Genomic DNA, 144,179 nt, shown 5'->3' with positions numbered 1-144,179 from the left:
TCTAGAAGTTCTAGGGTTGTGCTTTTACATTTAGGTTTGTGATCTATTTGGACTTAATTTTTGTAAAAAGATTAATGTCAGTGTCCAGAATCAATTTTTCCATGTAGATGTTCAGTTATCACAGCAATATTTGTTGAATTGGCTCCCCGTTTACAGATAGTAGTTATATATATTTATTATTTCAATAAAAATATAATTTTAAGCTCAGATTAAACGAGTGTAACAACCATGTTCTTAACCCTGTATTCACACCACTAAAACTGTGAATTTCTTACCATCTCTCACTCTAAACTCTGAGCTTCTCTAAGTACTGATCCAGTCTTGTTCACTGTGACATCCTTAGTACCAAGCAGTGTCTGTTACACACTAAGAACTCAGTACATACTTAAAGAATGTATGGATGCCCCATTTCAGTGCCATATAAATGTAATACCAGTTTAAACGTGTTAAAGTGATTTAATCAAAATTATTAAACATTCAGGTATTTAGGTATTTCTAAAAATCCACATGGGATTGTGAGTTGTGACATAGCCATCTATTGTACCCACTTCACCTTCCTCACCCTACTTAGCACCAAAAATATTAAATTCAAAATAATGCATGAAAAGCTACAAAGTTGAAATGGCTCAGTAAACTAAGGATATCAATAAATATTAATCTACAAAAAGAATTACCCTTTGAACAGATGGTCCTAACTGAAATAATATGCTTAGAAGCCAACTTGTGCTTAACCCTCTGAAACATGAGCACAGAGAGAGGGGGAAAAAAAGAAGCTTCCACCTACCCACACCTCCTATCCCACTCTCAGAGAGCTAGAAGGCTGAACTAAGGACCATGAACATGGAGTCTCACTTTCCTCGTAACTGGGAACTGCTTTCTAAGCCACTCAAGATTGTTGCCTTTTCATCCTACTTCTGCTTCCAATGCAGCAAAGGTGGATTAAAATAAGAAAGCTGGCAAATATTTACCAAGCAAACATAAACCACATATAGTAGTAATAAAATTATTTGCAAGACAAAAAGTATTAAATGTAAAAAAGCATATTATTTTATAGGATAACCATAGATTTTTACATGGCAAATGTGTGAAATTGGCGTCTGCATAAAAATGTGAGAAACTGACAAAAGTATAATTACTAGAGGTTCTTTTTTTTTTAAGATTTTATTTATTTATTTGGCAGACAGAGATCACAAGTAGGCAGAGAGGCAGGCAGAGAGAGAGAGAGAGGAAGCAGGCTCCCCGCTGAGCAGAGAGCCTGATGCGGGGCTCGATCCCAGGACCCTGAGACCAGGGCCTGAGCTGAAGGCAGAGGCTTTAACCCACTGAGCCACCCAGGTGCCCCGGGTTTTGTTTTGTTTTAGAGATTTTTAAAAGTGTATTTGAAAGAGAGCATGAGCAAGGTGGAGGAGCAGAGGGAGAGGGAGAAGTAGACTCCACGCTAAGTGGGGAGCCCCACACAGGGCTTGATCCCAGGACCCCGAGATCATGACCTGAGCTGAAGGCAGACGCTTAACCGACTGACCCACTCAGGGGTCCCACTGGAGTTGCTTTTTTTTTTCTTTTTTTTTAAACAGCTCTACTCTGACAAAAAAATATATAGAATAATAGTTGACAATATTTTTCTGTAAAAGGGCCAATACTAAATATTTTAGGCTTTGCAGACACTGTGCAGCTCTGCCACCATAGTATGAAAGCAGTCATAAGATAATGTGTAAAGTGAGCGGGTATGGCTGAGTTCACATAAAACTTCATTTACCACATAGGTGGCTATCCAGATTCACCTCATGGGCCATAATTTGCTGAATTCTGATACAGAATACCTAAATAATATAACTAATATGTATAAACAAATATGATACAAATACTGTTGACCAATTTTATAGAATATATATATGATATATATGGTATTTTATAGAATATATATGATATAAATACTATATAAGAATATAAATATGCTTTTTACAAAAGCATCTATGACACAATTCGATGAAAAATCACTTACTAGTCCCCACAAAAAATACCCTTAGTAAATCTGGAAAATGGAAAGGCCAAATTCTTTAACCATAATATGGTAAAAATTAAAATACCACATTTAAAATAGAATCTACCTGCATGTTTGGGAAAAAACAAAACCCCCCAATGAACAAATACTGACTTAGGGAGAAAACCAAGATTAAACTTTCAGAATATTCAGAATATGAGTATTTGATTTCTCATAACTATGCCAGAAATTAAATCTATCAATCCTTTTTATCCTTGCTAAATGATAGGTGAAAAACTATTTGTTATTATTTTGATTTGCATTACTTCATTTATTCATGAGGTTAAACATCTTGTATATGTTCATTTTGCATGGTTAGTAGAGAACAAGATACAGAATAATACTTTCTCATTGGATTTGAACATTGTACTCAATGGTGAAAAACTAAATTAGGAGCAAGCACTGCTTTAAAAATAAAAATAAATAAAAATAAAAAAATCAAGGCATTAAACACATGAAATAGAGTAAGTATAACTATTAGGAAAGAAGTAAAGAAATTGTTTTATTTGTGAATTTTATGATCATAATTAGGAAAATAAATTTTAAAAACTATGAAAATGAACACTAGTTACTAAAGTCTCCAGATGTTTCTTAGTCATATTTTTTTAAGAACAAGTAAAGACTTACCCAAAGAGATAAAACAATATAGAAAAACCAATTGTAAAATCGAAAGAGTGATTAAAGATAACAGACCCCTGAAACAGACCAAATTACTCAGTCATTCCATCATTCATTCATGTCTCATGCTTCAGTCATACCAGCCTTCTTTTATTCTTTTTGTTCAAGAACATCCGAGCCCCATCCAATCTTCATGTCTTTTTACTTTCTTATCCCTCCAATCAAAACCTCTTCTTCCTCTCTACTCTCGGACTTCTTATTCATCTTTTCACATCTCAGCTCATCTTTTCAGAACCCTTTTTTGGCCATTCTGCCTCAAATAGCTCCCATATCACCACCACTCTTCCCTATTCCAGTGATTCTCAGAGTGTTGGTGGTATAGTGGTTAGCATAGCTGCCTTCCTATTCCAGTGATTCTCAAAATGTGTCCATGCACCAACAGCATGAGCACCACCCCAAACTTACTGACTGAGAAACGCTGAGGGTGGGCCCTGGTAATCTGGGTTTTAACAAACCCTTCAAGTGATTCAGATGTGCCCTCCATTTTAAGAACCAGTGCTCTATTCCATTGTCCTGTTTTACTTTATTCAGAGCACTTGTAATAACCTGAATTTGTCCTTAACTAGCTAACTTTTTTATGTTTCCTATCACTGAAATGTAAGTTTCACAAGGCTTGAATCTTTACTTTGTTTATGGCTATATCCCTATGCCTAGATCAGTACTTACCTGACACATAGGAGGTAGTAAAAAGTATTTGTTGAAAAGTACACCAAAATATCACCAGTGGGTGGTGAGATTCTAGATGAATTTTACTCTCCTTATAATTTGTATGTACTGTCGAGATTTTAAACCATAAGCACATATCTTATAACTACAAAAACCAACTTATATCATAAAATGATATGCATATAAGTCTGCATTTCCCATATTGATAGCAACAGAACAGTCTACCCTCTGTTAGAATCCCATGATCTCCATGGCAACAAAGCAGCACTATTATCTTAATATTGAATTTTGCTTTATTACGATAAGCTTCTGAGTAGTATCTTCAGGGGCAAGTAATTTAAAATCCAAGCCCTTACTTTCAGTAGCCCTTGACTGTTTTACAGGCAAATGACCTTTCAAATAACATGCATATGTCCTTACTCTTCCATCTAGAATTTTCTAAAATGTCTCTTTTTAGATTATGTAATTTAAGTGTACGGCTTACCCCAATCTAACCTGTATAAATAATCCTGAGACCTAATATAACAGCAACAAAAACAAAATCAGCATATTTAGGACAACTTATAATAATTCCATCATTTGATATGAATTCTTCCCCTATCGAGACATAATAGTTGGACTTTGAACTATCACTCAGGAAAGTTGTATAACTGACATGAAATTTGAACAGTTCTTCTGAGAGGGTAGTTCACTCTCAAGACCAGAGATCTCGGAGGGTCTGGGTGGCTCAGTCGGTTGGTTGCCTGCCTTCAGCTCAGGTGATGATACCAGGGTCCTGGGAATCAAGCTCCATGTCAGGCTCCATGCTCAGTGAGAAGCCTGCTTCTCCCTTCCCCTCTGCTGCCATCCCCCTGCCCCAACTTGTGCTCACTATCTTTCTCTCTCTCTCTCTCCCTTTGTCAAATGAATAAGTAAAACATTAAAAAAAGAGAAAAAGACCAGAGATCTCTGCTCTGAGTATTGTAAATATGATGAAATTAGTGTTACATTGTGGTTGAGAATTCTTATCTTTCTTTCAATAAATGATGGACTATATCTAGACCTAGTTCCACCATTAATTTCCTGTGTGACCTAGGGCAAGCCACTTAACTTCTCTGGACCTTGCTTTTCTCACTGGTAAAAAAGAAGGGATTTTATCAAATGACCTCTTAAGCCCTTTCTAGCTCTAAATTTTATTGAGATCCATGTCAATTATTCAAATTGGGATTTCACTGTGGTGGGTGTCACTTGCTCATGATTCAGTCAATATCAATTAAAGGGAAACTAAGATTAAAAAAAAAAGTAAGAAGGCAGTATTACTGACCCTTGGCAAACCTGACTTCTTATACACTTCTGATATATGCAACTGTTCATGAGGCTAGAGGAAGAAGAAAAAAATCAGGCTCAGTGAGAAAAAGCAAATGTGTGCTGAGTGACTACCCTGTGCCAGGCACTATTTTATATGTTCTACTTCTAGTTACCTAGTTAACCTCTCAACAAGCCTGTGAACTAGGATTTAGTACTATCCCACTTTACTGGTAAGGAAACTGAGGAACAAAGTAAAATTGCAAGGTCACAAAACTGGTAGGAGTCAGAACCGGAAGTCAAACTGAGACAGGTGAATGCCAGAGGCCATGTTCTGGTTTACCACACCCTGCTACCTCTGACCAGGCCAGCCTTCACGGATTCCTTCCAACTACTCATAGATGGCTTGTCAGGAGCTCGATGGTGATATTCTCTTTCCTCAAGCAGTCACAGGAGCTGCAGCCATACTTGTCCTTGGGAGGAGCAACCCCCATGGCTTTTGTAATTGGTTCTCCTCACCTACCCATCTCTCAGACTTCAGGCCCCTTCCGCGAGCCTTTAGCTTGTCTCATCCCAAGATAAGAGAACGCACACAAATACATAAAAACACTGACATCCTCTCTAGAGTTTTGTGTACATTTAGTGACAGGGCACAGATTTCTCTTCTTAAATTTTTTCTACATTAGTATGTTTAGTCTCCCTGAATAGATAGGAAGTTCCTTTGGGCAGAGACACTACAGACAACATCATCTGTAACCCTCAGAGAATCAAATGTTTACTGAGCATCTAGTCAGTGCCAGGCACAGTTTCGGGCCTGGGGGCTACACGATTAATACGAGGCGGTCTTCGCTTTTGAGGAATCCAGAGATTAGCAAGGGAGATGGATATGTAAACAACCCACACAGATAAGTGGCATAAAAATGAAATGACTAAAGGGCAGTACACACAGAGCGAAAAAGTCTTCACTCTGCTGAGGGAGGACAAAGCAGTCTGTGTGTGTATAGCAGGCATGGTGATCAAGACCCTGAATTTTGGAGGCAGAAAGAACTTAGTCTGAATTCTGACTTATCTATTTAGAAGCTGTGTGATGTTGCGAAGAAAAAAAAAAAAAACTTTTTAGAGTCTCAAGTCTCTTCTCAGTAGATTGGGGACAGTAATGAGATGTGAATGAGAAAAAGCACTCACCAATGCCCAGCATGCAGTGGGTATGAAAGAAATGGTAGCTACTATTCATCTCGGGTAAATCTTCATGTGGAAGAAAACAGGCGAGGTCAGCCTTGAAGAAGAAATATGAAAGGACAAAAGGGACAGTATTCAATTGCAGAAAAGAGCAGGAGACCTGCAATGTTTGTTTGAGGGAAGCAAGATTATTTTGTATGGCTCCTGGGTATTACAGAGGTTTGGGGACAGTGAAGAGAGGTCATGAAAGGCAGTCTACAGTCAGATTGAAAAGAACCTTGAAAATCAGGATCAAAGGATTTTGAACTTCAGCTTGCATGAAAAGGGGACTAATAGAAGGTGGTTAAATATGGAGTGGAAAGGAAAAATGACATATCATCCCATCTATACTTGTAATGCCTCAGGAAGTGAGTGTGATCATCCTTCAGATTATTTGGTTATCCCTGAGTAAATCTCTTTCAGAAAGACTTTAATTCCCAGGGAAGAAACTGATGAGACAGCTGCATACCAGCAACCATTAATTCAGCCCACATTCTCTAATCACAATTCTCAAATTGTCCAATATTACATTTTCTGAAATAATCGTAGTCCAGCAGAAAAACTGTTCTGCTGGTTCAGCATTTTTAATTCAGTAAGAAGGCAAAAAAAATATTGAACTACTTAGCCTAGCTTGAGGTTGGAAGTTTTACTGGGTTTTTATCACCTTAAAAAAGCCCCACATTTTTCATTAAGGTAACCACCAAACATTTTTCTGGAAGAGTCCCAAAGTCTATACCACCACATCACAGATGGGAAAATCTACCTTGAAAGTTTACCTCTTTTTTGCATTTGCTCCCACCCCATCCTTTGACCTTAGAATCCCAGCAGCTTGTCTATAATCTGTGGGGCTCCCAGAATCCATCAGGCATAGTGTAAGAATATTCATGGCCTTTCGCCCAACTGTATTTTTCCTCTTTTAAGATGAAGTATGGGTTTTAACTCTGGCCATTTGGTCATATTGAAAAACATGACCACAATTACCGATGAGTCATAGCACAACACAACTGACTCCCAGACTAACCTGGATTCAGTCTCTCTCCATCCTCCGCCTCCATTTCGACTTCTGTAGAGGAGGGTGTCAGGCTGCAGAATCTGAGAGAAGCCATTATTTGCTGACATTCTCAACTTCAGTTTATAAACTTAGGGTACCCTATTATTTTGGAAACAAGGTGTTTAATGCCTTGGGAAGAAATCTTGGAAGGAGAGTGTTATATCCCCATGGCCAATACTTACTGAGTATTCACTGTGTGTCACAGTCTCCTGAACATTTTGAATAATCTCAGATGAATCTTGTGGCATCCTACTGATAAAGTAGAATATGATACAGACTATAATTCCTTTGGGACAGACTTCCCAAGTTTCCCAAACTCCTTGGTGGGAAAAATATTGAGAGCTCTCCAGGGACTATAATCCTGAAGTCTGTTTCAGAGCAGCAGCCTTTGCTTCCCAGATTGCCAAACTTTGCTAGCCCACTAACTCCCTCGAGGATGGCCAGAAATTGAGTCACCATGAATCTCTGTCCTCACTATCACGACTGTTGGCACATTCCAATTGCCCCAAGGAAAATCAGCCTCCATGTATGAGACTCTAATATAAAGAAACATGCAGAAAACCACCAAATGAAACCTATCCTAAATGCATGCACACGATTTCTTGAAGCAATTTACTGAGGGTGACTCCAAGAGTACCAGAAAGGGTGAGCTTCTTACTATTTTTTTACAGCCATACCCAACTAGGGCTCTTAGTGTTATACTGAATTAGAAGGAATGTGTCGCCTGAACACTGGAAGACATGGGTTCTAATTCTGATTAGTAAGAGTAATTAGCTGTGTTGAATGTGAAAAAGACACTTTAAGTATCAGGGTCTCAGATTCTTCCTTTATAAATTGAGAAGGCTAGACTGGATAGTCTTCCATGTTCCTTCTGGCTCTGCTAGTGCATGATCATCAAGCAAATTTTTTTCCTGTTCTTCTCCATGTGTTGTACATACCTTTTTCTGCAGTTCTTAAGAACTCTTCCAATTTATAAACAGCTCTTATATTCATTTAGAAGATAGAGACTTTTTAATTAATCAAAATGTTCAATGGACCATTTTGACATTTACAAAGATGGACATAATTTTAAACTCATTTATTTTGTGTTTGACCATTCTATAAAGCATTCCAAAGCTCATGGTCATGTGGGAAATGAAAGCTACAAGCATGCATTAATAGCAACATATCAAGGACTCTGGAGATTCTTCAATTAATCTGTTTTCCAGACTGTACCCTCAGATTTCATCCTATTAAGAACCAGACATCTTTCTTCATACAAGACAACTTTCTCACAATTCACTAAATCACCAAAGCATTCCACCTTGGCTAAAAGAGAATAATTCACATAACTTAAGTAAACCTTCCACACAGTATATATTGACTGATAAAGCTTGACCTAATCTCCTGATGTAGCCAAGTGAATAAAGAGTGACTTTTTTTCTGCCTACATATCAAGTAGTTTAACAAAAACTAGAAGCATATTTATGTATCTCCACAGGGAGCTTCCACAACAGTGGGGCAAATCACGTAAGCCAGGTGTCTGCTGAACATTCCTTACAGAGATATGACAAAATCAGAGCCCAGAATTTATGGTGAAATATGAAAATATCTTTTCTCATGGTTTCCATAAATTATCAAAATATCCTGAATATTCCAATATTCCAGTATTCAAACTACGTCCATTGATCTGGGAAACGAAGACAAAAGAAAAAAAGTTAAATTTCCTTACTGCCTACAGCCCATTGACAAGTCCTTGAAACAGAGAGTGACATTCCTCTGGGAGCTCAGCTGCCTCAATATTAATACTTTGCTAAGGGCAAAAGGCAATCTTTTTTTTTTTTAATTTTTTATTTTTTATAAACATATATTTTTATCCCCAGGGGTACAGGTCTGTGAATCACCAGGTTTACACACTTCACAGCACTCACCAAAGCACATACCCTCCCCAATGTCCATAATCCCACCCCCTTCTCCCAAACCCCCTCCCCCCCAGCAACCCTCAGTTTGTTTTGTGAGATTAAGAGTCACTTATGGCTTGTCTCCCTCCTGACCCCCAGGATCCTGTCAGTCTACTTTAACATGTAAAACTTCCTTCAGAAATTTCCTTTATCTCACCCCCCAAGATACATGTTAGCAATCATCTTCAAAGCATATGACCCACTGATATACATCTGAAGGATATCATGACTGAGGGTTATTTGTTTGTTTGAAGATTTTTTATTTTAGAGATGGGGTACAGGGAGGGGCAGACAGAGAGGGAGAAAAATCTCAAGCAGACTCCCCACTGAGCGAGGAGCCCAACCTGGGGCTTGATCCCAGGCACATGAGATAATGACCTGAGCTGAAATTAACACTCAGACACTCAACCGACTGAGACACCCAGGCTCTTATGACTGAATTTTTACTAAACAGTAATAAATGAACTTTTCCTAACAATAGTTAGTCCCTCCAAGGTCCTGGAAACCTAGCTTCCAAAATTCCTTAAAAACTTAAGATATCCCTAACCCCCTACCAACTTGAAAGTATATAATCGCCACTCATCACAACCCCAATGAAGCTTTTTCTGCCCAGGGCTCCTATCCCCTTGCTTTAATAAAACCACCTTTTTGCACCGAAGTGGTCTCAAGAATTCTTTCTTGACCATTAGCTCTGAAGCCCAATATTTTCCTACACCATTATCAGCACATGTCTTGTTCTCAAAAGTAAAACACAGATCTTTTTATCCCTGAGTTCCCCCCCCCATCTCCCTTTTTTTTCCCAACCCCTTATTCCTTGGATCCCACCCAGCAAGGTCAAAGCTGGGAGACCTTCATTCCCAACTTCCCCAGGGGAGATGTGGCTCTTTTACCATATTACAGCCCACTGCAGGGTCAGCTTCGGCCTTTCCGAAGAACGAGTCACAATGAACACACTCACTACATGCTGAGCACTGCCCGATTCCGTTAGATATGCACACGTCCCTCACAACAACCCTCTGAGTCAGGTGCAGAAATCTCCCTCATTTTACAATAACTGAGGCAGAGAGAGTCCGTGGCTAGCACACTGTGGTGCCAAATCCAAATGTCTGCAGTCTGCTTCCAGAGTCCTGGCTTGTCACCATGGCAGCACTGCCTTTCAAGACACAGACTGGAACACCACAACATCAACCTATTCCAAGCAAATAGTCACTGCCCCTTGTAATCTCATTTTTAAGGTGTTACTATGCTTCAAACAACAATCTTTTCTACTAGAGATGGGGAAACACAGGAACAAAGGGGGCCAATGGGACACAAAAACCTGTCCTAACACATTCATACATTTTTTTCAATTTCAGTTCATGCCCCCAGGACCATCACCTCACAAGTGCAAGTAGCATAACTGACCCGCCGTAGCCTTGGCAGGAGGGCAGGAGGCTGCAGAATCCACCATGCAATCTTACAGAGGGAGAGGAAAAGCAAAAACAGGATTTGGGGTGTCCTTGCTGGTCACACTTACATATTTAAGGAGAAAGTTATAAATAATACCATCTTTATATATCACTGATAACATACTTGGTCCAATTCCTCTAAAACTGGACCAAAAAACAGCAAGACATCACGATTTTCTAAGACCTGTTTTTCATACATTCCAAATAATTGTGGGGGAAGAAAGACAATTTCCCCTCTACTCCCTGTAACAGAAGATAGATTAACAGGACAAAAGTAAACAGAAGTTTCATAACATGCATACCTCCCATATACACGCCAGACACGCAGGAAAACTGAGACAACTCCCAGAAGGTGACCCAAACCATCATCTTACAGACCATCTTCAGTAAAGACAAAAGAAAGATTTTGAAACAGGGAGGGAGGAAAGCCAGTTGGAGGAGGCGATGAGGCAAAGCCCAGCAAACAAGGGTACAACTGTTAAGCAGATTTAAGTTGCTGCCTTCTCCATTGAGAAGTTTCCAGAGATTTACAGTCGCCCTTAGAAATGGAGATTTCCTTTTTAAATGTAAATGTCTCCTACCAAAGGGTAACTTCTACTTGGTTTTCAGAGCTTTTCCTCTGTCTGCTATTTAAAAAAAAAAAAAATCAGCCTTAAATAATCTTATGCCAAAGAGACATTCTTGGGGTGGCAAATTCTGCTCCCCTTCCTAATAAAACATGGGATAAAATTAGTGCAAGAAAAAATAAGTGTGTTTATATCAAGCTGAAGGTTTCCAAAACCATAAATCAGCAAGAGTGAAAAGATAAGTGATAACATCTGAGGACAGACTCTCTTCTATTATTGCATCTCCCATCATTTATTTTTATTTTTATTTTTTTTTGCATTTCCCATCATTTTTAAGCATATGTAACTCACAATGAAAACATAATATACAGAAAATTTGATGCTTCAGAATACACGGAACTGTCAGTGCTTGAATTTTCACCTCTTTCTTCTCCAAATATTGTTTCTGTCGGTTCCCAGATATTAGGCAGGAAAAGATTTAATAATGCAGTAACCAGGGCTTTCCCATCTTTAAATGACATTTTAAATCAGGTTTTACTGGAAGCTTAATTTTTTCCCACAGAATCCCTTAATACACAGAATAAGAGAAAGAAAGAATTAGTAAAAATCGGCACCATATTCTTTATTAAGAAAAAAGAAAAAAAATACTTTGGGGATAAAAAAATGTATATGTCAAAGAATGCATGACCTATATCTATTTAATGCATGACTCCCATTTGATTCTTTGTACAAAGCATGTGTTTCTCTTAAAAATAAAAAAAAAAATAGCCTGTTATGAAAAAAAAAAAAATCCCTTGGAGGACCAAAACCCCCAAGCAAGTAATTGCTAGCCCCTATGCATCTAAAACCAGTCTGCATCAGCAAAAATGTTCTAACTGTAACCACTCTGGTTCCTGTACCTACACATACAGAACCCCTGTCTACTAACTTCATGTACCACAAGTAACTTTTGTTTATTGCTTTTATTTTTTTTTAAGATTTTATTTATTTATTTGACAGGGAGAAAGACAGCAAGAGAGGGAACACAAGTGGGGGAATGGGTGAGGGAGAGGGAGCAGCAGGCTGCCCGAGGGGCAGGAGCGTGATGCAGGGCTGGATCCCAGGATCCTGGGATCATGTGGGATCATGACCTGAGCCTAAGACTTCTCCAAGCCTTCACAACAGGAACCTGTGCACAAAACTGGGCTCAGCAATGCCCAAGTCCCATGGGGATTTCTGAACTATGGAGAAAACATTTGTTTCTACAAAATCCACCACCATCTTCTCCGTCTAGAAGCTTCGAATCAAGTCTTGATCACAACAGCAGCCACGTGGTAGCAAGTGCTGCCGCCGAATTCCCAAGAGCCCTCCCCGTAGATCTTTGGCTTATTTTGGCTTAGTGACCTCCTGGCTCAATGCAAACTGCAGTCTCCTGTGTCCGCGGCTCCTTCTAGTTGCTTAGGAAACCCAAACCACAGTAGAACACAGTACCTACTCAAGGAGTTTACAGTCTAGCTGGGAGGTAAGACTTAGATTAAATAACTCTAATACAAGATAAAAATGTGAAGAATCCTTACTGTGCTTGGATGGCTCAGGAGAAGGAAAAAATCCTTTGAGTTAATGTCTGATGCATAATAATTGTTCAATAACAATGAACCGGCTAATAACAGGACTGTCCCAGATGGCTTGCATAGATATTCTCTTTTAATCTTTTCTGCAACATGGCGATGTCTGTACCCAGCTGAAGTCCACCATGGGGATGAGTAAACTGAACCACAGAGGAAGTAAGTAATGACTCAAGGTGACACACTCTTTTAAGTATCGATGCCAAGAGTTGAACTCAGGCAGACTTTCTTCCAAATCTGAGTTCTTAATAACTCTACTATCCTGCTTCCGTAAATGTAATAAATACATGAGCTTGGTCTTAATGGTAAGGTTGGGAACACAAGGCTGGCAGAAAGCAATCCCAAGTGGAGTTTTAATATGAGCAAAGGCATATAAAAGGGAAAGCATGAGGGCACATGAGATGCAGAATGAATCTAATTTCACCAGAGTATGTGGAAAACTGTAACGTGTGATGCATGATTGAGAAAGAGATGGCAGATCGAGACTGGATGGTCTTGGGGCCACCATTTCCCATCATTCTGGAATAAAACTGAGCCCTCGTGGGCTCCCTTCATCCTGGCTCAGCCCATGTCATCTGCTCAAAGTCTCCTGAGTTCTCATCTACACTTTTTCTGGAATCTACCCCTTCTCCATTTTCCCGGCCTCTGGTGCAGAGCCTAAAAACTATCTGCTGAGATTACAGGAAGTATCACATAACTGAAATCTGTGCGGGTCTGCACATCCTGAAGAGTAATGCTCCAATGACCCTCACGTCTCCCCTTGAAGAACGAAGTCACGAGAACTTTTTCCCCTGTCAGCTCTGTCTTTATTCTGTGCTTCTGTGCTTGGTTTTGCTAAGGTCCTACTAATAACGATTTTCATGAGCTATTTTGTTTGGTTCTGGGAAAGGACTGAGCTTCTGGACAGAAGCTGACAGTACTCTTCAGGGATACTCAATGGTACAGGTTCGGGAGCTGAGCCATTTCACCATTCCAATGCCAAAAAGAGGCCCCAAAGTGGAGAAGTCTTTCCACAGCAATGCTCTGGCACCCTAAAAACCTGGGAAGCTTTGGTACAACTGGAAACAGTACATTTGACATGGGCATTAATATTCTCATGATAGACAGTGATGAAAGGGAAGCTGATGGCTCTGATAGGGACCAATGGGCACCAGAGCAGGAGAAAAACAACAAAACAGGTGTGGTGATTTGCAGGTACCAGATTGGTCTACAGATACATGTGAAGACTACCTATGGGCACTTCTCAAAATAACAGGAGGATTTGTTTTATTTTCAGGGAGTTAATGTTTGACTATGAATTTTATGGAGATTCATGTTATCCAAATTCCGATTTAAAGAAATATGACTCTCTAACACTCTGGGACTCTGCCAGGAAGTATTCCTCTCCCTGGAAGTGTTAGGTGAATCTTAACCTGGAACAAGGAATGAGAAAACTTGTCTACTTCCTCCTAGCTTCACTCCACACACACACAAATGAGCTGCCAATCACATTAGGCCAAGGATTGGGACACTGATGAGGCCATCTTTAGTAATGGCCCAGGTCACGTGGATGGGGTTTTCTTTCTGCACCCTCCTCCATCCATACTCACGGATGGGTAAAATGAGCACGGCCCGCATCCTAGGGGAATGAGTGGCCACCTGAACCTCGTTCTCTTCTCTTCCACATCATACCATCAGTAGTAAGCTGAGCAAGGAACTGGTGCCAGGGAAATAGGCCTCGGGACCTTGATCTCATTTGTCACCCCTCACATATAAACTCTGGGGACCCCACTGCACGACCACCTACAGTCCACTGGTGACAACAGCTGGAAGAAGCTATCTCGGTCCACAGTAGCACAAATTCGAGTTCGTCATTCTTAATTACAAAGTCCGCAATTTATTTCAAGGATGCATAGCTGGATTATTGGCAATTGGAAAAGCTTCCAAATCTAGTATCAGTAAGATGCTGTCACCCCAAGCTGTGCGTCTCTCCTCTGAAGTAAGTCTTCCTCGAGGATCTGTTTGCTTAAGTCTCAAGCTATCCATCTGAGATATATAAGATGCTTGTCAAAACAAAACAACAACAAAAACCCATGTTCTCATTGCTGGGCATGACACACACACTTTCTTAGCTGTGAGGTTCTTGGCTTTCCACAGTTGATTTTATAGCCACTTCTCAGTTTCTCTCTGGGTGAACTTGGCCTTCCCATTTTGGCATCTTAGCCGATCAGCCTGGCAACTCAGTTTCAGGGGTTTGGATGATATTAGTGCCCTTTAGTGTCTTATGTAATCCCAGACTTGCCATGTACCTAAAAAAGCTGTGACTTCTATAACTCTGGTTTGGAGCAATGTTTCAGTTACTAGAAATACCTCCCAAACACGAATTTCAATATTTGCCCTGCAGCTTGCAAACAGCTGATGGATTCCAAGTGCTTATTTCATAGCGTCTGCCATTTAAAGGCTGCTGCCATTCCTTTGTCCCAGTCACAACTCTCCCCTCCTCCCTCGTAGGGCTCTTCACAACCAGCTCCTGATACATGGTGACTTCAGACACTCAGCATGTGGTAGCAGTTGGGGCACAGAGACTAACTCTTCGGCACTTACACTATTTTCTGAAGGGACTCCAACAGCTCTCATCTCTCCTTAAAGGATGGAAAATGCAAATTAGCTCATTCATCTGGCTTCTACTCACTGAACACCGGCTATGTGCTAGACACTATTCTAGGCAATGAGGCAGGAGCTGTAAACAAAGCAACTAGGGGTCTCTATCCTCACAGAGCTTGCATTCTGATGGATGAGACAACAAATAAGATTCTTAAAAAAAAAAAAAAAAAAGCAATGCTATCCATTTGCAAGAGTAAACACTTTATTTGCGCTCCATGAGTAACTCAATGGGGCAATGGGACATGTTAACTAAGCTGTCTTACATAACTTCTGTGACTACCTCCCCTGCCCTCCACCGTTAAGGAAGCAGAACCAATTCTAACTGGTCTCTCTTAGAAGCTGCTCCTTACATCACGAGCATAAGCCATGTGCCATAGTGCAGTTAACCAGAGAGGTCCCCATTTAGAAAATTTATCCATCAATATTCACATAATTGCAAAGTGGCACTTGATTTTTCATTTTCCATTTCCCCTTGTGTGACTGTCTCTCAGGGATCTCACATGGAGGAGGAGCTCTGAGCTAAGCGGGATTAGCACATTCCTGAATTCTTGACCTAATACCACTCAGTCACTCTCAAATCTCATCACTATTTCCAACAGACCTTATTTTGTAGGCAAAGTTGGGTAAAGCCTGCAATATTGGGGATAAATAATTTTCCTTTTTTATGCTCTCAACCAACTTCCCCTATGTTGCCACCTTCTTTAGCCTTGCTATCTTGATTTGCCCTTTTCCATTTCTTCTTGTAAAGCTCCTTCCTGTCCCAGTAAGCTTTCCCATGGGCAGAGGAGATGGGAAGCTGCCACCCCCTAGCCACCTCGCGTCATTAGTTCCTGACTTCTGCCATCTTCAATGCCAAAGATCATTTATTCCTTCATTTCCTCCAAACATATTTACTGAGCAGCTACTATACACTAGGGTATTGGTTTTGATGCCGAGGATACAGTACTGACTAAATCAGGACATCTTCCTCTTTAATGGAGCTTATTCTACTGAAGAGATATATAGGGTAAACGAACACAATACACCAGGAGGTGATCAGTAAAGCAGGCTGAGTGGGGTAGAAAGCAGTGAAGGAAACACTTCAGACAAGAATCACTGTTGATTAACCTTTGATCCTGCTCCACCCTCCAGCCTCAGGAGCAAAGCTGTCTCCAAGCCACAAAGATGGGAATGTGTTCTTAAAATGGCTAAATGCAGAGACTCTGGCACCAGCAACTGTTAGGTAAGTCGTAACCTCTGCCAGAAGACATTTTTCTGATGCTCTTGTCATTTCCCAGCTCTTTGTCTTCCTTTCCCCAAAGGGCATGCCAAGTGCTCCCTCTCACATTGCCCTGTGCTGCCCTCGTTGACCTGCCCTTATGACATACACTGTCTTGGTAACTCCTTCTCCAGTTTCTCTGAAAAGGTCATTTCCAGCCTTGACCATCAAAAATGCAAGAGAAAAAAGTTTGTTCCGTTCATCTCGAAAAGCTTGTACCAATCAGTAATGAAACCTCCAGCCATGAGAACACCCAGCCCCTCAGGGAAGCGTGGCATTTTAAGTCTTGCTTCTTGAGCTAGGAAACAGGTCTTTGAATCACACTCCTTTCCTTTTTAAAGTTCCCTTCCTATTTGCTTCCTTTCTCCTAGAACACTTCGATTAAAAACGCTTCCATTACGCGCTGTTTGTTTGGGAGCCAAAATATTTTGTTTGTTTCATTGGGTCCAAGATCTGACTTACAGTTCTCCCTTCTCATTCAAATTTTGTATATTCTGGGGAAGGATAGCTTTTGTAACAAACTATAGGAATGATCCTTGAAAGTAGTCGTAGTCTTGAGAGTACAGATTTTATGAGCCAAAATTCTATGTAGAAGACCAAAAGTTTATGTATATAAAATGATGTAATTACCAAAAAAAACACAACAACAAAAAGCGTAATTATTAAATTAGTGGCTGCCTGTGAGAAATACCAATGTTACATATTACAAAAGACATGATCTTATTCCTACTTTCTGGTCCTCTCTCCACTTCTACATGCTGGGAAAGATGCCTGCATTTTATGACCATAGTTAGTCTACCATGTAAGGCAACCCAAGAGCTCAGGGACAGTATCACTAAACTATAAAGATTGATACAGCTGAATTTCCAGTTTGAAAAACTTCTCTCTTAACCCCCTCACATTCTAGATTAGTGGTTCTCAAAATGTGACAGTACCGACTGGCAACAGGATTGCCTAGCGTGCTGATCAACTATATGCTGATCCGGATGTCACTTAAGACCAGCTGAAAAAGAAGATGGCAACAGGAATCAGTATTTTTCAAGCTCCCAAGGTCATTCTAATGCACAATAAGTTTTGGGACCCAGGGGGCTATTGGATAAAGTCTAAGCAAATTGGCTTATCCAATCAGACCTTTCAAAATGAGACTAATACCTGCCTCCTTAACCTTAACTTCTCTCATTCTCACATGTGAACACTTCCATTCTTCTAGTCATTTATTCACTGAGTCGCCCATTCATTATTTGTATAATGGCATGTTTGCATTATTCCAGACTCTGGGGACATAGGGGTAAGCATGTGCATCCCCACCTGTCCGTTAAACCGACCATGGGGCTCTACCACAGGTCTTCTCAGTCTATATAATTTCTCCGAATGTTGTATTCTGGGCTGCTGTAACAGATTATCATACACTGTGCAGCTTATACAACAAACACTTATTTCTCATAGTTCTAGAAGCTGGGAAGTCCAAGCTCAAGGCTCCAACAGATTCAGTGTCTGCTCACTAGTTGATAGATAGTGACCTCCTCGCTATGTCCTTATGTGGTAGAAGGGGCAAGAGAGTTCTCTGGCATTTCTTTTATAAGGACACTGATCTCATTCATGAGAGACCTTCATAACTTAATCACTGAGCAGAGGCCCCACCTCCAAATATCAGCACACTGAGGATTAGATTTTGCTACCATCTGAATGTTAGTATCCCCCCAACATTCATATGTTGAAATCACAAGCCCCCAAAAGTGGTGGTTTTAGTAGGTGGGGTCTTAGAAAGATGCTTAGAGCATGCCAGGGGGGCCATTATGAATAGGATCAGTGCCTGATAAAAGAGCCTCCAGGTTGGTCCCTAGCCCCTTCTACCATGTGAGGACACAGCTAAAAGGCGGTGGCTCGGAATTAGGAAGAGGGCGGTCACCAGAACACGATCGTGCTGGTGCTTTGATCATAGATTTCCCACCTCCAGAACTGTGAGAAATACATTTCTGTTCTCTATAAGCTACCCTGTCTCTGGCATTTTGTTATAGAAGCCTTAACGGGCTAAGACAGATTTCAGTATAAGAATTGGGGGGCCGAGATATAAACATTCAGTCTGTGGCACTAGTGATCCATTTCTGTGCCTTGATACCTTCTCTCTGCTGATAAATATCAAGGGTGTGTCTCCAGACCACTTTTCTCCCCTGATTTCCAGAGTTTGATAACTAACCTCCTGCTAGACACTACCCCTGAAACTGCCCACATGCACCTCAAACTCCCTGTGTTGAAAACTAACTGGAAAATCTGTCTTCTCTCCCCCTACTTATTTTTTTTTCTAGTATCTCCTTATCTCAGTAAGAAGTCTGTACATCAGACTGATCTCTGCCCTCTCCTGCCCATCCTCCCCAATTTTCAATAATTACATCCTGCCAATTCTACTTAAGCAATTTTGAAATTACAGGTTCCCCCCCACTGCTATCTGTAAGTAGACTGGTTCTTATCCTTTCCTATGCCAAAAGGGTGTAAAGCAAAGAAGCAATTACCATTAATTCATATGGAAAAATTTTGAATGTTCCCAGATTCCCCCCAAAATCACCTCTCTTAGGCTTTTCTGATCCCTTAGGACAAATCTTGCTAACAGATGCACAAAATAAATTGAGATAAAGCACAGATGCTCACATACAGAGTTCAAAGCTCTGGTGGCTTGATGCTGAGATGCTGACTGTGGTTTCTGGGGAAGGAGCTGGGCGAGCTGCCTCTGTCACAGCTCCATACAAAACCAACGCTGAACATTTTCCCTTTTTCAGAAAAGTAAAAACCTTCTTGGGGTTTCTTTCAGTTGGTAAATAAATAAATAAATAAATAATAAATAAAATTTTTAAAGACCAAAAAATAAAACACACACACACACAAACCCCAAGTACTAATGCTGGTCTTTCCTAAATGACAAGTGGCATAACACGCACTTTCGAAAAGTGGAGAACACCTGTAATGCCCTCTCCATTGCCACTAGCTTAGACTAGAATACCATCACCTCTTGCCTCAATTAAAGCTAAAGGTTTATTATCTTCAATTATGAAAAAAAAAAAACTTGTTCTTTGCAACAAGCGAAGCAATATATAGGTTTGTAAACAAGGTAAAACCTCCTGTTTCTCTCTCGTAATTCCAATCTCTCTTATAACATGCTAAAAAGCAACAGTCTGTTAGAACTTCACAATTGGCCAAGTTCCATCCATTCTTAACCCCCAAAGCCTCGATGATCCTTCTGGGGTTATAAATAAGTCCCCTCCCTCTTGTGCTTATTTACAGGATAAAGTGAAAATCCTACAGCAGGGATCATATTCACTTCCCCCATAATCTAGTATAGATCTTAATACAATGATTATCAGTCATCCTTGACCTTTTGATGTGAGTGTATAGAAGGGCTGTTCCTGGTGGCCTGGGTGGCTCAGTGGGTTAAGCCTCTGCCTCCGGCTCAGGTCATGATCCCAGGGTCCTGGGATTGAGCCCCGCATTCGCATTCATGCTCTCTGCTCAGCAGGGAGCCTGCTTCCCTTCCTCTCCCTCTGTGTCTCTGCCTACTTGTGATCTCTGCCTGTCAAATAAATAAATAAATAAAATCTTAAAAAAAAAAAAAGGCTGTTCCTTCTCAATGTCGTACACCTGGCTATAGAGAGAGATGAAACTCCCCATTTGTCTCCTTGGAAAGGCAAAGAGAGGGAAGAGAAAACCGACAGTACTGTCCCATGAACCAGACTGTCTACTAAGTGCTTTTTCCATGAAATTCTTTATTTAATTTTCAACCATGGGTGGTAATGAGTATTTTTATTGTCATTTTCCAAACAAGAAAGCTGAGACTTAGAGACAAACTAATTTATCCATAGCCATCAATCCAAAAAATGGAAATACCACGATTTGAACCCAGTTCTGCCTGGAGCTAGAGGCTATTTACCAGACCACACAGTAATTGCACTGAAAGCAATACTACAGTTCTCAAAACTTATTTCCTACCTGAAAGGCACAAGGTATAACCAAAGTCTGTGGAAGGCGAGGGCCTAGGCTGCATCCGCATTACCAGTCAGTCACAACACAGAATCCCAAAATGCAGCGTCTTAGAATATTTCTCCTAAATCATTCCACTCTCTGACAAAGTCTGCTTCTCTGATACGATTACCACTTCCTGCTCTCGGTGGCCTTCATTTCTTTGACATTTGAGATTCTAATCATGTCTCAGCTTTTTCCTGGCATATCTGCTTGAGCTAATGTCAACCCCAACGTAATTTCCTCACCTGCACTTTCTTTATTACAGCTACTTTCTTCCTGGTATCTCTTTATACCTGTTAACTTCTGAAATCTCAAGATTAATTAAAGAATATGACTTAGAGGTAAACACCAAACTCTTACTATTCTTATGAAGTACGGGGATTTTCTGGGCAAACACATGCACATGAAATTTTATCTGAGAACCAGATGTTCAAAGATTCAAACTGAGTACCGATCCAGGAATATGGGGCTCGAAAGCAAACCCATTTTGGTAAAAAATAATCTCAAAATTGTGCAATAACTACAAAGCTATGGGCCACTAAATGCACATGCACACTTTGCGTATTGTTAGGTACTATAATACACAAACACGCACTGACTTCAATAAGAGGGGAGCTAGTAGATTCCAAAAGGAATGACACAGAGGAAGGTAAGATGACAAAGAGAAAGGTAGGAAAAAAAGAAAAACATGCTGTCAGAAGTGAGTCCAATGAGGGAGGCACTGTTTCTGGTTCTTGGTATCAGTAAACATTTCAGGGAAGTGTCAGTACCCGAGCCAGACCCGAAAGGAAGCACAAACACTTAATAGAAAGAAATGAGGAAGAAAGCATTCCAGACAGAATCACCTGATTCAATACTTAGCGGTGGAAAAGCGAGGGACACCTTTGGGGCCTGATGAGTAACACAGTCTGGCCTGAGCACAGGAAAGATGAATCTGCGCAGGGGAGTGTCCCAGGACTCAGCACTGAAATTTTTATGTATTAGAAAATGCAGAATACAGAAATATGTATTAGATGTGTTAGAAAATACAGAATGTATTAGATGTATTAAATGTATTAGAGAACACAGAATATAGAAATGTGATTAAAGGTTCACTAGAAAAATAAATGTACAGTGGCAAGTGAATTAGGATGACAGAGACAGAAAGCAACTACAAAAATCTAGAAAAGGGGTAATTTATTCACAGGAGAACAACTCTTACCTGGATCCCTACAAAGCACCTACTGGCCTTAGTGACCTCTTTCTGGCTCCCCACAAAGCAGCAAGACTCGTGGTTTGCAAATGCTTACCTGAGGTCCTTATCCACATCCTAAAAGCCTTTTTGCCCTTCCACGAAAATTCATGATGTGACCCTGCCGTGCCTGGCCTTGGAATCCCATCATACTTTATGACACTAGGCTTCAGGCACGCTGGTCTTGTTCTGGTTCTCCAAATAGACCAAAGGTCCCACCTCAGGGCCTTTGCACATACTGTTTCCTTTGTCTGCCATTCTCTTTGCCCTTTCATTAGGTGGCTTGCTACTTTTCCTCCATCAGGCTCCTGTGAACCCTACCTAAAGTAGAAACCCCCTTATTATTCTCTATTCATTCCCTTGTTTTTTTTTTTTAAGCTCATTTAATACAACTTAATTTTTATTTGTTTCCTACTTATTCTTTGTCTGTCTCTCCTCACTAGATCTTAGGTGGCATGAGGGAAGAGCCATGTCTGTTTTTTCTACTTCCACAGCCGCTGTGCTTAGAGCAGAGTAGGTATTCAATAAACATTTGTTGAATAAATGCTGATTTACAGCTGCATGGCAGGTACTATAACAGGCACTAAAGAGATAGCATCAATAAGATAGTATCATTGTCAAGCAGCTAATGGTGTAGAAAAGGGAAACAAATATGGAAAGACATCACTGCAACAGAGGCAAGAGTAAAGTGAAGCAGACAAACTGGGAGATTTTTTTTTTTTGAGCTTTTTCTAATTGTTTAACAAGAAATAATGAGGTCAGAGAGATGTTTAAGTAGAAAAAGAAAAAAAAAAAAAACCAGCCAAAGCTATAGGTCTTAAGGACAAGAAAGAAATCAGACGATGACTGAACTTTCAAGCCTGGGTGACTGTAAGGGTGGTACTGGCATTATCCAAAGTAAAGCTTTCAGGAGAAGGAAAGAGGAAAAGTATTCTAAAAACAGATCTTCAGTCTTCATTTTCATGACCTTCTCCTCAAACGGAAAGTGTTTTTCATGAAGTACGCAAGAAGTCCACTTTTAAGTCTTGTTCAAAACAGAAAATTTTGAAGTTTCCACTTGAGAACAGCAATTTTCCAAATAAGCACTGTCATCAGTAGTGTCATAAGGATAGACACGACTACAAATAACAAGCACTGAACTCAAGGCAGCTGCCTGAGCCCAGGGACTCTCAGTCTGGTCTCCTCAACCATCACCTCTAGGCCCACCATAGCCAGAGATGGGGAAATAATTATTAAAGGGGAAAGACTGAACTTAGGGAGAAACAGACAAAAGAAAAGCAAAATTAAAGTCTATAATTGTATCCCAAAAAGAAATGTAGGTAATTTTTGTGAGCTTTGGACATCAGGAACATTCACTGCTGTTCTGAAAAATGAATTCACAAGCTAGCTATGATTGTAAATGGAAAAAAACTCAAAGATTATTTTAAAAGAATTAGAAACCAATATGCAAATATGATGGCTAAGTTGGCCTGAAGTTTCTGCAAACATCACTCAGAGCCAACTTCCTACCCTTTGAACCTTCCTGCTGGCTATGATTTATATCCATGAATGATGTGCATGTACACATGCCCAATTTTCTATGGCTACTTGGAGAAAATGGCCTCAGAATATGGTATACTTACTAGCTGCTGAGAACTTAATTAAAATTCTCCACAGACTAAGCTGACTTCCAATGCTGCCATAACTAAACTTACTAAAGCCCTTCTGCAGAAAAATATGACATTAATCCTGAGTCCAGCCGCTATCAATCTTACTTGAACACTCCAAGCACCATAATTCATATTGAAGCTGTCTCTACACTTGCAAGTGTTTTCCAAACAAAATTTATGTTTAGGCAAATGAGCAATTCCTTTGGAATGGTCTTAACTGATTAAATACATTTGTACTGGTAGAAAATGATTTTCCGAAGAGTCACTGAGGCAAACAAGGACCTTCTTCAAGTAAACCTGAAATGTTCCAAACACATATCCAAAGGTTTCAAAAAGTGATTTTCACCATGTGACTAATGATATTGCTGGGGTGGTGGGGGGGGAACTACAGTACAAACAGTTTAACAGCCTAATAGGGAGGTAGTATATCTTAGTAGGAAAAAATGCATTTTGGAAGCAGATGGACCTAGACTCAAATGCCACTTATTTGCCTTATAATGTTTAGCATGTAATGTAACCTCTCTGTATCTCAGTTTCTTGTGTTTCCCAAAGGGATTATACCACCAATGCCCTATGCATGGTGTAGGAATCAAATGAGATAAGGTACATAAACTAACTAGGAGAATGCCTGATATAAAGCACACAGTAGACAGATTGTAAGTAATTTTTCTAGTATTTTTCTGGAAAAAAAAGAGCCATGCAGATGTTTAAAATGCCTCAGTCAAGGAGATTTGCAACCCTTACATCTGCCTGTACCATATATCTCTAGGCCACAGCCCTAGGGAACACCATAAAGTCTTCATTCAATATCTTTTATTTTTGTTCATATCTGAGTTCATTTATTCTTCTCTTCTCAAACTGACTGTGTTGTAGCCCCTTTTATTTTCCAAGACAGACCTCAATTACCTCCTCCAGAAAGTCTTCCTCTCATCATGAGAAAGCACTTACCTACCCAGTTCATCCCATTGCTATGTTAACCTGGTCTACCACTCCCCAACAAATGCTCAACTTTTTGAGGGTGGAGCCAGCATCTAACTGAATTATTCCCCCAATGTGTTAAGTCAGTATCAGTTGAAGGTGCCAGTTGGTGTGAAGCTGGTGTATTAGAGCTGTGGTAAAAGGAAGAGTAGAAGTATTAGGAGAGGTGGTTAGCGAGACTGGCATGAGCTTGGCCATGTAAGTGTAGATGTTATTCTAATTGCAATGGGAAGATAGTAGAGGGATGGCAAATCTGACTTCCATTTTATAAGGGCAACTCTTGCTGGGTGAACACTGGGAGGCCAGTTACAAGGCTATCCCAATAGCCTAAGAGAGAGAGAACGATGGTCCAGACGAGGGTGGTACAGGTGGTTGTATAAGAAATGGACATATCTGAGGTAGAGTCGACACTATTTATTGATGGACTGTATATAGGAGTGAAAGGGAGGAGTCAGAACTTGCTTCCGGGGGCACCTCGCTGTCTGTTCGGTGAAGCATGCGGCTCTTGATCTAGGGATCATGAGCTCAAGCCTCACACTGGGCATAGATCCTACTTTAAAAAGAAAAAAAAAAAAAAAAAGGAATGATTCCGAGATTTGTGGCCTGTGCAACTAGATAAATGATGATACTATCTGCTGAGATGGGAAACACCCTGAACACCTCTTCCTCCTGTAAAGAAATTGTTTCATTCATCTTCTTATCCTCAGTGCTTAGTATGGTGCCTGACACACAAGTAGTACTCAATAAATCTAAGTTCAAGAAGTTGGTCTGCTAGATTTCCTATAACAAACATCATCGATAACAGTTGAAATGTTTTCTAGGATTCCTGTGCTTTAACTGAACGAAAGCACAGATCCATTGTTTACTTTAACATGAAAAGAATATGGGTTTCCTTTTCTATGGAAATAAAAACTATAGATGTCTGAAGTTTTGGGGATGTTCCAGAAGGTCAGATAGGATTCTCTCTTAATTCACACATATCAATGTCACATATCACACTACTATAGTGACATGCCCACCCAGGACCGAGAAAATCCTAAATAATGAGAAATTATTCCAAGTAATGGTCTGAGACTACCAGAAGGATATGTTGATCATATGGGATCTGTCAAGGAGTCAAGTTTATTGAGGACAAAGCCTGTGAGTGACTTCTGTATCTCCATACATAGCAGAGCACCATGCACATATTAGGCACTAGCTGAATGTTTGTGGAACTGAATGGCAGAAATATTGCGATATGATCTTAATACATCTAGTTTAGTGCAAAAATAAATATGTGTAGAAAAGGGGTGACCCCCTCTCTCTGCCTGCCTCTCTGCCTACTTGTGATCTTTCTCTCTGTCAAATAAATAAATAAAATCTTTTAAAAAAAGAAAAGGGGTGAAATTAACTATGATAAATTATAAATCATAAAGATGACTCACCTAACAAAGAAATTAAAGAGTAAATTACAGTGTCTTCTAGTGCCATCTACTGCTTAATTCTTGACATAGGAGTTTAATTGATTTCTTTCACTATTTTCATGGTATGCATCTTTAAGTTTAAAATGCAAATAACTTTTCCAGTAGAGCCAATATTTTGGCACCCACTCACGGTAATAAAAACCCTTACGTCACGAGGTACAGGATACAGTCACATCACTACTGACACTATTGGCTGGGTAATTCTTTGTCATGGGAAGCTATCCTGTGCACTGTGTAGGACTTTGAGCAGCACGCTGGCCTCTACCCAGTAGATGCCAGGAGCAACCTGGCCTCAGCCATGACATCCCAAAATGTTCCTTGGGAGGCAAAATCATCCTTTTTGAGAGCCACCAGTATAGAGAAAAGGAATGGATAATCATGCATTCATTTATCCATTTTATAAAGTGTTTGAATGCCTACCCAGCATTAAGCTAGCCTCTGAGAATACACTGGTGAATGAAAAAGATACGGTCTCTGCCCTGATGGAGCTTCCAACAGAAAAAGGGAAAGAGGCAATTGACAAGCACATACATACATGCAAAGGTTCAAATTGCAGTAAGTTCTAGGAAAGAAAAGAATGATCTAGATTGGGTGGTCAGGGACAGCTTTGCTGAAGAATTGGCATTTAAACTGTGACCTAGGGAATAAGGAGGAGCCAGCCAGCAAAGAGCAGGGGGGGAGTGTCTGAGTCAGAGAGAACAGCACGTGACAGCCTTGCTATGAGCCAGTGTGCTAGTCCCATTCCACGCAGTGTTTCATCTACACAGGCTGCTCTATGTCCTGGCTGCCCACAACACTCCCACTTGTATCTGTGGCCCTCTGTGGTTATCTGGATGATGGATTAGATCTCCACCCTACATTTAAATACTACAACCTTTGAAGGGGACTTGGTTCCTATCTCTGTATTACATATAAGAAAACCGAGCCCCAACTATGTTAAGTCATTTGCTCAAGTTCACAAAGTTAGTAAGTGACAAAACCAAGTTATAAAATTTGTGTCCTGACTTCAAAGTCAACGTTTTTGACTACTCTGCTTTGATGTCTCCCATTGGAAGAAGGCTGAAGACAGAATACTAAGTAGACATGAGATCATAATAGCAGGAGTGTTAATGGAAAACACAATAAATATTTGAAGAAATTATATACCATGCAAAGAGATCTTGGTTAGAATTGGGATTATCTAAGCCTGATGGCATGAGTCCTCTTTCATGGCCTGTGATGATGGAAGATCAGAAGAAACTTCTTCACCAACGTGGTTCTGAAGGGCTTACTCATGAGGCCCCGGTTGATGGGGGCAGCGTTGTATGATGAAAGGAACCTTGACCAGGAGCCAGTAACAAAGGTCCAATTTGGGGCTAAAAGACACCTATTAGACAATGTGACCCTAAGTGAGTTCCAGCCACTAAGATTATTTCCTCATCGCACAATAGAGAAAAGGGAACACATTCTATCAATACCAAGGTTTGTCAAAAGGGTCCTGTAATGGTAATGCCTGTGAGTGTGCTGTGTAAACTAGAAAGTACAATTAAGCATCCAGGCAAAAGCAGGTTTTTTGGAGATGTACTCAGTCACCGTCTTTTATATTTGCAATACCTTGATTTCTTCAGATGAAGGTACACGAGTTCTTCTGGGGGAGAAAGAGACATGATATTTTTGAATGTCTTGGTTGAACTGTCTGGTCAGACACTAGTCTGGATCACCAGCAGCTGGGTGGACCTGAGTGTTATCACACCAGAGTTTCACATTCCACTGTGGCCCTCACAGGCACACCCACAACTGAACTTACTGCATGGCTCTCATAGTTGTTTCTAGCTGAGGAAAAGACTAAACCCAAGAGAAAGAAATCACTCTATTCTACAGAGAAATTTCCAAATATTGAGTTGGCATCACAATGGCACTTTTTCATATCCACCTGTCCTGGTCTGCTTGTACAATCAACACTTATTGTTTAGGATCTCAAGCAGCTTAAAAATATATTCCTAGAAATATAATGCCCCTGTGACCTTTAATCAACCTTTCAATAGTCACTTGCTGCAGCAGAAAAGCAATGGAAAATGCCTATTCTTTTACCTCATTATTTTTTTTCACACTGAGTCATACACCGGCTGCATTTTTTTTTTCTTTAAAGAGTAGAATGGAAAGAAAACTTCTGAATTTATTTGAAAGTTTGGTTTTAAGTGACTACCTAAAGTAACTTCTGGAGCTCCTGGGTGGCTTAGTCAGTTGAGCAACCGAATCTTGATTTCAGCTCGTGTCGTCAGATCGAGCCCTGCATTGGGCTCCATGCGCATCATGGAGATTCTCTCTCTCCCTCTGCCCCTCTACCCACTCTTACTTTTTCTGTTTCTCTCTTATATACACGTACATACATATATATACTTGTATGTATGTGTGTGTATGTGTATATATATATATGTATATATATGTGTATGTATACATACACACACACAAACCCTTAAAAAATAACTTCCATGCTGTCTTTTTTGAACTAATATTTTTTTAAGTAACCTCTACTCCCAGCATGGGTTCCAACTCACAACCCCAAGATAAAGAGTCATATGGTCCACCAACTGAATCAGCCAGGCACCCCTTAAGCTAATATTTTTTAAAACTTTATTAAGATATAATTTGTATGCCATAAAATTCACTACTTTAAAGTATACAACTTAGCGGTTTTTAAAATATATACAGAGTTGTGCAAGTATCACCAGTATCTCAAGTTAAAAAATTTAATCACTCCCCCAAAAACCTTCATACCCAATAGTAGTCACTGCCCATTTCCAGTCCCCTCTTCTCCCTCCACCACAGACAACCATAGTACAACCTATTTCCCACCTATACACATTGTCTATTTTGGACATTTCATGTAAATAAAATCATATAATATATGGCCTTTGGGTCTGGCTTCTTTCACTTAGCATAAGATTAGCAAGGTTCATCCACATTGTAGTATGGATCAGTATTTCATGCCTTTTTATTGTCATAATATTTCACTGTGGATAGAACATCTTTGCTTATCCATTCATCAGCCAATAGAAATGTGGGTTGCTTCTCCTTTTTTGGCAACTATGAATAATATTTCTATGAATATTCATATATGAGTTTCTGTGTAGACATCTGATTCCATTTCTCTTAGCTATGGACCTAGGAGTAGAATTGCTAATTTTCCCTGAAAACTTTTAACAATGTTCATTTGAAACAATTATTGTAGAGATGGACTATTATGATAAAATAATTGGAAATCTTCTTATTAAACTATTGTAGGCAGGCAATAATTGGTATTAGAGATATTTAAAGGTTAAGAAGATTGAAAGATTATTTCTCAGATTTAATAGCCTGCAATTAAGCTATTATCAACTTTTAACAATTGAGAAAACTATTTTCTTATCATAACTGGTCATTATAAGTTGGACTCTTTTCCTGCCTATTTTATCAATGCAATTTCTATTTATGAATTTCATTACTGTCAAATTATAAATTTGACAGTACTAAGAAATATTGCTATGTCAGATCATAACTCTTAGGCCATTTATGTTTGATTTATAAGGTCTAAAATAGTTTTTTATCATATTTGTGAATAATTAAATGAGCTAATACTGTGACAGAAAATATAAAAACAGATGAACATAAAATGTGCCTGCAATTTCATTCATTCCCTAGGAATAAGGAATATAGTTTTGGTATAAAAATCACAAAATATGTCACTCGTTTCAGTTTGAAAATGCAAGCATTAGGTTTAAAAGGATTTTCTTAAATATAACATTAAATACATTTAATGGAAGTGATTCATGCTCTAAAATAACTGCACTGCTGGTCCTGCCTAGGGTAGAAGGAAGAATCCAGAGAAGCTGAAATGCAAAGAGTGAAAGCAGCCTCACAAGGTATCCAGAATGTTCTTAGGAGCTAATTAAGTCTCCAGTTAGAATTCTCTAAAACCGAGACTCTCCTTAGTCAACCGTAGGTACAGAAAATTTCAGAGCAGATCATGTGACGGAACATTTGAGAACTTTGATGCATACAATCCCATCAAACATACTGTCATTTCTCTGATTTCACATAATAAACAATACAAACTTCTTTTGACCTCGATTCTCTTGCCAGTTACCTCATTTCTGTGTTTGCATTTCTGGCAAAACCCTTATATTTTATATTTTATATTTTATTTTATGTTTATAACCTTCATGTTATAAATCCCAGAATCAATTTTCAATCCTCATCTTCGTTGACCTATAAGCAGATTTGATTATAACAGACACCCCCTCCCTCCAGGAAGCAGACACTGGGCTTTTTCTCCGATCTGACTTCAAAGATTCCTCTGCCAGTTGCTTTCTTCTCCTTGTACTTGACTGTTGTGCTCCAGGGCTCAATCAGCGACTCTCTTTTCTATCTCACTCTTCCCTTGGCTTTAAACACCAACTACATGTCAATACTCCCAAATGTATTTCCCCGATCCTCACTTCTGTCCTTAATTCCATGTGAGGATATTTTACTTCCTACCCAGGATCTCGACTGGCTGTCTCACTGACATCCCAAAATGAGCATATTTGTAACTTAATTTTTGATGTTTTACCAAAACTTATTTTCTCCCGTCTTTTGCATACAACAGGCAGAAACTTCATCCTTTTCAGGCCCCAAACTGGAGTCATCCTAGATTCTCTTTCTTTCCTTCTCTCTCTCTCTCTCTCACATAGTTTGCATATAATTCTTCACACCTCATGCTGCTTGTCCAAGCCACCATAATCTCTTGTCTGGTTCACTGCCAAAGACTCTTAACTGTTCTCCCTCTTTCCACTCCTTCCCCTATACCCCAATCCCAAAACAGTGGCCAAAATGACCCTGTTACTACATAAATCAGATGTTATGCCTCTGTAAAAAAACAATCTTCAGCTGCTTTCCAGCTCAGAGCTCAGAGTAAACGCCAAATTCCTAAGCAGCCATCCATGATACAGTCCAGTTAACTCAATGACTTCATTTGCTAACACTTGTGCTCTTGATCACATTTTTTTGGCCTCTAAATTGCTATTCACATTCCTGCCTTAGGGCCTTTGCACTTGCTTTTCCTTCCCCATGGAAACTCTTCTTCCAGGTAAGACATGGCTAATTCTGCCATCTCCATCAAGTCTTTTCTCAAAGTCACCTTTTCAGTGGGGCTTACCATGGACCTATGTTCCTCCACCACCAAGAACCCTCCACTGGCACTCCACCCCCCCCCAACACACTCCTGAGTTTTTTCTAGTGCACTGACTATGTTTACTGCTTGCTATCTGTATCCTAATTATCACAAGATATCTCTGACAGGAAGGATATTTTGGGGGAGTCAGTTTCATCCATGCTGTTTGTCATACACTTAAAATAGTACTTGACACAGAGAAGCTACTAAATAAATATTTGTTGACTAAATGTATCAATCAATCAAACTTAGCATATTTGAAACAAAACTCACAAGGTCCCTCTTCCAGACCCATATCTCAGTATATGGTACTGCTGTAACTCCAACTGCTCAATCTTGAAATCTAGGAACCTACTTTGATTTATCTCTTTTCTTCCCTCAGCAAATACATGGGATTTATCTTCCAAAATACAGCCAGAATTAGACCATTTCTCCCCATCTCCACCATCATGCCCCAAGCCAAATCCACCATCATCTTGTACAAGGGTGACTGGTTTCCTTACTTTCCCTTTAGCTCCATGGTCTACTGACACTTTAGCCAGATTAATCCTTTCATCTCTCAAACCAGAACATGTCATCTCCATATTCTCAACTAGTCTGACGGGATGCCCACTACACTCAGAATAAAATCCAAACTCACCATGAACCATTTGATCCCACAAATCAAAGCAAAACAGTGATTTAGGATGAAATTTCTACAGGTCCTTCTTTTTTATGTCAATGCTAAATAAACACAGCTCTTTCTGAAGAAGGCTGATTACAGTCTCTTGTGTGAATGGGAAGGTCAGCACTAAGTACTCGCTTAGACACAAAAATGCAAAGCATCTGATCATTGCATCTGACCAAGTAAGGTTTGTGGTAAGAAAAACAAAACATGAAAATAATAGCAGTCACAACAAATGTAATTGGATTGGATTTACCCATTGAAAGATAAACTATCAAAACATTAAAATAATTTAAAAAGACAGACATGTTATAAGTGAAACAATACAAAGTTTGAAAATACAGCAAAAATATGAAAGGGAAATACTAACCAAAAAAGCTGTAAAAAATACAAATACTAAATGCAAATAATTTACATAAAGAGCATTCATAGAAAGAGACATGACATAATGATAAAAGAAAGAGCTCATCAAGAATTATTAAAATTTAAAAAAAAGAATTATTAAAATCATGAATTTTATGTCCCTGACAGAACAGCCTAGGTTCCTAAAAATGGTCTGGTTTCTGGTTTCTCATAATACCACCTACTCTCTGACTCTCCACACCTTGAAGAGATGCAGCTCCTGCTCTGGCTAATTTCTCAACTGCTTCCCCTTTCCATTTGGTTTCCCTGCACTAATATCACCTGCTAACCAATCGTCTATATTAAATTTGCTTTCTGTAAAACACTTCGAGTGATTTGTTTTCCTAGAGGGGCCATGACTGATACACAAATACATACTATTTTCTGATCAAAAGTTGAACATACACAAAATATGTCATGTCACGTCTTGCAGAATTTGCTGGTTTCCCTTTGCTCCTCTTCTGCCATTTATTCTCTGCTTTTGCTGCCTTTTCTCTATGTGGTAATCCCTGTAAACTGCTTTACCTGGACTCTTTGGCTCCCAGTTAGGGATGGCTACTGGGAGGTACTGGCAGGAGACTGGAGAACATGGAGACCAGGGTGATTTTCCCCTGCCCCCCTCTTCCTGGGTGGGGGCCAGAGTCCTGGCAGCAGCGGTGTCCTTCTATAACTCTAGCTGCATACAGAGCATCTGCATCACTGGGCGGCAGCAATATTTGTTTCCTTCCTGTGTCCCATAAGGCTTGGAGACAGTAACGGTTCCTACTCACTCTTGATTATCCCCAGTTGCCCTGACCTCTCTCAACTTATTTAACAAAATTTTTGGATGGGTGAGCCCGGTGATGGGAATTAAGAGGGCACGGATTTCATGGAACACTGGGTGTTATACTCAAACAATGAATCATGGAACACTATATCAAAAAACTAATGATGTACTGTATGGTGACTAACATAGCACAATAAAAAAATAAATAAATAAAAATCAATCAATCAATTAATGAATTAATAAGAAAACTTTTGTCCAAATCCCAGTTGAATATGCCTTCGGTTTCCTAGATCTTGAGTGTTGCTGATGCATAACTGATAAATAAAGGACATTAATATTTTTCAAAGAACTGATAATCAAACAGATAAAAATATCTGACAATCCAATTAGATTAGAAATCAACAAGAAAAACTAAGCAAATACATATACATGTACAGTCTCCTAAATAACTCCTGAGATAAAACACAACGCAACTTCTAACCAAATGGTAATAACATTACTACATATCAAACATTTTATAAAATATTTGGTGGCATTTTATACAAAAACCTTTTATTTAGTTTTACCTATTTGTCTCATAATTTATTTCTTCACTATTCTTTCTTGCATCTCAGATGTTCCTTCAGGAATCTTTCTTCTGCCTGAATAAATTCTTTAGAAGTTTCTTCAATGAAGACCATTCAGTTTTGTTTATCTTACAAGTCTTTGTTTTTCCCACACTGTCATAAGACAACTTGCTTAGGTGTTCACAGTTCTGTGTTGATGACTGTTTTCTCTTAACTCTGAAAAATATTATCCCATCTCATTTTCTTGGTGGTTGATTTCAAGATCTTTGTCTTTGGTTTTCACAATGTGTGTATTTCTTTTGTCTCCTACTATGTATTCCTGTGTCTCTTATATCCACGGATTCATGACTTGCAGCAGTTCTGGAAAACACTCAGGCCTTATAGTCTCAGAAATTATTCCTTTTCTGTTCTTTCTATTCTTTACTTCTTGGTCTCTGGTTTGATATACATTAAAATATCTCTTACAACAAAATGGTGACAGGTTATATCTGCATGGGTACTTCAGTACATTTGAACTATTTCACAATAAAAAATAGTAATTGCCTATGGCTGAGGATTAATTATTAAGTGCTTAAATGTTGCTAAATGGATAAACATATCACAAAAGCAGAAAAGTAAACAAAGTTATTGAAAATATAAAACCTTAAAAAAGTACAGCTTTCTTTTGAATCCTCAATATGATATGAACAGCCTATGAAGACAAATTCAGCTGTATTAAAAACCTACACACAATGAAACAAATGTTTGCTTTAGGTGCTAAGAAAGATCCCCATGTTTCTCTGGAAAATTCTAGAATATATCCTGAATTCTTAGTATTGAAGTCATGAAACACTTAGCGTAAAGCCTTATAACCTAACTGACAAATTCATCAGTTTGTGGCTTCTCATAGTGGAGTTTTCATGGAGATGTTATTGTTCAACCATGAAACCTTGAGACTGTACCCAATTCAATTCAAATCCATCTCCAGTGTCCAACACAGAAGCTGACAGCAAAGAGGCACTTAATAAATGTTTAATACAGTGGCTCTCATATGCATAAGAATCCCCTTAGAGAGCTAGTTAAAACAGTTTCTTGGATCCCATCACAAGAGATTTGGATTCAGTAGTTCAGGCTGGGGACCGTGAATCTGCATTTCTAATAAGCCCACAATTGAAGCCTACACTGCTGAGGACCACAATATAAGTAAAACTAATGAATGGAAAAAAAATGCACGTGATTTACTTTACTCATGTCATTTTCCAATTCCCTTTTTGAGTGATTTATAGAAGGAGTAGTCCTGTTTTTCCTTCTTCTGGCAAGGCCCTTAAGGTGATAAAGCCCTCACAATCTTGCTCATAACCAACTTTCCAGGCCCCATTTGTCACTTTGTTCTCCTCCAGCCACACCCAGCTACCCTACTTTCTCCTAACTCCCATGTGCCATTACATAGGCTTTGCCCACTGTGTTAAATGTCCTATTTTCAATCATAACTTTATCCTTTAAGATTTAGCTCAAGCATTTCAATTCTTTCATACCTGTCCCCTCCTCCATTTCACATCTGGATCACAATTTGTCACCTTTGCTACATGCCCAGAGAACTCTCATATTTTCACTACCACCCAAATTACGTGAAGAGTGGTCATTCATATCCCCATCCATCCAGCTGGGCGCTTATCTTCAAATACTGTCTACAACACCCAATCACAGAACCTAGCATGGAGTAGATAGTTAATAAATATTGGTTGAATTGCAACTAAAAGAAATGATAACTTAGGTACGTGTTAATTTAGCATTAAAATTCTGATACAGCTAACAGTATTCTCAGGATAATGTCCGTGACACAGTGTGATGCTATGTCCACTTCAATGGCTGCCATCCCAGCATAATTACTATGAGGTCCCACTTCCACTTCTGAAAGGCTCCCATCTAGGAGGATAAATTATGTGATCACTTTACCATTAACCTAGGTATATTCCTGAAGGTTCATTTACCGCACTGGTCCCATCACATAGTCAGCTGGATGTCATATCTGATTCAAATGTACAAATGACAAAGTCTACTTTCATATCTTTAAACCACTTTTCACTCTTTTCTTAATGTGAAAATATAGAGCATATGAGGAAGAGGTCTCACAAGAAAAGATCAATCCAAACAACCATGTGCCACACATCCTTGGCCAACTGCAGCATATACACAAACAAAAAGTTTGCTATTCACAAGAGGGAAAATTCCTGATACACTACTCTAGTACCTGATATCTAGAAGGGCCCTGGGTCAACCATTTTTGTTTTGTTTTGTTTTGTTTGGGTTTTTGTTGTTGTTGCTGTTGTTGTTGTTTTTAAAGATTTTATGAGTGGGTGCAAGCAAGCTAGAGAGGGAGAGGTCAGAGGGAGAAGCAGACTCCCCACTGAGCAGGGACCCTGATGTGGAACTCGATCCCAGGACTCCAAGATCATGACCTGAGCCAAAGGCAGTTGCATAACCAACTGAGCCACCCTCAACCATTTGTTTTTAATACAGATCTCAAAGAGCAGGCATGAGAAAGATGATTTCTTCCCTTAGCTAAGAAGGACTCCATAGGAAAATCTATTAACAAAAGATGTGACAAGCGACAGTGTTTGACTGCTTTAAAATGATGTATAGTTACATAATTTTAAATGATAAGCACATTAGCTTGGCTACTAAGTCAGAAGACTTTCTTCTTGCACAACAAAATAATGAATGAAGTCAATGAAACGCAATGTGGCACAATGAAAAGAAAAAAAAACACAGCATAAGAGTTAGATCTAGGCTTAAATTTTAATTCTGCCATGTACTACCTGTGTGGCCTCAAGCCTCAGTTTCTTCATCTATAACATGAAATGACAGCACCTACCAAGCAGGGGTTGCTGAGAATAAATGAGATTACATTTATGAAGAGTCTAGCACTTAGGAAGAATCCAATGAATACTTATTTTATTGATATCCTAAAACACAAAGTATCATACAGATACTTTCAACCAAAGTTTTTAAATTTTTACCAATTGTTTTCAATAGAGTAACTCATGGTACCTTCCACAGTCCCCCAGGAATTCCTGGTGGGAGATGAGACCGTAATAAACATTATAAAGTTTAGTTTCACCACAACAGTACAAGCAGGCCCAGGAACAGTAACTTGCAACACTGATGTAGTGACTGGCTAAGTCGTCACCTTAAGGATGCTAAGAAATTAGATGTGTTTTCTCTTTTTCCCTCTACTGAATTCACTCAATCATGTTTTTTTGTTTTGTTTTGTTTTTCGAAAGCTGTGACCACAGCCTATATTTATTATATGAAACATCCAGATTTGACAATATTGCATCAATTGCTACAAATGTACTGATTTTTTGGGCCAAAGTGAATAGACTTTTTCAAATCATGCTGATTCCAGCAGCATCAAAGTATGCTTGGGAGATAGTCCTCTAATGAATATAGGCTTCTGTTCATAATATATCTGTCATAAAATTTACCCAAGGAGTAAAAAAGGATTCTAATATAAATATTGATGATTTGGGTAGGAATATTACTGACAGTTTGGAGCAACAGTCTTCTCTATTAATGCCAACACTGGAGTACCTGTTACATACAAGGAATGATGTTAAGAACTATTAAGCGGGGTTTTGTTTGTTTCTTTTTTTAACAGCAAACACTATTACCTATTCCTTTCTGAATCTTCAGCATCTAACACAGTGCTTGGTATTTCATTCTGACAAGGTAGAAGGTTAACTCTAAGAACAGAAAAAAGTGAAAACAAAACACTGGCGTGTTCACAGTGGGGATATTCCTTTGGAATTTTCCCCTCGGAGTGTGCATATAGGCTCACATACAATGTTCTAATGGTTAATTTTATAAGTACCCAGATAGCCAGTCTAACACTAATTTGGTGTTGCGGTGGTTGACGTCTGTAACTGGTAGGCTTTAGACTCTCCTTGATAATATAGGTGGGCCTCATCCAAAAAGTTGAAAGGTTTTAAGAGTAAAACTGAACGAGAAGAAACTCTGCCTCAAGATTCCTGCCTGATTTTCAGACTTCTGATTTGCTAACCCCCCGCCCCAACTGAATAAATCAATTCTTTAAAATGAACAGATAAATGCACATATATTTGTCTGTGTATAAATGTATCTTACTGACTGTTTCTCTGTAAAATCCTGGTTGCTACACATGAAAAACTGTAACAGCTGAACACTAGATATGCACCAATATTTTGTTTGTCTAAATAACCTTTAGGCAAATACCAGAAAGCTCTGACCCAAGAATCTTGAAGTTAGGTGGCTGGTATTATGCACTAACAATGAATACACAAAATAACTTGGTAGCTTGAGGAGAATCACCTTTGAAAAGAATATAGTGCAACAGAGAGTAGCCAGCTTTAGACTAAAAACAAACCTCTTAAAATTCTGCTTCTGTCTATTAGCTCTATGACATTGAGCAAAATAGTTAATCCCTGGTAAATAGTTTCTTCAGCTTCAGTGCCATGATAATGACATCAACTTCAGAGGTCTATCACGAAGGTTAAACTTGACAATGTTTTCTTTCTTTACAGCCTTTCCCTATTTCCCCCACCCTCCAGCCCCTGGCAACCACAATTTTAGTCTCTGTTTCCATGAGTTTAACAAAGAATTATTTAAAATTCCACATATAAATGATACCATACAGTATTTGTCTTTCTTTGACTTATTTCACTTAGCATAATGCTCTCCAGATTTATCCATGTTGTCGCAACAGCAAGATTTCATTCTTTTCAAAGAACTGAACAATATTTCTGTGTGTGTGTATCTGTGTGTGTGTGTGTGTGTGTGTGTGTATACATGTGCATCTCACACATTTTCTTTATTGATTCATCTGATCTGTTGATGGACCTCATGTTGTTTCCATACCTTGGAAACCGTGAATACTGCTGCAATGAACACAGGAGTACAGATATCTCTTCGAGATAGTGATTTTGTTTTCTTGTGACATATACCCACAGTTGGGATTGCTAGATCGTATGTTGGTTCTATTTTAAATTTCTTGTGGAACCTCCATACTGTTTTCCATAGTGCCTGTACCAGCTTGCATTCCTACTAACAGTGCGTAAGGGCTCCCTTTTCTCCACATCCTCATTAGCATTTGGTATCTGTTGTCTTTTTAAAAAAAAATATTTAAGGATTTATTTACCCATTTCAGAGAGAGAGAGAGAGAACATAAGTTGGGGGGGAGGGTCAGGAGAGGGAGAGCAAGAATACCCAACCAGACTCCCCACTGAGCGTGGAGCCCAAGACCCTGAGATCCTGACCTGAGCTGAAACCAAGAGTCAGCCACACAGTGTAAGGAGGTTTAGGAAGTACCTGGGATATACAGGAAATCCAGTAAATGGTACATATACTACTAAAATAATCATTTGTTTTCATAGCTTGTGATTGTCATTTCAGGACACAACAAAACTAATACCCCACAATGTGTATATTCTAAAACACAATTACAAAAGGAGACATTCAGCCTAAACATCCTCAACCCTGCATCCACATCAGAATCGTCCAGATGGATTTTAAAGAATCCTATGATTAAAAGGTGCCCCCATTCCTCCTTCCTCCCTTCAACCCCCACAATTCTGACTCCCAAGTGACCAAAGCTGAGGAGCACACATCTGATGTGGGCCTCATTTCTCTAGATGGGAAAGTGAGGTCTAGGAATTGCCTGATTGGGTAAAGGTCTCTCCTCACTTTGGAACCTAACGACTCTAGAATCCTCCTGTTGGTAAGAGAAAGCACAATACTATTCCGAGATTAAAATGAGCCATGTCCACATCGCTGGGGGGAACTACTATGTTGACTTGCTTTTGAACCATCCCCTGTAAAGAGTAACACACTCTCTACGAGTTCGGTTTCTCCATTTTGTAGACTGGCCCAAGCCTTGAGAGGTTCCAAAAGCAAACACCACTTTTTTTTAAGCACCAATGGAGTATAAAGTCAAATCAATTACCTCACTACTTTCGTTACTACGAGGCTGTCGGAACAACAGAGTAACATGCTCCTCCTGTCAACAGTGCCTTACTTGATCCTTTCATTGCTTATAGTCTAGGGATACGGCAGCGGAAAGAACTGTCTACCGAAGGCAGGTAAGAAACACAGTCAGTGTGCGAGCATCGTACCCAGACAAGATGTAATGTTAGTATCACTGGCGCTGGCCAACAGGGCTGGGCTGCCGGTGCTCAGACAGGAATGGCCATTCCCTGTGTATTTACCACAGACCAGCATAGTGCCATTCCGTTTGCCACAGTACCCTGTCAGGACGAAAATGCTGATCTGTTCATTTATAACAGGAACAGCAAAAAGATTTTCTTTCACCTCTACAGTCCAGCCATATCCACGTTGGTTCTCTTTATCCACATGCTGTCAGTACCTGTATATTCGGTGTGCACATAGAATAAACCCTACAGTTATCGCTGTACATGCAATTTAAGGTTTCACTTTCCGTTCATATATTAGTATCTTCTAAAGTCTGCAAACTCTTTCTGTAAAAGTCCATAAAGTAAATCTTTTAGATCGTGCAAACACACAGCCTCTGACACAGTCAGTGCAGCACAAAGGCAGCCGAAGAGGATACAGAAAGGAATGGCATGAATGTCTGGCAATAAACATTTATTTATAGGGGTGCCAGCCTGGGTTAGGTGGGACAGCAGTGGGTCAACAGGGACTTTTGATCTTGGGTTGTAAGTTCAGGCCCTGCATTGGTTATAGAAATTACTTCAGAAAGAAAAAAAATCAAAAACCTTAAAAATGTAAAATAAAATGAAAATAATAAAATACATTTAAGAAGACATTTATTTGCAATAATAGACAGTAGGACAGATTTGGTCCCACTTGGCCAGTTTGCTGACCCCTGTAGTACAATGGGGTTCAGAGCCACCATTTTTAATAGCCACATAATATTCCATATAGTAGAAATATTAATTTACTGGAGAAATTATGCTATTGTTAAGCATTGAGTTCTCTTTTTCCTTTCTGCGGATGGGTGTTAAAATAAATAATGTACTATTACAAGTAGTATTTTAGTGACGGTTTTTCTCAGTTTTGATTAGTTTTCTTAACATAAATTTAAATGTGAGGAATCTAATGACGAGGCCACACGGTGCTGATATTTATATCCTGCCAAACTGCTCTAAATGGGTCAATTTTAACATCATCAGTAATATATACATATTTCTGCACAATTTTGACAATGCCAGCCTTCAGTTTCACTGCCTTAACTGAAGCGACTTATTGGTTGAGAGGACGCTTTCAAAACCCACCTTTACAGGTGAGTTATCTATGGTGGCAAGATGCTGAGTGGCTTGTATGAATTCAAACACCCAGATAACGGGAGGGCTGAGATATGGACTAAGTCCTCTGAATACCGTTCTCCACTTCAACATGCTTCCTCACAAGAGCCACTGCTCTGAATGAACTATCAGAAGAAGACACTGCAGATTGGTTTCCCTTCTTTGTCTTAAAACTGTGTCATATTAGTCATTCTGATTCGCTGTGACTCATTTAGAAATACCATATACCTTGAGATGTATAAAAAGACAATGGGGACATGGACTTTCAGGGAAGATGGCAGAGTGGGAAGATACTAAACTCACCTCATCCCACAAATACAAGATAACATCCACATCAGTGTAAAATAGCCCAGAAAATGACCCAAAGACTGGCAGAATAGATTCTCCACAGCTAACTGTAGAGAAGAGGCCATATTCAAGAGGGTAGTTAGAGCAGAGATGTAGTCAGAAGCTAAATGGACCCATGGGACTTTCCACAGGAGGGAGGGATGTCTCAGGCACAGAGGAAGGAGAGAAACAGACCCTCATACCAAGCACCCCAGGCACAGGGAACTGGCACGTGAAGATGAATCCTCACAATATTTGGCTTTGAAAAATCAGAGGGAACTAATTTCCTAAGTTCGTACCATCAGCGGGCTTAAAACCAGAACTTTAAAAATCTGCAGGTGGGGCTGTGGGAGACATAGGAGGGTGATAGGACAGAGAGTCCCTACCATTAAAGAGACAGTACAACAAAAAGACCCACAGAGATATAGCATAGATGAAGTAGTTGGAAAAATACCTGGCATGTATGGGAGAGAGATGTATTTACTAATCCCAGAGTATGTGCGGGAGGGGCAAGGATCTTTAGGAGACTTGTTCAGGAACAAACGAGCTGGCAAGTGCCATTTCCCTCCCCATCCACCCAGCCTGGACATGAGGACACCTGCAGGAACTAGTGCAGCACCAACACTCTCCATCTAACTTGTTAATAGCATACCATACCCCCATGCTCTCCTGTGGACCTGCTCCCCCTCAAATACATTCTTGGCTGGAGACCATCCAAAGCAATGCCACAAGTCTGCCAGTGTGCAAGCAGCTCTGGCAGGAGCCAGCCCCATCTCGAAGGAACTGCTACCCTAGGGAGAGGGGAAGATAAGAACACACACAAGTCTGACTGAGAACCTACCAGTGAGCTGGGGGCAGACGTCTGGTCTGCTGGCAAGCCTCACTTACCAACAAAAGCTTCTCAGGGCAGAACACAGGGAGAATACCCTGCAATTCGGTGCTACTGCATCTCTACCAAACACCTGGTCTCACTCAACACAAACCCGAGGCAGCCCCGTACTCAGCCACTAACAACACAGGGAACAAATTCTGCCTACAACAGGAAAGAGAGGCATTGCAGACAACTGGACTAAAAACAAAGACAGGTCAGCCACAACAGTAAGGCACATGCAATACACACAGAAGGCACCCTTGAGGCACCAGTTTTGGCAAACTGGGGACACTGCACTGCAGGGCACTACAGGACCTCTTGTTCAGAAGGCCCTTACTTTAAGAGAAGGATACGTAGCTGACTTTCCTAACACACACAAATAGACACAGAAAATAGACAAAGTGAAATGACAGAGGAATATGCCCCAAATGAAAGAAAAGGACATTATCAAAGCAAAAGACCTAACCTAATGGAGATAAGGAACATAACTGATGGAGAATTGAAAGTAACAGTCATAAAGATACTCAGTGGACTTGAGAAATGAGTGGAGGACCTCTGTGAGACCTTTAACAAAGAGACAGAAAACTAACGGGAAAAAACCAGAAATGAGGACTCAATAAATGAAATTAGAAATACACTAGATGGAATAGATAGTAGAATGGTGGAAGTAGAATGGATCCATGATGCAGAAGAAAGAGTAATGGAAAGCGATCAAGTTCAACAGGAGAGAGAATAAAATAATAACAACAAATGAAAAGAGACTTAGGGAACTCAGTGCCACCATCAAGTGCAATATTATTTGCAAACTAGGGATCCCAGAAGAATAGACAAAAAAGGGGATAGAAAATTTATCTGAAGAAATAATAGCTGAAAACTTCCTGAGGGTAAAGAAACAGAAATCCAGATCCAGGAGGCCCATTCAGCCACCAACAAAATCAAACCAAGAAGGTCCACACCAAGACACATAGTAATTAAAATGGTAAAAGTAATAGTAAGAAGACAATTTTAAAATCAGCAAGAGAAAAGAAGACAATTACATACAAGGGAAACTCTATAAGGCTGTCAGCTGATTTTTCAGTAAAAATTTGCAGGTCACAAGGGAGTGGCAAGATATATTAAAACAGCTGAAAGAAAAAAAAGCCTGCAGTCAAGTATACTCTATCCAGCAAGACTATCATTCAAAAAGAAAGGGAGACCTGATATAAGGAAGTGGAGATGCAACATGGGGAGTTTGGGGGGTAGGAAAAGAATGAATGAAACAAGGTGGGATTGGGAGGGAGACAAACCATAAGAGACTCTTAATCTCACAAAACAAACTGAGGGTTGCAGGGGGAGAGGGGAGGGAGAGGGTGGTGGGATTATGGACATTGGGGAGGGTATGTGCTGTGGTGAGTGCTGGTGAAGTGTGTAAACCTGGCGATTCACAGACCTGTACCCCTGGGGCTAATAATACATTATATGTTAATAAAAAAATTTAAAAATTAAAAATAAAGAAAGGGAGATAAATTTTCCTGACAAACAAAAGTTAATGGAATTCACAAACACTAAACCAGCCCTGCAAGGAATGTTATAGGGAACACTTTAAATGGAAAAGAAAGACCAGGAGCATCTAGGTGGCTCAGTTGGTTGAGTGTCTGACTCTTGATTTCAGTTCATGTCATGACTTCAGGGTTATGAGATTGAGCCCTGTGTCGGGCTCCATGCTCAGCACAAAATCTGCTTGGGGTTCTTTCTCCCTCCCTCTCCCTCTTCCTTTCCCCATTTCTTCTCCCCACCTCCACTTGTGTGCTCGCTCGCTCGCTCTCTCTCTGTCTCTAAAATAACAAATAAAATCTTTAAAAAAAAGAAAGGAAAGACTGTAAGCAGGGGTAGGAAAAGTAGGAAGCACAAAAGCAATAAAAATATCTATAAAAATCAGTCAGGAGTTCACAAAATGAAAGAATGTAAAATATGACACCATATACCTAAATTGTGTGGAAAAGGAGTAAAGAATGCATTCAAACTCAAGCAACCATCAACTTCATATAGACTCCTATATATGTGATGTTATATATAAACCTTATAGTACCACAAATGAAAAACCAGTAATAGATATGCAAAAATAAAGAGAAAGAAATACAAGTACATCACTAAGGAAAACCAACAAACCATGAGAGAGCAGAGGAAGAAAAGAAAGGAACAGAGAAGAGCTACAAAAACAACCATAAAACAAGTAACAAAATGGCAGTAAGTTCATAACTATCAATAATTACTTTGAATGTAAATGGACTACACAGTCAAGTCCAAAGACAGAGATTTGGAATGGATAAAAAAGCAAGACCCATTTATTTGGTACCTACAAGAGACTAATTTCAGATTTTTCAGATTGCAAATGCATGCAGATTGAAACACTAAAAATTCACAAACAATCCAATTAAAAAATGAACATAAAACAGGAACAGACATTTCTCCAAAGAAGACATTCAGATGGCCAAGAGCCACACAAAAAGATGTTCAATATCACTCATCATCAGGGAAATGTGAATCAAAACCATGATGAGATACCACCTCACAATTGTCAGAATGGCTAAAACAAACACAAAAAACAACAGGTACCGACTAAGATGTAGAGAAAAAAGAGCCCTGTTGCACTGTTGGTAGGAATGCAAAGTGGTGTAGCCACTGTGGAAAACAGTAAGGAGGCTATTCAGAAAGTTAAAAATAGAACTACCTCATGATCCAGCAATAGAATTACTGGGTATTTGCTCAAAAAATACAAAAGCACTAATTCGAAAAGACACACACCTCCGTTTATTGCAGCATTATTTAAATAGCCAAACAATGGAGGTAGTCCAAGTGTTCATTGAAAGACAAATGCACAAGGAAGAGATGGGGTGTGTGTGTGTGTGTGTGTGTGTGTGTGTGTAAACAGATGGTTACCAGAGGAGCAGAGGATGGCGGGATGGGTGAAACAGATAAAAGGAATTAAGAGTACAATTATCTTTTTTAAAGATTTATTTATTTCTTGAGAGAGAGAGAGAGACAGCATGAGTGGGAAGGGTAGAGGGAGAAGAGAGAATCTCAAGCTGACTCCATATGGAGCACAGAGCCCAACACAGGGCTCAATCCCAGAACCCTGAGATCATGACCTGAACCTAAATGAAAGAGTCGGATGCTTAACCGACTGAGCCACCCAGGTACCCCAAGAGTACACTTACCTTGATGAGTGCTGAGTAGTGGATAGAATTGAGTCACTATACTATACACCTGAAACTAATGTAACACTGTATATTAACTACACTGGGATTAAAATAATAAAGAAAGAAAGACCATGGGGTCATAAAATGACTAAATAACTTAGTAAGACAAGTTTTCTACCCAATATCTGTATGTAAGGTAGGACTTAACATTGTAATATGGACTGTGATGGGTTGCACTCCCAGAAGTTAAGGGAAATATTGAAATAGAACCAACCATAAAACTTTAAAACCATTTCTAAGGCTAGGAAAGTGGAAATGTTACATTTTATTATTTTACTCAATAGATGTAAAGGAACCAGTACTTAAGAAATGAGAAAGGAAGTCAACTCTTGATATTAAATAATATTCCATGTGAGTCACTTTAACAATTGCCAGTCTTTGCCCTCCATTTCTATCATCTACACTGACCCCTCCACTTCACAAAAAAACAAGTCACGACACACATTTCATGTGTCATCAAAGTCCAAAAACAATAGATCTATCTATTGTGATATGGAGCCCACTAGGAGGGCTGAGAAAGTAGCTGGGTTTTGTAGGTTTTTGTAATTTATCCAGAAGATACTGGCAACGGGTGAGAAGTCTTCACTTAGTTAAAGTACAACATCCAGAGGGGAGAGTTAGCAACAGGAGCTTAACAGGGCCATCCAGGAAGAGGTAAGCAGAGTTTTCTGCGAATACAATTTTTAGAAAAGAAAAATAAAAATCAACTCTAAGAATTACACACTAAACCCCATCTACTTGCAGAAAATGGGCATGAGAACCCCCATCCAGGTGCAGGAAGTGGCCATGAAAGTGAAGGCTGGGGCTCTAACCCTTGTGTATGTTTCTTAGTGTGTGTATAGGGGCAGGATGTATAAGGACGGAGCACATACTGCCTGGGTTCAAATGCCAGCTCTAATACTTTCTAGTTTTATAACCTTGGGAAACTTACATAAACTCTCTTTGCCTGTTTCCTCATCTCTAAGACATAGAATGAAAGTATTTCTCTCATAGATCTTTACTAAGGATCAAATTGCTGTGTGTGTGTGTGTGTGTGTGTGTGTGTATAAAAGTAGTGCTTGTCACACAGTGTTATATAAGGATTTGTTATTCTATATGGCTTCCTCAATATCAGAGCAAACAGGTGAATACAAAAGCTAAGCATAGGGGTCAGCTGGATCCAGAGCTCCTTCCTCTACCAGCTCCTTCCTCTGCCCTCCTTCCTCCCAGTTCCCTAGGGTTTACATGCTGAATGCCTACACATGACCTGCTTTGGTTGACACGTCACTTTACAATGTCTTCCTTCATGGTATGTCCCTTCTCGAGTATTCTTCACTCTTGACAAGGCCTCTTTGGTATCTCCTGATGGAACTTGCTCTCAACTCTTAAGAACTGGAAAGGGATCAATGTTCTTTATTGGCCAGGAGCTCAATGAACAAAATGTTTATAACTTAAAACCCACAATGATACTGACACAGTTAGTTGTCCTGATTCTCTGGATTTTCCTGAAACCAAAGTTCGGGTAAATTTACACCTCAGCAATTAGCCCATAGAGTATGGGGGGCAATGACTAAGCAGTGAGGTGGAGCAGCCCCAAAATAGAGACAGGCCCCAGGTGAGTCCAATGAAAAGAATCTACCCCACAGTGAATCCAGTGTGGTTATCCTGAAGAATTTACCTTAATCCTAAAAACAATTCTTCTTTAGGACTCACTCTGATTTATGTGAGGCTAGTCACCAAGTACAGAGGAAACCCAGGGGTCATTACTGTAGGGGTCTGAAGACATCACTGAAACAGGTGCAAACTTTTTTTTTTTTAAGATTTTATTTATTTATTTGACAGAGAGAGACCACAAGTAGGCAGAGAGGCAGGCAGAGAGAGAGGGAGGAGGAAGCAGGCTCCCACCAAGGCGAGAGCCTGATGCGGGGCTCGATTCCATGATGCTGGGATCATGACTTGAGCCGAAGGCAGAGGCTTTAACCCTCTGAGCCACCCAAGCACCCCAACAAACTTTTTAATATCTGTCGTGTTTGTTGAATCTTTTGGTATAAGATGTTAACAGAGGGATACATCAGTAGAAAGAATGTCATGTGGCCTTTATCTGACACACCAATTTCGTGTGTGTGTGTGTGTGTGTGTGTGTGTGAGAGAGAGAGAGAGATAAATCACCATTTTACCACTATATGAAGGCATGTGTTAAATATGCAGATATAATTTATATTAGAAAACATAGCCCATGTTTGATTAATTAAATCTAATGATCTTTCATAAGTACTGGCTTTTAGACTTTCAATGTAATACTGTTGGAAACCTAATAGTAGGCATAATTTTGATTTTAAAGGCCATTAAATCTAAGAATTTATTAGTCAATGAGCTATTGTATTGAGCAATTACTATGTCCCACATAGTATCTTTTTTTCTCAATACAAAAATAACTGCCAATACCTTCAAAATTCTGTCTCAGCTTCAAAATCCTATCCCAGTGTTCTGTGGAACACTACAGAAGTTATTCATTCCTGCGTCTCCAACAAAATTTAGAAAAACTGTACTTCTATTATGAGATTCTGGAAAATCATTTAGTTCTAAATACCACTAAATTCACATCAGGCAGATGGAAAAACACCAGTGTCCTGTCAGTTTTGTTTATATTTCATGTCCCCACAAGAAACTGTCATCAAGGCAGTGTGTCTAAATGTTTTTCAAAAACAAAAGTAAAACAAAGGCTTATTTTCACTGAAAGAGATGCTAATATATAGTTACATTTATATTTAAACATCTCCATATTAATATTTCTTAGACTTGTAGGATTCTACCACTGATGATGTCTAAATTCTGTACCTATGAAGAAAATACTGTGTCTTCTCTCACCCATGTCATTCTTCCTCACACTCCCTCCAAATTCTTCTCATTTATTTTTCTAGGATCATTCCAATCACCAAGTCCTGTGAAATTTTACTCAGACGCCAAGGAAGAATAAATGCCAAATACCTATCCCAATTGATAATGAGCATTCTAAGAGCAAGGGTTGTCTTTTTCAACTGTTTTATCTAGCTTAGAGTCCAGCAGTGACTCAGAAAAGAGATGGTGTTTATTAAAACCAAGGCACTGGGCGCCTGGGTGGCTCAGTGGGTTAAACCGCTGCCTTCGGCTCAGGTCATGATCTCAGGGTCCTGGGATCGAGTCCTGCATCGGACTCTCTGCTCAGCAGGGAGCCTGCTTTCTTCTCTCTCTCTCTGCCTGCCTCTCAGTGTACTTGTAATTTCTCTCTGTCAAATAAATAAATAAAATCTTTAAAAAAAAATAATAAAACCAAGGCACTTGTCATAAGCTGAATTATGTCTTTCCCCAAAATCTATATGATGAAGTCCCAATCCCCACTATCAGAATGGGACCATATCTGGAACAGGATCTTAATGGAATTAAGTTAAAATGAAGTCATTAGGATGGGTGATAATCCAATATGGCTAGTACCCTTATAAAGAAGAGATTAGAACACAGACACATTCAAAAGGAAGACCATATGAAGACATAGGGAGAAGATGATTATCTGTAAGCCAAGGGGAGAGGCCCAGAACAGATCCTTCCCTCATGTCTCTCAGAAAAAAAACAACTCTGCCAGCACCTCGATTTCAGACTTCTGAAACTTTCAGAGTTGTGAGAAAATACATTCCTGTTGTTTAAGCCATGCCGTCTATGGTACTTTGTTATGGCCGTCCAGGAAAAGTCATACAGCACTTCCTACTGCTGGTGGTGTTACCTGTTTTCTAATTTTCAGTGGGCTTTGAACATTAGCCTTGAACATAGCCTTGACTTGCCTGGCTTTTCCTCTCGTAGAAACTGCCTAGTGGCTGTTTGTATGAACTTAAGAAATTCCACCTTAATTTTGCCTTGTGGTATTTATCCACACCTACTGCACCACCAATATGATCATTTGGCCCCTGACTCACCACTTCTCACAAAGTTCTCTTCTTAAAATACCCAGTGTTAACAGGCCCTAAGCATCTACCCTTTCCCAGCTTTGGAGAGGAGAAAGTTAACTACTCTTCGTGAAGCACAATTCCTACTGGCAGGTATTCGGCAAGGTCTAACACAACCCCTTCCTCTACTCTTCTAAAACCAGTACGATACCCTCAGCCGCTCTGAATTGTCTTGTAACCTTCACATGTTCAGCTCTCTCCTTTTGTCCTTACTGCTTCGCTGACATGTGGGTTCCTGTAGGTCAACACAGTGCTTTAATTCAGGTATGTGAATATACAACATTAAATTAAGTTTTTATAATTGAGCCAATAGGAAATAATCTCATTCAGAGACTGATTTGGTTAGTTCAATACTCTAAAGTAATACATACAATTAAGATATCAGAAAACTGAGTTTAGGGACACCTGGGTGGTGCAGTTGTTTCAATGTCCAACTTTTTTGGTTTTGGCTCAGGTTGTGATCCCAGGGTTGTGAGATCAAGCCCCCTGTTGGACTCTGCACTCAGTGTGGAGTCAGCTTGAGATTTCTCTTTCCCCCTTCCCTCACTGTCTCTCAAATAAGTATTTTAAAAAAAAGAAAAAGAAAAGCAAGTCGAGTTTAGGCATCCAAATCAGTAAAGAAGTCAAACTTTCACTATTACATGATACTATATATAGAAAGCCCTAAAGATTTCACACACACACACACACACAAACCCCAAAAATCAAAAAACAACAAACAAACAAACAAACAAAAAAAACCCAAAAACAACCCTACTAGAACTGATAAACAAATTCAGGAAAGTTGCTGGATACAAAATCAATGTACAGAACTCCACTGCATTTCTTTTTTTTTTAAAAGATTTTATTTACTTATTTGAGAGAGAGGGAGAGCACAAGCACCAAGAGGCGAAGATAAAGAGGGAGAATGAGACTTCCCATTGAGCAGGGTTAGGGTTAACCCTCCATGGGGCTCAATCTCAGGACCCTAAGATCATGACCTGAGCCAAAGGCAGACGCGTAACCAACTGAGCTACCAAGGTGCCCCCCAACGCATTTCTATCTATTAACAATGAAGCAGCAGAAAGAGAAATTAAGAAAACAATCTCATTTAGGGTTGTCTGGGTAGCTCAGTCAGTTAAGCATCTGACTTCAGCTCAGGTCATTGTCTTGGGGTCCTGCGATCCAACCCTGCATCAGGATCCCCTGCTCATTGGAGTGTCTGCTTGTCCTTCTCCCTCTGCCCCCCCCAATGCTCTCACACACATACTCTCTTTCTCTCTAAAATAAATAAATAAAGCCTTAAAATAAAAAAAGAAAGACAATAATCCCACTTATAATTGCACCACAAATAAAAAAGTACCTAGGAATAAAATCAGCCAAAGAGGTAAAAGACCTGTACTCTGAAAACTATAAAACATTCATGAAAGAAATTGAAGATGACACAAAGAAATGGAAAGACATTCCATGCTCATGTACCGGAAGAACAAATGTTAAAATGTCCATAGTGCTCAAAGCAATCTACAGATTTAATGCAATCCCTATCAAAATACCAATAGCATTTTTCACAGAGCTAAAACAAAAAAAACCTAAAATCTGTATGAAACCACAAAAAACACTGAATAGCCAAACAATCTTGAAAAAGAAAAGCAAAGCTAGAGGCATCACAATACTGAACTTCAAGCTCTATCACAAGGCTGTAGTAATCAAAACTGTATGGTAATGCCACACAAACAGACACACAAATCAGCAGAACGAAATAGAGAGCCCAGAAATAAACTCACTATTATATGGTCAGTTAACTTTTGACAAAGGAGGCAAGAACATGCAATGGGAAAAGACAGTCTCTTCAACAAATCGTGCTGGGAAACTGGACAGCTTCATGCAAAAGAATGAAACTGGACCACTTTCCTACACCATACACCAAAATAAACTCAAAGTGGATTAAAGTCCTAAATGTGAGACCTGAAAGCATAAAACTCCTAAGAAGAGAGCACAGGCAGTAACTTCTCAAACATCAGCCATAGCAACATTTTTCTAGATCTGTGTCCTGAAGCAAAAGAAATAAAAGCAAAATTAAACTACTGGAAATACATCAGAATAAAAAGCTTCTGTACAGCGAAGAAAACAATCAACAAAACTAAAAAGTAACCTACGCAATGGGAGAGAGTATGCAAATGACATGTATGATAAAGGGTTAGTATTCAAAAGCTATAAAGAACGTATCAAACTCAACATCCCAAACCCAAATAATCCAATTAAAGAATGGGCAGAAGACATGACCATTAACTTCTGCAAAGAAGACATCCAGATGGCCAACAGACATATGAAAAGATGTTCAACATCACTTATCATCAGGGAAATGCAAATCAAAACTACAGTGAGATAGCACCTCACACCTGACAGAATAGTTAAAATCAACAACACAAGGAACAACAGGTGTCGGCAAGGATGTAAAAAAACAGGAACCCTTGTGTACTGTTGGGACTGCAAACCAGTGTTGTCTCTGTGGACAAATCAGATATCCCAGCTACCCAAAATGAATATTTTCCTTTGTTTCCTTTAAATTCTATTGTAACTGTTGCTAATGTCAGTATCCCCCCTTTAATATGCTTTCTCTTTTTAAGTAAGCAAAATATACTCCTACCTTGAACAATGACAGTAAAACTATTGTGAGGCATAAAGAAATATTCCTTTTCTGTAACTCACAAAGGATTCATTGATAAGTTGTAATTAAAACCATTTTCTCATGGAAATTGTGTTGAGCTTAAAATCAAGAAACAGATCTGTTCCTCCTTAAATCAATGGATGTTTTTACATATGTAGCACAGAAGTCAAAGTATGAACAATGAAACGTTTGGCCCTTGTTAAGCAACATACAATGAAAAGATTTAAAATCTCTAATGGCAGTTTGGACCTAGGAAAGACTAATTTTTCTGTAAATTGAGAGGCAAACATCAGTGGGTCATGAGGACTTTTTGTCTTTTTAAGATTTTATTTATTTATCTGAGAGAGAGAACAAGCACAAATGGGGTGAGGTACAGAGGGAGAAGGAGAAGCAGACTCCCCATTAAGCAGGGAGCCCAACAGGGGGGCTCCATCCCAGGACCCCGTGATCTTGACCTAAGCCTAGCGCAGATGCTTCACTGACTACGAGTTTGCAGCCACAATATTTACTCACAAGTAGTAACTGGTACTGAAGTGGTGAGGCTGTGGGCCGTAATATAACCTGTTTCTTATTACCAAGGTGAAGTGTTTAAACATTTTACTAGTGATAATTCCCAAGCACGTTACCATACATACACTGCAGGTATTAAAAAATGTGTGGAAGTTCGCAAACCCACAAGATGCAGAAGCATTAATATTACAATTTGAATAAGTCTACAATTCTTTATCATTAAACTAAGTTTTGAATCTTTCCTTTTTCCTACACATGGAGGCTGCAAACTGAGCACGAATTATTGAAATAGTAAATGCATAAGGGATTGTAGAGAAAAGGAAAGTTTTTCCAAAGAGTGGACTTCTCAGTCCGCTTGATCAAGACGAGATCTGGGTTCCTCTGAGCTGTGGGACCCAGCCAGAACCACTGCATAGCGAAGCCTCATCACACTCAGCCCAAAGACTCTCAAACTCTCTGCTTGCACTCACACTCGTCTCTTTTCATCCATGTGCTTATTATACTCGAGGCAGCTTAACACTTCCTGACACTTTTCAAGAGCCTTCCTTTTATTTTCTCTACTCAACCCCAGTGTCAGAGTATTATTTCCAACTGTTCCCATGCCACCGAAGGTTAGGTGTTTCTGGTTGCTACCCTATCTCTGTTAACTTCCTCTTGCATTCTATATTTTTCTACTTCTTTTACAATCTGGTCAGTATCATCTTTCCTGAAACAGTCTTTGTCATTAGCAATGTTGATTTTGTTCTTCCTGCTAGTACTCTGGTCTGCAGCAATTATGTTGAGAGGGATATTGGGGTCTATGTCAGAGGTCCCCTAGATTTTAGGAATATTACACTAAGCTAGAAAATCCCAGAAAGTAAAACTTGCCAAGCAGTTTATTTCTTTTAGGTAAAGCCCTTTCTCCCTCATACACTGTCACTAAGCAGTGGTCTGGTTGTCATAGTAGTGAACCACGCAGGTTTGCTTTGTAAGAACGGTGGTGTCCCTCTTGATGAGCCCGGCCATCACCTCCCTGTCATTCCAGTGTGCAAAGAGAAGGGCCACTTCCTCATGAGGGATGATGGTTTTGTTGAGCTCTCCTCCATTCAAGAAAATTTTCAGCAATTTCTGAAAAGTCGGCATACAAGTGGGACCACTCACTGTCACAGTTTCATTAATATGGCTCTTGTCAAGTTTGGCATCCTTCAGAGGTTCCACTACTAGGTTCAGGGCACCATGGAAGAGATAAGCATTCAGCTGCTTGAAGTGAGCTCAGGAAAGAGAAATGTAGAAATCCATGCCCACACAGAATAAATCAGTTTCAATCTTGGCATGAGCAAAGAAACTCAAGACACATTTTGCCTTCTCGTAGGCAATCTGGAGGCAGCATACTGCTTGTTAGAGGTTATAATCTGTCTTGGGCTTGCATTTCAATACTTCAATCAGGTGACCTACCATATAGTTATCAAACTTTTCCCCAACCAAGTGGGTGTTACCAGCTGTGGATTTTACTTCAGAGATGTCATCCTGGAGGTTTAGGAAAGATACATCAAAGGTGCCACTACCTAAGTCAAAGATCAACATCTCTTTCTTTTTCAAAGCTTCATTTGTGTTGTTGTTGTTGTTGTTGTTTTTAAATCTGGGCCATAAACTATAGCTACTGTGATAGTATCCTGATCCTTAGTATCTTGATTTAATACCTTAATATCTAGGATATTAAGATCAGTGATGGTCCCTGCATCCTTGGTGGCCTGACAGTATACATCATTGAAGTAGGTTGGAGCAGTAATTATTGTATTTTCTGCCTTTTCTCCCATAAGTAAGCTACAGCAAACTCTTTCATCTTGCTTAGAAGAGATCTCTTCTGGGGGAAAAATATTATTTCTTTTATGTTCTACAATTACTATGGACTTTCCCTTTTTACAAATCATTAGGAAAGGCCAGTGCTTCATTCTGGCTGAACTGTGGTGTCACCAAACTTGTGACCAATCAGCTTACTGGCATCAAAGATGGTACTGAAGTTCACCATCTCTTCATTCTCTTAGCAGCCTCATTGATGAGGTGATCACTTTGTGAAAGCTACATAATTTGGACTGGTACAGATGCCTTGGTAATTGGCAATGATCTCTGCTTTTCCATGCTGGAAGACCCCTACACATGAATAAGGAGAACCCAGTTCAATACCAACTTACTGGCAGATCTTGATTAAAGAAAGAAAAGGGAGAAGCGATTCAGAAAAGAAGAGAAATCATTGTCAACAAAACTCTTGGAATTACCTCTACAGGAGACCTATATCTTCTATCTTCTCAACACTTCGCTTTCACCGTATTTTGATCCTAAGTGGGTCTAACTCAAATATAAATGGGTTCAGTTTTCATCAATCCATTCAGATGGTAATATGTTCCATTTGCTTTCTATTGTTTGCAGACTTCCACTATACTTGTAATAGATGTCTAGCTACAAGGTGATGCACCAGAATTCTGAGACTGGAATCAAAACCTCATGGCAACCAACAAGGCTTCAAAGCTTTGGGATCATTTCTGGCTTCTCTCACACCCACATCTAATTTCTTTCCAGGTACAGTCCATTCTTCCTCTTTGCATGTGTCCTTCCTCACTGCCACTACTCTAGATCAAATTTTTATTACTTTGTGTTCAGACCATCACAGGAGCATTATCACCAGTATTTCTCCTTTCTCTGATTTTATGACCTATTCATCACCATCATCCATTCATCCATTCATTCAATAAACATTGACTATAGATCTACCATTTGCTAAATACTATGTTAGATGGTGAAAATAAAAGGATCAATTAAATATGGCCACCATCTTCTTCATAGAAGAAGGTCATGCTGACCTTTTTAAATCACCCTTTTATCACACTAACCTGGATCAAAAACTTGTTCCCCATTACCTACCAAATACAATAAATAAAATAAACAGATCTAACTAATCTGTCCAACTAGTATATCTTATAGAACCAGACGGACACAGATTCAAGTTCTGACTCTGCCACTTGTAGCTTTGTCAGTTTATTAATAATTAGGCATGCCTTTTAACCTCTCTGGTCCTCAGTTTCCTTGGCTTTAAAGTGTACCTGCCATTTGGGCACATGGTAGGTGCTCATTAAATGTTCTTTTGACTTTCCACATCCTTAAGTAATGGACATCCCAAACATAGATTCATATAGAATGAGAATACAACATTCTCGATATCATCAAATAAAATTCCCTTATTTGACAGTCGAGGACATGGAGGTATCATCTGGGAAATGACTAGCCCTTCATGACTCAGGTATTTGGTAACAGATGGTAATCAGGTATCTAGTTCTCCTGACTCCCCATCGAAGCACGAAATGGGAACAGCCAGAAAATGTTCACAGAAGAAATTTAAGGGCAGGAAGGCAAAAGCCATTCCCAGTTGGAAGAGTGTTAAGGTTGACAATACAGATTTCAAATATGTAGCAATGGTCTCAGTTTATAGGAAAGAGGCTGCTTTTTTTTTTTTTTTTCTCTGCAGGCCAATGTAGAAGTTATTGATGAACCTAAACCTGAAAGCACAACAAGTACTGAGCTATATGACACCTTATACAATATCATCTCTGCTGGATGTAAATGTGGCTCTGAAGGTAGGTGGCAGAATGACAGTGGAAGGACTCAATGAATTCTAGAAGGTTAATCTTGGGCTGGTCTTCAGAAATCATTGGGCCTAAGCCATTCAGATGAACGGGTGAGAAAGCAAAGGCACAGAGAGTTCAAGGGATGGTGCAAAATTGCACAGATACTCAAAGACAGTGCTGGGGCACCTGGCTTTTTAAAGCCTTGCAACTGTTCCATTTTATTACACTGGGTGCTCAAGAGATAGATTTTCATCACTCACCATTTGTTGTTGAATACCTTCCATGTGTAGATCACCGGGCAGAGCATCAAAGAAACGTGGAGAAGTAACAGTTGAGCTGCAGGCAGGTAAAGAGCACAGGGAAGAACAGTTGGTCTGGGGCTCCATGTGCACATGTACCTCCAGCTGCAGAGGAAAAACACATCAATGTCTATAGTCACAGCCAGCCTGAGCAGGGCAGCTCCAAAAGAGGTTATTCTACTGTCTTTTAAAATTAAAATTTAATAAGTTATATTCAACATGAGTTGAAAACATTCATAAATTTAATGAATCATCTAATTAAATATTGTATATGCAACAGTATGGAGCAGACTGAGAGAAAATCTTAAGAGTTATTTTTATGCTTAAATGCAATTAGTAAGTAATGTTTTAAAAACAAAACCCTCTTGAATTTCATAAAGATTTTTCCCCCCATGCAGGAAATGTTTATTTCATAAGCCATCCCTTGTTTTCAGGAATTACATGTTTATTCTTGTTTTTAATGCTAAGTAGTCAGCTGAACTACAATTTAACCCAGCCACTGTGTTGTCAGTCTAGACTTGGCCACGCCTGATTTCATGCAGAATGTTTACACGGGAATACTGTCAAGTATTCTGCAGTGTTATGCTGCCAAAATGATTCCATGCTAGCAGGCTCTATCGCTGGGGGAAAACTACATTTTCTTAATCAGGATGTGACATCTAGTTCATCTATAATCTTTCCTTGTTATGCTTTCCTTGACCTATATTGTGTGGCAAAGTTACTCTTTACTCTCTTTAGCAGCTATTAGTGAAATATCTTTTAGTTAATATGTCAGTTTGCTCTATACCCAATAGTCAATTCCAAGTGGAAAGTTCGATTTGAAATTTCACAAGTAGTTTTCTAGACAAGTTTACGCCGCGCATGCAGGTTTGGAAGAATCTGAACCGCACCAACCTGGGTTTAAGATACAGCTCCCCACCCCTCCTCTTAGAATGCCTTCTACTGACTTAGGAACTTGGGTAATGCATAGAATATTAAACACCGCCTTTCCAAGCAGCATGCTAAGTATGGAACAAATCATCTCTTGCAAAGCCTCAATTCCCTGAGAGAGTTAATTTAGTACAAATGAAAGATTTTCAGATTTCCAAAGGGGGGAAATGGTGAGTTCAAGCCTTGAACTGTAAATAATGTTTTATTTCTTCAGCTGGGTCATGTGTACACGGGTAATCACTGTATTATTCTTTGTACCAGTTTGGTACTTCTTAACTAATAGAATCATCCCTTTGAGGTTAATCAGTTCTTTAAAAAATAATAATTACCGTAAGTACCGCATTTGGTAATGTAAGATCTAAGCAACAAAGAGAGATTATCAGCATGCCTTTATCTAGGACCTGTCCTCACTCCCCACATCTCAAGACTGAATTCTCTGTTTAGGGTGACAAAAATCTGCTAACAAATGACATGGAGGCTCACCTTCCACCCTGTGCTATCTGGGGCTACAAACCTATCCCATTCCCTTCCCTACATGACTTAGCATGCAGTGGCTGGCTAAGGGTAAACTTTGCTTTTCTTCCAATTCAACTATTCTTCGGGCCTTTATGTATTCCCCCAGCAGCTGTGTTATCCTTAATATGAAAATGATGATTTTGCCTTAGGGAAAAAATCAGGTTAAAGATGATAAATTGCTTTGGAAGATGAGAATAATGGCCTAAATATATTATAGAAAATTATTGCACCCACTTTGAATCTGAGAAAGAAAATCAGCTGACTTTTCTTCCCCCTTCCCAGAGCAAAATGTGGCTCTGGAAAAGCCCAAGCAATGAAACAGAGGGAGGCAATCCATCCAGCTCTATCTAACCAGAAATAAGAAAGGAACCGTAGGAGAACATTTGATTTATGAGAACTGTCAATAAAGAATGTCAAGAAGCTCCAAGAAACCCGCAGGTGTTGCTCTTAGTCAAATCTATGTCAGTTTTTATATTTAATAATGTGTCATGAATTAAAATGTATTTATGCATATAGATGGTGCATTTGATTACAACTCAAAAGTGAAATAATCCCCAATTGCTTCACATTAATGCCTATTCAAAAACCGGAATTCTGAAGCATTATTCTCTAGCAGATGTACAGTGGTTAGTGATGTGGGAAACAGGAGCAGAAGACAAATTATTAAATCTCCTTACGACCCACAGCCCACTGACAAGTCCTTGAAAAAGGCAGAGTGACATTCTTCTAGGGACTCAACTGCCTCCGTGCTAATACTTCGCTAAGGGCAAAAGGCAATCTTAGCCCATCTCCCTCCCCAGGATCCTGTAAGCCTACTTTAACATATAAAAATTCCTTTAGAAATTTTCCTTATCTTTAAACGCCCCCCAAGATACATGTTGGCAATCATCCCCCAAGCATATGGTTCACTGATATACATCTGAAGGGTCTCGTGACTAAGGCTTTATTAGACAGTCATAAATGACTTTTTCCCAGCAATAGCTAGCCCCCTCAAGGTCCTGGAAACCTTGCTTCTAAAATTCCTTAGAGACTGATGCCATCTCTGACCCCCTCCCAACCTACAAGTATATAATGGGCCACTCTTCAGGACCCCAGTACAGCTCTTTCTGCCCACCGGTCCTGTCCCCTGTGCTTTAATGAAACCACCTTTTTGCACCAAAAACATCTCAAGAATTCTTTCTTGGTCATTGGCTTCGAACCCTAACATCTTTCCCATATTGGTTAGGATATAGAATATTTTAAGTGATTACCTTGTATTGGGGGCGCCTGGGTGGCTCAGTGGGTTAAAGCCTCGGCCTTCGGCTCAGGTCATGATTACCTTGTATTAACCAGGCTCACACATGCATATCTATGGAGCTTTCAGAGACTTCGCAAGTTCAGAGGACTAAAGCACACATGTCAATTAATAAAGGTAAATGTGATTAAATATTTCAAGGTACTCTGTAAATGTAAATTGCAATAGAAAAGCAATATATCATTATTCATCTTAAGATTACAACAAATAAATTTCTGAAATATCAAGCATCCATTTATCTATACACCTGTACATACATACATATAAATGTGCAATTATTCTTAGACACAATCTAAACTGTTCCTATTTGAAAAGAGTACTCATTTAAAAATATGTGGGCCCTAAAAATGCAGTAAGGCTATAAGGGCAGAGAAAAACATGGGAGCGGGGAGGACACATAAAAAACTTTCACTGTATACTGGTGTTTCCTTCCTTCGGCAGGGTGCTGTGTGATTACTTCCACCCAGTAATTTCTTCAGCTGGGGGATGTGTTATTCCTCTCATTAGTTTGGTACTCTTAACTAATAGATAATATCATTTTAAAGATAAAGAACTTTCTATTCTAAATGCGTGTGGTTATTTGTGAGAGGAAAAAATAAAAAGCAAAGCATCTAACTTCTGTTCAGCTAGAGAACAAAATACACATGCTTTCACACAAGGACACTTGCACGCACACATGCACAAATGCACAGACATAAAGCAACGTGGTAAAATGGGCTCAGAACAACCAAAACTCTTTTTGGCTCTACTACATACGAGAGAACTGACCTTGTACAGTTTATTTAACTTTACTGAGGCCCAGTTGACTTGCTTGAAATTAAAAATCAGAGATTTCACTTAAAGTATTTTGACTCTTAAATCAAAAGAGATCTTTGGTCTCCCTAGAAAAAAAGGAGAAGCAGTATCCTGAGCTGGCCTTGCCACACAGGGGCATCTGGGTGAAACAGCACACAAGTGGCCCCTCGAGTTGAACATGTGTTCCCTAGCTCGCCATAAGCCCCGACGCTGCCTGCAATAAAGTTTATAGCACACCTGCTTAAAGTTTATAGCACTCCTTCAGCGTAGTGGCTGGCTCCTTGTAAGCTCTCCCTTGTAATCTCCCACCTTGTTTCTAGAACTCTCCTTCCTCTTCTCTCTCTTGCACTCTCCTTTCCTCCCTCCTGTATTCTCTGCCCCTCTTATACCCACCCTGCTTCCCTCCTGCAATCTCTCTCCTCTCGTGCCCTTTCTCTATTCTGCACCCTCCACCCTTCTTCCTACCAGTATTCTCCATTTAACCCAATGGTTCTCAGCCTAGGTGTTTTTGTCTTCCACACTTCTGGGAAAATGTCCACGTCTAGAATCATTTTTGGTTGTCCCAACTAGCCAGAGCAATGCTACTGACATCTCTTCCATCAAGGCTAAGGATGCTACTGAACATCTGACACTACCCTACAAGGCATTAGGGACAGTCCCCCACAACGAAGAACAATCTGGAGCAAAATGTCAACAGTGCTGAATTTGGGAAACCCTGCTCTAGAGATTATCACCCTATACTAAACTTCTCTGACTTCATAAATTTCTAACAATCTCTGGCAGAAACAAGAGAACAACCTTCTCTCCTTCTTGATGAACTCACTAAAAAACAACAAAATACAGAAGCAAAGAAGTTTTAGTATGACTATTACAGAACATTTCAAATCAAAATAAGATGGGGAGTGGAGGGAAAAAATTTTAAAAATAAGATAAAATAAAAATAAAATAAATAAGATGTCCTCAGTTTCAACCCATGAGGTCTCAGTTATGTTTCTTAATATTTAGACATTTAAAAGTTTATGTTGGGTTTTAATAAACATTGGACAATCCTCATAGTAGAAAGACTGGAAGGAAGTATAACAGATGCTAACCACAGGTTACCTCTTAGCTATAGTATTACATTTGGCAGGGGAGGAAAAGTAATTTCCCCTCTACTCTTGTAGGTTCTTGGCTGAGATCCTCCCCCCTCTAATAAAAGACAGATTATCAAGAGAAAAAACAAAGTTTTATAACATATATACCTCCTGTATACATGATAGAGACCCAAGAAGAATAAGCAACTCCCCAAAATGGCCCACACTACAACCCAATATATAATTTGCAGCCAAAGACAAAAGAAGATGTGAGGCAAGAGAGCCAGGTATGCAACGGGACCAGAAAAAGCACGGTAAGACTGTGGTGTAGATTTAAGTCCTTGCCTTCCTCCTTGATAAAGAGCTTCTAGAGATTTAGGGTCACTTTCCTCTTCCTGGTACAAAGAGGAAGACACCTTTAGAAATGGAGACTTGCTTAAAATTTTAAATGTCTCTTACAAAATAGTAACTTTTACTACACTCATTGTCAGAACTTCTCCTTTGTCTGCTGTTTCTTAAAAAATACTCAACTCAAAATAATCCTTATACCAGAGAGGCATATTTTAGGCTGACATACTCTGCTTCCTTTCAATATGATTATTATGATTTTTCTTGCTTCCTATATTTTTCTCCAAATTTTCTACCATGAAAATACATTACTATTAAAATCGTTAAAATTAAATAGCATTTAAAACACTAATAAAAAATGCTACCAACAGCAAAAGCCTTTATCATCAGAAATCACAAGTTATCAGTATGAAAAAGGCAACTTAAAATTTGTCACATAAAACTTACAAAATAAGAGACACTTTTGATATGCCAACATAAGGCTTTTGCCCTGAACCAACCAGTGTTTTTTTAACTGAAAAAAAAAAAAGTCTAAAAACACTAAGCAAAAGTTACTTTTCTAAAACCTTGAAAACGGGAGAAATTTGAGCATGTTCACATAACTCTTTCCCAAGGTTAGCCCAATTTACCATTGCATTACCAAGTATTCTCACAACTAGACATGAACTCACTAAAGAAATACTTCAAGGAAATCTCAATTACACATCACGAATATACAAACAAACTTTTACGTCAACAAGCAAATGTCTTCTACTTAAATGAATTACCAAATGCTGTTCTCTCTTCTCTATATTCTTTCTCATCCTCTTGATTTTGAGATCTTTAAGATCTTCAGAAAGATTTCAACATTTATGAGGAAGCTGAGGTTTTCAGGATAGTAAGAAATTCTCATCATTTTATATAAAATAAATGTCAAGTTGGATAAGGACCCATCTTGTTGGTTTACACCGTTTATCGTAATCAATTTAATATCACTTCCAGCAGTGTGGCACAGTGCTGCATAAACAATATGATAACTGGAATTTCTCCGCTCCTTGAATTAGTAAGCAAGTTACAGTGCATATCCATCATGCATAATGAGTCTGAAGCATGGCTTGATTACATTTCATTTGCATAAGAATTTTCCATAATTTTTTTAAACTGATCATTTTTAATTCAGAGTAGATTTAAATGCCACACAACTGCTGCCCTCCTCCTGAAATGCTAAGCAATCTTCTTACATAATAGAAAAATGCTAATCAATTTTTTTTCACGCAGATCCTAGCTTGCTAATGAGTTTCCACCTTTCTACATGCTGTCAAATCTCATTACACTGTCACCTTTCTAGGGTTCACAATCGGAGTCCACGTTCATATGGTTCAATTCTAATTGTCACATTCTTTCGTTGCATTAACAAGGGAAACATCTTTTAAATAATCCTTGGATTGTCCAATTTGAAGGATCATTTCCTCCCTTTGCATTCTGTAGTTTGTAAAACCCCTACCATTAATTTACAGAAATATTAATTTGAATGTTCTCCATAAGCCAAAAGTCTGAAGAATGAAAATGAAACAGGAACCAACAACAGACACATGAATATAGATCTAGAAGTTACATCACAATGAGATAAAATGTAGAAATAAAAATAGCTTACTAAATATAATAATTTAGAAACACATTACCTATTTGGGAATTATGACATTAAAATAATTATCCAAAAGACATTCAGAGGATAGGCATTGTACTGAATTGTGTATATACTCTTTACGGTAGTGAAAGATCTTGCAAGATTTCCATGTGAAACACACTGAATCTTTTAACAGAAAGTTTCCAGGAGTAGACCTTAGAAACCAAGACAGGGTGTGAAGCAAGTCTCCCTATTTTCAAACACACCATAAACTGACGATGACTTTTTTTTAAATGCTTAATAGGGGAAAAAAAGAATGGGTTGTATGGGAGAAGAAAACACTTGGTGGGACAAAATGACTTTTACTTGCTTAGTAATCTCGGATCCAAGTGTCTCAGCTATGCCAATTACCAACCCACTGGCTAGAAGTAAGACTTCCTGATAGATCTCACTACACACGTTGAATTTTCTTTTCTTCGCAAAGAAAAAAAAATTATATATGAACATATGTGTGTGTGTGTGTGTGTGTGTGTGTGTGTATTCCCCATCAAGGTAACTTTCTAGTTACTTTCTTTTTTTTTTTTTTTAAAGATTTTATTTATTCATTTGACACAGAGAGATCACAAGTAGAGAGAGAGGCAGGCAGAGAGAGAGAGAGGAGGAAGCAGGCTCCCCGCGGAGCAGAGAACCCGATGCGGGACTCGATCCCAGGACCCTGAGATCATGACCTGAGCGGAAGGCAGCGGCTTAACCCACTGAGCCACCCAGGTGCCCTCTAGTTACTTTCTAGTTACATATGTATATATGTATATATACATATATATATGTATGTGTGTGTGTGTGTGTGTGTGTATTCCTCATCAAGGTAACTTTTTCCCCCTCTGAAGAAACTGTGAAATTTTCATGGAGATAAATCTGTAAGGTAAAAGGATTTACTGAATTGTCCTGAGGTATTTTTTCCATCTGTAAATTCCTAGGTTAGATGGTACCATGGACACACATTTACTTAGAAAAAAAAAAAAAATTCTCTTTAGTTCACTTGTCCAAGCCATGCCTAATTCCTACAACCTACTAATTCACTTTCACTCATTCATTGCATAAAGCTTCTAAAAAGAGAATATAGAATATTCTTTGAAAAGTGGCTTATATGAAATTTTAATAAGCTGTTTCAAATTTCAAAAATCACAAGATCACTGACATTTCCTAGAACAGAAGATTTATCCTTAGCTCAAGATCCAAAGTCACCTGTTTAATTTAGCACAGTAAACACAAACCAGCTCTGCCCTCTTCCCTAAAAAGCAATAGTTTGCCATTAAAATAGAATTTAAATAAATAACCAGAGGCATTTGTTTTATAAACTGGGCTGATAAACAATAAACAATAAATTTGCTGAAAAATCTATATAAAACAATACAAAGTGTTTCTTTTCTTTTTTTTTTTAAGATTCATTTATTTGACAGAGAGAGAAGGAGAGAGCGCCTGCACACAAGCAGGCAGAGGGAAAAGCAGTCTCCCCACTAAGCAGGGAGCAGGATGAGGGATCCCAGGACGCCAGGATCATGACCTGAGTGGAAGGAAGACACTTAACAACTGAGCCACCTAAGCATCCCCAAAACATTTCTTTTTAAAGCGATGACAAAGACTTGACCAAAAACACAGGCAAAACACAGGCGGGACGACAGACAAGTAATTTTGAGAGTTTCTGGAGCCTTATGCACTTGAAGGCAAGGGACCTCCCCTAGGGACAGGAGACCCAAGGTGTTCAAAATAACCCTATGATCCAAGAGTGCTTCCCCTTTCCGTGGAGCAAGTGATGAGGTTTACAAAGTAGAAGCTTCTTTTTCATGCAGATTAGCTGAAATACAGGAAACCAAATCCAACCAAATCCAACCTCCAGGTAAGGAAGAAATGATACTGGATTCTTAACGCTCAAATCGCAAGACTCTAGAAGTCAGCCAAAGTATAACAAACTCAAACTTCAGAGTAAAGGCTTGTTTGGACACTCCTTTCCCCATACCGAAGGGAAGGGCCACATTTTCCCCAGCCCTGCCCACTTTGCCCAGTCCATTCTGAACATTCTGGAGCCTCCTCAGCATCCCTCCCGCTGGGCTGCCTTTCTGACCTGAATCCGCCCAGCGGCCTGCGCTCCTGGCCCCATCCCTGCAATCACACCGGGAATTCGCGCCCCCACGGGGACCTCCCCCCCACCCCCCACCCCCTAGTCCCGCCAGTGCCAGAATGTGCGCCTGCGCCTGAGGGGTCCCACCACCCACCCCCCACCCCCCCCACCCCCGCTCGCCGGCCCCGCCCCCCTCCCCGTCCACCCGCAGGGCGCCTCCACTCACCTCGGTCAACTCCAACAAACGTTCTCCTGGCTCGGTTCGCTCAGCCGTTTTTTCCATCTCTCATTTGCTCAGGTTTCTTTTTTCTTTTCTTTTCCTTCCATTTCTCTGCCATTCTAGTTTCTCACCCCTGCGCCCATTCTTTTCTGACCCTGCTCTCTTATTTGCTCATTACCAAAGCCTCTTAGCTCATTTTATTTTATTTCCTCACTTTTCTCCCCGTAAAGGTTCTTGAACTTTATTTTACATGATGCTCATGTTTAATCTCACGTTTTCACCATATTCTCTACATTTCTCTTGCTTCTCTAACATGTTCTCATTCTCAAATTTCATTTCAGTGGCTCATCTCTCCCACATTAAACTGTATCAAATTCTTTCATTTTCACATATTCTCTTGTCCCCTTTTTAATAAACTTCTCAGTCTCTCTTTTTTTGTTTTTTTTAATAAATTTTTCTCAGTCTCGTTTTTCTCACTCTGGCTTTCTACAGTATCATAGGTTACACTTCATTCTTGTATTTTATTTTCTCATTCCTTGCATTATGTTGTTCCTTTACTAACTTTATTTTCCCTGGTTTTGCTCACATTCTCTCCCAGTATTATTTCCCATCACTTTCTCTCACATATGCTTTTACTTCTCTGCAGTATCTCTCCATGCCATTTTTAAAAACAATTGTTAGAGACGCCTGAGTGACTCAGTCCTTAAGCGTATGCCTTCTGCTCAGGTCAGGATCCCAGGGTCCTGGCCTGCATCAGGCTCCCCGCTCTGCGGAGAAGCCTGCTTCTCCCTCTCCCATTCCCCCTGCTTGTGTTCCCTCTCTTGCTGTGTTTCTCTCTGTCAAATAAACAAATAAAATCGTTTAAATAAATAAATAACAATTGTTAGGCCTAACAGAATGAAGCAAGCAAAGGTTTACTGTACTGCTCAAATGCCTGCTGGTTCATGAACTGACTGGTTGGTTGTCAATGCACGTGAATAGTGAAGCCAAGGCTGTGCGAGCCCAGATGAAATGAGGGACAATGACTGTTTTATAATGGGGTGTGGCCTACTAACAACCTCTCATTAGCTGTCCACAATAGCACTCCTTAGTTACAGAAATTTCCAGAAACACCAAGGGGCCAGAGGGAGTTCTCCGTTTGAAGTTCTCAACCAATCCGACTTTAGGCACATTGTTTCCCCCACAAAATGGCTAATCTCATTGAGGCTTCTCATTGTCCTACAGGCCCCAACTAGGCCATGAAGGGGCCTAATTCTTTCCTTAATTGTCCAGTTAAAAAATCCAGAAGAAGGGAAAATAGAAATGAATACAGTGCTTAGGGATGGGAAATAAATCATTGTAAGCATCCTTAAGCCACGGGAATACTTAAGAAAAAAACTGTAGTAGTTAAAAAAGGAAAGTTTAAACAAAGTCCTTACAAATTACAAGAATCAGATGACAGATCCTGAAACACATTAGTTTTTCATAAAGATCCTGAGTAAGGATCGTCAGTCACATAAAGTCCTGAAAACGTAAGTGAAAGGATCATGTGAGAAGAATGTTTCAGAAGTGTCAAAGTTGTATAGATACTGATGAGAAAATAAAGTGTAGCCTCAATTCTATGTTTGACCACAAGGAAGACAAAATATTCAAAACAGGGTTTCAGTGAGGTCAGCGGGTGGAGGCGACAATGGAGAAATCCAAATAGAGGCATAGACCCTGTATAGTTTCATCTTTATGCTTAATTGTAAGAATCCGGTTAAATATGACTTTGAAGACGAATGAACCTGTCCAGTGTCAAACAGAAACCTGGATCTAACTAAGGAGAGACTTTTTTCCAAAAAGACTATTACAGTAGGGAGAACACTTCAAACTCAGGACCTACAAGAGTGTCAAAACCAAAGAGGCAAAAGTTTCTATTACATAAGGAGGAGTAGGCAGGGCTAGCAGGAACTTTGTGAAGGGGAAGGACAAAGGGTGGGAATGAGCAATTTGGTAAAATCATGAAATATTTCTCTCTACGGTCAACCAATTCTCAATTCTCAGAATGAGCTGGTAAGGGGGGATATTTTGCACCTTGGTGCTTGCGTAAGCTTCAGGTGAGTCAAATTTCAGGGGTCTAGAAGGAGAACTGACTAAGGTTCAGTCAAGCCAATCAGAGGGTAAATAATGGCCAGTCATGAGCACTTGGTCACCAGTTAGTTAACCTGGAAGCTTCCAGTAGCAAATCAGTTCTGAGCAGAGAATTTAGGCTGATCACTCCATTTTCAGCATTTGTTTCTATTTCATTCCACAAATATTTGGGGGAACCTATGCCATGTCAAAGCTGTGTCTTGCTTGTTTTTCTGTTTTAGTCCTCTGTGGAAATTGACCTAGGCTACCATAGAAAATGTGCACACAGAAACAGCATTAGTGATTAGAAAGGCCAAATTCCTGACAAAAGAAGGCTGGAAGAATGAAGTGACTTGCCTACAGTCACACAACTAGTAGCAGAACAAGAGCTGAATTCTAAATAATCTTAATCATTAAACACATAAACATACTCACACTCACAGTTGATTATACTTTTGAAAAACTATTATGGTTACTGAGAATAGATACCCTTTTTCAAAATATCTTTTTAAGATTTTTTTAATTTTTTTTTATTTTTAAGTAATCCCTACATCCAATGTGGGGCTCGAACTCAGAACCCTGAAATCACTCGCATGCTCTATGGACTAAGCCAGCCAGGTGCCCCAAGAATGGATATCCTATTGATAAGAAAAGTACTTTAACTTGGCTATATAGTTATATTTACTTTAGTTTTGATTATACCTTTTATTTCAATTTTCTCTGAAATTGTAAGGTCAATTTATCTTGGAACATACATATCCACAAGAGAAAAAAATATTACATTTTTCCCAACACAGAAAATTACATTAGAGAAAGTGGTCTTAAGTCCAGGGAAATAGCAGAACATTAAATTATGCTGAGGTCAGAGTTATGTTTTTGGTTTTAATTAGTCATACTATAACACAATCAGAGAATAATTTGTTGTTACTATCATTTTAACAAGATAGTTTTTCATAATGAATATGGCTCAATATAACCTAAGGCGAATCTGCTCAGAAGAATCTGTTTTGCTATTAATATTTATCAGAGCACACTGCAGAATTCACACTTTCTACATCTGCAAACTGAAGTAAACAGGAAGCAGTAATGGGCAAGATGAGATGATGAATTAGGTAGAAAGTAATCAAATCTAAAAGGAAACATTAACAGTGATTAAACATATTGTTTGCTATGCCTATTGCAGTGGAAAACAAGAATTCAAGAATTGTTTTTATAATACATCTTTTTATAACATGAAATGTGGGAAAAGTTATGATAAAACTAGTATGTCCTTGAAATCTGCCACTAGTATGCGCTTTTGCCTGTTCTATTTGTTTTATATCTTCGTATTCTTCGAAACCATTTATTTCTAGAGATTCTAATGATATTACACTACATTATACATACTGTGATCTAGATGTCAAGATGTATGAAGTAGGCAAAAAGCAACCTCATCTCCTTAAAGCAAAGAACAATTGCCTAGAGATAAGATAATAGCATTTTGCTAACTACAGACAGTAAATAATAAAATGGAAATCACAATGGAATAATAAAATGTAGCATTTTAACCATCAAACATGTATTATTCCTAATGTGTGCCATATGTTGCAGATTTAAAACTATGCTTTCCATAACTACATTTTTAAAATAAGAAGATGTGTTTCAGAATAGCAAAAGAGATGGCATGTCATATTTTCATTCCGATGCCCCTCCTACCACTGCTACTATAATTTAACAAGAAAATCACACTTTTCCTTTGATTAAAGAACTTTTGGGGGATGCCTGGGTGACTCAGTTGGTTAAGCGTCTGCCTTTAGCTCAGGTCATGACCCTGAGGACCTGCGATGGAGTCCCACATCAGAGTCCCCACTCAGTGGGGAGCCTGCTTCTCCTTCTGCCTGTCACTCCCCATGCTTGTGCTCTCTCTCACTCTCTCTCTCTCTGGCAAATAAATAAAATCTTTAAAAAAATTTTAAAAATAAAGAAATTTTGGTAAATAGATATATACATACATATAAATAAACCACCCCCCACACACATACAGACATGCACACACACACATTTCAATGGAAAAAGGCAAACAGCAACCAATTTTACATATACAAACTAATTTCATATTGTTAAATTACCTAACCATTTAAATAATTAGAATAAGGCTTAAAATCTTTTTTCCAGATGCGCCTGGGTGGGTCAGTTGGTTAAGCATCTGTCTTCAGCTCAGGGCATGATCCGAGAGTCCTGGAATCGAGTCCCGCATTGGGCCCCGCCAGCTTCTCCCTCTGCCTCTGCCTGCTGCTCCCCCGAATTGTGCTCTCTCACTGTGTCAAATGAATCAATAAAATCTTAACAAAAAAATGCAAAAATAAATAAATAATAAAATCTTCCATAGCATGCGCCTATTGGTGGAGAAAGAAGAAGTGAACAGCAGATAGTAGGAACATGTATATCTTCTCTTACTTTTTTTTAAAAGTAACCTCTATACTCAGTGTGGGGCTCAAACCCATGACCCTGAAACCAAGAGTCACAGGCTTCACCAACAGAGCCAGCTAGGCACCCCAGGAACATATACATCTATTAGAGCCAAAAGATTTGGGTTTGAGTCCTGGTTTCTAGACAACTCCAGGCAAATAAGATTCTTTCCACACCTCACCAATTAAAAAATGGAAGTTCTACCTGCTGTTATAATGAGTACAGTGAGCTAATGTAGAAAGAATGCTTTGTAAATTGTCATGATAGATACAAATAATAAAGTTACTTGGCTTCCCAAGCTACCTTCTTCACATGCCCCTCTAGGATCTGATTGGGCAGTAAGCCCTACAAGGCAAATATGGTGGTCTAGATACAAAACTATGATTCTGTATTTTTTTATGGTCACAAACAGTTTCAGTTTCCCCAGCGTTCAATGTAGCCTACAACATGATGTAGACAAAAGCATAGTTTTTGGATCCAGACCCCTGGGTTGGATTCCCAGCTACTCCCCTCGCTGTCACTTCGGCTTCCTGAGCTTCAGGTAACTTACTAGAATGATGATAATCTTAGTATCTACTTGCCAGACTTTTTTGATGATTGCATGACATGATGCTTCTTGATTTCTATCGTCATTCTTGGCACATGGCAGGCACTCAGCAAAAAATAATAATATTATCAGTATCAATATTTAGTATCCTTTCTTGGCAATTATGTGTCCTGCTCTAAATGGCAAAATTCAAATCCTAAGCATTTACACCCGGGATGTTTTCATGATGAATACAGCCTAAGGTGAATCTGCTCAAGGATCCATTTTGATATTAATACATATCAGAGGATACTGCAGAATCCCCACTTTCTACCTCTGGTGGGGATTTTTATGTTCAGATCCTTTCTTCTTAGACTGCCACTTATAAAAGGAATGTTTTCACATCTCAGTGAGCAATATTACAAATAGATATCATACCAGTGAATGTATATGTTTACATATATATTCAGAGAGAGAGAGGAAACTATGTTAAAGGGTGAAGTTCCCAAACAACCCCTAAATGACATAGATATTTGAATAACAATGTAATAACATCCTCCACTAATATTAACTTCTCCTTTTACTACACGACCAAGCACTCCAAACGTAATGATGAAAACACTGGTCAGAGATCAGGGATACCCTATGAACCTGTGTCAACCATAAAGAACACCCAATTTGCAATAGTGGAAATTTGCATTTTCAGACTAAGCATTTGTTTGATTCTCCAAACTGGACTGAGAGAAAGAAGAACTTGTTACAGGTGCTGTCTTGGGGAGAAATGATGTAGAAACCACTTGGTTTAAGGACTGTATTTATTCATTCCTCTGGTTGTATCCCCACAGAGGATCTCACAAAATTTCTAAGGATTTTTTTATATCTATGTCACAAATTTAATTATGGATGAAAAACATACACTTTGAAAAGCTACTGATGAGTAAAAATGTACCATGAGAATAAAACTAAACAAAGAAAAGGGAGAGAGCACATCCTGGAAGGGCACTATTTTCAACTGGGTGGCCAGGGAAAACCCCACTAATACAGTCACATATGATCAGAAACCTGAAGGTGGTACCGGTGTGCTCTACACAGCTATCTGGAGGAAGGCCATTCCACAGAACAGGAGAAAACAAGGGCAAACATCCTGCGGTACATCCTGTGCTTGAAATGCTGGAGGGACAGAAAAGAGAGCAGTGTAGTGAAAACTGTGTCGACTGGGGGCGAGGGAAGTGGCAAACAGACCCCATAGGCAGGTTTTTACACTAACAATGTATGTACAAAGCTTCCATGGAAAAAATAGTAAAGCATTCCCAAACACACACAAAAGACCTATGCACTTGAAAGGGATACCATGTTTCTACATCAGGAAATTCATGATCAGAAGGATAGAACATTATCACAGTTTCCCCAAATTAATATCAGTGTAATGTCAATCATATTTCTGTAGACTTTTATAGGAATTTGTTAAGTTGATTTTAAATTTTATTTAGAGAAACAGTGAGACAAGGATGGCCAAATCACCCAGATATTCCTGTAGAAGGAGAGGATGGGTAGATTTGATCTATAAAATACCACAATTTTTATAAAATTTTAATAATTGAAACAGTGTGAGATCATAATAGTTCTTGCCTTGCCCCATGCAATCTCTGTGAATTTGTCTCCCCTTCATTCATCCCTCTCCCAGCTATACTGGCTACTTTGCATTGTTATCCTCCTCAGATAGCGGTTTCATCTACCTGCTAGGGTGTATCCTCAGATACCTGTGTGACTCACCTTGTTATCTTTTTTAGGTCTCCACTAAGATCAATGAGGTCTTCCTTGACTCTTGTATTTAAATAGGAATCCCCAACCCATCTGACACTTCCTATCCCCTGTCTCTGCTTTATTTTTCTTTGCAGCACTTGTCAACCTTAGATATTTTATACATTTTAATTATTTGTAATTTTTTGATGCAATACAAAGAGGCCCAGTGTGGGGGTGGGGGAGATTAAAAGACCAAACATAGGCCCAAAGATACATAAAATTTGATAGATGGCAAAAAAATAAATAAGTAAATAAAAATAATTGATAGATGGCAGGTGACATTGCAGATCAGTGGGAAAACCTCAAAAATAAACACAATACAGTTTGCTGGAACAACTGTGCATCCATATGGAAGAAATGCAAATGGATCTCTACCTCAAACCACACATAAAAATCCACTTAAGATATATGAAATACCTCAATTGGAAATATAAAACCCTAAATATCTTTGAATTAAATACATAATTCATTTTGTGACTTGGGAAGGGAAATTTTTCTAAAACCAGGCAAAAAACAGTATTCATAGGGGGAAGTTTGTTAAATTAAATTACATTAAAACTCAGAATTTGTTTTCAACAAAAAACCATAAAACAAGTGAAAAGAATGATTACAATTGGAATAATATATTTGCTACACATATAACCAGCAAAAAGTTAGTTTCCAGAATATTTTTTCAAAGTTGTCATGAACAGACACTTATCCAAAGGAGACATACAAATGGCTAACAGGCACATGAAAAAATGTCCAACATCAGTCCATTAGGGAAATGCAAATCAAAACCACAATGAGATACCACTTAACACCAATTAGAATGACAAAAATTAACAGAACAGGGAACAACAAGTGTTGGCAAGGATGTGGAGAAAGGGGAACCCTCTTACACTGTTGGTGGGAATGCAAGCTGGTACAGCCACTCTGGAAATCAGTATGGATATTCCCCAAGATGTTAAGAATAGAGCTACCCTATGACCCAGCAATGCACTACTAGATATTTACCCCAAAGATACAGATGTAGTGAAAAGAAGGGGCATGTGCACCCTAATGTTCATAGCAGCAATGGTCACAATAGCCAGACTGTGGGAGGAGCCAAGATGTCCTTCAAATGAATGGAACATTACTCAGCCAACAGAAAGGATGAATACCCAACTTTTGCACTGACATGGATGGAATGGAGGGGATTATGCTAACTGAAATAAGTCAAGCAGAGAAAGACAATTATCAGAAGGTTTCACTCATATGTGGAACACAAGGAATAGCACAGAAGATTACAGGGGAAGGGAGGGAAAACTGAATGGGAAGAAATCAGAGACGGAGACAAACCATGAGAGACTCTGGATTCTGGGAAACAAACTGAGGATTACAGAAGGGAAAGAAATGGGGAGATGGGGTAACCAGATGATGGGTATTAAGGAGGGCACATGTGATGCACGCTGGGTGTTATACGCAACTAATGGATCATTGAAAACTACATCAAAAACTTAGGATGTACTGTATGCTGGCTAACTGGACATCATAAAAAATAAATGAAGTTTTGACAATTAATAAAAATGACAAAAATGTAGACAGACACTTTACCTAAAAGAATACTCGATTTGCTTGTGACATATTTAGTTATACTAAACATAATTAGGAATTATGGACATGTAAATATAAAACCATAAGATACCATTTTATATGCAGATTGAGAAAAACTTTAGATAGTTCCAAGTTCTATTGAGGACTGTGAGTCAACTCACACATGGCTGATGCAAGATGACATTGATCTAAGCACATTACAAAGGAACCTGGAATTATCCTTAAAATTGTATGGCTCAGGGGTACCTGAGTGACTCAGTCAGTTAAGGGTCCAACTCTTGATTTCAGCTCAGGTTTTGATCTCAGAGTCCTGGGATGGAGTCCTGAGTAGGGCACTGCACTCAGGGGATTCTCTCTCTTTCTCCCCCTTCACCCCTGCTCCATTCTCTCTCTCTCAATCAAATAAATAATCTTAAAAAAAATAAAAATAAAATTATATGTCTCCTATCCAACAATCTAGTAATTCAGCTCAAAGGATGTAGCTTAAAGAAAGTCTTACATATGGAAAATAGATATGTTCATGGGAGCATGGTACATTATTCCATACCTTCCTCCCCAACAACAAAACCAAACAACCTCAATATCCATTAAGAAGAGAATACAGATATAAATTCTGGAAATTTTTTAGAATGACATACTATACAGCAGTGAAAATAAAATGACCTATAACTTCACATATTGATACGGATGACTCTTAGAAACATGATGTTGAATGAAAAATATACACAGAATGAAGAATATACACAGACTTATACCATTTTATTAAGTTTTAAAACAGGAAAAATTGAACAATACATAGTTTAGGGATGTATATAAAAACTGATTAAAATTGAGCACATATGAGAATACAAACTTTTTTTCTTTTTAATAACAGCTACCTCTGGGACACAATAAACACTATCGGTAATTTCCTGATCTTAAAAATTAGGTGGTGGATTCATGTGTGTTATTTTATCATCATGTTTTATGATTTACATAAGCATAACAAATTATTTTGTGCATTTTTAATATTATCTAGTGATGTACTTGTTCAACAAAATAGCTCAAAACACGGATTTCTGTTCAGCAAAAGACACATAAACTTAACAAACTGGTAACGGATTAGGAGATGAAATGTTCATTGTCAAAATCTGATAAGAGATTAATATCTAGACTTTACAAGATATTCAAATTGGCAGCAAAACAAACTCGGAGATACTGATAAGAAAAATGGACAAAATATGAATAGTCAATACACAGAAACAAAAAACTGAATATACAACACTAGTGATCAAAGAAATGCAAATGAAACAATGAACTAACATTTGACCTCCATACTCTTGTAAAAAATGTGAAAATCTGATACCAAATGCTGGGAGGTACCATGTCCTCTCATGTACATCGAAATGTACTCTAGTGTAGCCATTCTGGGGAGCAATCTGGCAATACTTAGTGAAATTAAGTGTATACGCACTCTATGATCCAGCAGCCCCCGCTCTAAAGAAACTCACACTGCAGGACCATAAAATGGTAAGTGCAAGGATATCTACCACAGAGTTGTTTGTGGTGCTGAAAGTTGGAGGCAACCAAGGTGTTCATTACCAAGGGTATGGGTAAAAAAAATATGGATATGTATTATGGAATACCCTACAGCAGTAGAAGCAATAAATTAGATTGCCTTAGAGCCCCTTGAGTAGATCTTAGAAACAGCACTGAGTGAAAACACGAGAAGCCACAATACCTATCATAATACCATCTATATAAATTTTTTAAAATACAAGAGTACTGTATTCTTGACAGACACAGGATCTTGAAAATATAAAACACTGAAATCTTGCATGTTTTATCTCTTTCCCACAGCACTTGTCCTTGTGACTTTTAGTTTCAGAATCATGTGTTTTGGTTTTGAGCCCAAGGATAACGTACCTGTGAAATCCACCTGAAAGGGACTGATTTGTGACAGTGGCTTAATCAGTCAAGGACAGCGTGTAAATTACTCAACAGTTGGCACCTGGCATAGGAAGAAGGGAGGAAAGAGGTTGATGTAGGTTTGTGTTCAAAGGTCACTGTTTTCAGAAAAGTGGAGGAACAGAAAATTTCTGGCACATAAACAGATTTTGTAGCAATTTTGTTAATAGTAAAACATCTTTGAAGCTGTAAACAAATGGTTCATAAAATATATTATGGAGCAGGACAATACCAAAAACGCATTATGTTTATGGCACTGTATTTTCTCACGCAACCCTCCCAATGACCCTGTGAATTAGCCAGGACAGGAACGCAGATCTATATGGCTCCTGCTGAGATTTAGAAAGGCTTCAAAAAAAAAAAAAAAAAAGATGCTCTATTTGAAAGTGATCTATTAACTTCACTTACTGGCCAATATGTTAATAATAACAATTGTGTTATAAATTCAAAGCTCCATTATACTTTGTTTTATAAGTACTGTATTTTCATCTGCATTGATTGTGAGACCCCTAAAAAAAGCTCTAAGTTAGGCAGCTATTTTAGTCCCAGTTTACAGAATGAAAGCTGTGTCCCAGGAAAGTTGTCACCTAGCTCGTAAATTACAGAAGAGGTACAAAAAACATCTATCTTCTGACTAGACAAAAAAGAAATTCTGTATTCATTAATTTGCATGAAGCATTTTCAAGAGAAAGGAAGTAGCAGAAACTGAACATATGTGTTACATTGAGCACGGAATCCCCTTCATGTTAAATTTTCAATTTACTGCAATATATTAGAGAAGTTGAGGAACTGACTACAGTTCCTAGAAACTCAGTAAAATTACCAACTAGTAAAGGTAAATGGTAATAAATATGCTGTTTTAATAATACCATCACATATTCTAAGCCGGTTCTGAAATATTAAATTAAGAATGATGATATTCTTCCAGAAGATATGCAAAACAGAAAAAATCTTCTATTTTGTGTGGTGAAATTTCCACTTGGTTCATGTTTTATTAATAAAAATTAGATAACTGTGGCACTCACATCTTTCTAAAAATATTATTCTAGAAAGACTTGACAACGGGATGCTTCACATACTCAGTAAGTGACTATTTACCACAGATGAAAAGATAGCACTTACATTTTTTTCAGTAATTCTAGGATAATTAGCTATTTGAGAGGGGCTATATATTTATCAAACCATTCCAACATGTAATTCAGATGTCCTCGTTTTCAAATTTTCTCTCACAAATAAACCCAGATGGCTTTTTGAAATATTTATTCAAAGTTCTAAATTTACATGTAAATTCATTTTTAACAATTTTTTTGTCAAGTCTAGCTACACACATGCCTAGGTAGATATACATTTTCTCAGAGGCTACCACAATGAAAGATGTTTCTTTTAAACTGGAACACAATTCCAAGTTGTATTATAATCAACACATAAACTGAGGAATTCACTAGGAATCCCTGTGCCACAGATGGTTATTTTTTTTTTCATTTTAGTTGGCAGAAAGTGGCCTGCCTTATGACTTCAGAATATTGCTATGATAGTTATTTATAAGATCAATTTCTCTACCACTACACGTAGGCTGCTTAATTTCTGTGTTAAGACTGACTTGCTTCTTGAAATATATCCTAGATTCATTTGAATTTTATTAACTTGCAATCCCAAGTGTTTTGTCATACCAATTACTTAGTTATAGTATGAATCAGAAGGAAGACTGCTAGTGTTCACAGCTAGGGAATTGCATTCAATGAGACTTTCCGATTAGTTGACAGTGGTGTCTTTAATATGTCTAAAGCAAGATACTAAAAAAAAAAAGTGACTGCATCCTGTTCACTTGATTTACTTGGGCAGAGGGTGAGGACTCCACACAGGCCCTAAAATCTCACCATCAACTGCCTTCCTAATTTTGCCTGGTGATAAAGCGCCGAAGAATGAGGGGCTAGGGAACCTAATTGTCATTTATTGACATTCTAAACCTCGGGAGGTTTGGCTTTCATTTGAGCTATAAATGTGACAATGTCAGTCTGAATGTTTATTACATAATTTTAAATACACTTCCCCCCAGATATTTCTCTTTGGAGCTGAATTTTATACGAAATATTCATGATTATAGCACACGTCCAAAAGAAGGTGAGGTCTAGAGAGCAACCAGGGAGTAGAGAAAAATCCAATTTTTCTCTAGAAAATAGGCTAGAATCTAGAATAGGCTATCTCCAGGGCTGCATAACTCAAAGGGGTGTCATTACCAGAAATTATGATATGAACAATGTTCCCTGTGTTTGTGCAGTAAATAAAAATATATGTGCAGAAATATGAATGATTTGATTGATAATAAAACAGTAGCTTGCGCCTATAAGTAATTTTCTCCAGGCTTCAAGAGATCGTCAGGACCAACTGAGTGGGATTAACAGTACCAACCCAAATGTCTTAGTCTCTTACCCTACCCACTCCAGAAGGACCTCAGCCTCTGGTTCAGATCCCCACACTTTCAAGTATTTCTGGAAATTCCTAGACACGTTCGCTGAGCACTGCTGCCTCTGACAGGCCCTACCACTCTCTTCCACTGCACAGGGCAGACTTGCACCAGAGTTCTCAGTCTTGTGCCAGGCACTAGCCTCTCACAAACACTCCCGCCATCTCTTGCTTGGCTCTGCCACTGCTGTGCTAGAACCCTTCAATGATCAAACTTGTTATGGTGAGTGGGAGAGAATGCTGTCTGTATTATATCTGTCAGAGAGGACTCATATCTGAGCAGTGAAACAGCCCTTTGCACATTCATCTACAGTTATCTCTCTGCTGAGGACTCTGACATCCACGCAAAGGGAACTGGACCAGGGAAATCCCGAGTAACACCTTCCAAACCCTCCTTAAAACCATTCCTGTTCATCAACCAAGGCTAAGACAGTGGGTCAAGCTTGTTATGCCCATTTCTTTCTTCCATTTCCATGTGTTTTTGCTCAGGTGGAGGACCTCAGTGAACCATGTGGTCTCCTAACAGTCATTGCCACGGTCCATCAAACAAGTTTAGAGAACTACTCAAACCACTGATGGACACTACTTTAGGCTACACAGGCTAGGAGTCCGAGTACAAGTGTATACCACACATGAGAGGTTACAAAATATTTTCACACACATTTCATCCTCACAACAACCCTGGAAGGTAGACTAGGTTTTGCTATAAAGGAAACACAAATTCAGAGAGGAAATATTATTTGATCAAGGTCACCTATACCTTAATAATATTAGGCAAGTAGACTCTTTCCTCCACAAGACTCATTATTTTGTTGATTCACCATTGTTTGGAGGCCTATTTCATTTCATTTGGAAAACTTCCCGCTGAATTAGGGCATCAAAGTAAAAGATGCTAAAACAAATGCAATGTTCAGACCCTGTCAACCCACGCACTATATCATCTATGTAGGCAAGTCATAAAAGCAGTAATGATCACCATCACCTGATGAAACAGACCATGCCTAAGGCAGCTAAACTTCGACCAATGAGGTTAACAGGCTAACAACCTTCCAGATTGGTTTTAGTAGATGGTGAGAAAAGAGACAGAGAGTGGTTTCAGTAGACTGGTGAGAAAAGAAACGAGTTTGCAAAGATTTGAAGAGAAAAGGACAAGAGCTCAGAAAACAGGACTAGATAATTTTGAGAAGCTTGAGCTATTGATTTTAAAAAGCTTAAACTATTTGAAGAATAAAGGACATAGATGAGGATGCATATAGGGCAGAAAAATCTTTCCTATTTAGGAAAGGAAATGTTTGACTGTGCTCGATAACAAAGAAGAAGTAGCTAGTGGAGAAGACAGTGTACAAAAGAGGAAGAAGATATGCTTAATGGAGTAAGTGGATGGAATAGACATTGTCATGGGTTTAGCCTAGTAGTAAAGATACCACAGGGTAGAAAGAAAGGAGAAATGAAAAGACAAAAGGAAATGTCAACTTTAATAGTTGCTGGGCTTTTCAATAGTTTACTCAACCTATGTTTACTTTAATAACTTAATGAATATTCATAAGTAAAAATGGAAAGTGGACACTCCCCATCTTAAGAATCATTATGGAAAAGTGAAAATAACTACAAGAGTGGATTTGGAGTTCAAGTCCAAATTTTGATGCATGGCTTGACTCCTACAACATAACACTATCTACCTAAAACACTGTTTTGAGGTCCAAATGTGACAAGAAACACATTAATGCTTTGTAAATGACAATGGTAGATATTAGTTATTTTTATTAACCACACTTTTTTCTGAAGCTTTTTAAAACTTTAATAAGTGCCTTTAAGCAAAAGGAAGTCATATAAAGGAAAGAAAAGGTAATATAAAGGAAAGAAAAGAAATAATCATACCTTAAAGAATCATGTAAAGGAAAGAAAAGATCATATAAAGGAAAGAAAAGAAAGATTACAAGATAGAAATTGATTTAGAATGAAAGACAAAAAGAGGCTGAGACTCCGAAAACCAGCCAAGACTACCAACTCAAATGCCAAGCAGACAGGATTCCAACTGCCATAAATTACCAGAGAAATGGGCACATCCTCTCTAAATTCTCATACAGAATACTAGACAGGATTCCTCCCAAAATGCAGCAAGACCATAAAGGGACACATTTCATTCAACGCTTAATACTCAAGATACATGCTAATTTTCTTCAATTAGTTCAGGGTATGGTGCCCAAATCACCAAAGTGTAAGTTTTCAACAAGACATTTCATATTTGTTTCTGGTCAACCGTATGGTTGTTCACCACTAAATCCACCTCAGTGACTAGCACAGAATAGGCACTAATACAATAATTGTTAGAAGGAATTAGTTGCCTCTAGCAGCCTTACCACCATTTATAGCATAGCAATTTGGGGGAAAATCACAGAAACCGCAAAAAGAAGAAGAGCTATAAATATTTATAATTGAGTCCATTTTATATCACATTCATTACGCTGTGTGTCTGTCACTGCCCCCAGGCTGAGGCAAAGATAAATTCAGACTATGGTTATTTCTAGTTACTTCCCGCTTCACCTCACTAGCCCCACTCTAGTCCCTAATACTGTGCTTAGGCCAGAGTAGATGCACCATAAAAGCAGGTCATGTTGAATTAAGGGGAAATTTCCTTTTATTGGGTTCAAATACTTGGTTTTCTAATATTTTAATTACTGCTTAAAAAACATAATAAATGTAACAAAGCAGGCCAGTGTACAGCAGTGTACTGCTAACACAGTTCTGTGTCTCATAGAATAATCTATGCTGACAATAAGAGCAGCAACAGCAATAATATTTTCCCCCATTCATTGATGGCCAAATAATTTATAAACATTATCACTGATCCTCACAATTCAATAAGATAGGCATCATTAGCCTTATATTATAGATGAAAAAATGAGATGCAGACAGATTAAGTGCCTTTACCATGGCCCCACTGGTATAAATGGCAGATTGGTGCCCTAAACTAGGGGTGCCTGATTTTGAAGGCCATTCTCTTCCCACTCTGCCATAGTTTCCACCCAATAGAGTTGAAGGTAAAAGTACTGATGGCAATAGCAGAATTACCGTTTTATTCAAATTAGTTGGTAAGTCTAACTTTTTACGCTCACTTTACTAGACCCAATACACAGCCATTTGCAGTGAGACATGGACCCAGTGGCTCAGTAGCATGGCAACTGCGCCAACACAATGGAAAAAGAACATATTGGCAAGACTTCAGCCCCAAATTTCTCAGAACCTTTTCCTCCATTCCTGTTAGTGGAATTGCAAGTGGAAAGTGCGGCATTAATTTATTTTCTAATTTGTAGCACATTGTAATTATTAGTCTTTGTAAAGCCCTTTTTAATTTTACACATACTTAATTCTTTTTTAGCCCCAACCTGCTCTTTTATTCTTCTCCCACCAAAGGTAACCATTGTAACCGTAATTGATTTAACACACACCCCTTTACTTAAATGTCTTCTAAATTATCTTTTTGAATTATATCTATATGTAGTTTTAAATTTATGTAAGTGGCTTTGGGTTATGATTTCATCCTCTTTCTTGCTATCTTTCCTTCGGCATTTTGCTATATGTGGATTTGGTCCATTCTGTCTATCTGCCACACCCACTACATTTACCTAACCACTCCCCTAGTAATAGACAAGATTGTATCCAAATCCCTCCCACAGCCAATAATAAAATAAAAACTGTAACAAATATCTTCTTGTATGTCCATGCCCTGACCTTCGTGTAATTCTTTTTGGGATACTCATGAAAGTGATTGGGTCCACAAGTATGTGTATCTCTACTATACTTTGACTAAATGCCAGCAGTATGCTTTCCGGAAAATGGCTCACAAGTGTGAATACCACCACAAGGGGATGCAGGTTTCCTTATCCCCACAAGTTCTATATATTTCAATAGTCTAATGGATTAAAAATATGTCATTGTTTCTTATTTTTCATTTCTCTGATTCATAGTCTTGTTAGCCTTTTGGGTTTTTACTTCTGCAGAATGGCAGTTCATGCCCCTTGTCAATCTTTGTTTCAAAGTTACTACTGTTTTACATTCTTATCGATTTGGAAGAGTCCCTTGAATAATCTATATTATTCCTCTTTGTTTTAGACATTATAACTACCTTCTGTCACTCTATCGCATTTCTATTAAAATTGTCCATCATCTGTTCTGTTAAAGAGAACTCTTTTTAATTTTAGTAAGGATAATTAAATTCATCAGATTTTTGCCTTGTATTTTGCACTTTTGTATTTTTGTTTAAAAACTCTGTCTTAGTCAGTTTGGGCTATTCTAATGAAATATAAACAACAGAAATTTGTTTCTCACAGTTCTGGAGACTGGAACTCTGGAATCAGGGTCGCAGATTGCTGACTTCTCTTTGTAGCCTCACGTGGTGGAAAAAAAGTGAGCTAGCTCTGTAAGATCTCTTTGATATGGGCAGTAGGTCCTTTCCTGAGGGTTTGCTCATTATGACCTAACTACCTCCAAAAGATCCCACCACCAAATACCATCATTTTGGGGATTACGCATTAACAAATGAATTTTAAGGGAACACCCATATTCAATCCACAACAAATTCCTTCTCCAAGCCTAGATAATAAAAATAATCTGTTGGTTCTTCTAGTCACTTTATAGTATTTCTTTCACATTTAGGTCATTAATTCATCCAGAGTCCCATATTACATATGGGTGGTGAGGAAATCAGCTCTATTTTTACCCCTCCATATAATGAGCTTCTTTTCCTAATATCATTTACTAAACAATCTTTCTTTACCCATAATTCATTGTCGCCTTTTTTTTTTTTACAGAATTTATTTATTTATTTATTAGGCAGCGTGAGAGAGAACATATGTGCAGGGGGAGAGATAGAGGAAGAAGCAGGCTCCCCACTGAGCAAGGACTCCATCCCAGGACCCCGGGATCATGACCTGAGCCCAAGGCAGACACTTAACTGACTGAGCCACCTAGGTGTCCCCATTGTCCCCCTTTTATTGCATTATCAAGCTCCCATATAAGTGGTATTTAGATTCTACTGAATTCCACTTAAAAGCATGATAATAATTTTATTGCAAATATTCACAGTATATTAAGAATTAAACCATTATTACTGTGTAAACTCATAAAGATAAATTTAAATCATCAGCTTAAAATACATGAAAGGGTATATCCTATTTCAAAATTCTGTTCGTGGGTATGAGGGAAAAAAAAGTTCATCAACCATGGCTGAAATATGTATTTCTCCTTCATAAATTCTCTGAGGTACATTTTATAGGAGTAAGCCAGAAGTCTTTTCTAGTTCTTCATCTTGTCAAGTTTCTTAGATTTTATAAGTACAATTTTACTCTCTTGACAACTAAGTTCCTAGAGAACTGAGCATTAAGTTGTTAATAATATGCTCAAGTAGGTCTCACCAAACTAAACGAAAGGATGTTAAAAGGAAAAAAAAAAAACAGGAAAAGTCTCATGTCACATATATCTGCATGCTCAGTGACTAGAAAAAAAAGAAGATTTCTGCATGCATCTTTGGGCTTTAATTCACATGTCAAGTATGTTCATAAGGGAACTACTCAAAAACACTTTACTGCCTCTGTTTGCATCTCTCTATCATGGTTTTTACGAAGGAAAACCTTTTTAAAGTGTCCATGAAGGAGAATTTCACATGATTATATTAACGATTTCATGTACCTTTAGGCTACACTTAATACAAGCCACCCTTAACCACTTCCTTCATTTACTGTGGCTTCAATTGTTGATATAATAGGTGGTTGAAGGATATATCCTAGGTAAAAATCAAGTTTTAGCTACAAGAGATTTTCGTATCTGTCTGGAGGAGACATGACAAAGTTTTCATTTTGCATTCCATTTTGGACACACCCCATAGTTTCTATGGATGTTGGTAGAAGTGCTTCTGTTAGCTCACTTCTCCTCCTTATACTTTGACCATGAAATCCTCTGCATGATGTCTGACATGAGAAGCATTTAGTTATAGCTCCTTGTTAGTATAATAGCCAATATACTATCCATAAGCCAAGAATCAGGGGTGGAATTTGACTATGAGGGAGTGTTTTCTTACTCCAGAAGGATGCAATTTCTTAAGAGTTGTGTACACTATCATATAACCAGGGCCTCAAATCCCGAGTGAATATTAAGTGAATTTTTTTCTCTTTAATTATATTCAAGATTTTTAAAATTTTATTTTTCAGTGTTCCAAAAATTATTTTTCATGGAAAAAATAGTATATTAATATTAACAATATTAATATTAATATTATTTATGGGAAATATTATTAAATCACTGCTCAGGTCATGCAGGGCTCAATCCTAGGACCCTGGGATCATGACCTGAGCTGAAAGCAGAGGCTTTAACCCACTGAGCCACCTAGGCACCCCTTGAAAAGTGATTTAAAAGTGCAGAGGGAAAAAAGGCTCAGAGAAACCTTGCCCATTTCACTCATTAGATATAGTACTTAGCCCAATACCACATGAGGGCACTTACTATTTTTCAGTAGAGAAGAAGAGAGATAAAATGTGCCCACCCAGATAAGGTGGATGAGTATGAACAAATATAAATTTACATTCATATACTTTTTCATTAAATAAAACCACAGGTTGCACATAAATACACCTGTTCCTTGAATAACATGGGGGTAAGATTGCCAGCCCCCATACAGTCAAAAATCCATGTATAACTTTTGAATCCCCCCAAATTTAACCACTATTGTTAAGCTACTATTGACCAGAAAAATTACTGATAACATAGTCAATTGACATATATTGTGTATGCTACATGTATTCTGTACTGTCTTTTTACAAGAAGGTAAGCTAGAGAAAAGATAATGCTATGAAGGAAATTATAAGGAAAACACATTTACAGTACTAACTATATTTATTGAAAAATATCTGTGTATATGTCAACCTGCACAGTTCAAACCCATGTTCAAGGCTCAACTGTACATCTGAGGAAAGGGAGTATGGGTTGTAATAACAGTATTTCTTTTGTGGTCTCCATTTCTCCATTTGTGAAATTAAGGCACTGCAAAGTATGACTTGCAATGATCCTTACAATTTCTGATTCTCACTTATTTTACTGACACATATGCTGTACATAACAATATAAGTTTCTGGTTATGTTCAAAGTTCCAGAAAAGCAAACTACAATCTTTTTCTGATTCAAATTTAAAAAGTACTTGAAGATTAAACACTAGCTGCTATGACATTTCCCAGCATTATTAGAGTTAGGTTATAAGCTCTGTAAGAAAAATCATAGGACACTGATGATTAATAACCTGGAGTGGAAAGCTCTGTGAAAGCTTGTACTGTGTGAACTGAACTATTATTAGATGTTAAAGGCAATGGGGAAATCCACCTGAGAATTTGGACAGATGCCCTTGAATTCATGTGGTTAATATTAATTTTTCTTCCTAAGTAGCTAGGTACAGTGCTGTATAGCAGACATCACTGAAAAAGCTCACCATTCTGTGCTGCAGTATTCAAAAATTAAAAATGTTCCTTACCTAATACGATTGGATGCATGTGAATCAAGATAACTAACATTTTACAGACTACTACGCCAACAGTCGAGATGATTTTACTTTCTTATAGTCAGCTTCTTTTATCCTGAAGAATTGCAAAATTCTCCCATATTAATATACCAATCCCTTAGTTCTCACTACCTGCTGAAATACACTTTGGATTTCATAAACAAAGCAGTCTACCAATTTGGACTGTTTTGATTTCTCAGTAAAGTTAATATGGCACCTAAGACCCATTACAAGACAGTGTCTATCAAGAGTTACTCAACAGGGGCACCTGGTTGGCTCAGTTGGTTAAGTTTCTGCCTTTGGCTCAGGTCACAATCCTCAGGGTCCTAGGATCGAGCCCCATGTCCACTTTGCACTCAGTGGGGAGTCTGCTTGTCCCTCTCCCTCTGCCCCTCCCCCCTCATGCTCGCTCTCTCTCTCTCTCTCCCTGTCTCAAATGAGTGAAAGTATACACTGAATTTATTGATCTTGAAAGCAGGCAAACATACCATCAAGCCTGATATGTGAGTTAAGTCACCTGGTTTCGAAGGTCCAGGGGTGAGGCAGACAAAATGAGGGTAAGCTTTAGTATGTCTATACCATAAACCAAGAAAGACCAGGCTAGTGTGAGGTGAGTGGGGCACCCACCTTAAATGCAAAATTAAGGGGCATGCTACAAAACTTAGTAAGCAAGATAATATTTTAATGAAATATTTAAAAAAATCAAAAATATTTTTAAGATATGATTTTTTTAAAAAAATCTAAGCTTTTAAATATGGATTCCACTCAACCTAGCACCATATTAAATTTTGCTTCTCAGTTGAGTGTCTCATTCACCTAAGCCAGGTTCCAGCCCTGAAATCATGCCTGAAAAGCAAGTCTCTAACGCTGGCTGAAGTTTGAGGCAATTGCTCAAGACTTTCCTTCTCATCTGACATTAACCTGAGTAGATATGGTGCCTGCATAATATACTCATTAAAAATCCCTCTTGATAAATGAGTCTACATACTCTACAAGAATTAGTTTAATCTTAATTTCATTCAAATTGCTATAGAGTCAGTTTGCAGCAAGTTTTTTTTTAAAATAAACATCATTTGCAGAGATTCTGAGAAATAAATTACTCCTAAAAATAATATTTTGATCAGTCAAGTGAAAAAAAATTGGAAATACTCTATATGTATTTGAAATCCTTGTGTTTCAGAGGATAAGAGTGAGATTGAGGAGCACTGATGATCCTAGGTATAGTACCTTCTACATGGTCAATCAGAAGAAGATGTGGGATACATCTGAACAATGCTTAATGCATCTACATCTTATCATCCCTCATGGATTTGATTATGTTTTCACAAAAGACATCAGTTGTGCCATTTTTGCATGTCTAGAAAGATCCCACGCTTTCAGATTTCGTGCCATTGTTCTTTATTGTCAGAATTTGACTTGAAGGAAAAAAAAAAGTGACATTTGCATGAATTGAACTCCAGTACTCAAGTAATACATACATTTTAGGGGTCATAATGGAATGAACAAAAAGCTATGGGGGCATCACAGGTGGGAGAAAATTTCTTCTCCACTTGGGAAAAGGAAGTCAGAAAAGACACTGGAGGCATAATAAATGAAATGGGCCTTAAAATGTATACAGGTCTTCTCCCAGATGAAAGAGGATTCCAAGCAAAGCATAATGGCAGACCAAACACCTGAGCTCAGCCTTAGGCAATGATAGAAGGCAAATGGGCACAGATGACAAGGACACGAGGGACAACCATGGTCAGAAGCATGCAGGATGCTAAGAGAAGCAAACAGTTGTTTTGTTTGGCTGTAATATCTGGTATATGAAAAGGAATAATATGAGATAATGGGAGAACCTTAGCTTAGAACCAGAGAGCTGAGGACAGAAAAATCTAGATTTGTATTTTTAGGCAGTGGTTAAATGGGGATGTGAGTCAATGGTGGTTTTGTAACAAGGGCATGATCACAGCCGTGCTTTGATAGATAAATCAGATCACAGCATGTAAAATGGAATAAAGGGAAGAAAGACCAAAGGCAAAGAGATAAGTAAAGAGACTTTAAAAGGTCCTTCTAGGGAACTTCACCTTAATTCAGGACATGATCCTTTAAGACAAATAGAATATGTCTTCAGGCAACTCTGAAGTTGCTGGAACTGTAGGTAGATAACTTACCCAAAAGAAATCCTGGCCCTTGAATCTAACCTCAACTCATGGCTATAAGTCAGAGCCATTGTTCTAACTCTTGAGTTCACATGACTGCTTGATGTATACTCTTAAAAAAATTTTATTTATTTATGTGATACACACAGAGAGAACACAAGCAGGTGAATTAGCAGGTAGAAGGAGAGGGAGAAGCGGGCTCCCTGCTGAGCAAGAAGTCTGATGTGGGGCTCGATCCCATGACCTGACCCAAAGGCAGACACTTAACCCACTGAGCCACCCAGGTGCCCCTGATACGTACTTTTATAATTTCCCTTCTCAATTATACTGATTCTCCACATGTTTTGTAAAATGCTTGACATAATTTACACAAAATGGTTTCCTTTTGTGCATATTCCTCCAGCTATCAGTCCACCTGACTCTACTGTTAGTATTACTTGCAAAGGTTCTCCATTGGCTTACAAGTTCAAATCCAAGCCTCTTGGCTACGAAGACAAAAGGCTCTGGGACCTGGCCCTTGCTTAACTTCCTAGACTCAACTCACACCAGGTTCTGCCCCACAGTTTATGTTCCAACGATGTCAGAGCAGGTGAGGTTCTCTGCTCACAATAAGCTGTTTCTCACCTGGCCTTATTGTTGTTTTTGCTCACACTGTGCAACACCCAATTCTTCCTACACCTGACCCACTGTGCCTCCTCTTGGGCCACATCCTTGGGGAAGTCTCCTCCACAGAGGGTTTCAGATTCAGACAGATACGCACCACTGATGCAATGTTATCTAGGATCTGATGGAAGAAGACTGGTCCTAATACCATGAAGAAAACAGACTATGAGCTTGGCTCCTCCTTAGCTCAGCAGGAAAGAGAAATTGCTTAATAACTTCTGAATTTCTTTCTGCTCACCTGTTCCTTTGAGTCACCGAGTCAACCCTGCCGACGATCTGTAGTGCTGGCATGAACAAAGGTTGCCGCATCCTACCTACTACCGTAGGGGACAGTCTTAACCTTCTTAAGGCTTCAGCAAAGGATCAGAACAAGTTTTTTTAGGAAGCTGGGTTGATTAAACCATTCCAGCCTCTGCACCTTATACTCCATCACTGTGACATAACATGAAGACTAAAAAGGATTTTTTGCCCAAAACCTTTTTTGCTCTCATTTATCTTTTCTTCCTTGGATTCCAATTCAGTGTCTCTTTCTATATTATTTGAGTATGGGCTAGGCGTCTATTTTAATTTAACATAAACATTTTAATAGTAGAAAATCTGGTAAACACAATACCATGCAATAAATACTTGTATGTCTTCTGAGTGTTGCATAAGTGTGCAAATATTTACATGGACTTTTACATTTATAGAAATCTGTTCTCATTGCAAAATATTATGCACTTTATTTTAAATCTATAATTTGAGTTTTTAGGAACACTTACTTATGTCTTATAAATACTTACAATGTACCCGTCCATACATACTGATTCTCAATGTTCACTCCCCTAATGTGGTAAAGATACAGGCTTAAGGAAATTTAGAAATTTAGAATGGCAAGAGATGTTTAGAAATCTAGTTCAAACTTTGCATTTTAAATACAGCTATCCCCTGCTTTTCAAAAGTTTGTGTCATGCCACTTTGCTTTGAAAGACCTATGTTAGTATCCATTTACACTAACCAAAAGAAATCCAAAGAGGATTTTCACTTTTATGAGAAAAGGCAAAAAGTGAAAAGAGCATTCACTACACTCAGCATCTCAGCCTCAAGCCACCAGAGCTTTGAACTCTGTATCTATGCTTTATCTCGATTTATTCTGTGCATCTTTTAGTAAGATATATCCTAAGATTATAGGATATGTAACCATATATATCTATATAGATATATATGCCTAAGACAGGTTCTTTTTGGGGGGACTGGGAACACTTACAAATTGCTTCTTTGCTTTATGCCATTTTGGCATAGGAAAGTTTTCATAGAGATGCTCTACCTTCAGATAGCAGGAGAAGCCTGGAAATTGAGGCTCATATCTAAGAAGTGACTTGCCCAATGTCACACAGTTAGTGGCATAGCAATGACAGAATATCTATCTCCTGACTCAGTCTGGTAGCCTCACCATTGTGCCCTACTCACTACTGCTACCAGCTGAGCACCATGCTACCCAAATGGGACTGAGACTACAAGTCATTTCCCTCAAGGCTTTAGTACCCCATCCCATAAGATTTGTTGGCAAACAAATCGTGTTGCTTGTACTAATTCTCTAAGATCTAGCTTCAGTATCATCTGATCGAGTCATCTCTCCTCGGAAATGACTTCCTCAGACCTCATAGGGAGCTTTAGTCATGTTTATCATCATATTGTCATTTTCTCTCTTTCCTCTACTCAGAGCCAGATACCATGTTTCATGCATGTCACAATAACCATGTATTAGATTCTCCTGGATGCTGTAATATATTACCACGAACCTGGGGGCTTAAAACATCTTACACATTGGAGACCTAAAGTTTGAACTCATTTTAACTGAATTCGGGTGTTGGCCAGGCCTTATTCCCTCCAAGGCTCTCGGAGAGAATTTGTTCCTTGCCACTTCCAGCTTCTTACGGCTGCTGGCATCACTTGGCTTGCGATCCCATTGCTTCAATCTCTGCCTCTGTGGTCACGTTGTATTCTCCTCCGGTGTTTGGGTCTAATTTCCCTCTGCCTCTAGCCTATAGCCTACATGTGAGACTCCATCACAACACACTCAACTTAATCACATCTACAAGGCCTTTTTTTTTTTCATATAAAATGACACTCACAGGTTCCAGGGATTAGGACATGAGAAATACCTTTGGCGGAGGATCATTATTCAGCTTCCTGCAACCCTTGAATCATAGAACAGGATCTGGCTTATAGCACAAAGACTATGTATTCATACAGTTCTTTGACTACTTAGCATATTTTTAGACCACAGTTTACAAGGTCAAGCTTCTCTGCCTGGCCTTGCCTGTCTAGGGAAACCATTTACACTCAAGATAAGAAGCAGTCCGAGATTCAGATCTCAACTACCTAGGTGTTGAACTGATTCCACAGCTCAAACACAGCTAACTTTGGTTATGATAATTTTTTGGAATAAGGAATTGTTATTTTCTACTGATTAAAAAAGTATTGATTGCATATTGTAGAATAAAGGAGAAAAATACAAACCAACAAATTAAAATCACCTGTAATTCTTTTACCTATAGATAATCACTATTGGCATCATGTTTATTTTCAGTATTATACACACATGCACACATATGCATACATACTTAAATAAATACATTTAACATTTGGTCTGTGTGCTCCAAATATTATAAATTATATGATTTTATAGGCAGTAATATATATACATCACATTTTCTTAGATGGTTTAAATCATCTTACATGCAACATTTCTGTAGCTTATCTTTATTCACTAGGCATTATATCATTAGCATTTTCCTATGTCATTAAGAACTCTTTGTAAACATCATTTTAATAGCCATATAATGGTCCATCATGTGGATGTACCATAGTTTACTTTATCATTCCATTGATGTTATGCAATTGAGCTATTTGTAAATGACTTTTTATGGCACTGACTTAGAATACGGTGAAAGGTATCTTTCAAGGTCAATTCAATATTGGTGGAAGTTGGTGAACCTATTTTCAAAGACTGGGAAATGTGCTTAAGAGAATACTGAAGTATTGATGTTTAGACTGTGTGTTAAGGTGGCTTTGCCACCTTATCTAATAGCTCAGTTACATATGGCCCAATGCTAGGCAGCACATGTTTGTCAAAAGCCAAGTGGGATAGAGAATGATGTGTGGTAAGTGTGTCAGAGGGACAATCTGAAATGCTTCCCTGGGAAATAAAGACCAATCCAGTTCCTGATGAGAGCCAAAGTGTGGGACACCCAGGTGGCAAGTAAAATGGCATGATGTTGTCAGTGAGTGGCTTGGTTACCTCCAACAGGCCTGGGAAGATGTAGGGATTTTGAGAGTTGGAGGAAGAGTAGAAGGAATGATTGGGATTAAGAATGTTACACCTTAAAGGCCAGAGTAATTCTGTCAGGCAGGGAGATATAGTTCGTGCTTTCTTTTATCCACACTGACTTCTCCTATCCCCTGTGCTCTTTCCCAAGTGTTAAAGTGACTGGCCATCACTTTTCATAATTCAGTATTTATGAGCCTACTAGCGCTAGGCTCCGTGCCGATAATTTTACATACATCATCTCTTATCATCCTCACATCAAAAAATAAATACATTTAACATTTGGTCTATGTGACATAGTTTTATCCCCATGTTACAGATAAAGATAAATGATGCTCAGCAAGGTCAAGGACACACACAGGATTGTACAGTCGAGATGTGCTGATTCCAAAAGCTGTGCTCTTAACTTCTACCCACTACCTTCATCCCCAAACTAGGTCACAGGTCTCATCTCAAGACATTCTGGTTCTGTGATTCCAGCTCGTACCTAACTCAAGTACTTCATAAATGAGTGTCTTTGTGAACACGGAAGAACTGGAGTTAAATCCACATATGATCTGCCTGTTGGAAAAGCAACTCAAAGCTTATGACTCACTCCCAGTAAGTTTTGTCATGGGCACTCAGGGGTCATTTGTTTTCAATCTCCTTGGTACTTACTTAGGATCTTTTAATACACAGAACTGTCACAGTGAGTGTTATCGTGAACAGAACTCAGTAATTATTGGAAAGGAAAGTGAGATTTAAGATCGATAAAATGGGAGATAATGGTGTCTTTATGTAGTGTAGCTTGAAGGATTGAGAAGAAATTCTAAATTCCAGAACATTAACAAACACATTTGCTCCTATTAAGCCAGGAAAGATGTTTTGCTTTACAGCTTAAACTCTTTCTATCTTCTTCACAATCACTGGCCACTCACTCATAACATTATATTTAATACCAAGCATATTGACATTGATTGTTCATTTTATTGAATTATAAATGCCACTAAGGAGGAGGAATATGGATTAATTTCCTTTGGTCATGAAGCAGTTTTTCCTGGACATGCCAAAGCTTAGCTAAATTTTTATATTTTTTCTATACTTGAACTTGTTTTCCCATAATTCATACTTTATATACATGTGATTTCAGTTCTGTTGTATATGATAGCCCATTATGGTTTAACAAAGACCTTATTTATTTATTTAATTTTTTGCCTAGTCAAAATTGCAGAGCCATTGAAAACTAGGGCCAAAATGACACAGCTTTTTCTGCCTTTCTGAACCATTCATGTTCTCTGATTATAGTACTAAGATTATAAAATATCAGATTTTAAAAGTGCTTCAATGTTCATTCAATGCAAATAGACATTTGGTACTAGGAATGTCTTCTAACTGGTTTACGAACATTCTCTTAAACATTTCCTTTGACACAAAACTCACAAAATGGTTCACGAACACTCTCGTAAACATTTCCATTAACAGAAAATTCATAAATCCTGAGGTTGTATATTCTATCTTTGGGAAATTATGAATAATTAGAAAATCCCCTCTTTTCCTTATTTTGACCAAATTCATCTCCTTAAGGCTTCCTTTAACTAGTCATAGTTTTATCAGATGAGGCCACAGAAAAAATTCTACTTCTTCTTCCATGGGTCTTAAAACACTGTAATTTTAATATTACAACACTCTGGTACTGATACAGAGTAATTAATAATGATAACTAATCATTAGATAGCACTCACTATATGCCAGTAACTATTCTAAGAGTTTTATGTATCTTAACATGATGTAATACAACCATATGTAGTAGGTTCTATTTATCCTCAATTTATAGAGAGGAAACTAACACACAGAGACAATAAGTAACCTGCCAAAGGTCATGCAATTAGTGACTGGTGGAATCAAGATTCAAACTCAGGCTCTCTGATAAAAACTGCTGATGTTACATCATGCTACCTTATGATATATATGTTAGGCTGTAATATATTATTATGCATCCTAAATGAATTAAGAAGTTACATGTATAGCATCGAGTCATTAAAGAACATAAGAAATCTTAGGTAACTATAGATTTCTAATCTCTCTTCACCAGCACAGTTCTCAGAATCTAGAGTAGATCCCAAGGGGAAAGATTAGAATATCCATTTCTGGACAAATGACTTCTAAGTACTGATACATGGGCATCTACCACCCTGAAGTCCACTGGTCAACAGCACAATGTACTAGCTCAGAAATTCCAAATGCATTTTTACGTCTCATTCTTAAATATGCAAATATCCAAGGGACAACGAACATTTGAGAAAATTCCCCAAAGGAAGGCTAAAGACTTTTATAAACAAACATAAGGAAAAAACTAAGAAACAGAAACAATGTAAAGAGCAAAATATATTATCAATAATTTTATCAATAATAATTAACTATCTCAGATAAAGAAGATATATATTAAATCCATAAAATAGGAAAAGTTGATATTAAAAAAGAAACATCCCCAAACAAGAAAATGGTCTTAGAAAATAAAAATATGGGGATACCTGGGTGGCTCAGTTGGTTAAGCAGCTGCCTTCGGCTCAGGTCATGATCCCAGTGTCCTGGGATCGAGTCCCACATCGGGCTCCTTGCTCCGCAGGGAGCCTGCTTCTCCCTCTGACTCTGCCTGCCACTCTGTCTGCCTGTGCTCACTCTCACTCTCTCTCTCTCTGACAAATAAATAAATAAAATATTTAAAAAAAGAAAATAAAAATATGCTTACATATTTTTTAAAATCTCAGTAGAAACTAGGCAGTAAACACCAGTATATCATGCCAAAAGTGGAACTTAAAACAAGGATCAGAAACACAGTAGACAGAAAAAGATAAGCAAATTAAAGAATCAATTTAAGATATCCAAATTATAAGGAGATATTAGAGAAGGAACAAGAGATAGGGAGAGGGAGACCGATATGGAGGAAGGGAAAGAAAGGGAAGGAGGAAGAAAGAAAGAACAGAGCAAACATATATTTAAAAAACAAGAACAATTCCTCGAACTGAAGGACAAGAGGTCATAATTTGTAAAGTTCTCCCTTTTCCCAAGCACACCGCATGATAAAGTCACCATACAAAAGAATATCATGAAATTTCAGAACTCTGGGGATAAAGAGAAGAGTCTAAAATTTACAGAGAGGTTAGAACAATAGGTCACATACAAAGAATCTAGAATTATAGTGCCATCAAACTTCGCGACACCATTACTGGAAGCTAACTTGATAATGAAGCAATGCCTTCAAAATCAGAGAAAATGATGTTCAACTTAGAATTCTATATCAAGAAAAAAAAATCAATCAACGGTATGAGGAAAATACATTTTCAGATAAGTAGTGCCTACAAATTAATCTCCTTTGCACTTTCAAAAAGAAAGCTATGGGAAATTTGCAAAATCAAAATAAGGAAGGAAAACCAGAAAAAGAGGGAATTCAGCAAACAAGCAATCCAACACAGGAAAATTCCAGCAGAATGGCACTTTGTAGGTCAGTCAAGACAATTTCCCTAAATATAATCGGGTAATTTTTCTCCCTTGATTAACACAATGTAATGTCTTCTTATCACACTTACAACAAGATAAAAAACTTTTTTTTTTTTTTTGCCTGTTTCTCCAACTTCAGCCTGATGTACCCTCGTTCTTTCTGTCAGTACTGCAGCCACATTGACCTTTTATTAGTTCCTTGGATACATCAAAAGGCTTCCTTTTGCAATCTATCTCCATCTACCTAAAGTGCTTTTCCCTCTAATCTTCACATAACTGGATCCTATTTTCATCCAGCTCCAATACCAAATACCATGTCCTTAGACTTCTGATCTGTTTATTTGTAATTGTATCTCTGTCACTCTGTCAGCCTTACATAGCTACATTTTTCTTTACAGTATTTAGTATTTGACATTATTTTATTTATTGATATATTTTATTTAATAATTTATTGGGTTTCTTTCCCCCTTTTAAAAGGTAAGCTTCACGGAGGCATGGACTCTGTTTTATTCCCTGATATATCTCTATTGACCAATCAGTCCCTGGCACATGGCAGATGCTCCATTGAATATTTGTGGCATGAATCAAATTTACCAAGATGTTAATGTTCTTTTGGAGCACAAGGTTATGAATGATCTTTTAAAATACCTTTTTATACCTGTTTGTATTTTCTAAAATTGCTATATGAATTTAACACTTCCATAATTTAAAAAGTAACACTATCCTCATATTTTAGACTAGAAAAAAATCCAGTGGAAATTATCCCCAGAAATAGAATCTATTGGGTTGTGGCAGTTTCTGCTTACCTAAATGTCATGGAAATTAAACATCCTTTTAAAATGAAAATTCTATGAGGATTTGTGATGATAATTTAATACTGTCCACTCCCTACTAGATTTTCAGTAAAATGACCTCCAGCATATAAAAACAAGGTGGGGGAATTAATATTAGAGTTGCAAACTACTGTGTCCCTTCCCTAGTATTCCAAATTTCAATGATTTCCAACACCCCCTTGCCCAAGCCCTCAATTCCTTCTCTCTTACTCCCCATCCTTTTAGCCCAGTGCAAGCATGTCGTTCCTAGGACTGAATAAGTTTCCTAACTAACCTCCTTTTCTTTATTATTTTAAGAAAACAGAGAAGCTGATCAAATTTCCAAAACATAAATCAGAAGCTTATGAACTATATATGCATAAATATGTGAAAGGTGGTGTGAAAAGTAAATTAAAAATCCTTTTTAATGAGATATAATTGTCATATAACATAGTATAGATTTAAGGTATACAGCATGTTGGTTTGATACATTTACATATTACCATATGATTACACCATAGTATTAGCTAACATCTGTATCACATCATGTGATTTTGTTTTTGTGGTGAAAACAATTAATTATTATAATTATAATACCATATTGTTGACTTAAATCACCATGCTATGCATTAGATCGCCAGAACTTATTTACCTACTAGTTTTAAGTTTGTATTCTTAAACAACATCTCTCCAATTCCTCCATCCCCCAACCCTTGGTAACCACCATTTTATTTTCAGTTTCTCTGATTTCTTTTTTAGATGTTTTAGATTCGCCATATAAATGATATCATATAATATTTGTCTTTCTCTGTCTGGCTCATCTCTCTTAGCATAATTCCCTTAATGCCCATCCATGTTGCCACAAATGGCAGGATTTCCTTCTTATGGCAGATTCATATTCTATCTTCTTTATTCATTCATGCTTTGCTCATTTCTATATCTTGGCTATTGTGAATCATGTTGCAATGAATAGATACCACTTTGAGATACTGATGAAATATATGCTTTTATAGTCCTTTACACCTATCTCCATTAAAGCAGCATAGTTACTCTATAAATCAGTGCCACAAGCTGATAGGTCTCTTTCTTCCTGATACTCAAGGATTCATGGATAAGTGGTAGAAAGTACCCTAACTATAGACAGTATATAGCTCTTTTGCTCTTTTTCTATGAGACTGTCCTCTAACAGACAGTGCACAGGAAATTAAATTTTCTCATCTAAAAAAATCAGGAGATTAATATAATATAAATTATATTACATATGTAAATATAAAATATATAGATATAGATATAAACAATCATAAAAATAAAATATCTTTCCCTTCTGGCTACTGTAGAGAGAAGAGGGCAAACTCTGTTCAGTGATTCTAGTGAGCAGGCAGCCAAGGTAAGACTGGGTCCAGGTGGGGGGTCTGGTTTTATGAAGTCTCTCCCTAGTGGGAGAATGTTAAAAGCCCTTGTTAACTTAACTCTCTGCAATGAGCGAAATGTTTTATATCCATGATACACAAAATGGTAGCCCTTAGTCACATGTTGCTATTGACCACTTGAAATGTGTCTAGTGTGATTGAGGAAATTAATTTCTAAATTTTAATTCAATCTCGTGTCATGAAAACAAAATAAAAGCAAAACTAGGAAAATAATGTCTCAACTTGCAATGAGTGAATAGGGAAGCTGGATGTGCTCTGGGAATGATCTAACCCTTAAGAGGGATCATGATGGCATTGAGGAAAGAACCACAGACAAGGAGTCAATAGATTTGGGTCCCAGCTCAGTCCTGCCAGCAGCAAAATGCATGAGCTGGACAATCCCTTTCCTCTTTGGACCCCGTTTCTTCTCATGCAAAATGAATAAGGTTGAACTATTTATTTATTTAAAAGATTAATATATTTATTTGAGAGACTGAGAGAAAGGGAGGGAGGTATAGAGGGAGAAGGAGAGAGAGAATCCCAAGCAGACCCCCACTGAGCGTGGAGCCCAATACAATGCAATGTGATGCGATGAGGGGCTCTATCCCAGGACCCTGAGATTGTGACCTGAGCCAAAATTAAGAGTCAGATGTTTAACTAACTGAGCCACCCACGCACCTGAACTACTTGTTTTTCAGTGGTAAATTCAGAACAGATTAAGTGCAACTGCCATCATAAAATGGGCACAGCAATCCATTCTTTGCAGAATGATGAAAACAAATGCAGTAGATAAAGCAGTCTGGGAGTGGCTAGAAAAAGACAGTGCAGCAGAGAAATCATTTGACATTGCAAACAGTGGTTATTTTAGTTACAGCTGCCACACTGAAAGCTATTGGGGGTTCAATCTTGTTCTAGGGGCTAGATATACTTTTATCTGATTTGATCCACACAACTCTATGAATTGAATTATTATCACTGCTTCCATTTCCCCAAAAAGACAGTGGAGGTTCAGATAGATTATCTTACTTGCCTAAGGCCATACAGTTAAGAAATGGCAACCGATAATTGATCCCAAATCTGTTTTTCTACTATAATATGCTATACTATATAATAGCTATTTATTATACTTATTATATACCAGGTAATATAGTAACCTATTTCTATATATTATCTTATTTACTAGAGCCCTGTCAAGAGTTTTGTGGAAAGTAGCCCAAGCACTTTGACATCCTTTGGTTGTCCCTGACCTATAGGAAGGACCCTTGCTAAGATGGCTGGGGAGTAGGGAACCCACTCCTTGGAAAGGTCTTCATTTTATGGAGTGGGGCCTTTCTCTGAACTTTCCAAACTTTCTCTTTTCACTTTAACCTCAGTTCCAATCTGAACTCGCCCTTCTGTCTCATCTTGAAAAAAACTTTGACTTGGGGGTGCCTGGGTGGCTCAGAGGGTTAAGCCTCTGCCTTCGGCTCAGGTCATGATCTCAGGGTTCTGGGATTGAGCCCCACATCGGGCTCTCTGCCTGACAGGGAGCCTGCTTCCCCCCCTCTCTCTGCCTGCCTCTCTGCCTACTTGTGATCTCTGTCTGTCAAATAAATAAATAAAAGCTTAAAAAAAAAAAACTTTGACTTGCAGTGATTCAGAGCACTTCCCATTGTATAAAAAGCAATTTTGAAAATGACACAAAATATTCTCTTGGCATAATGATTTTTAATATTAAAAATCATCTGAGATTCTGAATAGCAGAGGCAAAGTGGACAGATGGTACAACCATCACTTAACGGAAACAAAATGATTGTATCCTAATTTAGATGGCATACAAAGCCCCATCTGAGGGAGACAGTACCACCTCCACACTACTTTGCTTCTTAATAATTGATCTGAAACAGAAGACCAGGTAGAGCAATGTGACATAACAATCTGATTTTCCTGAAATTATATTGGGAGGGCAACCACTTAATCCTGATTCTAGAGAAGAAACATCAATGAAAAGCTAGAACACTTAGCAAAGTATGGGAATGGTGGTGAGGCTTTTATAGCAGAAACTGTCATCCTTCGTTCTTTTCTTTTTTATTAATTTTAAGTAAGCTCTATGCCCAGCATGGGTCTTGAAGTCATGACCCTGAGATCAAGAGTCGTGTGCTCCAATGACTAAGCCAGCCAGGTGCCCTACTGTCATCCTTCTTTCTAAAAGTCAAACCAAATGGGGAATCAAGCTACAAGGCAAAGGCACACTGAAACTGAAAGATTTGTAGATAATGCCCACCCACACTTACGTTGGGGACAGGTAAATTTAAAATATTATATTCTCTCTCTCTCTCTCCCTCACTGCTGCCAATTACTTTCTCCCTCCTCTCTCAGTGTAGAATCAATATGCTATCCGAAGCAAAACCATATATTCCCTCCCCAGCAACATCACTATCAGATGCCTCCATGCTAGATGCTGATTCTCAACCAGTTCTCGCAGCCCACGGGTGAGGCACAATTGACAAACTTGCCTGATTAAAACTTGACATTAAATTTGCCACAGTGTTTACAACTGATTTTTAGCTTGTTTCCATAAGTATGCTTTACTGAAGAGTTTCAGGTTGACCTTTAAATTCATACCATTTACATTCCATGATGGTTTACATTCATCAGCTTCAGGTTCCCAGCTTACAGACCTTTACTGAACACCTATATTGTACAAAGTACAGCCTTAGTGGATTTGAGAGATATCAAGAGGAAAAGCCCCAAATTCTGTTCTAAAATAATACAGTCTATGGGGTACCTAGATGGCTCAGTCAGTTGGGCATCTGATTCTTGGTTTCAGCTGGGGTCATGGTCTCAGGTTTGTGGGATCGAGCCCTTTTTAAGGCCACACTTAGTGAAGAGTCTGCTGGAGATTCTCTCTCTCTCTCTCCCTCTGCCCCTCCACCTGATTGCTCTCTTTCTTTCTCAAAAATGAATATGTCAATCTAAAAAAGTTAAATAAAGTAATACAGGGTCTATGAAAATGCCAGCATCCATCATTATGATTCTCTCAGAGAGAATGCCCAACCATCACCGTTACGACCACAGCCAACACTATTTCCAACTCTGTCTAGGGTGGGATGGGGGACAGAGGAGACACCTCAGAATTAAGTATGCGTCCGAAAATTACAAAGCAGAAGAGCATGCCCAACTACATCCTCTGCTCCCTAGAGACAAAATCTTCATATGGGTTCTAGAAAGGTCATTGACAAGTCTGGTAATGCTGTGATGTTTGTTTCAAAGGGAATATTTTCGTGGCTTTGTACTCAGAGGTATTATAATTATACTTTTTAGCTAAATTGACCCATGAAATAATTATGGAAGATGACTTTCTGAGAATTTTTATAAAACCCTATTTTAGGGGAAAACATTTCTCATAGTCATCATTCTAATGAACGGAAGGAAAGCACATATGAGTAATTCTGTCATATGGTCTATGTTCACAAATACCTGTAAAGTTTGGATGAGCTACCATTATTCATTTGGCAAAAGCAGCTGAACTAAAAGCAAAGAGAGTAGAACAAAGTCTCTTTAAAAAGCAGAGTCACTAGGGGCGCCTGGGTGGCTCAGTGGGTTAAAGCCTCTGCCTTCGGCTCAGGTCATGATCCCAGGGTCCTGGGATTGAGCCCCGCATCTGGCTGTCTGCTCCGCGGAGAGCGTGCTTCCTCCTCTCTCTCTTTCTACCGGCCTCTCTGCCTACTTGTGATCTCTGTCTGTCAAATAAATAAATAAAATCCTTAAAAAAAAAAAAAAAGCAGAGTCACTAGAACAATATTATGAATAAATTTGCATTGTACAGGGAAAAGTAGAGGAAGAATGATAAACAGAAGGTAAGCTCAGATTTTGGCATCACAACCTCAGATTTTGATGTTACCCATAAGGGAGGAATATCTTTTTTTTTTTTTGTGGAATTAGATTATGGTTTCTGAAAATATACCAGCTATATACCAGCAATATACCTCACATTGCCCACCAGTACCACTCTCCCAGAAGTTCCAACCCTAGGAAACTATAATGTTTCCTATTTCTAAGTATACTCTAGAGCTGTGCTACTTCTTTTGGCCAAATATACAAGTCTATCAAGTCAAAGAGCAAAGGATTAATATCTTAAGTATAATTACAGATTATCAAAATCAGTAAAGGCATAAGCAGATAAGTGGACAAAGGAAATTAAACAATCTCACAAAAACAAACAAGAAATATCAAGTATATATATCAGGACCCAAGGAATCAGCAAAATGTATTTTAAAAGATGAGATACATGTTATGATTCATTAATTTAAATATGGGGATTACCCCAGTACTGGTAAAAGCTTTAAGAAGGGTAAAAGGCAGAGAAGCCAGTACTCTTTTATATCACTTTTGAAAAGCAATTTGGAAATATGTATAAAGAATCACAAAGTTCTTCATTGCTTTTGAGCTGGTGATCCCATTTCTGGAAATCTATCTTGGGGAAATTAAAAAAAATATATGCACACAAAGAAAATTCATGACCTCTCAAAATTCACAACCTCTCAAAATAGTTCACAACCTCTAAAAGTTCAACAGCAGAGGATGGCCAATGAAACATTATGTAACCACTGACAATTACAGTTTTGAAAAGTACAGCAACTTGAGGAAATTCTTGTGATACAACACAACTGAGAATATCGATATGGCTGGTAAGGTAAAAAGAAAAGGAAGGTTAGGGTGTGTATATGTGTGTTTGTGTGTTGGGAGCAGGAGAAAAGCTGGTGAAGTATCTTAGGAACAATTAAAAAGGGTCTTAAATGCAATAGGATGCAAAAGGAAAACAGTACAGTGTACATTTGAAGCTAAAGTGCCAGTCTGCCCCATCTTCCAGATAGCACACGTGGGAATGCAGGTGAGGAGGTCGTTGGCAGCTTGCATTTAGAGAATGGGAACTTCAGCTTTGAGTGAGTGATAGAAGTTGTGAAGAAGAAAGGATACATTTGGGAGAAACGTCAGAGACAGGAGGGTGATTTTTAATGAGCAACTGGATGTGGGGGAGATGGTTGAGAAGAAACAGGCAAACATAGCTTCAGTAAGGTCATTTTCCAGCTTGAAAGCTCTCAACGACTTTTCCTAGATTGTATTAATAGGTTGAAAATGGTGACCATGGCACTCAGGACCTGCGAAGTTAGAGCCTCTACTAGTCTACTAATCTACTAGTCTTCTCTTGTTTCTGACTTACAATAGTACTACATTCTGCAAATATTCCCTGCCACTGCTCATGTCATTTCATGTCCTTGGAATTCCGTTCACATGCCTACTTTGCCCAGCTGAAAAATCTGTTTCCATGCAGCCTACACCTCTATGAAGGTTCCCTAATCATCCCTGAGCAGTGAGCTCCCATTTCTTTGAATGCCCATAGCACTTTGTCTGGATCGTTTTTGTGTCACATATCTTAGCCTCTTCTCACCAGGGAAGCCAGTTATCCTATTAACCCCTAAGTCAGATCATGCCACTCTATTGCTCAAAACTCCATGGTGGCTGCCGTCTCACTCAGGTGAATGCCAAAGTCCCTAAAAATCCCTATTCCAATGTTTCTCAATCAATCCCAGAGACACATTAGATTCATGTCAGAAACTATATTTTAAAAATCCATGTGGGGCACCTGGGTGGCTCAGTGGGTTAAAGCCTCTGCCTTCGGCTCAGGTAATGATCTCAGGGTCCTGGGATCGAGCCCCGCATTGGGCTCTCTGCTCAGCAGGGAGCCTGTTTCCTCCTCTCTCTGTCTGCCTCTCTGCCTACTTGTGATCTCTCTGTCAAATAAATAAATAAAATCTTAAAAAAATTTTTTTAAAAATCCATGCCCACGCGTCACTCCAGATCAAGTGAACTGAGTCCTTAGGAGTGTTAGTTTCTCAACCTCTCCGGGTGATTCGAAAGTGATGTTGGGGGGCACCTGGGTGGCTCAGTGGGTTAAGCCTCTGCCTTCGGCTCGGGTCAGGATCTCAGGGTCCTGGGGTCGGGCCCCGCATGGGACTCTCTGCTCAGCAGGGAGCCTGCTTCCCCCTCTCTCTCTGCTTCCTCTCTGCCTACTTGTGATCTCTCTCTCTGTCAAATAAATAATAATAAAAAAAAAAAAAGAAAGAAAGTGATGTTGGGGTTGATTGAGAACCATAAGCTAATCTAAGCTAAAGAAGCAAGAAGAGTTGATTAACTGCCTCCTTTTCACTTTGTGGACTGGAGGCCCATTCTGGACTCACGGTTGCCTCTTTCTGAACCATTAACATCTTTTCCCAATACTTGTCTCAAGCTCTGGCTTCTTTGGACAAAGAACTCAATACAAGAGCTTACTTTTAACACCGTCCCCCTCAGAAGCTGTCGGTTTCGAAACATAAGTTTTCCTCTGAGGAAAATTATGAACATAGCTTTATCACAGAAAAATAAAACTTAAAAAAAAAAGATTTTATGTGAGAGAGAGTGTGAGTACACATGGGGGGTGGGGTTGGGGGTGGGGAGAGGCAGAGGGAAAAGCAGACCCCCTGCTGAGCAGGGAGCCCAGCGTGGAACTTGAAAGCAGCTGCTTAACTGACTGAGCCACCTGAGCACCCCTAGAAATGAAACCTTTTTAAAACAAATATTTGATTCAAGTTTATCAAAACTGCCATTGACACAAAGCCAGATTTGTGAGGGTTGGCAAGTCCATTGTAGCACAGAATCAGAACCCTCTGCCAAGTGCTGAGCCAGCCTGTGGGAAGGGGCAGTGCAGTCAGGTCAGGGTGTAGTCGCATCTCTTACCCTTCTAATGCAGTCTCTCTGGACCTCTGTGGTGCAGCAGGCTATACTTCAGCCTTGCTCCCATGTTCTAGAATTCTCTCAGTGGTATCTTGTTCATGAAGAGTTGTTAGCTATTCCTGTGAGGGGAAGTGAAGTCAGGAACCACATGTCACCATCTTGATGACCCCACCTGAGAATTAGAATCCAAGAAGCATTTCACAAAATGAGATAGTGTAATGAATCTGATGAAATGCAGTACTGAATTCAGCAAACGTAAGCCACATCTCTAAGTACTTTGGGAGAGGAAGTTTGGCCTACAAGCAGCATGTGGAAGAAATATTTAGGAGTTTGAATATCAGTCAAGAATACAACACTTCTCGGGGCGCCTGGGTGGCTCAGTGGGTTAAAGCCTCTGCTTTCAGCTCAGGTCATGATCTCAGGGTCCTGGGATCAAGCCCCACATCGGGCTCTCTGCTCAGTAGGGGGCCTGCTTCCTCCTCTCTCTCTGCCTGCCTCTCTGCCTACTTGTGATCTGTCAAATAAAATCTTTTTTAAAAAAATAATACCACACTTCTCAAACTCAAGCATGAATTACAGTCACCGGGAGGGCTTGTTAAAACAGTTTGCTGGGCTTCACCTGCTGGAGTTTCTAATTCAACAGGTCTTGGGTCCAATCCAAGTATTTGCATTTCTTTCTTTTTTTTTTCCCCAAGTGAAGCTGATCCTGATGCTGCTGGTCCAGGGAAAACCATTTGAGAATCACTGGTGTAGTATGAGTGTTAAAAAAAAAAAAAAAGTTACTGCAACAGTTTAGGCAGCAGAAGCAAAACTTGTGCAATGAAATAGGTAATAATGTAAGTATTCTCTGCTAGTACCAATAGGCCTCTATAGAATGAGTTCCATACCCAGGAATATGACCAGAGAAGAGAATGAAGGGAACTGTGACCATGTCAGACAAGGAACTTGTGAAGCTACAGGACCATGTAATTTGGAGAAGGTAAGATTTAGGTAGGACATAAGGACATTGTTCTCTTCAGCTCTCTAGAGGGCTATTTCTTGGGGATTTATTCTAGGTAGTGTCAAGGAGTAGAGAGAGAATCCATGGCCAGACATCTAAGAAGACAGACTTCAGGCTGAAGTAAGACAGGCTTTTCTAGCTGTTGGAACTGTCCTGGTTGAGATACTTACACACAGACCAAAAGGTGTTCAAGTACCATATGTGGAATTGGAAATAAATGACCTCTGACACATCTTCAAGACTGAGAAATTCTATGAGTATGTAAATATAGTTGCCTTTAGTTATATAGTCTGGCCAATATGAAACGAATGCATTTGGAAAAACAAGGAAAAACTATAAGATGGTATCCACAATGGTATTTCTAAATCATGGTTGAAAATAGGAGACTAGAGTTATTTTTTAGATAGTCTGTACTTAATATAATTTGAAACTGAAGGGGGGAAATGGAGTCAATAAGAGATATCAAGGCAAAACTCAGACTACAAGACAAGAAGGGAAAGGGAACGGCGCAAGTGAATATGACACAGGACATATAGAAGTCGGGCTAAATGCAGGCCAGAAAGCAAGACAGGTAAAAATTTACTCATTTCATGGAAATTTACCATCCACAGCAAATATTTTATCTCTATTCTGACATGTAATATTAACTGCAGTTATGTATGAGCTCAAATTTGATGTCAACAATCTAGGAATTGATTAGAGTTAAGAGAACTCATGAGGACTGTAGGTCAGATAAATGTCTGTGTCATCAGTGCTGAAGTAGTAAATCAGTCTGAGGAGGAAAACAGAAACAAAATAATAAGGAGCATGAGATAGAAGGTTGTCACTATAAAAATATTACTTGACTAATCAGGGTACCCAGCCCCCAGAGGAATATAAGGTCCTGGGGCTGCATAATCCATAATGGTGCCTTGGGCAAAATAGTGATGCCTGATCACACAGGCATTTTCAATTCAAAGGTAAGCTCTTTGCCCTCTTCCCAATCTTGGCCTTTTAGTCCTCTGGGTGTTCCTGTTCCTCCTTGATGATCTGTGTTGAGAAAATAATTGTACTGTCAGGTCTTTATACTCCATTTTGAATAAGGGAATATGACTGTGTTATGATATACATGATAAATACACATATTTTCCTCATAAATTTTATGCCATTATGAATAGACTTTAAGGCCTCAGGAGCAAATGTGTGAGCAATCTGGGCAGACAGAGGTCTTTCCTCGGGGTTAGTAAAAATTAGCCTTCCCTCCACTTCTCCAATCAGCCGAAGGGCAACAAGGACCACATCAAAAGCATTGGGGAAATCTTGTTGGAGTCGGCTCCAACATGAATCACTTGAATTTGGAAAATAACACCCAATAATAACATTGGAATAAAATTTTATTTTTTAAAAAAGATTTTATTTATTTATTTTAGAGAGAGAGGGTAAGGCAGAGAGGCCAAGAAGGGGGAGGGTCCAAGGGAGAAACAGACTGCTCACTGAACTGGAAGCCTGACACAGGACTTGATCCTGGGACTCCAGGATCATGACATAAGCCCAAGGCAGTTGCTCAACTGACTGAGCCACCTAGGCACCCTGGAATAAAATCTTAATACAAATGCAGATGTCAATTCCCAATGGCAAGTGATATTATCCCAATTATTAATTTAATTAGTTGGATTCAGTTGACTACCTTGTTCAGCTGTTGCTGAGAAGGTCACTGTGGTAGATCAATATAATGGGTTCAATTCCTATGCATGGCAAAAAGAACTGCAGACTGTTAGAGCTAGGACTATTAGAAACCAGCTAGCTCAAATCCTTATTCTCTAGTTGTTGAAAATAAAGACCTCATGGTGAAAAGGGAATTCCCAAATTCATAGCATGAGTGAGTAGAGGAAGTAGAATATGGACACTACACTGAACTAACTCGGTTGCATTTTGCATTCTCAAATGCCACCCGTACCCCTGAACATAGGGTGACCAACCATCCTGATCTGCCTGATGCTTTCAAATGTTGAACATCCAGTAGTGAACAAAACAGAAAATCCCTGACCTCAGGGGGCTTATATTTTGTTCAAAAAGAGGTAAAAACCCACATGACTTAGAGAAATAGAGAGTATGGCAGCTGGTGGTTAAGTGATATGGAGAAAAATGAAGCAGGAAAGTGGGGGAAGAAGTAGTTGAGCCAACACTGTTGTTTTAGTTGTTGTCAGGGAAGGTCTCTCTGATGAGATGTGGCTTTAAAATTTATAAAACCTTGTCCTAGGGGCGCCTGGGTGGCTCAGTGGGTTGAAGCCTCTGCCTTCGGCTCAGGTCATGATCCCAGGGTCCTGGGATCGAGCCCCACATCGGGCTCTCTGCTCAGTGGGGAGCCTGCTTCGTCCTCTCTCTGCCTGCCTCTCTGCCTACTTGTGATCTCTGTGTGTCAAATAAATAAATAAAATCTTAAAAAAAAAAAAACCTTTTCCTACATCATTTCAACTATACAGGCATTTTCAAAGAACACTATTATCAGGTTAAACCTCAGTTTGTATCCCCATTTAGTTCACTAGAGTTCTTCACTCCAGCCGCCAAATATTTTAATTCCTCCCTAGAGTCTCTGTAACTGCTATTTCAGTAGTGGCATTTGGTCTGTGGGGGCATTCAATAAAGGATATCTGGGATCCCCAAGGGCCATGGCAGTGGTAGTACAAACATTGCCAAGGCCTTTTAAGAACATAATTTGCATTGTTTATGCTTCCAGATGTTAGGGAAAAATACAATTAAGCTCTACTGAATGACAGAACCTAACAAAATGTCTGGGGACACAGTATACATTCAATAAATATTGTATAACTATTCAATATTTATTGATATTATTACATATTGATATTATAATATTATCAATGTATATTGATAATATTACTGAATATTTATTCACTAAATATTGAATAATTGTCAAATAAATAAAGAACAAAAATTCCCTTTCCATTTTTTTTTTTAAAGATTTTATTTATTTATCGGGGGGCAGGGGAGAGCGAGCACAGGCTGACAGAATGGCAGGCAGAGGCAGAGGGAGAAGCAGGCTCCCCGCTGAGCAAGGAGCCCGATGTGGGACTCGATCCCAAGACGCTGGGATCATGACCTGAGCCGAAGGCAGCCGCTTAACCAACTGAGCCACCCAGGCGTCCCATCCCTTTCCATTTTTTAATAGAAATTCAAAATCAAAGCCTTTGCCTCCTCATTCAAATATCACTTTCTCAGAGAGGTCTGGTTTGATTTCCATACTTAGAATTGCGCCCCCTCTCCTACACTATTCTCCTTCTAAATTATATTTTTCTTCATAAAATTGATCACTATCTTACCTCATGCATACATTACTTATTTTATTGTCTCTTCTCATTAGAATGTAAGTCTTATGATAGAATATTACCAGTTTTATTCAGTGGTGTATTATCAATCCCCAAAAATGATGCCTAGAAAACAGGTGTTAAAAAAAATACTCAGTATATAAAAGAATCCAGGACTTTCTCTCAGATGCCCCCGCTCTTCTCTAAGTCAGCTGCCAGCACTTTGCCCATCTTTCACAGGGACCGCTATGACGGCCTCCTGGTTGATCCCTCTCCCGTTTCTCCAAAGGGGTTCCTACATGACGTTCAAAACAGTCCTTCTAAAAATGAAACAAGATGGAATCGGGAGGGAGACAAGCCATAAGTGACCCTTAATCTCACAAAACAAACTGAGGGTGGCCAGGGGAAGGGGGGTCGGGAGAGGGTGGTGGGGATTATGGACATTGGAGAAGGTACGTGCTATGGTGAGTGCTGTGAAGAGTGTAAACCTGGCGATTCACAGACCTGTACCTCTAGGGCTAATAATACATTATATGTTTATAAAAAATTACAAAATTAAAAAAAAAGTTTTAAAAATCCTTCTGAAATGAGGGATTTATTATGTTATTTTGTGACTTACATTTTTGGGGAGTGATGTCCAAACTCCTTCTCCCAATCTATAAGACCCAACTTGAGAGGCAGTTTCATTCTTCCATTTTCTTAGGCTATCCATAAGCCTTGGAAACATCCTTTTGCACACCCCACACCTAATCTATCAGCAAATCATGTTGCCTCTGCCTTCCACACTGTTCCAAATACAGGCATGTCTCAATGCCTCACCACAACCATTCTAGATGATTTCACTACCATCACCTCTTACCTGCTTCCACTCCTCCTGCCCTTCTACATCTGTTACCCACACAGTGGTCGAGGTAACCTTTCTGAATACAAGTCAGACAAGTTCTTCTCTTGCTCTTAACTCTAACACCAGCCATTTCACTTTGAATAAAATCCAAGTCCTTATGATGGTTTACAAGGCTCTCTAGGGTCTGATTCTGGTCTAGATCTCTGCCATCATTGCCTGCCGCTCTTTCCCTTTCTGAGCTCCGCCCACCCTGGCATCCACACTTATCTAGCTCTTAGTGCTACTCCTGCATAAGGACTTAAAACTTGCTGGCTGTTCCCTCCACTGTTGCATGTTCTCTTCATTTAAATCTCTACTCAGATATCATCATCTCAGAAACTGCATTTTAAAAGCCTTCTCCCCATACTCTAACCACTTACATTGCTTTACTTTTCTTTATAGTACTTACTATCATCTGATACTGTAAGTTTATTCATTTATTTGTTCATCGTCCAGTTCTCTCATGAAAATGCAAGCCCTACCAGGGAAGAGACTTTGCTTTGCTCATTGTTCTAGCCCCAAGCACCTGAAATAGTGCCTAGAACATAGCAGGCAATCAAGAAATTTTTTTTTTCAGTGAATGAATGCCTTCTTTTCCTTGCATATTATTTTCTCAGACTACAATGCCTTTCTTCACCTTTTTTTGAAATCAGCAAAGCATTTCTCAAAATCTAACTCAATTGTTTCTTCTTTTACATAAGGTACATCAGGAACACCTTCTCTATCCTACTCCATCTCAGAAAAAATGAATTGTTCTTTTCTCTACCTTGCCTTGATATTTCATCCATGTCTTTACCACACTCAGTCCATTTCATTGTACCATTTTTTTTCTTTCTCAATATACGCCACTTATTCCCATCCTAATCTAGTAGCCCCTAAAGAGGACAGAGAAGATACAAAATTTTTTATAGTCCCCTACTTCCTCTGCAGGACTGGCTAAGAAATGTGTAAGCTCCCTGGTAAAATGAAAATATAAAAAGGTAGGGGACCTTAAGACATTCAAGTTGTAAACAGCAGAACTTAAACCAAGCATGGGTTCCTTCAGTGCATGGGGCCATATGTGTCTCCACAGGTGACATGCCCAGCAAGTTGGTCCTGCTCCACTGGTAAGCAAAGAGCTCTTGCCTTGAATTTCCTGTTCACAAGCCAGTACTTCTCGGAAGCCTCTCTTGCCCCCATCCCGAAGGCTACAGGCAGGGGTAGTCAAGTCTTCCTTAATATTTTCACAATCCTCAATGCTTACATTTAAGAGCACTTATCATACAATATTGTAATTTTCTGTTTATTTGTCATCCCTAGCCTACTGTGAGTTCTACCAAAGAGCAACTTTGACTGATGCACCACAGAGCCTGACACATAGCTACTCAGTAAATGTTTGTTCATCAAAGGAGGGTCTCTGGAAAAACCTAGTCCTCTATCGCAATCCATATGAAAAGAAGTTTTGCAGACTTATCTGCAAACAACTCAAAACAACTCCCCTAATATTGCTGAGTGAGCCCAGGGTGCTTGATATAAAGTACATTTTCAAAAGACAAAAAAAAAAATATTTTTTTTGCTCTCTTCATCCCAGCATTCTGAAGATAACAATACCAAGCCTTTGAACTTTGTGAATTCCAGATGAACTGGGTCTGTGCCATATGTACATACTTTGATGAATTTTAAAATGGCACCAGCTAAAATATTGACATGCAACATTTGGGATGGGAATTGAAAAGTAATTTAGAAAGAAAACAAGTCAAGTCCATTCCCCACTGATATTTAATGCTGTTTTGACTCCCTTGGTAGTCTCTAACACATTAACTTCTTTCTATCTTCTTTCATTTCCCCTTTAGTATATTTTCTTATCTTATTTTCTGTGAACCACAAGAGAGAATTTTCTAGTCTCCTATAGTTTTACTGTCTGGTAAAATAACTGCTCTGAACATAATTGCATGATTTTCTTAAAGGTAAACAGTTGTTAAAATTCAAAACCTAATTGGATAATTAAAATTTGAAGAAAACATGACAACGATTTCCTTTGTTTAAACTGTCTTTAAAATGATGTTCCCCAATCTTATTTTTACTGTTCATGGCATTTAGTTCTGGGCAGACACACTATTATGAGTTGTTAGTTTACACAGAAATGTAGTGAAAAGCCTGGTCACCAGAGAACATTATTAATTCATAATGCAGCTTCACTGAGCAGCTCCAAGTGGATTCTCATATTTAAACACCACACAGGAGCCTTGCTAAAACATGGGATATAATGAAAACCTTCTGCTGCCTCCACTAACTGAAACTCCTTGTACAGGTCTAAGAATTTTCTTACCCTGATTTTGTTATTTTGATGCTCTGGAGTTTAACTAGCTATTACAGTAGCTAGTTAATAATTCAGAAATTATCTAAGCAGTTCACCACAGTGCATTAAAAAACACTGGATAACAAACTCTTAAAATTGGACTATTCCAATGTTCACCAAGAGAAGGGGGGAATTCTATAGCATCCATTCAGATAGAAAAGAACTGACCTAATCTGAAAAAAAAAAAAAGTTTTCCTATTAAAAATCTATACTAAACATCATTATTAAAGACATAACATATGAAATATTCTCCTTAAAATCTGGAAGGAGCCAAAGAGATTCACCATCAGCATTTGTACCCTAATTTGCACTGTAGGTTCTAGCAAATACAGTTAGACAATAGAAAAAATAATCAAATGTACAAGAATTGGAAAGGAAGAAATAAAACTGTCATTATTTACAGATGATTTGGCTTACTGTCTATAAAGAAAAGCAAAACTTACCTCAAATTATGAGAAATAATGAACATTTAGTATGGAGACCGTGTATAAAAACAATATATAACATTAACAAGAAAAAGCATATGTATTTACATAGCATTTATTCTGAGTCAGGTGCTGTCATGTGCACTTTAATTATCTTAACTAACTTCAATAATCACAACCCAACAATATATTATTCCTATTTTACACTTTAAGAAACTAAGGTAAAGAAAATTTCAGTGATTTAAATAAATTTACATGATAATAGTTGCAGAGGCAGGATTCAAACCCAGGTAGGCTACATCCAATGACCAAGCTCATAGACATATGCTATATTCAATTAACACTGCTAAATCCTTGAAGCAGAATTTAAAAATGTATTTTTAGAAGATGTGTCCTATAATATCAACAAAATAGACACATCTTCAGAACAAATCTACTACCATATGATTTCACTCATATGTGGAATTTAAAAAACAAAACAAATGAGCAAAGGGGAAAAAGGGAGTGGTAAACCAAGAAACAGAATTTTAACTATAGAGAACAAACTGATGGTTACCAGAGGGAAGGTGGGTGGGGGGATGGGTAAAATAGGTGATGGGGATTAAGGAGTTCACTTTTAATGATCACCAGGTGATATATGGAAGTGTTGAATCACTGTATCATACACCTGAAATTAATATAACACTGTATGTTAAACTATACTGGAATTTAAATAAAAACAAGAAAAAAGATGGCCAAGTCTTATATAGGGAGAATTATAAAATGGGATTGAAATACATTAATGAGAGCTAAATAATTGGAAACATGTACTATGTTCATGGACAAAATGACTCAGTATCATAAAGATATTCTTCCCAAATTGATCTATAGAGTCTATTAAATATCAATTACAATTCCAACAAGGCTTTTCAGGAAAACTGGCAATCTGGTTGTATGAAAGAACAAAAAACAAAGAATATTCAAGACCCTAGTGAGGAAGCAAAATAAGGTAGGTGTATGCAACTTTACTATTAAGCCATAGCTATTAAAGCAGTATGGTGTTGGGAGAAAGAGACGGAAAGAGAAAGATTGACTCATGGAACAGAAAGCAGAAGCCCAGGAGACCCACCTCCTACCTCATCTAGTGACTTTTGCACATACCTTTCCCTCTGCCTGAGGGAATCTCTTCACTCTAACATCTTATTCTCTCATCAACTTTGGGTCTTTACTCACATATCACTTTTTTAGTAAGGCCTTTCCAAATCACCTTATATAAAACTCATCTTTCCCTGTTATCTCTCTTTTTCCTCCTCTGCTCCATTTTGTCCACATCACTTATCACAATCTGCAATACTTTGTGTTTTACTAATTTGTTTTGTTTATTTGCTTTCATCCTCAAAAATGATGTGAACTCCATGAAGGCAAGGATCTGTATCTATCTTATTCCCTGCTGTGTTTTCAGTGCCTATAACAGTGCTTGGTACAGAGTAGCAAGTACTTATTGACGTAATGGATGAATGATTGCGTGAATGTCCTCACCAGTTTATAGAGCTTCCATTCTGTCTCAAACAACACTCTGATGAACCTGCTCTTGATATAATATTGAACTTTCTTCAAAGCAAATGTGCCTAGATAACTTATTAGGATATTGCTTTTGTGTTTTGTTATTACTGCTGAAGTATTTTGGAAGAGTGGGGAGTAGGGGCAAAAATGTTTCTCTTCTTCCCTTCTGGATTCTTTGGCTAGTCTAATAATCAAATTGACATAAGACAGATTAACAGGATAAAAACAAATTTTATTATGCTCTTATGGGAGCCCCACAAAGATGTGAAGACTCAAAGGCAGTCAGGCCATTGAGGTTTCTGTGCAATCCTGAACCACGAAGCAGGGGATGGAGGTCTGGGCTTCAAAGGGAAGAAGAAAATTTACAGGAAGATGGGAGGAGAAAATATTTGCTAAACAAATGTTTGCAATGCTATGCATATAAGTCTTTCTGACACAAAGAGTTAGCTCTGGTAATAGCTCTTTTCTTGGTGCAAGCCCCCTATCTGACTAAATTATTTTAGGTACTTGTAAAAAGCTTTTTCTGAGTCACCTGGTGGCCCCTTACCACCACCTGACAGACAGTCTCAACTTTGCTGTCCTGTCCACTGCTCCATTACAGTGTATTCAATAAACTTTTACCTCTTTTGTTCTGCCTTGGGTGAATTCTCTCATTCCCTGTGCTGCTAGCCCCCAAAGAAAATCTTCTGTGACTTTGACTATTTTAGATTCCACATATAAGTGAGTTCATGCAGAGGTTGCTGGATGGCTCAGATGATTCAGCATCCAACTCTTGGTTTTGGCTTGGGTCATGACCTCAGGGTCGTGAGATCGAGGACTGTGTTGGGTTCCATGTTCAGTTTGGAGACTGCTTGAGATTCTCTCTCTCCTGCTCCCTCTGTGCCTCCTGCTCATGCTCTCTCTCTTTCTTTCAAATAAATAAATCATTTTTTTAAAAAAGCTTTTCCTGACTCTGCTGCATCTTAATTGCCTTCAGCTCAAAACACTCCACATGCCAAAGTGGCACATTTTGGGATGGCATATTCTGCTCCTCCTCAAAGGCAAATATATACTTTGGTCTCTCAAGAAAACAGTCACAATCTTTGTGTTTGTGATGTTTGCTTTGAAGGGAAGCAGAATCTGCCACTCTAAGATATGCTTCTTTGACATAAGGATTATTTGGGTCTAGTTATTTTGAGAAACTGCAGAACCAGAGAAGCTCTGAAAACCAAGTAGAATTTGCCCTTTTATAAAGGACACTTCGTTCATAAAGAAATGGCCATTTGTAAGCCTATCTTCCTATGTGTAATAGAAGAGGAAGATGATTCTAAATCTCTAGAAACACATCAGTAGGGAAGGCAATAACCTAAAGCTGCATAACAACCATATCCTCGTTTACTGAGTTTTGCCTGGTTACTTCTCATAGCCGGACTCCCCAACTCCCAAGCATCTTTCTTGTATCTTTAGCTAGAGATGGTATTCAAGGTGGTATTTGGGCCATTTCAGGGATTTGCTCAGTTTTCCTGGGTCTCTCCCATGAATAAAGGAGGTATCTATGTTATTCAACTTCTGTTTGTTTTTCTCTTGTTAATCTCCCTTTTTGTTATAGTCAAGAACCTAGAAGGGTAAAGAGAAAATTAGTTTTCCTCCCCTGCAGTTTCTTTGACTAAGGAGGTGACAACCTTCTTCTTATTTCCAGCAAATTCAAAATCCAAAATTATAGAAAATCTGGAAGATACTCACATATACAAGCTTTCCTTTTGGAGTTTGTGTCCACTGTGAGAGACTAGTGTTAAGACCAAAATGCTCTGACCTGGAAGAGAGAGTGTGGGCTTTTCAGAAAGAAGGAGATAAGCACATTACCTTCCCATTTTACTGCACAGTACATCACAGAGGATATTAAATAAGCTATAGCCCATACACATGGAGAGCTAAAATCAACTGCAGGTGAAATTATTTCTTCTCTTTTAATTTTTTTGGGGAGAGAGGAGCAGAGAGAGAGGGAGAGAGAATCTGTAATGGGCTCAATCTCACAACCCTAAGGTCATGACCAAAACCAAAATCAAGAGTCAGACACTAAACAGACTGAGACACCCAGGAACCCCAGAGTGATATTATTTTTTCAGAAACTTTAGAACTTTTTTTTAAAAATAGCTTTTGAACCATACTGGTCTTTGGTTTCCTATGAAATACCATTTAATCCTGTAATCATAATAAAAACCAAGGGTAAAAAAAAAATCACTCTGAATTCATCCTCAAACAGTAACTTAAATAAAGAACAAATAATCTATACAAGTTAGGAAAAATAGTAAGAATTTCTAAAACATGAGCAACATTAAAGCATTGCCATTTTGGCAAGGAAAAGGGGTGCTCGAAGCCAGATTTAATTTGATTTTAGTTGAAACTAAATTTTGTGCTGTTTCTTGCAACAGGAGCTATGGAGCAGGTTGATCATGTTACACAAACCTGACCACTTAATTCCTCTGCCTGAAGCACTCTAAGAACTCCCCACTGACCTCAAGATAAAGCCACAGCTTCTTAGTGCATCAAACGTTCCTCTTCATGATCAGGCACCTGTCAGTCTCTGCCCTTAAAATGGCCCTTATATTTAGTTTCCAGTCATACCTGCTGTTTCCCCCACAAGCGCTCTTCTCTCTTACCTCTCACCTTGCTCACATTGTTACGATGCTTGGGGTAGACCATCCACTTCCTTGTTTTTCACAAGGAGAACTAACACATCTTTCAAGTCTCTGCTCCAGGGAGCCTTGTCTTACCATCTTATTCCCATGTAAGGCCATGCTAACTCCTTCTCTGCACTTGCCCAGACCCCTTGGCCTGCCTATAACAATGCTTATCACACTTGTATAACTGAGGATTCATATGTCTGTCCTCCTCATGAGGCTATGAGCTCCAGAAGAACAAAGGTTTCTCTCTTACCTTTTTATTGACAATGCCTGGCACATCGTAGATGCTTTATGTATTACTCTTATCATAAGAATGGTACTGGGCACTTTTAATAACTGAAATGAAGTCATCTACCACCAAAACACAAATGAACTCATTATTATAATATGAATTTGTGCCAATGTTCAAAGAATTCAGTAAACCTGCTTTGGAAATTGAGAGACTGCTTCAGGATTCACAGAAATAAAACAAGGAAAGGTCTGAATGGAAAACAGTAGTCCTATTTGATGAATCTGGCTATATTTTGGGTTTTCTCTATGGGGTTCTGAGGAAAATTCTTTAGGCAAAATGTATCACAAATTATGCATGCTCTGCTTCAGAAATTAATGATCAGATCTATGAATACTGCAATGTTGAGAATTTCAACTCTCCAAGCAATATTTCATCTTTACTCACAAATACATGCAGAAAACTAGTTAATATTAAATTTTTCTTTTTTTATCTTATGACATTGGAATACTGTTTTATTAATATATTTTAAAGAATGAAGAGTCTTAATTTTCATTTAACTTATTCTCCAACATCAGTCATGAAAATAAATTACGAGGGAATTATAGTTATACTTGTTATTGATCATTTTTCCTTTTTCAATTCTCTTTCTCTTTCACTAGGAAATGAAAGATACGGCAATAATGGGGGAAAGGGAAACACATCTGTCCATCCAGAGCTTTTGGACTTTTATAGTACATAGATCATCTCTTTCAAAAATGTAACATTCAATGTAGTAATTGAAACATTTACCTCAAACTTAAAACTTTATAATAGTAATTTTTATATCCCTCAAAAATATTTATAACATGGCTATTAATTTCTATGGAAAGAGAAAAATGTATGTAACATATAATGTTCAACTCAAAAATGATGCGCTGAATGGCAAAAATGTTACTTAAAGTTACTGAATATTAAAATTATATTTGTTTTGCCTTTCCAAAATCTAATAGAAACAGCTAGATGAAGGGAGTTGAAAGGGAGAATTTGTCACCCTAAAATATGCCTCTTTGGCATATTATGTAGGAGCCAAGGGCAGCCCCCTCCCAATATACCACTTTGTCATAAAGATTATTTTGAGTTAAAAGCAATCAAAACCCAGCTGATCCAGGAAAATGTAGAGGACACTTTTAAGCACTAGACTTGAGCAATGGAAACTTGAGCAAGGCACAAGGGCCCATAAGCGACCACTGAGTGAACACAAACAGGCTCATTAAGCAACCCATCTTGGAATACCCAAAGGCCCTAACTGACCAAATACAACTAAGCACACAGTTCCTAAGATTCCCAAAAACCAGAAAATTCCAGCCAGCCCCATACTCCCTTGCTCTGCCCTATAACTGTAGCCCCTCACCACCTCTTCCTGGCAGACAGTCTCTCCTTAGCTGTCCTGTCCAATGCTCCCTTACAGTGTATTCAATAAATTTCTATCTCTTGTCCTGCCTTGGATGAATTCTCTCACCCCCTGTGCTCCAGTCCCCAAAGAAGAGCTTTTTACCTTCCCCACAACTACCTAAAAGCATTTAGATAGAGGACCTGTTCCAGAAAAAGAGCTGTCACCTTTGATAACTACATTATGATACAAACTAGGTATAGTAGACAGGGAGGAACCTTGCAAAGCTTGGTTCCTAGAAAATCCTCTATGTTCCAAAACTGAGTTGCTCAGTTTTCCTCAGTCTCTTCCATGTATGCGGGAGGGATCCATGTTATTGGACTTGTTTATTTTCTTATTTATTTCTTCTGGTCATCTATCATTTTATTACAGGGGTGTCTCAAGAACCTAGAAAGATAGAGGGGAGATTGTTTTTCCTCCACTACACATCCTCACTTTTAAAAGCATGAAATGAAGAGCACCTGGGTGGCTCAGTCCATTGAGTGTTTGATTCTTTTTTTTTTTTTTTTTTTTAAGAGAGAGAGGGAAGCAGGCTCCCTGCTGAGCAAAGAGCCCGATGCGGGACTCGATCCCAGGACCCCGAGATCATGACCTGAGCCGAAGGCAGCGGCTTAACCCACTGAGCCACCCAGGCGCCCCTGAGTGTTTGATTCTTGATTTCTGCTCGGGTCATTGATGAGGGAGCAGGAGGCTGGCTGAAGACAAAGCAAAAGCTGGTGCCTTGTACCCCGCTCTCCACCTGCTCTCCTCCGTAATATGTGTAGCATTCCTCAGGCACCCCTGACTGCCATAAACAATAAATAGTTAACTTGCAGAGATCACAATCCTGCAGAACAGGAATCTCCCTTGCTCTACAGATGTCCTAGAGATCTACAAACAGGGAGGTTACCTTATCAATAGCACAAATTTCCAGAGGCAAATAACTCTCAGTTCCTGAAGCCCTAATGTCTCCCTCCCCACCATAAACTGGAGGAGGCTGAGGTAGAAGGGAATGTAAATGACAGCAGGATCCGAACACCCCACCAAGAATCTCCCAACTATCTTGATGTTAATGGCTGACCTAAAGACGACATTGATCAAGCCACAAGGGCAAGGCCTCCTCCCGGCACCTGGTAGGCCCTCCCTAACATGTGAAAACTCCGTTGAAATCTCCCTTCCCCTCACCTTTCCCCAACAGCAAGGTATATACCCTGCCATCCCTCACATCCGGGCAGCAGCTCTTCCGGCCCACGGGTCCTGTCCCCGGGCTTTAATAAACCACCATTTTGCACCAAAGATGCCTCAAGAATTCTTTCTTGGTCATCGGCTCCGGACCTCAGCCCACCGAACCTCACCTAGGTTCTAGAACTTCATCAGTCATGATCTCAGGTGATGAGATCAAGCACTGAGTTAGGGTCTGTGCTGGGTGGGGAGCCTGCTTAAGATCTTCTCTCCCTCTTTTCCTCTGTCCCTCCCACCTCCTTCTCTTTAAAAAAAAAATTAAGTGTAAAACGGGGATAACAATAGTGCCTGCTTAAATTGTTGTTATATATATTAATGAGTAAATTAAGCTTTTAGTTTAATGCCTTAGCTAAAATGAGTGCTTAGTAAACGTTAATTGGATGAATAAATGAAAGCATGTGTGAGAACTAGATAATGTTGAGAGGATTAAGAGGGTACTTAGGAGGGGTGACATCATAGATGGTAAAAACTGCAAAGTGATTGAGAACTAACTAAAATAGATGGTACAACATGATAATCTAGGGAGACAGCTGACCTTGTAAATATCAGCAGAATGACACAAGGATGGAGCACTAGGGACAAAGAAGAGGATTCATCTAGACTAGGGATTTATTGGGCAAAGTGAAGGATTCCTCAGGCTTGTGTAGAGGAAGAAAAACAAATTTCCATCTACCTTCTAGACACCCCCCTGTAAAATAAGAGATTAATAGGAGAATAACACATTTAATTAATTTTATACATGCAGGGGCCTTAAAGGTGTAAGACCCAGGCAGTCAGGCAATTGAGGTTTATCTACAGTCCTGAACTAAGGGAATGAGGGTAGGGGTTTGAGACAACAAAAAAGAGGAAAACAACTCACAGGAAGATGGGAAGAGAAGATGTCTCTGTTATTTAAAAACAAAGAAACAAAAAAACACCATTATCTTTGGTAATAGCTCTCTTTCCCGTAGAGGCACCCAATCTAAATTCTTTTGGCCAGTTAAGGAGAGGGTAAAAAGCTCTTCTTGAGTCTGCGGGGCCTTTACTGTCTTCAGCTCTAAATAATCCACATGCCAAAGTGGCACATTTTGGGGTAAACTGGCCTGAACCCCATCAGTTCCCTGGAGTTTTTAATATTAAAAGCTGAGCTGCTCTCCCTGGCTGTGGAGAGCAGAACTGGGTTAGTAGCTAAGCATTAGATTGCTCTGTAGCTCATGGAACCAGTCTTTTAGTCCTGAGAACAGTTGTGACTCATTTCGGGAGGCAGTAATCAAATGCAGTTGAGCTCCCAAAGTTTGGCCTATATTGCACAAGCAACCAGGCATTTAGTAAGAGGCATTTCTATGGCAACGAAAATAATGGTTAATGATTGGAGCAGACTATAATCTCAGTTTCTGAGTTTTGAAGGCAGCCAGTTGAGAAGGGTTGCAGATGTCCAGCACAAAGCATTTTCATACAGAGTGAGGGTAAGCAATGGGAAACTGACACATCTTCCTGGTTTACAGTCTGCATGTCTCTGGTGACCTTTCTGAGGGGCCCATACAGCAACAGGAGTAAAGACTTGTCTATACATGAGCTGTCGTGGTGATTTCTCTGATGTTTCCATTAAATTGTGCAACTTAAGCTTCTGTGGCTTTGGAAAAAGGGTAGTTCTCAATAATTCAAGTCACAAAGGTGGGAGAAAATTTGGATATGTCAGTTTGGAGAGTTGTAGCCAGATATCTGAGCAAACTAAAAGAATTCAGGACCTAGTCCAATCTGCAGGTATAAAACAAAACCTCAAAAACAATAAACAGAACTAGAAGCTAATATCCACTGGTACATATTCTACTTTCTACTGAAATATAAGTTCTATCTCTACAGTCATCCACATTTCCTATCAACGATAACCACGGTAAGACTAATTTGTTTGCAAAATAAGTCTAGTTTTATAAGCTTGGCTAGATTATGTACATAATTATAGGAAGAACAACAATTGCTGGGGCTCCTGGGTGGTTCATTCAGTAGAACATCTGACTCTTGGTTTTAGCTCCAGTTTTACACATTTTTAGCAAGAATAGTGATTGGCCATATAGGTTTCTTTAAATCTGCTTTGGTAGAACTTTCCATAAGAAATTTTAGATTGAACTTTTAATAGTTTCTCAAGACTAACAAGCTGAGCCAAAGACTTGCCATCGGACTTTACCTATAATATCTATAGGTTTGAGTACATTCCTCTCTCATCAAGTTCCCCAAAATGTCCTGAGGTTCCTGGGCCCACCAGAAAGTGGCCTTCCTTAATCACTTGGTAAGAGAACCTTGTAAGCAAGGTACTGGGCCAATATTTCCAAGGGGTTTTATTTATTCATTATTATTTATTTATTATCATTTACTTATCATGACTTTATATAAAGTCAGCTTTAGTTCCTCAAAACTGTCTGGCATATCTGAATCAATATATGCCTCTTTCAAATATGACATTCCAAAGTCTTCATAATATGCCCCATGTTTCCAGTTGTGTCCTTTTATAAGGAGAAGAGATTCTTACTGAATTTATGCAACTAACTATATTGCCATGAAAATATAAAAATACTCATCCAGACTTTCCAAATATCGGGTAGGGAGAAAACAACAAATGTTTTAAATTTGCTCTATGTTATAGGTAGCCTAAGAAAAAAGAAAACGTTTTCCTTATATCTGGAAAGCGAAACATTTAAAAGCTCCGCAATATTTAAAGTTAAAAAGTCATAAAAATTAAAATCATTGGGGCACCTGAGTGGTTCCGTTGGTTAAGCATCTGCCTTCAGCTCAGGTCATGATCCCAGGGTCCTAGGACCCAGCCCTGCTCAGCGGGGAGTCTACTTCTCCCCCTCCCTCTGTCTGCCACTTCCCCTGCTTGTGCTCTTTCTCTCTCATAAATAAATAAATAAAATCTTTAAAAAAATTAACAATTTTCCTCCTCAGTTCCATGTAATTAATCAGTTTCCCTTACATGAATTTCTCTGAAAATGAAACTCATTTGCAGGAAGCTTTTGTACTTTTCTCTCTCTCTTTTTTTTCTAATTTTCTCTCTTTTTATAGGAATGGAAAATAATTCTTTGAGACATCCCAGGGATCCTCTGATAATTCCCAAAGTTAGTTTGAGGTCAAAAAGACTCTAGAATTTGATTTGGGGTAAGTCTGTCAAAAATATCAAAAAGTTTTTGAAACACTTGGTTAAATAATACCATAAGTCACTGTAAAATAATACTTAGTTATCTAAACAAAGTGAGAAAGATGTCATAGGCAAATATAGAAGATTACATAATTCTAAACAAAACTTAGCTCTTTTAATATTGAGAGAACAAGGTTTACTTTAGTAATCAAAGACCTGATAAACATGAGAAATTATTTTGGCGAAATATAGAATCCTTGTTTTCTAGGCAGATTACTATAAAAGGTAAAGGAAAACCTTTAATAATCTCTTATCAGAAGCAGACCAATAGTCCAAGCAACTTTGTCCTTTTACCCGATGAAAGAAAATTAAGTACCAGTTTTTTATAAGTACACTATTGATATTAAAGCTTATTTTTAAAACCCTTAAAACAAATTCATTCAATCTCATCCAGCTTAATCATACACAAAATTTCTTTCCCAAGATTCCTTTTTCAAAAACCTTCTAATACTTCCTATTCCGATTCTAGTTTATCCCTCGTTTCCTTTCCTACTCAGAAATAATCAGCTTTACTTTAGAACAAAATTACTTTCTTTTCCCTCAACAAAAATGCATCTCCATTCCTCACAATTCTTCTTAGCAAAAACATATCCCACTTGTCTGATGTACAGAATTGTTTCTCTTATTATTTCTAGTCGCTTTAAATATATTAATTAGAATTTTTAACCCTTAGAAGGTCACCTAGATGGCTCAGTTGGTAGAGCATGTGACTCTTGATCTTGGGGTTGTGAGTTCAAGCTTTACATTAGGTGTAGAAATGACTTAAAAATAAAATATTTTTAAAAAGAATTTTTAACCCTTAGAAACTCTAATTTCTAGTGACAACTAAGAAGTAAGGAATTTTAAACTGTTATACCAGTGTTCTTTAGATTGGCAAATTTAATGAATACATTTCATAATTTCTAGAAACATTCATTTTCTCACAGTCCATTTTTAAAAATGTGGCATCTGGCGTATTTACTAATAAACCCAAATATCTTTATTTCGTTTGGAAAAAAGAGGTCAAAAGTAGGTAAGCTTAGAATTCTTAGCAATTAATTTTTCAGTATTTTATCTTATTTGGGAAAAAATGATCTAGATATAAATGCAATTCTACAATTTCTTTTAAGTTAACAAAACTCAACAGTGGAAGTCACCAAGGAGATTTGGGTAACTATTTTTAAGTAGATGTACCATAAAACAATCAATGCTAAAAAGTTCACCTAAAAACTCTTCTCTCATTTATATCTATTCAATATATGTGTTCTTAACAATTATGTTTAGATAAATTACAAAAAACTGCATTAGACATTGACAATGTCAATCTCATCCCAAGTAACTTTTCTGGCATGAAAATTTTGTAACAGAGATTTCATAAACTTGTTTGATAGTAAATCCATGTAGAATAAAAATTTTATATTTAATGCTGTTAACCCTAAAGATGTTCTTGTTCGAATCAAACCATCAGTCTTAAACTTTTATTTACCAAAAATTACACTAGATTATATGAACTTGAAAAATGTTTGGTTTAGTTTCTATTTCTGGGATTTAGAAATAATTTGTGAGTCCTTTTTGTTAGGCCAATTAAATGGAGCTCTTACAAATTAATTTTGGCAATACCATATCTATAACAGACATACATAGACATACATAAAAACCCATCTTATAGCTTCTGTTTTAAAACAACATAAGACTCGCTAGTTAATAAATAACAGCTAGAATAAGTTAAGTTTATCTGTTCAGATAACTAAAACACTTCACTATTTGTGGAGAAGACTTAACATTTGTATTTGTCCCTGGAAGTAATCTTAAAAGTTTGTGGTCTAGAGTTTGGGCAAGAGACCCCTTTTAGCAGTTTCTAGTTTTTTAAAGATTTTTTATTTTAGAGAGAGAGAGAGAGAGTGTGTGCTGCATTGAGTGAGGGTAGGGAGAGGGAGAGAATCTGGAGCAGACTCCCTGCTGAGCTCTGACCCTGACAGTGAGCTCCATCGCACAGCCCTGAGATCATGGTCTGAGCCGAAGTCAAGATTGGGATGCTTAACCAACTGAGCCACCCAGGGGCCCCAGTATTTTTTTTTTTAGAGGTCTCTTTACCTTTTTCTCCCTTCAGTCTCAGAACACTGTAGGCTGTTTTTTCATTTCAAAGATATGGTGATTTACAGGTTCAAGAGACAGAAAAAGAATGCAAGTTTTTTCCTTGGAGTTTTGGGGTATATTTGTCTATTATCAAAAGTTTAGGGTAGTTACTATTTAAAGTTTTCCTTCTTTTTTGTAAGTACAAGACAATTTTTTTCCCCAATATCCTGATGTTTTACATTATCTGCAAATATCTGAAAGCAAATAGGAAAGGGTCTGAGTGGGCTTTGAGTTGCTTTCGGAGTTGTTTTTCTAGAATCAAGTTGTAAATTAAGAATTGTTTATTTTAATTGTACACCTGAAACTAATATAGCTATGTTAACTATAAAGGAGTTAAAACAAAACAAAAAGAATTGTTGATTTTAAGACTTTTTCATCTGCATTCCTGAAACTTATATTCAAAGAATTAGGTAGCCTGTTCCATTATTACCTTTAGAGATCAATTTGCCCATTCAACGACACTATTTTGAATTTGCCTTTCTATATCAGGGAGAAAACTTCCAAATAAGATGAAAATCAAAAGATTTCTATGTTCTGATGTCCAGTGGATGTGGAGGCCTAGGATATATTTGCAAAGGACATTGCATAGGAAGACCTGAAGCTGGCAAAATGAGACTTACTGCCCACCCCAGGTGTTTCTGCTAAATTTGTTTCTTGGCTTTCAGCATTTACACAAGTAATCTGTATATCCCAGGCCCGGAGATTAGACATAAGTGCTCTCTGTAAATCTTATAGGAAAGGGAAAGCTAAAATAGGCAGCTGGGTGTTTAAGGGATTTTCTGGGGAAGGTGGAGGAGTTTGGGGAGTTACGGGAATTTGCTGAGCAATAGGAACCAGATTTGAAGAAAGGGAATTTACGTTGGATGTACACTTTACTTTTGTTCTAAGTTTAATTTCTATTCTTTCATTAGGAAGTCCCTAACGCTAGCCATTATACTTATTTGTATCTACCTTCTCATTTGGTCTTTCTGTAAGTTATCAATAAGACAATTGTTTAGGTGAGAGCTCTCAAACCTTCTTTTTTTTTTTTTTAAACATAGAAGTTTTTCCAATTCCAAGGATCCATCGCCTGGCCAGTGACGACTCAGGTCTATTCATCTCAATGACCACTAAAATCATATGCCTTTTTATGGCTTAACCATGGACACAAGAAGCACCCCAAAAAAGATTGCAAAAAAATGCAGCCCTCACAACATCTAGAAAGTTTATTCCATAGTTAGCTTCAGAAAACAAAGGCCTTCATTGTTACAGGTGGTAAGAATTGTGTCATGAAAATGATGTTTCTCATTTCTTATGTGAACATGAGACATTTCCAGTCATGGACCTGCTAATTCATGACACCAGACAGGCACTACTAGAATGGGACTTTTCCAGCACTAATAAGACAACAACGGTTGAGATGACAAAGTCCCCTTATGACAAACTGTCCTGAAATTTGGCATAAGTGGACAAAAAGAATGCTGCTTGTGACATCATGTATCAAAATTCCAGTTCATTCAACTGGCCACCAGATGCACTGAGGTATCTGCACCTTCTGGATGATAGAGGTAGAGAGAATATTCTTACTGTTCAAAGTCAAGCTCTCAGAACACAGAACAAAACACAAAATGTGTCCATTATGACAAACACAAAAGACAGATAAAATAATGTCCATCTCTGGGAGTAAGAGGATCAATAGAAAACAAGAAACAAGAGTGTTCATTAACCAATCTTTACCAAAGTTACTATACCCAATGAACTAATTCCACAAATAATATCTCCTGCTAATCTAAATTTAGAAAAGGAAGGGATGAAAAATTTTTACCTTCCTCTCCCTACTGGGCATACAAAGAGATCCAGGAGAGCTCATTTTGGTAAGAATTCTTACTTTCTGTTGGCTTCTCAGTTTTATAGGATCTTGTCTGCAGGCTCCAGAGTGAGTATGTGTCTCACTATCTCCAGACTAGCTCACAAAACTAGAAGTGAAGAAATAAATTTCCCTCTGACTTGTAAGTTCTCCACTAGACATCCTCTGTAATGAGAGATTAACAGGAAAAAACATATTTAATCAATTTTCACATGCCCTAAAGATATGAGACCCTCTGACAGGCATTTGAGGCTTACATACAGTACTGAGCTGAGAAGAAGGTATTGGTATGGGACTTGAAAGGGGAGGAAGTCAATTTATAGGAAGACAGGAAGAACAAATGTTTGGTAAACAAATGTTTGCCATACTAAATGGAAAAGTCCTTCTGATGTAAAATAAAGTTATCTTTGGTAAAGGCTCTCTTCTTGGTACAGGTTCCCCATCTAAATTATTTTAGGTGATTAAAGGGGAGCTAAAAAGTCTTCTTGAGTCATTGGGATCTTTATTGTCTTCAACTCAAAATAACCTCCAGGCTAAAGGGGCACATTTGGGGGTAAGCTGCTCTGAAACCCATTCTGCAGGAAGCACATTTGTGTACCTTATTCATCCAAATATTCCACTTTTGATCCTAATTCTTTGGTTTCAAGTCAGGTTAGGGGAGTGATTCATAATACTTGGAACTTTTCCCCTAACCTTTCTGTTCACAAGGATGCAACCATGGTGATAGCAAAAACATTCTCCACATGACTGGGCCTTTACAAATTTGTAAATTACTTTCACTTATTATCTCTAAATTTTCACCACAGTCCCCTAAGATTAAAACATTTCCCCCATTGTAGATCTATAGGAACTGAGACCCCAAGAAGGGAGGTGACTTGCTGAAAGCCCCAGTGAGATTCAGAAAATGGCCAAACAGAACTCATCCCTCTGGCCTCCAAGGATGAGTTAGGCATCAATATCTCTGTTCTATCTCAATACCTCATGGAAATATCTGGACTTTGCTATCTTCTCTACTAGATTAGGAAATACTTAAAATGGGGAACCTTGTCTTATTCATTTCTATGTCCCCAGTGTGGGCCTTCCATAGAATGGATACTCAAGAAATATTTAATGAATGCAATAAATGTTTAATAAATTAACAAAAAAGTGAACAAATAAATGAACAGATTAACTTGGGTCTCCCAACATCTTTGGTAAACTGTGTCTCAGTGAAAGACAATCAAACATAAAAATCTATGCACTCCTCACTTGTTCTTTCTTTTTCTCTCTCCCCCCCTCAAACATTCACACATGTGCAAGCATATACACATGCATACATGAGTGAGTTTTAATTATAAAGAACTTAAGAAATAAGAAGACTGTACAGAGATTTTCAAACTGGAAACTGAAGCTTGATTGAAGTTGAATATACTTTAAAAGGAACATCAAAATTGGAGAATAGCAGATTCTACTTTTAGTTATAACAGAATGGAGATCAGGGCTTGTGATAATAAATTTGTATTTTTAGAAGATATATTTTATAGACAGACACTAAAATTTACTCCTTAAAAGTCATCCGTATATCATTCACTTTAGTAGGACTAAAATAAATGCATACCCATCCAAGAAACAGGGCATTTCACTTGCATGGAAATTATAGGTATAAGATGCATTTAGCTAAACATCTCTTTTTTTCAAGTTCCAATTGTATGTTGGATGTGCTTTGGGTGATGGATAGTACTCCTGTGCAATAAACAAGAAACAGGCTTTATTAACTGTGTGCACTGTCTAGCAGACCAAGGAGAGTTGTACTAAACATTGTCAGTTTGGGAACAGGCCCAAATCCTTTAGAATATAAGTACAATGGCTGTGAGATATTCAGGTGTCTATTTCTGGGAATTAAAAATTAATAAGGAAAGCAGATGAATGTTAACAAAAACAAAATCAACATGAAATAAAAATAAAAACATAAATTTGGCTCACTTTTATAAGCCAAAGGGGTATGTATGATGGAAGCCATGTTTGTGACATTCTAGACCCTGCTTTTAACTATTTAGCCCTTTCCTTTCCTTATCCAGTGCTGTTCACCCTACCCTTCAATCAAGTACTATGCAACTTAGTTGCTTTTTTTTCTTCCAAATAACATTGACTTTTTTTTAGTTTGTCATTTCAGAATGTCTTGATGCTAGAGTATTACAAAACAAGCAGTAGATTTCACATTTTTAACCAGGCAGCCACTGCTGGAACAATGAGTCCATAACTCACCATACATGTTTGACAATTGGTAACATTTTTGCCACATTTATCTATCTATCTATCTATCTATCTATCCATGTTTCTGTATATGTGTATTTTTTTTCTTGAACCATCTGGAATTAACTCCCAAGAATCATGACTCTTCATCCCTAAAACTTCAGCATGCCTCTTGTAAAATTAAAAACATTAGCCAACATAAAACAAAACCATCACCATCCTAAGAAAGTCAACAATTTCTAAATCTCTTCTAATATCTAATTCTTTTTAAAAATTTCACTGCTATATTTTAATTATCTTTTATGTATTTTTCCAAACCACAATCCAGTCAAGCTTTCCTCATTCCATTTGACTGTTAGTCTCATTTCATCTACAATATTGATTTTTTTCATGGCATTGACATTTAAAGAAATAAAGCTTTATTTTATGCCAAGTATTAGAAATCAGACTGATTGGCCAGGGGAAAGAGACTGAGACAAGGTAAAAGTTATGCAAAGTTCTATTCTATGCTAAGCATTAGAAGTCAGACTGACCGGCCAGGGCCGTCTCCAAAGAGAGCGACCATCCCCAGCTTACAGGCTCAAGAAGTGACTGACTGACAGGTCAGGGCCGCCTCCGAAGAGGGCGACCCCTCCCCATCTTACAGACTACCTTTTATAGAGCAAAAGTCTGGCCACACATAGGTGGCCAATGAGATTGTAGTCATGTTAGGTCACACTAGGTGGCCAATTGAATTACAATTTACCCTATAGTAGCTTTTGGACCCAACCTATTACTCTGGTCAGAATTGGTGCTCAAGGTTGGCGCCCAAGCAGCAGGGTTTACATTCTTTGGTGGTTAGGGGAAAAGTATGTGTGTTTCTTACTGATTGGATGTCTCCACCTGGCCCAACTCATCCTTGTATTCTGGGCTGTTATCAAGAACTGACCGACCTGGCCTTGTATTCTGGGCTCTGTTACTAGGAACTAGCAGACCATATTTTACTGGTTTCCAAGACTTGCTTCTAAGTAAGTTTCTCTGGGGGGAGGGGGGCAGGGTCAGTGTAAGTTTTACTGCACGAACAAAATGGCTTTTAACCAAGATGGAGTTGCTCTGGCTAAATAGGTCCTTACACTATCAATTCACACACAACATGAATACATCTCAAAGGTGAACAAAAGAAATCAGACACAAGTAACTCTTACTGTCTGATATCATTTACATGGCATTTTGGAAAAGTTAAATCTAATTTATGATGACAAAAAGCAGTTCGGTCTCAAACATTTTTGGGGAGGAATAATTGATTTCAAAGGAGCTCTGCCCCTTTGAAGGATAAGGAGCATAAAACCTTTTGGGGTCATGGAAATATTTTATGTCTTGATTAAGATCATGGTTACATGTCCATATGTGTTTGCCGAAACTCATGGATATTTTATTTTATATAGGTTATAATGCGATAAATTTGACATAAAAATTAAAGTAAGAGAATGCTAAAAATAAGAAAGAATGTGAGACGATAACCATAGTTAGTCTGAGATATATTCTACTAGCAGCAAACAATGGGTCAACAAATCTTCGTTTGTGGAAAGAAATGAACAAGTGGACTCTTAAAGAGGCTGAATGCATGATAAGCAGCAGATAAATCTTTGTGTTTTTATACTGCCACCTCAATCTGTACCTCTAACTCATGCTCCCAAATTGCCTAACAAGCTCTCTCTACTCAAATCCACATGAGGTCAGCGTCCATCAGTCCTTGTCCTTGCTCTAGATCCCCAGCCTGGCACCGGGAACACAGCCCAGCATTCCTCACTTGCCAATTAAGTCGAAGGAAGTTATGGAGAGTCGGGAGATATGCTGTGTATGCTCTGAGACCCTAGAAAATAAAGTGTTAGGTAAATGAGCAATTTGAGCTCAAGGAGTTGCAGATACGTGTTTCACAAACCAATTAATAAATTGCAGTAGGCGAAAACAGAACTACTGAAACAGCTACCTAGTTCAATTTTTTCACTTCGGTTCGTTTCACGCGTTTACTAATTCCTATTTTGACTCCACATGCTGCGTACTTTTTGTGTAAGATGGAATCTACGAAAAGTCCTTGCTGAATGCCCCAAAAGTCTTACAGCATTTTCATTCAAGGTACAGAAATTGTGCAAATTGTAGGCTGCTCCCTATACAATGAGCAAAGATTATTCTCATGAAAATTGGAGTGGTAGCAAACTCTGACCTTTGCTGCACTGTGGGGTAGCAGCCTAGATCTACAGAAACATTTTTATTTTGTTTCTTAAGAGTCATGGGCCAGGTCACGGTTGAAAACATCCCCCGGCTACACTGAAAAAATGAGTTCAGTTCTAATTGCTCGGAAGAGTCACCTGTGCTTCCTAACCTGCACTTCTGCTCCTACCTGAGGTCCAGTCCCTGTGTTCGGTAAGGGAGTGAGTTCCTAAATGGCACTGAGTCCCATGAGAGCCCCCATCTCATTCTGGGATTTGCCCGGTTCCTTGGGAATCTCACTTCCAGATCTGGAGGCAAACCGAGGCAAGTCTAGCAGTACACAGGGGGTATGATTTAGGTCTGAAGGAGAAACATAAGAAACACGCACGCAACAGCCACCACTACCAATATTCCAGTGACCCCTGAAGTTTGAAACATTCAACCCACATTCTAGGCTTAAAAGTCCAGAATCTCACACTTTCCTATCCTGACGAGGCAACATTTGTTGCTTTATGTGGGGTATCTTCTAATATTTTCGTGTTAGAAAAATATGCCAAAGAACAATGGAATCAAACAAATCATATTAGTATTGGGTGGGTTTCACAACGGGAAAGGAGTCTTTGCTTTACAATCGGATTCATTCCTTGATCATCCTTGAAATAGTGAATTTCTTCACCATGTTTAAAGAACTAGGTATCTTCTGAACTTCAAATCTTAGATATGCAGACCTATAAATACAGAGAACAAGCTGATGGCTGCCAGAGGGGTTGGGGGGGAGGTTTAAGGGGGTGTGGGCGGATGGGCAAAATGGGCAAAAGGCAGTGGGAGATACAGGCTTCCAGTCACCTAATAAATAAATCACAGGGGTGAAAGGTATAGTCCCGGGAACTTACCGTTGATAACATTGTCATAGCATTGTATGGTGACAGATGGCAGCTACACCTGTGGTGAGCAAAGCGTAATGTATAGAGAGGTTGAATCACTATGTTGTACCCCTGAAACTAATGTATCATTGTGTGTGAACTCTACTCAAATTTAAATTTTTAAATTTAAAATCTAAACTTCAAAATTCCTGAAAATTGAGGTTTTCAGGAACACATTATGAAACACACATTTCTATTGCTGCTCTAACAAATTATCATGAACTTAGTGGCCTCAAATGCATTCTCTTCCAGTTCTGGAGGTCAGAAATCTGAAATGGGTCTCACTGGGCTAAAATCAACTGGTGGGCAGGGCTGCATTCTTTCTGGAGCCTCTAGGGAAGAATCCATTTCCTTGCCTTATTCACCTTCTAGAATTCATCTACATTCCTTTCCTCATGGCCCCTTCTTCCGTCTTCAAAGCCAGCAGCACAGCATCTTCACATCTCTCTCCTCTGACCGATATTTTTATCCTTACATCTCTTTCTAAGACCCTCTTGCCTTCCTTTTATAAGGACTTTTGTGTATATTCATCCTACCCCAATAATCCAGGATAGGATTCTATCAAGACCCTTAACCTAATCATATCTGCAAAGTCCCCTGTGCCATTGTAAGGTAACACAGGTCCGGGTTTCTAGGATTAGGACATGGCCATCTTTCTAAGGCCATTATTCTGCGTACCACACACAGTGTCATCTTATTTTCCATGTGATTGTTAAAAACCATATTAGTAAACTAATCCATAAAGTTCTATGTCCTTGCCCACAGAGCTGCAGTGTTGGAACATATGATATTACTTGTCTATGAGCTAGATTTAGAATAATGCCAATGTCAGAGGACAGAAAGTCAAAAACATTAAGTTATATTGAACTAAACCTGAATGAGTTGAATCCAGTTAGAATTTGTGACAAAAGTAATACATATTTTAATTAATCTCACACTTATTTTGTGAAGCTCATGTAAGCTGTTTAGTTTTCGTTGCATCCATGGATATAGAGCAATGAACAACATGTAGATAATTCCCTTTTACATGTTTTAGTTACCCAAGTTAAGTTCCCTTGTTGAAAGAAGAGGCCGTATTATTTATTCTTTAATAGCAGAGAATCTAAACATATCTTTTAGCTATTTGGAGGTCACTTAGACCTTAAGAAACTGTTCTGTCATTATTGAGTCATAAAACCTAACAGCCCATGAATGCTGCCCGAGTTCAATGCCAAAGGCTAAACAGGATAAAACAATGCATTAATTACAACCTATTATCATCAGCAGTTGGTTAGGGGAAACATGGTTGTATGGAAACTTCAAAATACATTTAAAAATAAGCCACTTTCATAATGGTAGCAGCAAAAACATTTTTAAAATTTAAATTCCTACTCCACACATCAAAACAGCTTATCTGTTATCACCGTTCCTTGCTCTTTTCTAGTTTCCATATATATTCATATATTGTTTTGACATACGTGTAATCATAACATAGATACAAATTTGCATTTGGCTTTGTATACCCTACCTGATATATTTATTTTTTTCAGATAACTATGTAATAGTCTTGGTTTTCATTTTAATGGCTACAGTGTATTCCACAGCACAGATATAACATAATCATTGGGATTCCCTAACTGGTTATTTATGTTGGTTCCATTTTTAGCCATTTATAAACACCGCTGTAGTAAGCATTTTTGTGTGTGTTTTTCTTAGGGAGTGGGGAGATTATTTTCTTGGGATAATATTTGAAAAGTATAATAGTAGTAACATGGAGCTTTAAAACAAATAATGGGAGGTTTTGTTTCATATTCATACTGAGAGAAAGTCCCACTGGAGAAAGGGAAATTATTTTTAAAAAATATTAATAAAATCTTTGTTCCAGGAGCGCCTGGGTGGCTCAGTCATTAAGCGGCTGCCTTCGGCTCAGGTCATGATCTCAGGGTCCTGGGATCGAGCCCCGCATCGGGCTCTCTGCTCAGTGGGGAGCCTGCTTCCCCCTCTCTCTCTGCCTGCCTTTCTGCCTACTTGTGATCTCTCTCTGTCAAATAAATAAATAAAATCTTTGAAAAAAAATCTTTATTCCAACATTCAGACCGTGCCTGAAATCATATTCCTGAGAACAGAGATACGAGTGAAGAATATGACAAATGAAGGTGAAATTCTACACAGATTATTGTTGATAATGTAGAAAAGATTATATAGGGGCACCTGGGTGGCTCAGTGGGTTAAGCGGCTGCCTTGGGCTCGGGTCATAATCCCAGGGTCCTGGGATGGAGCCCCACATCGGGCTCCTTGCTCAGCAGGGAGCCTGCTTCTCTTTCTGCCTCTCCCTGCCACTCCGTCTGCCTGTGTGCGTTCTCTCTCTCTGACAAATAAAATAAAATAAAATAAAATAAAATAAAATAAAATCTTCAAAAAAATAAATAAAATGAAAAGCCCTTGCGTTAGATGATTTAAAAAAAACACTATATATGTGATGGTGGGAAGGACTTTTCCCTTCTTCCCTTCTAGATCTTTGGCTGGTCTAATAATTAAATTGACATGAGACAGATTACCAGGAGAAAAAATTGAATTTCATACATATAGGAACTTTGTATAAACATGAGAGGTTCAATGGCAGACAGTTGAGACTTACAGGCTATGGTGAGCTAAGCAGACAAGGGAGGGGTCTGGGGCTTCAAAGGGAAGGAAGACAGTTCACAGGAAGAGCAAATGTTTGGGAACCCACTGTGTGTCATGCCTTGCAGACAATGGGACACAGGCGCTGTGGAGCTCCGTGCAGCTTACCACACCTAGACGGACTCTCTCAACTTACCCCTGGGGACAGCTGTCTTCCCGGACCAGGCCCTCTATCTAAATTCTGAGAGGCAGTTAAGGGGGAGATAAAAGCTCTTGCTGATTCTTTTGGGCTTTGATTGTCTTTCGCTTGAAATAATCCACATGCTGACGTGATACCTTCTGGGGCAGCCTGCCTTGAGCCTCATCATATATATCTCTGTACACAACTCTTTTATATAGTTAATAATAAATTACACATTACATATTTAATTTAATAAATATTACTCCTCTTGTGAGCATTAGTTCTTAAAGAATAAGGAATCGAGTTCTATATATGTTGTTATAAGCTACAAAATTTGGGTGGTAATAGAGACATGTTAGAATTTTCAAAGTATATATATTTTAGTGTCAGTAATCGTGTGATGCAAGAAATACATTTGGCTTTATCAGATGATGGCATGAGGGCAGTTGCTAACACGTACTTCATGCTGCTGCTCATTTTACTCTTAATTCAGATGTATAAGGAGGAAAGACATTTTGTTCAGACCGGCAGTAAAATACTTAACAAAAGAGGTGGCCATGCGTTAAAAGTTCCAAGAAGTAGGAGAAACACTGCAATACACTGAGACATTTTCCAGTTTTAATTTATTTTCATTATGTAGCTGCATATTGTTTACCTGAGGAATTCACAGTCAAATGTAATTTGACTTTTGGATAAGAAATATGACCAATATATACCAAGCATTAAAAGGGGTACTGCCTGTTCAGTAATGTGAGAAAGGAAAAATTCACACTAATGAGACAGATGGTTGGCTACTTTTACATAAGAGAAAACCTCCCAGTGGAAAAGCCATCCCTGTCTACATTGAGCGAAAACACCAGAAAATTCCTGGTGCAGCACCCTTTGCTTAATAACAAAGAACACTGTTGTATTTAAACTTTACAGTGTACTGGCTGAAGATCCTGTTATATAGCACTGGGAAGAAAAGTGGCAGACTGGAATTTCTGCCGTGAGCTATTGAAATCATAGCATGATCAATTTCCTGAATTGGTTATTAGGTTATGAGGAGCTACTGCTAATTTGTAAAGAACTTCCACCAAGTGGCACGATTGATCTCAGTGCACACTGAGCTTTGCTTGAGAAACTAATTTGTTGTTAAAGTAACTTCATTTCTATATGACTTGTCATTTTACTCATCTTTTATTATTTTTAAAGATTTTATTTATTTGACACAGAGAGAGAGATCACAAATAGGCAGAGAGGCAGGCTGGGGGAGGGGAGTATAGGTTCCCTGCTGAGCAGAGAGCCCGATGTGGGGCTCGATCCCAGGACCCTGAGATCATGACCTGAGCCGAAGGCAGAGGCTTAACCCACTGAGCCACCCAGGCGCCCCTCATTTTACTCATATTTTAAGCATGTAACTTTTCATTCATTTCTTTATTCCTTCATTTATTCTCTCACTTTTTCATTCAAAGTATTAAGTGCCAGATACTGTGGATGTATCAGTGACCAGGATGGATTAAAAAAAAGAAAATCCATGCTCTATGAAGCTTACCTCTAATAGATATCTTTTTATGGTACATATTTTTCTTCATACAAAACATCAAACAGGGCCCATTATTACTGGTGAAACAGGAAAAAAAAAAACAACATAGTGGTAAAATTGTCAAATGAAGTGGCAGGGACTTATTCTAGAATTACATGGAGGAACATAACAAGCAGCAATATATTTCCATGAACATGAGATAGGAAAGAAATAATGCCCACTCAGAGAAGTATTAGAATTGACACCAAGTTTGTTTTTTAAGATGTCTGAAAGAGGTCTGAAATGCAGCTCACCTTTCTCTTGGGGGTGGGCTCAACCTGCAGAAAAAGGTTTTACATGCCTTCCTTTGCCACCAGGTCCTTTTCAGTTTGTGGACCCTCATAACAGTAGCACTGGCGGCCAAATAGAGAAAGGCAATAGCTAATTTTACTCACATCTGTTTTATTTTCATATCCCCTACTAGCCCAAGCTATGCCTGGCTAGGTCGTTTGGAGGAAGAATGGAGAATGAATGCAGGGCTACACTACCAACTGTATCTTGCACCAGATTTCCTCTTCAAAGACAAATCTGGATAATCCTGGGATTGCAGAAATGCAGACTTGCCCTCCAACTAGCTGAGTTGACATCATTGGGAAAATTCTCTTCAGAGGTTGAAACATGTAGCCAGCCCAAATGAGGGGCATGAAGTGAATAATCCATGTTGGCAGGGACAGAGGTCCTCATTTTGGGGGGATTTTAGAACAAAATGAATGCTTTTCTTTTTTTTAATGAATGCTTTTGAGTGGGAGCAGAGTGTGCTCACTTTGGCTTATTCATTATTTTGAATTAAAGTTACTTGAGAAACAGCCAGTGTAAGAACACTTTGACCGTCACGCTCCCCTGAAAGCAGGAAGTAAGTCTCCCATGTGAAGGTACCCTCCCTGTATCAGGAGGGTACAAGGCATCTTTATCACCAGAGATAGGGAATTGATTTATTTATTTTTTGTTGTTTTGTTAGTCACCATTCAGTACATCATTAGCTTTTGATGCAGTGTTCCAAGATTCATTGTTAGTGCACCACACCCAGTGCTCCATGCCATCCGTGCCCTCCTTAATACCCACCACCAAACCTCCCCTCCAAAACCCTCAGTTTGTTTCCCGGAGTCCACAATCTCTCATGGTTTGTCTCCCCCTCCGAGTTCTCCCCCTTCATTTCCCCCTTCCTTCTCCTAATGTCCTCCATGCTATTCCTTATGTTCCACATATAAGCGAAACCAGATGATAACTGCCTTTCTCTGCTTGATGTATTTCACTCAGCATAATCTCCTCCAATCCCATCCATGTTGATACAAAAGTTGGGTATTCGTCCTTTCCGATGGCTGAGTAATATTCCACTGTATATATGGACCACATCTTGTTTATCCATTCATCTATTGAAAGGCATCTCTGCAACTTCCACAATCTGGCTATTGTGGCCATTGCTGCTAAGAACTTTGGGGTGCACATACTCCTGCTTTTCACTACACATGTATCTTTGGGGTAAATACCCAATAGAGCAATTGCTGCATCATAGACTACCTCTATTCTTAACATCTTGAGGAACCTCCATACTGCTTTCCAGAGTGGCTGTACCAGCTCACATTCGCACCAACAGTGTAAGAGTGTTCCAGAGATGGAGAATTTAGGCTTAAGAAGGATATATAAACAGCCTTGCTACTTTTTTACTAATTTACTACCCCAACCCTAAACTTCTTTGTCCTGTCCATTTTTCACAAATTTATTGTTTCCTTATCAAAAAGGCATAAAAGCTGCCTGCTTTGGTCACTTATTTGAGCCTTGTATCTTTGGGGCTCCTATACACGAGAAATGAAATTTTTTTCTTCTGTTAATATGATTTATGTCAATTTGATTATTAGAGCAGCCACAGAACCTAGGGCGCAAAAGGAAAAAGTTTTCCTCCCTTACAATTTGCATATGGGCTACAAAGGAAGCCAACCACTTTTCACGTATTTGAAGGGCACTTTTTACAACTAATGCAATCAGCTTAAATACTAAGTTTAGATACTCTCCTCTGCCCATGCTTCAAAGAGAAAATGCAACCTAGCCATTATTGCATCATCTTCAAAGAGATACTTAGTAATAATTAAGCTTGTTACCTGTGAATATTTAATTTCTGCCAACACACAACTAAATTATTATTTGAAATATTGTAGTCAAGGGCGCCTGGATGGCTCAGTGGGTTAAGCCTCTGCCTTTGGCTCAGGTCATGATCTCAGGGTCCTGGGATCGAGCCCCACATTGGGCTCTCTGCTTAGCAGGGAGCCTGCTTCCCCCTCTCTCTGCCTGCCTCTCTCCCTACTTGTGATCTCTCCCTCTGTTAAATAAATAAATAAATAAATAAAATCTTTAAAAAGTAAATAAAATAAGATGTTATAGTTAAGCCTATCAAAGTCAAGACTATTAAAAATCTACCAAATTATAAAACATTACAAAGTTTCCAGTCAGGAACAAAACAGCCTTTAGAGGATTTTCCAGTTTCACTGTGGACACCTTCCCAGTATGGCAGAAAATAATCACACAGTTTATCAATAGGTCAAATTCCATTTGTCTTTTACCATGTGAAGTTGAAAATTCATCTGTCTGGACTTTTCCTGACCTACACAGATAATCAATGAAAAATTATATATTGGCAGAATTCTCATCACTTATAAGATGAGGCTTTGAATTTTAGTCGTTAAACTTGTAAGTTACTTATTTTTTGTTTGTTTTTGTTTTTGAAAAATAAATACAAATACCCAATTACATCTGTTTGACAGAGGAAGTGATGTCTTATTTTTGGCCTAGCTGTCCAATGCAGGCCATTCTGCAAAACTTTTTCTGGATCTCTTTATAGTCAGTGAATAATAGTTATTATATTGGCTATGGTTGCTTTAAATGATACATAGCCCAGAGCATGCTCATTGGTCCCTGGAGACTTAAAAGAAAACTAGTGCATAGCTTCTTTTCAGATATATTGATAATCTGAGAACAGACATCACAGACTTCCTGAAAGATTAAAAAATTTTATGTAATTTGTAAACTGTGGTAAAAACACTTTGGGTGACATATCTGTACGTTATTTAAAGCAGTATATGTTTGTTTTCTCTGCTGGAACTGTTTGATTCCTTTGTCACAATGAAACAGAGTTGGGTTTTTTCCTCGTACAAAGTTCCAAAACACAGTATGAACAATCTTAGTTATTTATAAATCGACTGACTTCAGCCTTTCCACTTTTCATTATTACCCATTTCCTCAGAGTTTTCTGCTCTTGGAAATTCTGAACATTTGCAAGTCTTTGATGTGGTAGAAGTTTTTATTTGGACAGCCATTAGGAGAATACCTGTACCACCTTCTGTGCTAAAATCAAATCCATGCAATTTCAGCCCAAATACCTCTTCTAAAAGCATGACCCTTTTTCTTAAAGAACATTTTAATGTTCACTGACATTTTAATGCACTGACATTTTTAGTGCAACTTTAGGAGAAAACTAAGAAAATAATGCAGTTTCTACTCTATCGTAGATGATAAATATTACAATTTTAAAATAAATATATATAGTACCCCGGGGGATAAAAATATATTATATAGTTTATTAAAAATAAAAAAAATTAAAATAATAAATAAATATATACATAAAGATCATTCATGGTGTATCAAAAATACTTTTTATCTTATAGAACCCAACAGAGAAAATACAGTTTAGCGTCATGCCACCATTATTAGGACCTAGGGTGTTCATTTTTCTTAAATATCTCTTATTGCCAGATATCTCTACTTGAATATTTTCTCCTCTCAGTCCAGATTGAGGGGCACGTAGGTGGCTAGGCTGGTTAGGCGTCTGCCTTTGGCTCAGGTCATGATCCTGGGGTCCTGGGATGGAACAATATATCAGCCTCCCTGCTTGGCAGGGGGTCTGCTTCTCCCTCTCCCTCTGCCCATTTCCCCTTTTGCACTCTCTCTCTGTGTGTCTCTCAAATAAGTAAAAATAAAAAATCTTAAAAAAAATTCCTGATTTAGTGCATGCAAATGTCTACTCTTCACTGTCCCCGGAAATCTGTTCTCCTTTACCACCTTTCTACGTTTGTCAGTGCCATCTTCACTTTCATTAGTTCTAGTAGCAAACCTTAGAGCCCTCTCTGGATCTTTTCTCACCCTCATTCTCTGCAACCTTTTGGTGCCTTGCCAGGCCTTCTAGTGAATGCCTTTTATATCTGTTCACTGCTGTCACCCTAGTCTGAATCCTTGTCGCCTCACACTTGGACAAGTACAACTGATGCTTCCTGGCTTTAGAAGCTCTCAAGTTTCTTTTGCTCCAGTTCATCTTAGACGTTGCTGCCAGACTAACTTCCTTAAAACATAAAAGTCTCATGAAAACACCTTTCCATTCAAAACATCCAGTGTTTTTTTTTTAATTTTTTATTTTTTACAAACATATATTTTTATCCCCAGGGGTACAGGTCTGTGAATCACCAGGTTTACACACTTCACAGCACTCACCAAAGCACATACCCTCCCCAATGTCCATAATACCACCCCCTTCTCCCAAACCCCCTCCCCCCAGCAACCCTCAGTTTGTTTTGTGAGATTAAGAGTCACTTATGGTTTGTCTCCCTCCCAATCCCATCTTGTTTCATTTATTCTTCTCCTACCCACTTAAGCCCCCATGTTGCATCAACCACTTCCTCATATCAGGGAGATCATATGATAGTTGTCTTTCTCTGCTTGACTTATTTCGCTAAGCATGATACGCTCTAGTTCCATCCATGTCGTCGCAAATGGCAAGATTTCATTTCTTTTGATGGCTGCATAGTATTCCATTGTGTATATATACCACATCTTCTTGTTCCATTCATCTGTTGATGGACATCTAGGTTCTTTCCATAGTTTGGCTATTGTGGACATTGCTGCTATAAACATTCGGGTGCATGTGTCCCTTTGGATCACTACGTTTGTATCTTTAGGGTAAATACCCAATAGTGCAATTGCTGGGTCATAGGGCAGTTCTATTTTCAACATTTTGAGGAACCTCCATGCTGTTTTCCAGAGTGGCTGCACCAGCTTGCATTCCCACCAACAGTGTAGGAGGGTTCCCCTTTCTCCGCATCCTTGCCAGCATCTGTCATTTCCTGACTTGTTGATTTTAGCCATTCTGACTGGTGTGAGGTGATATCTCATTGTGGTTTTGATTTGTATTTCCCTGATGCTGAGTGATATGGAGCACTTTTTCATGTGTCTGTTGGCCATCTGGATGTCTTCTTTGCAGAAATGTCTGTTCATGTCCTCTGCCCATTTCTTGATTGGATTATTTGTTCTTTGGATGTTGAGTTTGCTAAGTTCTTTATAGATTCTGGACACTAGTCCTTTATCTGATATGTCATTTGCAAATATCTTCTCCCATTCTGTCAGTTGTCTTTTGATTTTGTTAACTGTTTCCTTTGTTGTGCAAAAGCTTTTAATCTTGATGAAATCCCAATAGTTCATTTTTGCCCTTGCTTCCCTTGCCTTTGGCGTTGCTCCTAGGAAGATGTTGCTGCGGCAGATGTCGAAGAGGTTGCTGCCTGTGTTCTCCTCAAGGATTTTGATGGATTCCTTTCACACATTGAGGTCCTTCATCCATTTTGAGTCTATTTTTGTGTGTGGTGTAAGGAAATGGTCCAATTTCATTTTTCTGCATGTGGCTGTCCAATTTTCCCATAAATCATGAATGAAAGAGGAGAGATCACAACTAACACCAAAGAAATACAAACTATTATAAGAACATACTATGAGCAACTCTAAGCCAACAAATTTAACAATCTGGAAGAAATGGATGCATTCCTAGAAACATATAAACTACCACAACTGAACCAGGAAGAAGTAGAAAGCCTGAACAGACCCATAACCAGTAAGGAGATTGAAACAGTCATTAAAAATCTCCAAACAAACAAAAGCCCAGGGCCAGACGGCTTCCCGGGGGAATTCGACCAAAAATTTAAAGAAGAACTAATTCCTATTCTCCTGAAACTGTTCCAAAAAATAGAAATGGAAGGAAAACTTCCAAACTCATTTTATGAGGCCAGCATCACCTTGATCCCAAAACCAGACAAGGATCCCATCTAAAAAGAGAGCTATAGACCAATATCCTTGATGAACACAGATGCGAAAATACTCAACAAAATACTAGCCAATAGGATTCAACAGTACATTAAAAGGATTATTCACCACGACCAAGTGGGATTTATTCCAGGGCTGCAAGGTTGGTTCAACATCCACAAATCAGTCAATGTGATACAACACATCAATAAAAGAAAGAACAAGAACCATATGATACTCTCAATAGATGCTGAAAAAGCATTTGACAAAGTACAGCATCCCTTCCTGATCAAAACTCTTCAAAGTGTAGGGATAGAGGGCACATACCTCAATATCATCAAAGCCATCTATGAAAAACCCACCACAAATATCATTCTCAATGGAGAAAAACTGAAAGCTTTTCCGCTAAGGTCGGGAACACGGCAGGGATGTCCATTATCACCACTGCTATTCAACATAGTACTAGAGGTCCTAGCCTCAGCAATCAGACAACAAAAGGAAATTAAAGGCATCCAAATTGGCAAAGAAGAAGTCAAATTATCACTCTTCGCAGATGATATGATACTATATGTGGAAAACCCAAAAGACTCCACTCCAAAACTGCTAGAACTTATACAGGAATTCAGTAAAGTGTCAGGATATAAAATCAATGCACAGAAATCAGTTGCATTTCTCTACACCAACAGCAAGACAGAAGAAAGAGAAATTAAGGAGTCAATCCCATTTACAATTGCACCCAGTGTTTTTTTAATGACCTCTTTGGTGAAGCTAAAATGCTATGACATGTGGAATTTATTCAACCTCCTCAGACTGACATGCAAAGCTCTGCATGTGCCGGCCTGCACTTGCCACTGGACTCTCATCCTACTATTCCAAAACAAGGACCCAGTTCTCCCATCAAGGTACCTCTTTACTGTCCATCAACACCATAATCATTCCCAACTACAAGCTTTTCTTTATGTTTTACCTGGCTGTGTCCCTTACTAGGCAGTGTTCTTTAAAGTGTCATCCAAAGGTCACCTATATCAGAATCATCTGAGATGTTTGTAAATCTTGCAGATTTCTGAGACTACAGCTCAGACCTAGTGTAGTTGGAGACTTAGAATCTGTGTTTATGAGACTTCCGTCTGTCCCAGACAAGTGGAATGCTGCTTAGTCTCCTCTGTCTGTGGTATACTGTCTGGCACACATTAGAATGTGAATCCTTTTACAAATGGGTGAATTTACTTCAATATAAGGTATCTTACATAGGAGGTTCTCATCAATTGTCAGATTTCCGGCATGGGGATGAAATTGTCTCTCTCTCTTTTGGTCTCCAATGGTGTCCTAGTTTTTGGTTAAGATCAGGTGCTGTCCCTTAAGTCAAGTTTCTATTTGTACAATTTGACAACTTCATAGCAGGCACCAGATGGATTCAAATGTAGTCAGGGACTCTGTCTAGCAAGCGTGGAGATAAAGCTCCTGTTGCAAACTCTTTCCAGTCAATATTAAGAAAAAAGTTAGGAAGTAAAGGCTAGTGGCAGGCTCACAACACAGTAAGTATGTTCTTCTGACTGACAAGAAAATGAAGCCCAGGAAGTGGTCAAATTCACAGCCAGAGATCATGGAAAACTTGATAGGCTGGTGAAGAAGCACGGCGTATATAGTTTTTGGTCAAAAAGAATAAACAACCACTACTGGACAAAACAAAGCATCTTCCTCTGACAATTGCTCACTCAACAATGGAAATACTCTGGTTAATTTTCAAAACCTGGGTGAAGCATCACAGAAGGTGAAAATGAAAACAAAGAAAGGAAATAATATATCTATATGGAGATTCCCTCAAGAGGTAACACTGAAGGTTAAGATCCCTTTGAAAAAGTCACTAGTTTCTGAAAAAGTAATAAATATGCATGATTAAAATAAATGTTAGTGGGGTGCCTGGGTGGCTCACTCAGTTAATTCATCAACTCTTGTTGTTGGTTCAGGTCATGATCCCAGGGTCCTGGGTTGGAGCCTCATATTGGGTTCCATGCTCAGCAGGGAGTCTTCTTGAGGATTCTCCCTCTCCCTCTGCCCTTCTCCTCCTTCTCTCTCTCTAAAATAAATAAATGAAACTTTAAAAAATATATTTAAAATAAATATATGATTCTCTCTCCCTGACCCTTGCATTTTGTTTGGAGTTTCAGATTCTTAAATAATTGGTTCTTATACATTTATTACATATTTTTACCCTTTAGTACTACTACTGACATATAACATATATTGAGCTCTCACTGTATACTGGGCAGAATATTAATGTAACATAATTCTCACAGAAATTCTATTTTTTACAGAAACAATTTGAGATTCAGACATTATCAACTTCCCAAACGTTTCCAT

This window comes from Mustela putorius, unplaced genomic scaffold (genome assembly GCF_011764305.1).
Source record: "Mustela putorius furo isolate JIRA1106 unplaced genomic scaffold, ASM1176430v1.1 tig00003899_pilon_pilon_pilon, whole genome shotgun sequence".
Classification (NCBI taxonomy): Eukaryota; Metazoa; Chordata; class Mammalia; order Carnivora; family Mustelidae; genus Mustela; species Mustela putorius.
This window is presented reverse-complemented; position numbering follows the sequence as displayed.